This window comes from Panthera leo, chromosome D1 (assembly GCF_018350215.1).
Source record: "Panthera leo isolate Ple1 chromosome D1, P.leo_Ple1_pat1.1, whole genome shotgun sequence".
In the NCBI taxonomy this organism is placed as follows: Eukaryota; Metazoa; Chordata; class Mammalia; order Carnivora; family Felidae; genus Panthera; species Panthera leo.
In genome coordinates, this window is record NC_056688.1 from 64,948,696 (window position 1) to 65,092,874 (window position 144,179).

Consider the following 144,179-nt stretch of genomic DNA (forward strand, 5'->3'; position numbering starts at 1 on the left):
CCCTGCTAAGCTGGAATAGAACCTCAGCTTCCGGGTTAATTTGACCTGGGGCTCAGGTTGTGTGTACAAAATGGGAAGCAGCAAGTTGGTGGGTTAAATGCTGGCAGGTTTCTGAGCCTCTATTTCCTTATTTGAAAACCGGGTATATTTACATCTCACTTCCCAGAGGTTGGGTGAAGAGTAGCCAGAATACATGTAACCACTCACTGGCACCACTCACGCACATAGCAGGGGCCCGTACTTTCGTGGCAGTGTGGTTTCTGTGGCTGCTGACACCTCTGTTGACTCCAGAATCATATCGACTTGGGGAGTTTCTCTCTGTGACCCCGAGCCCAGCTTGGGGTCTGACAGACATGGAACAGGGCACATGCATGGTGGTTAGTGTTCGCTCTGCCTGATCGTGTCATCCTAGAGGTGGCTGAGGAGGGAGGACCCAGGAGGAAGCTGCCCTGGAGTCCTTGGAACCTGTGGGGGCCCAGGGGACACTCAGCAGTTCTCTCTCACATAGGGGATTCTGACGGTGGCAAGTGCCAGCTAGTCTGCTCAGGCGCTGGGCCGAGATCTGGTTTGGCACCTGGTGGGACAGCCTTTTCCCTGCAGGAGCCGTTACCAGAGGCAGGCAGCAGAAAGGTGATGGATTTGGGGAGTGCCCAGCACAGGTCAGGAGTAGGTGAGGATAGGGCCACCTACTAGGTGCAGGTCCAAGTCCGTGCAGTCCAGAGGGAGCTGGCCCTGGGCTCTGTCTCTGGACGCATCATCTGCCAGTGCCCTGGGCCTGACCCCAGACCTGGTGCCTCACTGTGCACAGGGGTTGGACCTTACTCCTCTCTGGGGGCAGGAGGACCATGCAAAGGATGCAGATGTTTGGAGAGTCAGGCCCTGAAGCGGCTTCAGCCTTCCCCCAGGGCCACCTTGCTCTAGGCACCAGGGCTGTGGGGCAAGAGGATTCCAGGTTTCTGAATCCCATTCCGTCACCTGCAAGTTGGAGACCTGAGGCGATCTAGCCTGTCTGACTCTTTGAGTCCCTTTCTGGAAAATGCCTGCATGTGTCAGATGTTGTGCTTGTGCTGGGCGTGCAGCAGGGGGCAGAGCTGGACCTGGTCCCATGGAGTTTATGGTCTAGGAACTAGACTTCTTGTTACACCAATAATACCAGCAGTGTTCGGGACTTTGGCTGTGGTCACAAAACTACTCTGAAGGCATGTAAATCTGCCTGCACAAGCTCGGTCCCTGCTGGGTAGACAGACATGCACCTTGCAAATGGCCTCCTGTCTCCACCTCCTGGGAAGACCCAGGATCTTGTGGGCTCCCTGGATCCCCTGACAGCATGTGCACACCTGTACACACCTGCGCACAGCTATCCCCGTGGAAAGGTGGGCCTCCTTGCTCTCACTGTGTTGCTGACGTCCATTCTGAACCTGGAACCCCAGCAATCTCTTCTCCCACTTCCTCATCTGCTCCCCATTCGCCCAGCATCTGGTTCCAGGAAGACACTGGTGTGTAAGTCTGACACTAACTAGGTCCTTCTTCTTCAGCTCCTGCTTCTGGCTCCTTCCTCCACCAAAAAGATCAGTAACACTCATTCTTTACTGAGCACTGGGGCTCTAGCACAGTGGGATCGTCAGCGAACTCTTTTCTCCCCAGATTCCTTCTTGCTCACCCGTGTCAAGGAGAGCACCTACAGGGATCACATGGCCCTGGGTTTGGACCCTGCTCTGCTCCTTACTAGCTGTGCCAGAACTTGGGCAAGTTGTATCACCTTCTGGAACCTGTTTCCTGATGTGTAAAATGGGAACCTTCTCTGTAGGGCTGCCATAAAGATTAAATGAGACCTTGCACATGCAGCTTTTTAGCATAGTGCCTAGCACATAGTAGGTGTCTAATACATGCTAGCTCCTGTTATCACTCTGTGCCTAAAATTTGGAGTGGGTGACTGGAACAGTTACGCTCACTTATTCACTCAGCAACTTTTTATCAATCTTCTACCTTGTTCCAGGCGCTATCCCAGGTACAGGGGATACAGTGGGGAGCGAAACAGGGAAGATGCCTGCCCTCAGGGAGCTCCGATTCTTCTTGTTTCCACAGTTACAAACTCAAACCTCTGCCGTCAGCCCTCCCCAGCTCTCAGTCTGCACCTTCCCCCACGACTCCCTGAATTTCCATCTTCTGACCCCCCCCCCCACACTAAGCTCCGTGTCCTATAGGTGCTGGAACCTAGTACATCCAAACAGGGACTCAAACCTGCTCCTCCCACCACATTCCTGGAGAGGGTCCCCATGCACTCCAGCCCCACCTCAGATATGCAGCTGTCCCCTAATCATCACCATTATCAGGGCATCACCTCTTACAGAGCGCTTACTATGTCAGCATAATTCTGAAGGCTTTCTTTTTTTTACATTAATTTTTAAAAATTTACATCCAAGTTAGTTACCATATAGTGTAATAATGATTTCAGGAATAGAGGTTAGTGATGCATCACCTACATATAACCCCCAGTGCTCATCCCAACAAGTGTCCTCCCTAATGCCCCTTACCCATTTAGCCCATCCCCCTACCCACAACCCCTCCAGCAGCCCTCAGTTCGTTCTCGGTATTTAAGAGTCTCGCGTGGTTTGTCCCCCTCCCTGTTTTTATCTTATTTTTGCTTCCCTTCCCTTATATTCATCTGTTTTGTATTTTAAATTCCACATATGAGTTCACTCATATGATATTTGTCTTTCTCTATAAAATCATTTAATCTCCTGACATGCCTAAGAAATAGTTCCCATTATTTGCAGATGAGAAAACTGAGGCCAGGATGGTTAAATAAATAGACCAAGACCCCATTAGTATAGGGCCAGGAAAAAAGCCCATGCAATCTGGCCTCAGAAATTGTCTCCAAAGGCTGTGATTTTCCTACCCCTGTGTAATCCTGCCTTGGTCCCGCGGGCTCACCTGGACCCCCCCCCCCCCCGCCCCCTTCTCTGCCACGGGCCAGGCCACTCTGGAGTGGTGAGCCCGCTCCCGGATCCCTGCTCCAAGGGCTGCTGTGAACTTCTCCCTCACAGAGCTAGACGATGTCATGTCCCCAGTGCTAGCAACCCCTGGGGTTTCCCATTGGTAAGAGATTCAAGGCCAAGCACTCAGCCTGGCCCCAAATAACCTCCCCTTTATCCTCCCCCTCAGTTCCTGCTCACGGGTTCCAGCCACACCACCCACCTCAACACCCTCCTGCCTCCTGTGTCTCCCCCTTTACCTTTATATTAAACTTCAGTCTGGGGGCATGTGGGTGTGGCTCAGTTGGTTGAGGGTCCGACTCCTAGTTTCAGCTCAGGTCATGATCTCACGGTTCATGAGTTTGAGCCCCGTGTCAGGCTTCTCACTGAGTGTGTGTGGACCTTGCTTGGGAGTTTCTCTCTCTCCCTCTCCCTCTCCCTCTCCCTCTCCCTCTCCCTCTCCCTCTCCCTCTCCCTCTCCCTCTCCCTCTCCCTCTCCATCTCCCTCCCTCTGCCCCCTTCCCTGCTTGTTCTCTTTCTCCCTACCATAAAAAAATAAAATAAAAAGAATACATTCTTAAAAACAAAAAAACAAACCAAACATAACTTCAATGCAGCCTCAAATGCCACCTCTGCTGCAAAGCCATGCCTGATACCCCCCACCCCGGCCAGACCCCACCTCCCTCTCCCCTGCGCCCCCACAGCTCTGGACCTTCACTGGCCCAGACCTCCGACTTCTGTCCACCTGGGATTATCCTCTGTTGTGTCTGCGTCCACCCGGGCCGTGTCCTCCACTGCCCTGTGGGCTTCACACACTGGCGCCGTGTCTCATTCATCTCTGGGTCCTGGTGACCGACAGGCTGGGTGCCGAGTGAGCCCCAACGCTGAATGAACAGAGCCGGCCTATGGCGTCACTCGGTGATTTGGGGCAGGAAAGGGCCAGACATCTTTCTGTTCTCCCATCGAGTCCTGCTGCAGAAACCAGAAATGGGAATGATTCCCACCTTGTCAGGTCCCAGAATGGCTGAGCTGGAAGGGCCAGTAGAGGTCATCTGCGTTAATCCTTTATCTTTGCAACGTTGGACTGAGGCCCAGAAAGGGGGCAAGCCCTGGAAGCTGGCAGCATTCAGAGCCCGGCCTCTGAGCCAGAGTCCTGGCTGTGTTGCTGAGCTGCTGTATTTTCTCTTTGCTCTTTCTCTACATCAGCCACCTGCCGTGGTAACAGCAGTTACCCGTCTCCTTAGAGCGGCAGTGTCCTCCCAGCTTTCCAGATAACTGCGTGCACACTTCACCCCTTTGTTGTCACCACTGGGCGTTCTCATTATCTTATTGAGTGTCCTTTTTCGGGTAACTGGCGTTTAAATTAAGTTCTTGGGGAGAATGGGGTGTGTTTCTGGGTTACTTATTTTCTTCCCTTGAAGTTTGCTGTGTGATCTGTGTCTATCACCACACAGTTTGAGTCGTGGTAGCTTTAGCATGTATTTTACTATCTAGTGGAACTGGTCCTCCTCTCGTTAACTGTCATTATCAGAATTTCTTTGTTTTCTTACCTACTTTTGTTTTGGCTTCCAGAATATCTTCACCTGGGTTTTCTAGAGGAATTAAGGGCAGTGACTACTTTATCCCAGGCTGCCCTAATCTGGAGTATTGACATAGGTCAGTTGAATTGAGCACACTTTAATAATTTTTTAAATGTTTATTTATTTTTGTGGGAGGGGGCAGAGAGAGAGGGAGAGGGAGGATGCAAAGTGGGCTCCACGCCGAAGCAGAGAGCCAGACGCGGGGCTTGAACTACAAACCATGAGATCATGACCTGAGCTGAAGTCAGATGCTTAACTGACTGCACCACCCAGATGCCCCTGAATTGAGCACTCTTTTTTTTTTTTTTAAGTTTAATGATTTAATTTGAGAGAGAGGGAGAGAGAGAGGAGAGAGAGAGAGAGAGAGAGTAGGGGAAGGGCAGAGAGAGAGGGAGAGACAGAATCCCAAGCAGGCTCCAAGCTGTCAGCACAGAGCCCAATGAGAGGCTCAAATTTACAAACCGTGAGCTGAGGTCGGACACTTAACTGACTGAGCCACCCCGGTGCCCGTGTATTGAGCACTCTTAGCTCATGTCTCTGAAAATGGAAGAGGCCCCTTGACTGGGTGAAACAGGCAAGCAAGGAAGTAGTGGCACCAGCTCCCTGACTACCCCCCTCCCCTCACCATCGTCCCCTGTTCTGCTGTCCTGGGACTGTGGCTTTTCCTGAGACTAGGACCCCTTGGGCAGCCTCTTGTGTAGTGGGGAAGTCTAGGGAGCGGGCCTGGCTCACGGGAGCTCTGCACATGCACCGCTGTCTCTGGCCACATCCCCACCTCCCCGGGCCCGGGCCTGACTTCCTGATGAGTCTGTCTGCACCCCTCGATCCTTTTGCTTTGGTACGAGGCTCTGCCTCTCACTGCCCACTCTCCCAAAGGGCTGTTACCTTTCCTCTTAAGAGCCTGTTACTGCTAAAAACACTCAGTTGAGGTACAGAGTGGACACCTAATTATATCACCGACCCAACTGCTTTGTGAGACAAAATTTAGAAACACCGTTGAGTGACATTAGCAAGTCAAGGTGGGGTGGGGGGGTCCCTTGGCTTTCTTATCATAGAGCCCACATTCACAAACCAGCTTGTTCAGCCACCTTTCTTTAGATCACCATCCAAGGGAACCTTAAGAAATCCCTGCACCTTATCAAGTTCCAGAATCCCCTTGGTATTTTGCTTGGAACTAAATGAAATGTAATTTAGGAAGAAGTACTGTCTTTAAAATCGTTTTCTAATCACATAGGAATATACTGAGAATCTCCATTATTTTGTCATTTTCTTCATATGAATCACAAATAAGTCTCATCAATATTGTTTTAAAACCCTTTACACACTTCTTGTCTTGTCTTGTCTTCATTATCTCATCTTCATTATCATTCTGTTAAACTTTATTATTTTGTAATGATAACAGAAATGTTATTGGCTTTTATTTTTTATGTATTTTTTTAAAGTTTATTTATTTTGAGAGAGACAGAGAGACAGTGCAAGAGGGGGAGGGGCAGAGAGAGATCTGAAGCGGGCTGTGTGCTGACAGCAGAGAGTCCGTTGAGGGGCTTGAACTCACAGACCATGAGATCATTACTGGAGCCAAAGTCAGATGCTTAACTGACTGAGCCACCCAGGTGCCCCTTTTTATCTTCTTATCTGGCAACTCTATTGAACTTTCTGATTCTAGAGATTTTCTCGATGATCCCCTTATGTTTTTTCAGTATCCCCATACAGCATATCACTTGTCATAACATAAATTATGACTCCTCCTTTCTAATATAGTAGACTAATGACTATTCATCAGTGTTGCCCTCAGGAACTTTTAAAAAATACATAACCACAACCTTGGGCTCAGCAACAGGGCCCAGGGCCCGGGAGCAGTGGGGTGAGAGGTAGATTCCAGACCAAGGAGATGGCACCTGCAGGCCTGGAAAGAGCATGAGCTTGGCTTGTCTGGAAGCAAGCCAGTATGGGGAACAGAAGCATGATCAGCCTGGTAACACTTTAAAATTTTTGGTCTGTGAGCAAGGAAGTCAGTAAGGATTTTAAGCAGCAGGTGCAATGGCAGATTTGCTCGGTGAAAAGATCACTCTTGCTGCCATGTGAGAACAGACTGCAGGGCGGCCAGAGGGAAAGGGGGTGCACAGCATTATGTAACAACAGCTAAGTCACACGTCTCCTCACTATGTGCCAGGCGCTGTTTGCGGTGGCTCATATATATTAACTATCAAGTTCCCAGGCACGCAGGTAGTTGGTGGTTCAGCCTGGTCTGGAACCAGCAGACCCGGCTCCAGGGTCCACTCTGAAGCACCACAGCTTGTCCCATCCACAGACAAAGTAGTTTGGATGATGGTGGTGGCATTGGTGGTGGTGAGAAGGGGACCAGCTAAAGAGATACTTAGTACTTAATATCAGCGGGACCTGGTGATGGATTGGATATCAGGATGGGGGAGATATCAAGTACCCATTCTACCACACGTTCGTGGCCATTTGGAGTTTCTCTCGGACATGGATGTTCACTTTTCCACTGGGTTGTTCACATGCACACTTCACCCCTACTTATTTTCATGGGGAGGGAGGGAAATCGGACTCACTTGCCAGGGTGCATTCTGCACCGTCCGTGTGTCTTCTGGGCATGTGACTGGATAAGGGATAGGTGTCTGCTCATCATACCTTTGGCTCGGGGGGTACGAGATCAAGGTGAGCCTGATCTGAGTGTTCTCTACTCTCCAAGGGCAATTGGAAATGTGTGTCCTTTTCATATAAATTGACTGTTGGGGCCCTAGATAATGGAACTCTAGTGATATTGAAGGCCCCGGACATTAATCTCACAAATTGATACATTGAGGCCAAGAAAACTGGGACGGGACTTGTCTGGTGTCATAGGAGGCCAGGGACTGAGCCCTGGAACTCAGGTTTCCCAACATCCAAGACATTAGTGGCATCTTCAGTGCTACTGAGGGAGCAGCAAGTGTCTGTCCTGGTGGGGGGCCAGAGGAGGATCCCGCAGTGTGTCACAGCCAAGAGGTGGGGGTGGGGCAAATCTGAGGACAGGTTGGTGGAGCCAGAGAAATGGGTACCAATAGCTCATGAAAACCAGACGGGCTGAGGTGTGGGTATGGGGAGCTGGGACACATTATAGAGACCTGGGGGATTTTGGAGCAGGTGGTCAGGAGGCTGGGGCAGAGCAGAGGGTGACTGGGTGTGTGATTGGGCACCTCCCAGGGTCCTGCCCACTGGGGAATGGAGACCTCTGAAGTTCATTTGGAGGGCAGGCCCAGCTTGTCTTCAGAGAGACACCTGAAGCCCTACAAATGTGAGAGCCAGGACAGGGCCGACTAACCTACGATGACCAGGTCAGAATCCAGGGTATACAATTGACCCTGAAACAGCATGAGTTTGACCTGTGTGGGTCTAGTCATACACAGATTTTTTTCGGATATAGTATAGTACTGTAAATGTCGTGTGTAATAATGCAAACGTATATGATTTTCTTGACATCTTTTTTCTCTAGTTTATTGTAAGAATACAGTATATAATACATATAACATACAAAACATGCATTGACTCCTTATCAGTAAGGCTCAACAGTAAGCTATTAGCAGTTAAGTTTTGGGGGGAATCAAAAGTTATATGTGAACCTTTGCCTGTGTGGAAGGTCAATGCCCCTAACCCCCCATTGTTCAAGAGTCAACTGTAAGGGTGCCTTGGTGGCTCAGTCAGTTAAGCATTCAACTTCGGCTTAGGTCGTGATCTCATAGTTTGTGCATTCAACCTTGTGTCGGGCTCTGTGTTGACAGGAGTCTGCTTGGGATTCTCTCTCTTTGCCCTTCCCTCCCTCACTCTCTCTCTTTCTCTCAAATACAATTTTAAAAAGTCAACTGTAAAAAAAAACAAAACAAAAAAACTCCAAAAACGATGACGTACAATGACCAGGTCAGAATCCAGGGCCTCGTGCTCCTGAGTGGAACCCCTGTCTCCAGGGCCCCGCTCCCTGCCAGCCTCAATGTGGCAGGATCAGGAAGGCGCAGGCTCTCTGGCAGCAGGGAGGGTGGTGCCTGCAGAGGAGACGTGCAGGAAGGGAGGCTGTGGTGGGGACTAGGAATCAGGGAGAGATGAAGAGAGAGATCCGAAGCAGCCTGGAGTTGGAGAAAGGCAGCAATGGATCCTGCCCCGCCCAATGCCACCAGCTCTCCAGACTTCCCCTCATCTCCTGGAAGGGGCTACACATGGCCTCCTCCCTGCGCCAGAGCTGGGCAGTGCCGGGGGGGGGTGGGGGTAGGTGGCCCGGGCAAAGCAGCCGCCTCTGGGACTTCCTGTTCTCATCCTCAGCAAAGCCTGGCACGGGCCCTGAGGCATAGTTCTTTGGCCTGGACTGAGTAAATCCTCGCTGTTCTGAGGGCCCGGTGGCCCCTCGGGGTTGCTGTGAGCATCAGTGAGAGAATACAGTAACACTTAGCACAGTGCCAGTCCCAGGTGAGGGCTCAGCAAGCAAGAGCTCTAATTACTAACTGTTGGCACCTCTTCATGGTGCTTTGGACTTTCGACCCAGCGGTCACAGGCTCACACTCCTCTCAGTTCAGCCTCACACACCCTGTGCAGTATAAGACATGCACTTAACAGATGAAGAAACTGAGGCAAGTCTGGGCCCGTGGTCCCTAGCTACCCAGTGAGTTAGCAGTACAGAGAGGACAAGAGTTTAGCTCTCCTAAGTCTAGCATATGTTCACTTTCTTCTATAAAATATAAGACTTTAATCCTTATTTCAGAGTAGAGCATAACCCTTTGTCTGCTACCAGTCCTCCTGTAAAGTCAAAATATCAGAGAAATTTAGTACCGGAAGGTAGCCTTCAAAATGGTTCTACCCACTGATTTTCATGAGGCACAGAGAGGCTACATACTCACTCAAGGTCACACAGCACAGAGCCAGCACTGGAACTTAAGGTGTTCTTTCCTCTATACTCGCTACTATTATAGGTCTTGGAACTTTTATCCCCATTTCAGAGATGGGAAAACTGAGCCATAGAGGTAAAACTATTGACTCCAGTCCCATAGCACTGCCTTTCAGGACACTGCTTCTTCAGTAACCTGGTGGCTCTAGTCTGATATTTGTGAACCATCTGCAGCAAAAGGGAAGGCCATGGAGTGAAATGTTGCTGTATTGGAAGTAACATGCTTTGCAAATTGTTTAAATTGCATTTCAGGGTCTGATTCCTCTTGCTAGAGAGATTGGTTTATGAATTCAGAGTAGGATTGTTTAAAATGCATTTCACATTTTAAATAACCATGGTTTTCTTAGGTGAGAAAGAATAACAGGTCAAAAACGCACACTCATAGGCTTTTCTGAAAGGTTACAATATAAAATGTTCTTTGCTGGAGGATATGAAGGCACTGGCTCTCTGTTTGACAAAGGAGAGGGCTCTGCTAGATAAATCCTGCATTATGAACAAATGAGAACTGTGTCCCTCTCTTCCTGATCAGCTTAATTCCTTGTTGCTTATCTGCAAATCCAATAATGCCAGTAAAACAAACCCCTTGGGCAGGCTGAGCTCAGGGGCCTGGACGCTCCTCCTCAGAAGCCTTTTTGTGTTTATAACTTCAGTTCCTGCTCCCTGGAGAGCAGGGCTCAGAAGCCCTGTCAGAAAGTGGGCAGGAGAACTTGTCTGGGACTGACAGTTTTCCCAAGATGGGTCTCCCCGCCCCCAGCCCCAGTCCGGGGCCCTCTGAGCAGGAAACTCTCTCGATTCTCAGAGCAGAGCCAGGGAACTGGGGACCGAGCAGGTATTAAGATCCAGCATCCTTCCCGCACATCCCCTGTGCCCCTGCAAGATAAACAACCTGGCCCAAAATTGCAGGCGTTTCTTGTGCCTGCATGCTTAGAGTGTGGTCACCTGGGTGTCATCTTGCTGCTATATCATACTCCACTAGGTGACTAAGGATATTTCAACTGCACAGCTTTTAAAATATTATTTATTTGTTTATGACATCCATGGTGCACTGACAGTATTTATTTACTGTTCATTTCCCCCAACGGGGGCAGGGGTATTTTCTGTGCTCTTTAGGGGTTACTAGGCGCTCATGGGAGCTGAAACCCAGACCTTATAGGAAACCCAGCACCTGGAAAGAGGAGCCACGTGTCAAAAGGTTGTGGTCCTAGGGTGGCCTAGCTGATGGCACTAGACTGTGTCTCTCTCACCCCGGGCAACTTTTTATGAGACCATTCATGTGTGTGCCAGCACGTGGAACTTCTTTATAGGACATTATTTCCTGCAATAGCGGATCCCATCCCATAAACCTGTTCCTCTGTCGTTAAAAACTCCCCATAAAGGGTGCTTAATGATCCCTCCTGTGAACACAGAATTCTTTACTTAACCGAGTCCCAACTGATAGACATTTTGTACCCCCAACTCCTGCCAATTTCTCCTATTAGAAATAAAGCTGTCATGACTATCTGTACATAAATGTAGCAGGATTCTTGCACAGAGTCGTGACACCAAGGCTTTTCTTTCCAGGGAGCAACTTTATTCGTGCCGACACCACTCAGTTGGGTTCGTCCCCGAAGAACTGAGCCCTGAATGCCACGTGGCATAGTTTTTTATACATTTTCTATTTTTTTGTCTCCCATATAACACACAAATATGCAGTCTGATTAAGTGGTCTCATGTTACAAGGTTGTGAGGAATGTTGTCACATACACGAATAGTCAGGTTGCCTTGAGGTTTTTTTTTTTTCTTCTTTCCTTAGGGAGGTGACCCTACCACACAAACTTTTGATTCCGTTGCATATTTCCCCTGGCTAGATTTCTAGAACAGGAATTAATGAGTCAAAGGGCTAAGGCTCTCATCATTTGGTTTTCTCTAGAGGATTGCAGTTAAGCCTGTGGCTCTAGAACTCTCTGGTGCCTGAGCTTGAATTTGAACTCTCCCACTTATTGTCTGTGTGACTTTGAGCAGGTTATGTAACCTCCTGTTTCTTCACCTGTAAAATGGGGATAATAATAGTACCTACCTCATAGTGTTGTTAGGATTCAATGAGAGGAACCATGTGTGTGAATAGGCATGACTCATGAGACGTCATCATAAAGCAAACTTTATTTTTGTCTCCCACGGTCTCTTTAATTTTATTCTATGGGGCTGCTCCCCCCTCCCGCCCCCCCGCAAACCTAGATGAAATTATTGAGGGTAAGTCCCATGACTTCTCTGGCCACTTTCAGGGAACCAAAAGTTGTCCTGTGAATAATTAATATGTCCTGTCTATTGCAATAAGCAAATCTTAAATTGCGGAGTTACCCATCATGATCTGCTGAAAGCCAGCTGCCTGCAGGAGAGGGTCCAGTTTGCAGCTCTGACTCTTTCTAGGGTCTAAAGTGAAGGGAAGGAGGGGAAGAAGAGAGGAGAGGGGCAGGAAAATTCTTCCTCCTCTCTCTCACGTGAGTGCCTTTTGAGGTTCTTGGAGACCATTCCATCGTTTGGGGTGTCTCCGTAAGCACAGCTCCCTCGATGTGAGTGATGCTTGCTCTCTATCCTCCATAGGACACTCTGGTTCCTTTCTCAGGCCCTGGGAAGCCCGGGCCTGTCCGCTCTGCCCACTGTCACCTCCTCCCACAAGGGGGGGGGGGGGTCCTCTTGACTGGGATCTAAGACAACCACATCTGGTCCTCTTGCTGGGACCCGCATGGGCCCCCTGAAATACTCACGTATCCTTTGCCCACAAACCTGACCCTGAGTCAGCAGAGCCCTCTTGGCCATCAGGGCAGCCACCCCCCACCCGCTCTCTGGATTTGTAGGCGTGAATCAGTTGCCTGTGCCCCATGGCCTTAGGACAATTATGGCCACATATGAAGCCATCCTGGGGGGGGGGGTCTCCAAGCCCCACTCCCTGGACTTGAGGCAAAGGCCATGTACCCTGCTGTGCTCCCACTGAGAGTCCGCTGGACCCCGAGGCTCCTTCTAAAATTCCTCCTAGACCTCCAGCAACATTTTTTGCAGACTGGCATATTTTTTTATGTATTAGAGGCGGGTGATGGGCACCTGGTCACAGACCCAGGTTTTCACTGCCTCTCTTCCAAGTCCCATTTGGGGCTATCCCACCTCACTTTGGTATGTGGTATCTGTTAACGCGGAGCCTCGACTGGAGAGTTGCATTTCATCATTACCTACTGCCCTTATTTGCTTTTTATGGAACATGTGGAGAAGGGCCAGGCACATAGCATGTACTCAACAAGTGATGGTCTCGTGTGACCCCAGCTCACAGGCTCCCCACTTACGTTCATTTCATCACTATTCCTTTTGACTTTATCCCTATTACCTTGTTTTATGCTTTACCATTTTATTTTTCCTGTGGACTGTGCTGGTTGTGGTGATGTTGGTCGTGATTTTAATTTGCTATTATCTTCTGCAGTTATTTGGAAAAATATACGTATTGTTTTTATTTTTTCAAAGTTTATTTATTTTGAGAGAGAGAGAGAGAGAGAGAGGGAGTACAGGTGGGTGGAGTAGGGGCAGAGAGAGAGGGAAAGAGAGAGAGAATCCCAAGCAAGCTCCACACTTTCAGCATGAGCTCAATGTGGGGCTTGAACTCACAGACTGTGAGATCATGACTGGAGCCGAAATCAAAGAGTCAGACGCTTAACTGACTGAGCCACCCAGGCACCCCTACACATTTTGCTTTTAATTCTTCTAGTGCTTACGCTGCATTTTTTCAAATATGTCAGTAAGCCTATCTGCCTCACTTTAATCGTGGAGAAATGGGGCAGTGGGCACTGTCCGGCTGTCCACATATGCTACCGTTTTGCCATGATGTCTACCCAATGGCTTTGAAAAGACACTGGGCTCTGGTCTAGCGTCCGCTCATTTCTGTCCTGGACTTTCCAAATAGCCCGCTAGCAGTTGCCAATACCTCTGGCCTTGTCTCCCTCTGTCCGCCATTTTGCTCCCAATTATGTCTTTCTAAAAGTACATCTGGGAAGGTTACTCTTGGCTTCAAACCCTCAGTGATGCCTCATTAGCTCTAGAATAAAATCCACACTCCTCAGTCTGGTGTCCAGGGTGCCAGGGGATCTGGCCCTACCTTAACTTTCTAGGCCCTTCTCCTGCCACGTGGAACAGCTACCCTCCATGCCACCACACGGGTTTGCATTTTGGTTTTCAAGTGCATCGGTCACATATTCTCATATCCTGATGCCTTCGCTCACGTCATCTTCTCTGTCTGGAATGCCCTTTGGTCAGAGACCAGCACAGCACTGGGCCAGTTGTAAAATCTCAGTAACTGGTAAGCTTCCCCCTTCCTTTCTTATTAGTCTCTCAGAATCCTTCAAGGCCCGATTCCAATGTCATCTTTTTCACTCTCAGGACAGATTTGTCCTAACCTGACTTCCCCTCCCTCTGGTACCACTGGCTGCCCCTCCTCTGTGCCCCCAGTACTTTGTACACCTGTACTGTAACCCCAGCACCTTGGTGCTTTCAGTCCCTCCTGCCAGATGGAATGCTCCCCAAGAGCAGCACTGGACCGGCCTGACACCTGCCCAAGCCCTGCGTGGACCTGCGAGCCCAGTCGGGTCCAGTCGATATATGATTGATTCGAATTGCCTTCCTCACCCTGCAAGGATGCAACACCAAGCTACTATGCAGGGCACCTTGGGACTTCGTGCCCAATCTAAATAGGTATTCACTTATTATTCATATCCGTTTGTTTCTAAAATTGATTAGAGGTGAGCCACACTCAATAAAACTGTTAAATTAGAAACAGAAAATTTAAGACTTCACATGGAAGTAGCAAAGTGCCAGAAGAAGGTGCTAACTTTCTTCCCTGGCTGAATGAGTGTCGCTGAGAGCAGCTTGCACTGGGGTCCTTCGGCTGGGGTGGCAGATATAAGGGTCTCCTTGGGGCTAAACTCTTTCACTCCCCTCACAAACCATGGCCCTGTCTGAGAATGCCTGAAAGGCAACAAGGAGAATTTAAATTCACAGAAAATATCTCACCCTTGCAGGATTTGGACAGTGGTGAGGAGGCCGTTGGGGGTTGCTACATGGCAGCATTTCGATAGAGATCACCTTGTTCCGCGGGCTAAATTTGAAAAGCTTAGGCCCTTTCTCAAGGGTCATTGTATAGCAGTTGTATTTTAACCATGGCCTAGTACAGTATTCCTCATATGGCTTTCTGGAGTGGCTTTTCGATGGAAGCCAAGGGCATACACATAAAATGTCAACCAGGGGAGCTATTTGAGCAGGAAAACCCATTGGCAGTTCTCAGTTGAGTGTGAACTCTCACATACCCCTTTTAACTCACAGAAGCACACACTTAGATCCTCCCCATGCACACACATCAACACACCATCCAACAAACATTCTTGTGCAGACCCATTGAGATGCAGGGACACCTTACCACACACACACACACACACTCTCTCTCTCTCCCGCACACTCATACGTACATGGCACAGTCCCACTGGCTCCCACACATCCCATGGGCACACACAGCCTCTATAGGACATGGGGAGCTGTCTTATTTCTGCACCTCACTCTGCCTCCAGATTTTACTCCCTTAGGACAGAATCTACAGTATCTATTTAATAGATTCAATTACTTCAGGCTCCTGAGATCTTCCAACTTGATTTTGATTGCTTTAAGGTGTCAGATAATTTGGGAATGGGGGAAAGCAGCCTCAAATTCTTGAAGGGAAAATCTTCTAGGCTCTAGTCATCACCAAAGTGGCAGCTGCTGATGGAAGTCTGGGGAACATGGTCTGGATGGTGGGACCAGCCTCTTGTTGCTGGGCAGGGCTCCGTCCTCCAGTCCTACAGGACAGAGGCCCTCAGGGTAGTGCTTTGTTTGGCCTCCAAGGCAAGGACCAGTCCCTTTCTGCTGACCTTCCTGGGAGCCTGATCAGCGGAACCGAGGCCTATGCCAAATGTCCCAGCAGGCAAGGAAACAGCCCTGCTTTCTGCCCCCTTGCACTCACTCTGAGGTGATTTCTTTTGTCTGCCCTCTGTCCCCTGTGACAGGGATAGCTCTTGGAGGTTGATAAATAATCAGAGGTCACAGCCTTCAGAGAGTGTCAATGCTGTACCAGACAGAGATGGATCTAACCTGTCGTGCGCTCCAGAAACCAGAAGAAAGAGGCTGGGTGTGCATCCATGTGCACTGCACGAACGGTGATAGGGAGGAAGGAGGCGAAAGGCAAGGGCTGTGGACCCAGACTGCTATGTGTGAATCCTAGCTTCACTGTTGAATAGCTCTATGGCTTTGGGCAAGATCTTTGCCTTCTGTGTGCCCCAGTTTCTTCTGCTATAAAATGGGTATGATAATAGCATCTCCCTCCTGGGGTGGTTGTGAGGATGAAATCAGTTACAGTGTAGAGATAGCACCTGGAGCTCAGCAAATGCTCCACACATTTGGTTATTGTTTTTGTAGTTAATGGGCAAGGCCGCCAGGAGGAAAGCCTGGGAGAGTCCTGGGATGGGAAATCCTGGCCGTGGACCTAGGGCAGCAGGATGGGGCCCTCCTTCAGCGGAGCTGGTTCTTCTCATACTCTCCACCTCCAACACCCTGCCCCTCTCCCCGGTGTGGTGGAGTCACCACACAGACCCTCTTCTGGCATGGTTACCGGGGTGTGTGCGCTGCTGAATCCAGGGCGCACATGAGGACACCCACATGTAGTGGGAAGAAAGTGCCCCTCAGCAGACCGCTGCCAGATCACCTGTCCTCGCTTCCCTGCTTCTGTCAGCCGGCTGTGGATTCACTAGCCTTCACCTCATCATGCCACGGCTTGCTTTAAAGTTGGTGTGAGTCACAGCCAAGACTTCCTCAGCACTCAGAGACTTTAAGATGACCTTTGTTAATAAGTTTTTGCCTCCTTTTAAGTGTATCCCCTAGAAAGAGCTTTGGAAGACAGAGACCCTGGTTCTATTTCAGCTCCATCGCTTTGTAGCTTTCTGTCCTTGGGCATCTTAGCACTATTGAGGCTTTATTCTCCAGAAATAGAAATAAAACACTTGCCTCTCAAGGCTGTTGTGTAGCTTAAATAATATAAATTCATAAGGGTTGGGAATGCAATAGACGGTTTATGTTCTCCTTGACTGCTATAGCTTAGAGGGGAAAGACTACTGCTGCTAGGAAGCAGCTCCTTCACAGAAAACCAGAGGTTCCCCGGGGACCTGTGAGGGGGTGGGGAGGGTGGGGAAGTGGAAGGGGCCAAGAAGGGAAGGCCAGCCTCTAGAGTTTGGACCAGCGGGTTCCCTGGGACCTCTTCTGTTCCAGACCTCAATCCTTTCCGGCACCGAAGGATCCCCTCCCCTCCCCCATCCCTCTTCCCACCCCCGATCTGAGCAGCGGTTCCCATCTCTTAGCGGAGATAGGTATGCTAGGCAGGCAGGTAGGAGTTAGAATTATCTCGGCTTCACAGAGGAAGAAACTGACGCTCGGAGGTCTAGGGACCCGCCCAGCGGCTTTGGTCTTAGCCTCGGGTGGGCGCGGGCGCGGTCACGTGTGTGGAGCTGGAGCCCCGCGGCTCCCGGGAAGGCGCGGGGGCGGGGGCGTTCGCAACGCCAGCGCCGGCCCGGGGGTGGGGTCTCCGCCGGGGGGCGGGGCGGGGCGAGGGGGGAGGGGGCGGGCCGCCACGCAGCACTCCGGCGGTCGGCGCGGGACCGAGCCCCTTTAGCAGCGCCGGGCCGTGGGGGCCGGCCTCTCCCGCCTCTACGCGCGCGCACGCCGGTCCGCCCGCCCGCCGCGGCCCCGCGCACTCCGCCGCTTCGCCCGTCGCGCCGCGCAGGCAGCCGCTCGCCGAGCCCGCGGCCGGGGCCCTGGCGTGCAGCGCGGGCCTCGGAGGGGCCCAGCGCCCCGGCCCGGGAGGATGCGGCCCGGGGCGGCCCGGCAGCTGAGCAGGGTCCCCGCGCCGGCCCCCGCGGGCCCCGGCTTCCAGAGCCGCAGCCGCCGCCCCGCCCCCGGGAGACATGACTTCCAAGCCGCATTCCGACTGGATTCCCTACAGGTACGCGGGAGCCCGTCCCACCTCCCCTTCGGCTCCGGGACGCGGGCCCGGCCCACTACCCTCCAGCGCTGAGGGCGAGGGCGCCCTCCACCCCGACCCGGGGCGCAGGGCTCCCATATCCATCCCATCCAACACTGCGGGCGCGGGCTGGAGGCGCTGGGCCTTCCTATCCCAACTTTGGGCCCCGGGCGGACTGAACCTGGCTGCCCTGCTTCATCTCCCGTCCGCCGGGGTTGCTGAAAGGGTCCAGAGCTCTGGGCCTTTGTGGGCCCTTGTTCGGTCCGGCAGCGCCATGTGGCCGCCTGGGGAAGGAGCGCACTGCTCTAAGCCCCCTCCTAGGCCCAGCGCACCGGGTCACATGCCAGTGTAGCCGTGGACAGACCCCCCCGTACAAGCTGCAGGCATGCACCTTCCGTGAGTGCATCCAGCCAAAGATGCTCGTGTTGGTCGGTTCACACACTCAAAGCATGAATTCCTGGAGACAGTTATTCTGAACCAAGATCACCGGCTGCTCATATACACATGCACCCTGTACGTCTCCCCACACACTGATTCTTGGGCTCACACGGGTGTACTACTATCTGTGCACATACACATCCTGTATGGGACGATACCTGACACCTGCTACCCACTCACAGATACTACTCCTATCTTTCAGAGACTCAGAAATCCACTTGCTAACAGGTCCATACCTGGACTCACACCAACTCACAATACATAGAACTGCCTTTACATGCATAAGAACACTCATGAAAACACAGCACAGCCACCCTGTGTTCCCAGACTCTGGTCTGTCCCAAGGACAGCTGGGCTTTGCTACTTGTGTGGAGGTCCGGGTGGGGAAGGAGTGTGGGGGGTTTCACACAGGTGCAGGCCTTTCCCCCATGCACTCCATTCTCTCCCTTACCACTGGAATAGATCTCATCGTCATGGCAGCGCCAGATCCTTGGCCACCTATTGGCTCCTGGTTGCCATGGGCTACGGGGCTGTCTCTAGGCCTCCCAGAGAGGCATGTGTGTAAAATAGGTGCTGGACTGCTAGGGTCCACTATGTTAGTGTCTGCTTAGGTGCACAGGCCTGTGGGTTGTAGGAACAGACCCTCAGGACCCGCCTTGTAGCAGCCAGCTCTTGGGGAGGGACGGACCTGAGTCCAGTCACTGATAGGAAATACTTCTGACCGAGCTCTTCTATAGTCTGTCCAGACAGCATCCAAAATGGAAACCAGCTGAAGCCGCCTGAGGCTTGTTAAAAGCAGATCCTTCTGCAAACGAGCACCTGTCAACTGGCCTGGGGATTCAGGGTTTCTCTTAAGAACTGTTGTCTCTAATCTCAGCTCCTTTGGGGGCTTTAGGGTTTCCCAAGTTAGAATTTGTGGGTGCTCCTCCCACCGACATACCCACGTGCACACATACACAAGTCACTCCTAGGATTTCCTGAAGACAATGCAGTCACACCTCAGAGTCTCCCATATATCAGGGAGATATTTCTATCAGGAAACTGGGGCTTTGCTGACTCAGAAGAGCTGCTACCCTACACTGGGCATCCAGGCTAGGGGCACAGGTAGTTTCTGGAACATCCTGGCTTTCTTGACACACCTGTACTGAGGGGGTGCAGCCACAAGGAGTATCCTTAACCTTTTCTAGCCACCCAGCAGAGGTGCCTGGGGTAGTGCCTGTGGGCTGAGTGGCCTCCAGTGCTGTGGGAGTACGAGTATGGAGGAGCAGGTGGCAGGTGGTGGCCACAGACTAACTTCGGAGGGAGGGAAGGGACAGCACTTACAGACACGACGGTGTGGTTAGGGTCTGGCCGACTGGGGGCCGGGCCAGATCGTGGTTCAAGGAAGCCTCTCCCAAGAGCCAAAGACCAAAGCAATGCATAGAGTAAGTGCATAGGTCTTAGAGAAAGTCTGTCTCAAATAGGGGAGACTTAATCCTGCCCCTAGGAAAGGGGGCCCTGGAGAAGTGGGGTTGTCTCTGGGAAGTGGCATTGTCCTCCAGCAATCCCCAGGGCACTGGCATCCTTCGAGGAGTGAGTTGGCACTTATTCCAGCCCAGGTCCAACCACTCCATTGCCCATCCCCTTCTTGGGCCCGCACACTGCACCTGGAGCACAGAATCTTATCACCCTGGCAGACTACCCCTGAGGAGCAGCTTGGCACCCTTGTGGCCCTGCCTGCTTGCTGTCCCATTGCTCTGTCACCCCTGCCTTTTTGCTCTGTGGCCAAGAGGGTGGGTCTCAAGCTGGGAGCAGGCTATAGTCAGAAGTTGCCCGAATCTCTCGTGCCTTGTTGGGGTCTTTCTGAGCGTGCACCAAGCCTGGGACGGCACTGGACTTTGGGTGTAGACTTCCAGAATGGGGAGGCCTGGGCTGAGAGGAGGAGATGCAAATTGCCTCCTTGGGTTAACTGGGCTGCTGATTGCAGTTAAAGCCACATGCCTGTGTGATCACAGAAAACTGGGGCAGAAGACTGGCAAGGCAGTTTACTTGCAGATGAGGGGGATGGGCACGTGTGCACGCGCTTTGGTATGAGGCTTCCCCCTGATGTCACAGCATGTCAGAACTGGAATGTGTTATTTGGTTTGGGGGAGAGAAGCCGGTCGATTTCTTATTAGCTCTCCTGGTGGGGGTTTTATTCCCTCTGTGATGGTTGCACCTGCGTTCCCTAGGCCTGGCTCATTTTCTTCTAAGCGACGCCAGTTGGTGATAATCTTCTTAAGGGTAATTGTGGCCCAGTTTACAATGATTACGGATTAATCTCACATTCTGACTCAGAAGGGAGCCATTTAGTTTATAAAGTTGAACAATTAGAAGAGCGTTTTGCCTTTTGATATGTTTCTGTTATTACTACTAATAATTTCCACTTCTGCCATTTTCTGTCCGTCTATGTTGTTCTTGAGTATTAAATGCCCTTCATTCCTGACTTCACAGCCTTCGATGAGCTGCAGGTGGAGTATTCAGAGTGGGGCGTGCTGGCCAGCCCCTGTCCTCAGTGCTCTGTCCGCATGGTCGTGCAGCCGTTGTCTGGTGTGTCCCCAGCCAGGCCCTGAACTCCTGGAGAGCAGGGACCTCATCTGGTTCTTGGCTGTGTGCCTGGCATGAGCCAGCATAGACAAGATGCCTGCTGCTTTGAATCAAAGAGGCATCCCCAGATAGCTTTTAGGACTTCCCGGCTTTCCTGGCTCCACACCCAGGTTGTCAGCACACCCGAGGGATGTAGTACTCCCCTCTCAGAAAAAGGAATACTTCTGGAAGAGTGTGGGCCTAGGTTAGAGAATGAGAAGCTCGGCTGGAAGGGCCCTTGCTGTCCAGTCCTCAGTGCGAATGCTCTGTGCAGTAGCCTGCCATCAGATGGCTATGACCAGTAGAAAGTTCTTCCTTGGGGTGAGCCTCAGCATGCCTCTGGGTGTTCCCTCCTCTTGGCTCTTTTTGGGGTCCTCTCACCACTTCCTCACTACGCTTTCTGGAGAGTGGAATGGCCGCTGACCAAGCAAGACCTGACTCTTTCAGTTCTGCCTGTGTGGGGAGCCTCGGGGCGCCCTGGATGCCGTGGACTGCTGCTTCGCCTGTGGCAGCAGGAGCGAGGAGCAGAATCTCTCTCCACTCCCCGCCCAAACCCCCCTGGGAAGTCTTCCTGATGTTGCTTAGGGCAGAAGGAGAAGGAAACACAGGGGTGTAAGAGTGGACTTGGGGAGCAGGCATCCTGTTGGTACACTCAGATTGGTCTCTTCCCTCCTCCAGCACAGGCCTAGAGGCACCTGCAGCCTGCGGGGTGTGGCCTGTCCCACAGCAGTGGAGGGAGGCTGTTACTTCCTGGCCCGGGGCCGTGGCTGACCTTGAGTCCTCACAAAGCCTCCCCTCTCGGGGAATGGCTTTGGCTCACTGACTAGTCACCTTGAGGCCTCTGTAAACAGAACCCTGAAGTCTCATCAGGCTGATGTCAAGCCCTGTCTCCCCCATTCTGCCTGTGTCGGGAAGACCTAGGTTCGGGGACCCACATGTGAGACATGACCTTCTCCTGTTAGGTTTCTGTTAGTTAGACTCTGTTAGCTCTCCAGTGTCTTCTGAAGTCCTACTGTCTTTTTAAAAAGAAAAAAAAAATTTTTTTAATGTTTATTTTTGAGAGAGAGAGAGACATAATCCGAAGCAGGTTCCAGGGCCTGAGCTGTCAGCACAGAGCCCCAGGATCTGTAAGATCATGACCTGGGCCACCCACGTGCCCCTGAAGCCCTACTGTCTTAATGAACAGTTTAGTATCGCTTCTACTTTGCGTCATTTGAAGTCTGCTGAGAGGCCTGCCTTGTCTTTAGGTCATCAGTAAACATGCCAACCAGGGCAAGCAGGATGCTAGAAACCTTCTCTGACTATGGCATGCCCTATTGTTGCAAAGATCTTTGAGTGTCTGTCTTACTGGAGAAGCATGCCACTCACGTGGCTTCGTCGTGCCCGTGGGTGACCATCACTGGTCCCTTCGAGTCCGTGTGGAAGCCTGGCTGTGCTGTCCTCCCGTTTTCCCTGATAGGTCTGGGGGCATGTGCCCTGACTTGCCAGTGGCCTGGGCTTGCTCCTGGTGGTCACTGGGTCTTCTAGCTGCTCACTTGGCCTGTCCCGTGATCTTAACCTGGGGCCTACATAAGACTCGTTGATCTGCAGGCTATAATTTCTTCCCCCATCTGAACATAAGGCTGCATTTGCATACTTCCAGCAACTCTCCAATTTCTTTTTTGTTCTTTAGAGAGCACCAGCTGTGGCTCATGGTCCTCATTTGCATGGCTGAGCATTAGAATCACCTACGTTTCTTGTTTTAAAAGAGAGAGTGCGGTGAGGGATTGACTCTGGGGTAATTTCCCCAGCAGTTCTGAATTACCAAGTCAGGCCCTCGTGCCCATAGCAGTTTTAACGCACCTGCTAAGTTTGGGAATCAACGGTTGGAACGGAGAGGGTCCATCCGGGGAGGCTGGGACTCTTCTTCCTTCTGGGGCTCCCTCTGTTCCCAGCTGTACTGTTTCCATGATGTTCCAAGCAGCCACTAAGCAACGAAAGCACAGATCTGAATGTGCCGGGGTGGGGGTAGGGGAGTCTGGCATTGGGTACAGGGGTTGTGGCCTGGCCCCCTGGGTGGTCTTTCCTCCTCTGGTAGGCCATTTCCCTGATTCCCTGGGTCCGACAGGGGCAGTTTCCACTGTGATTGAGTGGAAGGAATGAGGGAGTAAAAGGGAAGAGTGAATTGGCCATGGAGTATGGGCCTGTCCCTGGGTAGCCTGGCCCCCAGGCCTCTGGTCAGCTCTGGTGGGTCAGCTGAGCATGTAGGGTGGCGTCTGAGATGAGAGGCAGGGAACCGGCTTCCTAAATGTGTTGTTCCTGTCTGGCCCTTCCATCCCATGGGAGAAGAAGTGCCCCCACTCTCATTTGTTGTCAAGCACGGTTTTCTCTCCAGATATCTGTTGGGCATCTCGGAGGGAAGCAAGAGGGTATGGAGGGGCTCTCCTTGGAAGGTGAAGGGGCCACCTTGTTGGTCCTGGGCAGAGTGGATGGATTGATGGACACCGCAGCCTGGGTTTCTCTGACCCTCATGAGCCAGTGTGGCTCATGGTCCTCATTTGCATGGCTGATCATTAGCATCACTTACGTCTCTTGTTTTAAAAGCAAGGGTGAGGTGAGGGATTGACTCTGGGGTAATTTCCCCAGCAGTCCTGGATTGCCAAGTCAGGCCCCAGTGCCCATAGCAATTTTATGGTGCTTTCCTGGGTCTCCCTGGTCTCGTCCCCAGCAGGAGAAGCCTGTAATGAAGGAGCCACTAGGGTCAGCTGGAGGCCCCATCCATCAGTGTCCTGTCTCCTGTCCGAGGCTCCTGGCGGGGCTGCAGCTGGCAGCCTGGGCTTGGCAGTGGTTCCATAATTGGAGCCCGAATTGTTAAAAAGCCATTACTGTCTCCTCTGTGGTTATCATTTAATGCTGCCTAGAATAGTGCCCATCAGAGGCAGTGTCAGTGAGAAAGGAAGGTGCTGAAGCGGGAGCTGAGAGGCAGGGCTGTCTGGAGGGGTGGGGCCCGGGCCTGCTGAGGAGGTGAGAGGGGTTTCCTTGACTCCCTGGAGACAGCCATCCTTGTTGTCATTGTGCTCCTCAGCAGCTGGGGTTTGCGGGGATTCCGTTATCCACCAGGGACGGGTGTCATGTGCCCCGGATACATTGCGGCTAGGCAGTGCAAGCCTATCCCTGCTGGGGGACCGTGGTTTGCCTCGTGCCTTTGTGGCTTTCCTAGAAACAGTGCTGTGCCAGGAGCTTGTTCACTGTACCTGCTGCTGCCTGCTGTCGGAGCCACTCCATGTAGGTGCATTAATTGCCGGCCCTCCTGGGTGGGTCTTGCTCAGCCAGGCACGTTGTGACTCACCGGGCACAAGTTGCTTCTCCCAACTGCCGCCCCCAGCCTGCATGTACCCGCCCCCCGCCCCCACGGCTGCTCCAACAGGCATGGTGGATGGCTCTCTAGGCACCTCCAGGCCGAGTTTCTGGAATCTTTTCAGAAGCCTACCCCTAGTTCATCCATCTTTCTGTTCATCCGTCCGTCTCCGGTGGTGAAGTCCATTCTGCTTATAATCTTATCACTGTTGCTAAAGCTGCTAAAGCCTGCAGCTCTTCATCTTTCTCCTCCATCAGGGAAAGGAGATGGGGCCAGAGGAAGAGCAAGGCAGCTTCCTTACCTGGGTGTGACTATAGAATGACCATGGCAGTGGACAGTAGCCTGGGGTAGGAATGTACCCTCCTGCACGGATAAGGACATTAGAGGCACTGGGCAGCAAGGCCACCATGGCTGGAGCCACCTTTTGTCCATCCGGCTGCCAGTGTGACCCAGCAGTTCTGGAGGTGGCTTTGCTAATGTCAGCTTAACTCTCAGATGGATGTCCCCTTTTCTTTAAAAAAAAAAATTTTTTTTTAATGTTTATTCTTGAGACAGAGACAGAGCATGAACAGGAGAGGGGCAGAGAGAGAGGGAGACACAGAATCTGAAACAGGCTCCAGGCTCTGAGCTGTCAGCACAGAGCCCGACGCAGGGCTCGAACCCACAAACTGTGAGATCATGACCTGAGCCAAAGTCGGACTCTCAACTGACTGAGCCACCCAGGTGCCCCTGAATGTCCCCTTTTCTAAATGACCCTAGATTTTAGTGTCAGCACCATGGGAGGCATCTTCATTGCCCTGCTCAGCAAGCCCAGTGCCAGGATGACCCAGATGAGTGCCCCCTGCCCTGCCCTGTGAAAGTACGAGCGACTTGCATCATCCCAGCAAGCCATGAGACCGCCTCTCCTGCTGCCTGCTGGAGCTGGCAGTCTGGCAGAGGTGACACGGGTGCCTGTAACCAGGCCACTGGCACGTGACTGAGATTACAGGCCGCCCCGTGTGCACCCAGGCACAGAGCTTGGCAAGCAGAGCATGGGTGAATTTCAGGCCCGGTCGCTTCTGTCAGCCAGGTGCCACATGGAGTCCAGACTGCAGTCTCCATCTGTATCTGGCAAGTTATAATTGAATATGCATTGCTCGTGCAGCAGCCCAGGGTAGACAGTGGTGTTTGTGGACTGACCTGTTGAAGTCTGTGGGAGCAGACGCTTTGCCTTGGTGTTATTCAGTCAGACCACTGACTTAGGTGGAGAGACCAGTGGCAGAGATGTAGCCTCTCAGACCTGGCAGGGTCCCCAGGCATCTTGCTCACTCTAGTACTGTCATCCTTTCTTCAAGACCCTTGCTGCCACTCTCCCATCATGCCTGATTTCTCTGATGGGGCACTCACTGGCCCAGACAGCTTGCGTTTTTAGGAGCTGCTTCCCTGTCCTCGGCCCTGGCAATGCCTTCAGGGAGTCCCACATGCAGCTCTAGAGTATTTTAGGTGGACTGAGCCCTTGACTTCGAGCATGTCTGTTTAGTAGTGTTTTCTCTTGTGCTCTGGCAGCCAAGGATTTTGGTGAATAAGGCTGTGCATGGCCCCAGATCACAGTTGGGGCTCCTCTTGAGTGTATAGCAGTCCATGGGTATCAGGAAAGGCCTTCAAGTAGGTAGGACAGCTGCCAGTTAAAAACATGCAGTCGTTATAGGTTGTGGCCAGGGAGGTGTGTGCGTAAAGCCAGAGGTGGGCAGTGAGCTGTGTAATCCATGGACTTCCTGCCCCCCCCCCCCCCCCCCCCCCCCCCCCCCCCGGGCCGGCTGCCCCAGCACATGGATGCACAGGTAGTTTGAGCTGAAGGGTCCTTTCAAGTCAATGACTCGTCCAGCTAGAAAGAGTTGCTGTTGTCAGGAGGAGGTGGAAATGGCTTTACCTTGTCTGTGGGGCGACTTGACCTCATCTTTCCCCCTTACATGCACACTGTACTCACCTGCACACAAGCACACCCACTTCTTACGCAGGTGTTTACATGCATTGATATCCAGGTATGTGCTTATCCACGTAGATGTACTCCTATATTTGCACACATCCCAGTGTGTTCACATGCATGAGATACTATCACTTAGAGCTTCACACACAGACCTGATGCACTCAGGCAAGCCTGTGCAGGTGCCCACACAGGTCTGGTTCAGGGGTAGGCTCCAGCATAACTGGGCCAGGGCAGCCTGGGGATTCCCAGGGCTCAGATCCTCAGGCTCCAATCTTACCCCTTAACCTTGGCTTTTATAGAATTTGGGCTTGGGTCTCATGTATGTGTCTTGGACGAGAAGGAAGGCTAAGTGGTTGGAGCTTGCTGATTATGCTTACCTTCCTGGGAGCCAGGTCTGGTGTATGTGAGGTGATGCTACCTGTTCTAAGACCTTAGGGACTCAAGGATTTGATGCCCTGGTGCCCCCTGTGCCATATTGGCGCCATATTGGCTGGTTGCTGGGCTATGCGCTGACATGCTGTGTCTGTTTGCAGACATGCCCACCCAGCCCTGCCCTAAGGGACTGGTTGGTGTTTTAGCTTCACTCTCCCAAATGAGGGGACCCTCAACCCTCTTTAAGTGGGGAAGGGGAGTGGGCAGTGTTAGCACCTCCATTCTGCCACCCGGAAAGCCAGGAGTTTGAACAGAAGGGGAAGGTGTCTGCCCCAGAGGATCCAGCCTCCTCCAGAAAGGATGGAAAGAGAGGGGAAGAGCTGGTGAGATCCGAGAGGCACCTGGAACGGGCGGGCGCCTGACTCTGAAGCCCAGCCTTGGGCCCGGCTTCTGCCTGGTGCCTTGGGACAGGTTTCCTGGATCTCCGGCATGTTCCTGCTCATGGCCGCAAAGGGAAAGTCTCCTCCTGTACTTACTGGGGCCAGGCTGACTAGGAATTCCTTAAATCAGCAGGGATCCCAGCAGGAGAAAGCTCTAAAGTGGCTAAAATATGGCTCACACCTTTTTGTCTGGAGCCAATTTCCAGAGGGTGGCTCCACCCTTCCTCCCTCTCCTATGTACCCAGGAGTCATGACAGGAGGGGTTTAAAGAACGCAGATGTGCTGGGGGTGGGCTCTGGGCTCCATCCTGGCACGTGGTAGGCAGGCCCTGAGTGCCGCTCTCTCCCTCTGCAGTGTCTTAGATGATGAGGGCAGCAACCTGAGGCAGCAGAAGCTTGACCGGCAGGTGAGTGGGGCTGGGGCCAGGTGGAGGCATGGTCAACATTTGCCGTCTTGGCCTGAGTCTCCAAGGGTGGGGAGGGAGGACTGTCTCCCTTCCTGGGGTGGCTCTGTCTGGGGAGGAGGAGGCTCTCACAGAAGACAGGCAAGCCCTCTCTGCCAGCTCAGCATTAGCATTGCCCCAGAACCCAGGGCTTCTGTGGGATAGGCAGCTGGACCACTGCAGGTGGAACCCTGGACATCTGTGCTGGGGTCCTGCCAGGGCAACTCCCCGGGCTCACTTTTGCCTCCTTTTCCTGGACCCTGAGTCTCAAGGTACCTTGGTCCGGAGTGCGCTGTGGATCCCATCGCAACCTCTAGAACTGAGCTGAGTGAGCAGGGCCTTCTCTTTGATCCCAGTTGGGAGCCTGCCCTCTGGGCGGAAGTGATAGGCTGCCCTCTCAGGGCCTGCCAACATCCCTGCCTGTCCGGTGCCTCTGTAGCGGGCCCTGCTGGAGCAGAAGCAGAAGAAGAAGCGTCAGGAACCCCTGATGGTGCAGGCCAACGCGGATGGGCGGCCCCGGAGCCGGCGGGCCCGGCAGTCGGAGGAGCAGGCCCCCCTGGTGGAGTCCTACCTCAGCAGCAGTGGCAGCACCAGCTACCAAGGTATCTGCCCTTGGGTCAGCCTGCGCAGGCCCCTGTGCTGTGGCTTCATACCCTGGCTTTGCTTTGGGGAGCCCCTCAGGGACTTTCTGCCTGCCTGCGCAGGCGAGGGGCTCACCCCATCAGGGTGTGCTCAGGCTGGTTGCGGCTCCCAGCTCAGGTGGAGGGAGGCGGGCCGAGGGAGGCTGGGGCCTGGAGCCTGGGGCCCCTGCATGTGCTCAGGCATCTTGAGGCTTTGGGAGTCTCGTAAGTCACTGCCATGCAGCTGTTTCAGCAGCTGTTTTCTTGAGTACAGATTGTGTGCCCGGGGCAGGGCCAGGCCCGCAGAAGGACGGCAGCCCTTCCGGAGGGAGTGTGCCTCCCATGTGACAAGACACAGCTTCTGGTCGCACCACCATAGGTCACCTGCTCACTTGTGACTGTGAGCAAGTCATTTCCCCTCTCTGGGTCTGTTTTCTCCCATTGCAAAGTGAGGATAATTCTGTTTCTCGGGGCTTTGAAACATTAAAGCGGCCATGGTGTGTTCCACAGTAGTCCAGTCTGCTGAGTGCTGTTCTCTGCTGAGACTCGAGACCAGGCTGCGTGCCTCCTGCTGCCCGGGAGGGCCAGTGTTTGCCCAGCTCTGAGCAGCGGGCAGGGCCCCAGGAGGCGGCCGTACAGGTGACTGGCTGGCCTGGGCTGGGGATGTCCTAGAGTACCTGCCACCCCCACCTGCGGCCCTAGCTGTCTCCCGCCCTGCCCTCTGCTGGCTCTTGGTGTTAAGTACAATGGGATCGTTTCCAGAGGATGATTGGGGAGTTTGACGTAAATCAGAAGTGTTTATCCCAGCAAGTGGTTTTTGATTTATTGGCCATGCTCGTTCTTGTTAAGTATTTGTTTCTTAAATATATTTTGAGGGCTTGGTTTATGTTAAGCTCTGGATTAGAGGCTGAGGGTCCTGGGTAAGCACAAAACAGGTGTGGTCTCTGTTCACGCATGAACCTTAAGGTCTCGGAGGGCAGAGAGAGTTAAACAGATAGTCACAGGTGTATTTTGCAGAAAGAAACCAGGCTCTGGGAGTGAATGGCAGAGAGCCTACTCCCAGACTGGGGTCAGGGAAAGCATCCCTGAGGAGGGCACAGGTTGAGTGGGAGTTCAGTTGGGGTTAGGGGACACTCAATAGTGAGGGCAGTTCAGGCAGCTGGAGCAAGGCTTCTGTGGCAAGAGGGAGGACCGGGTGCACAAGGCACTGAAAGAGCCTGGTGTGGCTGGGACTTGGGTCTCCTGAGAAGTGAGGAGTGTGAGATTAAGGCCAAGGCCAAGTGGAGGGGAGCTGGAGGGGCCAGACTCACAAGAGAATGTTGGTCATTTTCATGTTCTGAGCATTGAGAAGTCATTCAGGGACTTTGAGCAGGTTGGGGTCCTGATGTGTGGAGACCGTGGAGGCCATCCAGCTGTGATCCTTGTGAGGCCTCTCTGTCAGTGTGTGCAACTCTTCATGTCCCAGACTTATTCTCCTGCCTTGGGGGTGCTCCAGCATCCAGGCTCCTGTGGACTTGTCCTGTGAGGGCCAGCGCAGGCTCCCCGCCGTGCTTGTCCTGCTAGTTCTGGGCTCTTCTAGGAGATGCAGCCTTTTCTGTCTTCACCATTTTCAGTGACCCACATTCTCCCGGATCTTCTCCCTCCCCCTGCCCAGGCTCAGAATGTTTGCTGGCCCAGAGACTGACTGCAGTGCTTCTTGATGGATCATGGTGTGGGCCAGCTTGCTGTGACTTTATCACACTGGAGTGGGGGTGCCACCTCCTTCCGGCCCAGCCTGCCCTGGGCCCCTGTGCCTTGTCAAGATGGGTGGTTCAGAGGCCCCGGTGGGGCTCAGGTGGTGGTGCAGCCCTGGGAAATGTTGTGCTGAGAAGTGAGTTCCACTTGGACCTCTGCTCTCACCTAGATCTCACCCATTGCTCTCTCTCTGGCTCTCTCCTGAGCAGTTCAAGAGGCCGACCCAGTTACCAGTGCACAGCTGGGAGCTGCCCGCCCAACAGCACCAGCCTCAGCCAAGAGAACCAAGGCAGCCGCAGCAGCAGGAGGCCAGGGCGGGGCCTCTAGGAAGGAGAAGAAGGGGAAGCACAAAGGTTGGCTTGCCTCCACTACAGCCCTCCTCAGGAGGCCTGGCTCCCACTGAAGGGTTGGGGGGAGGCTTCTCCTCCAGACTTGGAGGTAAGGGACAGGGCGGGAGGCCTCCACAAAGGCCCAGAATGGCACTCAGGCCCCCACCCAGCTGGCTCACAGGCTTCGTCTAGCTCATGGGGTTCCTGCGCTGGCCTGTGGGTGTGGGCAAGCGCTGCCTGCTGCCAGAAGTGACGTGCATCTCGGCTGGGTCAGGCCTGGGAAGTCCCTCCCTCACCTGGCCCCAGTGCCTGCCTGGCCAGCTGCCTGTGTCCTGCCCCAGGACGCTCCCTGCAGCAGGTGTCACAGCCTCCCGGGCCACCTGCCCATCCTTGTGCAGCGCTCATGGTTGCCCTGTGGGCTTCCTCCACTCTCTGCTCAAGTCCTGACTCCACCCTCCGGGCCCACAAACCAGTCTGTTCTCTGTGCTCCTCTCTCTCCAGAAAAGATCCCCAGAGATCGAGGACAGTTTTATACTGGCTCCTGCCACGAGTCCTGTCTCTGCTGGCTAGACACTCTGTGTCCTCAACCCTTGGGCAGGGGCCAGTGATTGCCAGGCCTGTGGGCCATGGTTGGACAGTGGTGTGTCCGGGTTCCTAGGCTTCTGGAGCTGACAGCATTTGGCGCACAGCCCAACCAGGCAGGGCAGCTGCCACCTGTGTGGGCCAGGTCTTCTGTTACTTGGGCACCTGGGGCTGGGTGATGTGGGACGGGAGATCTTCCATGTAGGAAAGCGAGTGTATGCCAAACCCCACCTTTTTCAGGAGGCCCCATATGTTTCAAATGATGTCTATGAGTTACTGTGTGTGTGTGTGTGTGTGTGTGTGTGTGTGTGTGTGTGTGTGTGAGAGAGAGAGAGAGAGAGAGAGAGAGAGAGCGCGCGCGCGCATGAGTGAGCGAGCAGCACGGGTGTGTGTGTGTTGGAGAGAGAGAGAGAGAGAGAGAGAGAGATCAGCACTGGTAACCAGGAGCTGGTCACGTCTGTGAACGAGTGGTGGCCTTGGGTCTGGTCGCAATCGATCTTTGTTCTCCATCTTGTCCTTTTCACTGTGCAGTTGGTTTTGTAGATGGCTGCTTTTCCATAGGGATGTGAAGCATTTCAAACCAACCCTCGGCAGCTAACTTGGGGGAACAGCAGAAGAAACGAAGTCCATGTCCCTTCGTAGCTTACCGATCATTAAGAGGCTGGCAGCAATCATTAGTTTTTTTTTAAAGATCAGTTTTGCAAATAAAGTTTTGCAGAGAGTCTCCCCACTCATCCCTCACCCACTTTAAGGATGTCTGAGAATCCAGACTCTCCCTCCCCCCGAATCCCCACGGAACTCAGGAGTGTCCGTGGCCTGCAGGCACCAGCGGGCCAGCAGCACTGGCAGAAGACAAGTGTGAGGCCCGAGGCCCGGTGCAGATCCTGACTGTGGGCCAGTCAGACCACGCCCAGGACGCAGGGGAGACGGCAGCTGGTGGGGGCGCACAGCCCAGCGGGCAGGACCTCCGTGCCACGATGCAGAGGAAGGGTGAGCCCTGTGGGGTTTCAGTGACACCCCCGAAGCTCAGTCCCAGGTTCATAGATGTACCTTTCTGGAGGAGCATGGTCCTCCTGTGTCTGTTGCGGTCCCTCCTAGGCCCTGGTAGGGGGGCGCAGTTGGATACCAATGAGAAACTTGGGTGTAGGGGCCCCTAATAAGGCCAAGTTAAGGGAAATAGATGTGAACTGGAGTGAGCAACCTGTCCACAGCCCAGCCCTCTCTCCCTACTTCCATCTCCTGTCCCCAGGGAGGTCCGGGTTTGGAGACAGATTTCCTTTCCCTTTGGTTCCTTTGAAAAAGCTCCTTTTGCACATTGTTTCCCCTGTACCTGCTCAGCTCGGGGAGCAGAGCCAGAATGCCAAGAGGCAGGGCACATCCTCCCGGGAAACCTGCTGCCCAGAGTTGCACCTCCGTGAGCCCTGCCTGAGGGAGTCCCTGGCACACGGTGGTAGAGGGAAGCCTGGCAGTGCCACATGCTCCAACAAGTCAGATCAGGGCCGGCTTCCTGGAGAAAGGGCCACTGAGGCAGCGTGAGGCTGGGGACAGCATTCCAGGTGGGGAGCAATGCGTAGACAGAAGGCCGCAGACAGGCTGGGAGGGGAGTCGGCAGCCCCTGCACATCAGGCTGGGTGAGGAACTGGGCCTCCCCCAAGCAGATGCCATTGCCTGTGCCAGCTGAGACCTCTGGTGGTCATGAAGGCCTCCTGCACAGGGTCAGCTCTGCTCAGGTCTCACTACCCAGGAGTTGGGCACTGTGACTGGGGGTTTGGGGGAAACTCATGGGGGGACTGAGCTAAAGCTGGGGCGGGGTCACACACTGTGAGCATCCCCAGCTCACGCATGCACTTGAGAGAATGTGTCCTTGCGTATATTTGGGTGTGTGTGTGTACCCACGTGTGTACGTATGGCTGTATGTGTACGGGTGGCTCAGTGCTTCTGCACAGGTGTTTGTCCAGGGGTGTATATGTGACCCCTTGGCCCTGCCTGCTCCCCTGCCTGGCCCAGGTGTCTCTAGCAGCATGAGCTTTGAAGAGGAAGAGGAGGATGAGGACGAGAATAGCTCCAGTTCTTCCCAGCTAAACAGCAACACCCGCCCCAGCTCTGCTACCAGCAGGAAGTCTGTCAGGGTGAGGCACTCTCCTGCCCAGCAGGGGTGTGGACGGCAGTCTTCGGAGGGTGATCATCCGAGCTACAGGGGAACGGGTGTGAAGAAATGATAGTTGGCCCTCCTGGGACTAGGCCTAGGTGCCCACCAGGAGCTTCTCTGGGCCGGGGCTCTTCTGTCCTCCTATCCTGCCTCCTCCCCAGTCAGGCCAGGAGCAGGGGGCGGAGGGGGCGGGGCTCGAGTTGGACAGGATGGCCCTGAGAACCTTCCCACATCCTCCGTCTCCACCCTCAGGACAGCTGAGGTGGGAGAAGGGCTGAGGTGCTAGCTGCTGACCCCAGGGCCAGCATGGCCAGGCCCATGTCCCAAGGACCTTGCCCCAATTCCCACCACCACCACCTCAGAGGGCAGCTTTGGATCCCAGACTGCCAACTGCAGCTGCTCTGGATCTCTGGGGCATCAGGCTCCTACTCTCTCTCTGGTAGGAGGCAGCCTCGGCCCCCAGCCCAACAGCCCCAGAACCCTCGGCGGATGTTGAGGTCCAGGATCTTGAGGAGTTTGCACTGAGGCCGGCCCCCCAAGGTATCACCATCAAGTGCCGCATCACGCGGGACAAGAAGGGGATGGACCGGGGGATGTACCCCACCTACTTCCTGCACCTGGACCGAGAGGATGGGAAGAAGGTGAGGTTGGCCTGCACCTGCAGTTCTGCTGGGGGATGGCCTGAGGTCCCGGGGCTGGGATGTGACCGGAAGCCTCAGATCCAACACTGACCTTTCAGTTCCCCCAAAGGGACAGAAGCCTCAATACCTGGTCGGTGCGTACCTTTGTGTCTGCTGGTGCACATGTGTGCGTGCACACACATATGTTCAGGAGCTGACGCAAGGGAGAGTCGTGTGTGTGAGGGGCACCCGTAATTGTGACCAGAGGCTGGGCCTGGAACGTGACTTTGCTCCATTCCCCAAGGTGTTCCTCTTGGCGGGAAGGAAGAGAAAGAAGAGTAAAACTTCCAATTACCTCATCTCTGTGGACCCAACAGACTTGTCTCGAGGAGGGGACAGCTACATCGGGAAACTGCGGTACTAGCGCTCCCCTGGGAAGCAGGCAGGGGTAGGAGGGAGGGGCAGGGCCAGACCCTGGACAGGCCATGTCTTGTCCCTGAAGGAGCTCTAGGTTAGGGGTCAGATCCGCTCATGGAATTCCGTCTGTCCATCAGATTCAACCACAGGCCCAGGTCTGTGCCAGTCTAGAGCCAGACTTGGGGATGGACCTTGCGCACCCTACCCTAAGCTGCTCCCAGGCGAGTGGGGCACAGGCCTGCCAAGAGTGGTGGATCAAAACCTCAGGAAGTCATTGAAGATGTAGGCCACCATGGAAGAGCTGCTGTGGCCCCATGGTCTGTGCTAGAGCCCTTGAGGGAAGAGAATGCAACCTTGGGATCGGAGAAGGGCTCTGAGCTAGGTCTTGGGGAATGTTTGCTGAGGAGCAGAGTGCCAGATCGGGGAAACAGAAGTCAAGCTTAGAGATGAGGAGGTAATGCTGGAGATGGGGCTGGACCAACACCATGGGCTGGATGGGACAGAGGAGTTCATCTGTGATATCCACTCTCTACAGGATGTTGAGTCCCCTTTACAGTCTTGCCACATGCCGTTGTGCTTGCTCACCTCCCATGAGAGGAGCACTCCTGTTCCTTGAGGGAAACTTGTGGATCCCAGATTTACCTCCTGGAATTTCTTTCACTGAACTAAGATGCCCTTTGATTCTCTTCAGAGCAAATCCAGGCCTTGTGCCCATGATCAAACTTGGGGATTCAGTGAGCAGGGTCCCCCCCACCCAGGTCTGTTCCTGGCTCAATCCAGTATGTCCTGCAGGCTCCTCATGGGACAGACTGAGCTTTTCCCTGCCATAGGGCAGAAGGTGCATGATCCTTTATCGATTGCCTGTCCTTCAGGTCTAACCTCATGGGCACTAAGTTCACCGTTTATGACAATGGAGTCAACCCTCAGAAGGCATCATCCTCTACTTTGGAAAGTGGAGCCTTGCGTCAGGAGTTGGCAGCCGTGTGCTATGTGAGTCCTGCATTCCTGGCCTCTAGTCTCCAAGTTAGACATGACACTGAGGACTTGCCCAACCTGTGGGCTTTCCCATCTTGCTTTGTGAGTAGACAAAACTGTACAGAGTTGGGCTGCTCTCTGTTGGAGTGGCCCCTGCCTGTCTTCAGAGCTCAGACCACAGATGGCCATCTGGCCGGGGAGCCTTGGGAACCAGGTGAGCTCTATATAGCCCAGCCTGGGAGCCTCCGGGAAAGGAGACAGGAGGTCTGGGTCATCCCTTATGTCTTCCCTTTGGTATGTAGGCCCTCATGGACTACAAGGCTCTTGGCATAATCATCTCACTGAATGTACAACCTAAGAGCTCAGTCTTCTATTTTTTATCATATAGATGAAACTGAAGCTCAGAGGTTGGGTCACTTGTCAGTGTCCTATAGATTCTAAATGACCAAACTGGAATACAAATACAGGGGATTTGTCTCCATTTTAAAATGGGGGATTGGTATCCCCTTCACCTGGGCATGGATACTTCTAAGGCGGCCAGTCTGGGAGCTCCGTAGCTGTTTTGTATGGTCCTGTGCTGCCACCTGCTGGTCACCTTTGGGGAGGCAGCCCAAAACTCCAAATGCTTTCTGAGCCCCAGCTGTGTTGCAGGTACTGTTTGAGGCACTGAAGATACAATAGTGAAGAAGAGAGATGTAAATTTATACCTTAAACCTCTGGTAGGGGAGACAAGCTATAAAATATATAAACAAAATAAATAATGTTCCTGATGAATGTGAAGAGGAAACAGCAAAGCAGGGAAGAGGGATATGAAATATTAGGTGTGTGTAAGCTTTTAGGAAGGATGGTAGGGAGGGTCTCCCTGAGGTAGCACTTGGGTAAAGCCCGGAAGGAAGTTGGAGCCAGCCATGTAGGTGTAGGGGAGAACACAGCCAGTGCTAATGTCCTGAGTGACTGGCATGTATGGGGAGTAGCAAGGAGGGCAGAGTGAGTGCAGAGGAGAGCAAATGGTGTGGAGAGGAAAGTGATGGGGCCATACCATGTGAGGCCTTGCGGTCAGGGTAAGGCCTTCAGCTTTTAATGTGAATGAACAGTGGAGGCAAAGCATGGGACTTGACTGCTTGCTGCTGTGTGAAAAGATGGGGGGCAGGGAAGGTTGGAAACAAGGAATCCAGATAAAGGTTATTACTGTCATCTTGGTGAGATGTGATGCTGGTAGCAAGTGGTTGAGTTCTGGATATAATTTGAAGGTCGAGTTGACAGCATTTGCTGATGGATTAGAAGTGGGTTGTGAGTGAGAGAGAGGAGTCAAGAATGAACAAATGGAAGAATTGAGAGACTGTAGGTGTTGCTGGTTTAGGCAGAGTGGAGATTGGGGAGCTTGGTTCTGCATGTGTCAAGTTTAGAGACGCCTGTTAGACATTCAAGTGGAGAGGCTGGAAACGAGCTCATCATCTTTATTCCCTCTCCCCACGCCCCTGCCATCTCTCTGTGAGGTAAGTAGAGTCCTCTCCAGTGTTGAGTTCTCGCTCTGTGTTTGTTTCCCAGGAGACAAACGTCTTAGGTTTCAAGGGGCCACGGAAGATGAGTGTGATTGTCCCAGGCATGAACATGGTTCATGAGAGAGTCTCCATCCGGCCCCGAAACGTGAGTCTCTGCCCACCCCTTCCCCATCATCCCAGCCTCTGCATGCACTTCTGTGGACAGAACTGTAGCTGGCTTGTGTCTGTGGAGGAGACACAGTGTAAGAAGCCCTGGAGGTCAAGGTGGAGGTCTAGGGAAATCTAAGAACCCCACCCCCAGGGCACATCCCTCTTCAGGGTGGTTGTGGTGCGGTGGCACAGGGCTGGGCCTGGCTCAGGAGAGGCTGCCTTCCCAGGAGCACGAGACGCTGCTAGCACGCTGGCAGAATAAGAACACGGAGAGTATCATTGAGCTGCAAAACAAGACGCCTGTCTGGAATGACGACACACAGTCCTACGTACTCAACTTCCACGGGCGCGTCACACAGGCCTCTGTGAAGAACTTCCAGATCATCCATGGCAATGACCGTGAGTGTTTCTGCCCTTACTCATTATCGTCCACGTGGTAGCCATGGCCTGTAGCTCAGGATTCACTCACCCAGCCCAGCCTTTACAGGCCAGAGCTTAAGGACGTGGGTCATACGGCTTAGGTCAGATGTCAAGAGCTCTCTAACCAGAATGACGGGGAGGCCCTTGGAAGAACCTTCTTTGGAGCCCTAACCCTAGTCAGCAGTCTCAGGTGTGGAAACACCCTCTGAATGGACTTTTTCTCTTCTGTCTTCTGGTTTTTTATATGTCTGTCTTTTTGTGTCATCTGCTCCCTCTTTCCCACCACTTCTCCCCCATTGGTCTGTGTTTTACCTCCTTTGGGATTTCCCTTGGCATCTCGGCTTCCTTCTCTTCCCGCTTCCTCATCTCTACTATCCCTGCTCTGTCCTCGCTCTCTGTGCACACTTGTGCCTGCCTCCAGCGGACTACATTGTGATGCAGTTTGGCCGTGTAGCAGAGGATGTGTTCACCATGGATTACAACTACCCACTGTGTGCGCTGCAGGCCTTCGCCATCGCCCTGTCCAGCTTCGACAGCAAGCTGGCCTGCGAGTAGAGGGCCTGCTTGTGCCCGTTGGGGTTGCCCAGCCTGGAATGGAGCTGCCTGCAGAGACAGCCCTGCCTACCCTCTGTACATAGGCCTCCTGCCAGATGAACCTTCTGTTCTCGGTGGCTCCCTGGCCCAGCCAGCTCAGACCCGCCTCCACTGCTGAGACAGAGGACTAGATGGGGGAGATGTGTGTGAATGGACCAGAATGAATTCTTCCTGCGCCCCAAGGGCCACACACACACACACCCCCAACTCTTGGGTTAGTATCCTGCTGCAATCATGTTTGCCAAGCTGGGTGGCCTCTTCAGCCTGAAGGTAGGAAGACGTGTAGAGGGAGAGGAAGCACAATGCAGGGCTCCTGTGGCCCAGCCATCCCCTTAGCCTAGGAGTCAGGGGACAACGGGTCCCCTATAGTGAAGGGCACAGTGTTTGTATGTGTGTGTTGGGTACATCAACTTTACACAGAAGGGCAAGGATCGGCTACCAAGTCCTTTGCTAACTACAGAAAGGCTTCTGGCTTCAGAAGGCCTCAGCCAGGCTGGGAGGAGTTATAGGGGTTTGGGAAAGGTGAGTGGCAGGACCTTGTCAGGACTGTAGGGGCCTGGCTGTGGGAGGTTTTCTCCATGTGCACAGAGACAGGCAGTAGGAGGCTGGGCCTCCAGGCCAGATGTCTTAGAGGATGGGGCCTGTAGGACACAGGTCCACGTGCAAGAGGTACACGGAAAGGCTCCCTGGACCAGGGCGATCTCGAGAGTTCTGTCAACTGCCGGAGGAGCTTTCTACTGAGCAGTTCCCACACAATCCCCAGTAAATGTGGACGGGGACCAGATTGTCAGCCTGAGTGCACACAGGTAGGCGGGCCTGGGACTCTAGTGGGCAGAGCACTACTCCTGAACCCTGGCATGCTCCGGGAAGAAATTCCAGCTCAGTGCTCTTAGCCGTGCTTCAGCTCCTCCTATGGTCAGTCTAGGTGTGGTTCTTCCTGGGGGGGAGTGGGGCAGGGTGAAGAAAGCAGGGAGTATACAAGAGCTCAGAGATGGCAGGGCCTTTAGAGATGAACTAGTAGTACTTTAGGTGAATCATAACAGGAATGGGACTTGCACTGGGTCACCTGGCTGGTTAGTGGCAAAGTTCAGCTCCCTTGATTTGTTCCTACCATCCCCCAAGAAACTGGTTCTCTGGCCTTCCTGGGACCCAGTCTGCATACTCTCACCCTTTTGTCTGGTTACAGAGACTGAAAGCTGGCTTTGTGGGTATCACTCTGATTGAGACTGGCTTGTGTTTGGCTCAGGGGGCAGGCCTTAGCAAGGCTGCTGCCCCTTTCTCTATTCGGGTGTGATGGGTGGGGCGTGAGTGTTCCAGGGCTGGGCCTGATCTCCCCCCTCCATCTAGTAGATGGGATGGCACCATCTACTCTGAAGACTTGGAAATGCTAAGCCAAGCCCTTACCTGTTTTGTCATTTACTCCCCCCCCCCCCCCCCCCCCCCAGCCCAGGCTACTTGCCCAGATGGAGGTCAGAAGTTAATGGGAAGCAAGCAGGAATAGCTTCTCCCTTCAGAGTAGGTCTGCTTGGAAAGGTGGTGTAGAAAATTTTTTTTTTTTAATAAGTCCTAACTACTCTAGTGAGGTTCTGTAGTGAGGGGGAGTTGTTCTGACCTAAGTGTAAGGTACTGAGTTCCTATTTCCTTCTAATCTAGGATTTCCTACATTGAGTGCTCATAGCAAGGGACACCTATTCTAGTGTGAATATGTGCGAGGCCCTTCCACTGGTCTAGTTTCTGGACCACTCTTGAGGGCACGAGACTTTTGTTTACCAGGGCTGATCCACTTCTTGATGAGGTACTGTGGGGCCCTCCTCCTTTCCATAGTTCTAGTTTGGCTCTTCTCCTCACTTTGGGAAGAGACCTGCTGACAGTTGGGATGATGAAAACTAGGTCTCCCAAGTCTGGGTCAAGCGGTGTCTCTGATTTTAAAGTAGAATGAGTTGTTTTAGATCCTAGGGAGGGGGGAATCCAGGTGGCCATGTGGAAAAGGTAGAAGCCCAGTGGCAAATGTGCAGGAGAGCAGGGTGGTTGGATAGTCGGGTGGGGTTGGGAACTTGGTGTGGCCTGGGGAAAAAAGCTGTGGTGAGCAGTGGGTGATGGGTGCTTGAGCTCCAGCCTCACAAGGTCTTTTCTTAAGGCCCCATTCCTGGTGATGCTGGGTTTCCCTGTCCACTCACCTCTCCATGGGCCCAAAGACTCAAAAAGCTGCCAGGGCCCCTGGAAACCATCTGGGCTCAGCATCTCCCACGGGAACAGCTCTTGCCCTTCATACCCTCTACGTACCTGGTCCTTGATGGGCAGGGGACTGGATGATGAAATGAGCAAGCCCTGAGGGTGGTGGGCAGCTGGGACCTTCGGCAGCTCCTCTGTACTGCTCCTGGGGCCAAACCCCAAAACTCTACTCCCTCTTCCCCCAAACAGCTCTTCTACAGAGCAGTGATGTTCACTTCCCCCCTCTTCTCCAAATCTAGCTTTTCTTTCCTTCTGGCTCCAAGGTGCTCTGTGTCTGTCTGTGTGTGTCTGTGTCTCTGTGTGTAACTGGGGAAAAGGGCAATCTGCAAATCACCAACTGAGGTTTCTTACTTCGATCATATTTCTAAGGATGAGTAGGAAAGGAATAAGGATGTTATCACCTGTGGATTTTTTTTTCATTTCATGCTCTTTGATCAGAAAGTAGACCTGGGAAAGTAGCAGCTCCTTCTCCCAGGGGTTCTGACTGGGAGGATACCATCCAAGAAATTTTAGTTTCAGTTTCATTTTGCATTACCTGAAGAAATTGGTGTGTTACATGCATGCTTTTGGATGAATCTGAACATACTCTAGTGAATGTGCCTTAAAAATCACGACACTAGTTTAGGAGGAGCAGGTAAGGTCCAGACTCATGCTGAGGACAGGCACTGGAAGCCAGCAAGTGTAATAATCACGAGCTAGAAGAGGACCTTCGGAGCCTGCATCCTTCAGTGACAAAAAAGGGCAGCAAAATTTAGAAGCAGAAGCTTGTCTTGGGTCTGGAAATACTTAGAGATAAATGCTCTGCCAGTTTACATTTAGAGGCAGTTCTAAATTTAATAAGCAGCAGTGAGGACTTCAAACCTAGTAAGTACATGCTTTCCTCACAGTGGGGTCTGCAGTGAGCCATGACCATGGCTCTGTTATGCAAGCACAAATGACATTTCTTATCTGGAGTCCCTGCTTTTCCCTTACTGGCCTTCCCTTTCTAGAATTCTTTGCTAAGCTATACCTGTGACCTCAGGATACCAGGTGGCCCTCAGAGCACACTTTTCCAGATAGCTTAAGGAGTCTGCGATCTTGTGCCCAGCAATGAACTATAGCAGCCCCCAGGAACAGGCCAAGGGATGGGCTCTTGTTTTGAGTTTACTGGTTACCTGTACCTCCAGTTTGCAATTCTGTCATCTCAGGATTAGGGGGAGGGAGAGGCAATACCCCAGAAGTACTGGGGATAGGTTTAATTTTCTGACCAAGTTGAGAGGCAAGTTGGCTTATAGAGAGCACTATTGCACTTAGTAGCTAGGTGATTCTGAGCAAAGCACGTTTTTCTAGGTGGTTTTCTCGTCTACAGCTGAGGAGGTTGGACTGTCCAAGCCTTCAGTAAGAGGGTGAATTAAAGTTGATCCCTGCTTTCATCACTACCTTTTCTGGCTCATCACTGTGCCTTTTTTCTTTCCTAAGAAACATGTCACACCCCTTTCTTCTCTTCTGTTTTCCTGTCCCTCTCCTTTTCCCCCCATCAAGGTCCAGGCAGAGCTACAGATAAGGCCAAGATCCAGAGTTTCTGAGAGAGTAATTCTGAGGGGCTTAGAAAGGGAAGCCCAACTCTGGCCTCATGAAGGCCAGAGTTACAAAGAGGACTTGGTCCGGATGGGTGGCACTTCTCTTGCTGGGAATATACATTTAGCCAGTTTTCATAATGCCTAGAATGTGTATGTCTGTTTGCACAAGATTGTCTTTTCCTATTCTGGAGTGGTCAGACATTTTTGTTCAAAATTATCTGGAGTTTTAGACAAACTTGCAAAACTGTGCTTTTATTAAGTGACTTTTTGAATAAACTCTTTGGTATTCTTGAGCAAATGTATTTATTTACTGGTATGTGCAATGACAAAGTTGGTATTTTCCCATGTTGACATTATATATGTTGTAGAACTTAGTGTTTGTCTAAGTACAGACCATATATCAACAAATTAAACTTGAACTGTTTCAACATGACTGTGCATTTTTTTCTTTGTAGAAAAGGAGAAAAAAACCTTTCTTACCTAAAGTTTTTTCCTACACCATTCATTTCCTTCTGTCCTAAGAGCCTCGGGGGTGGGTGGGAAGGCATCATGGCTTGGTTGGAAACACTATCATGTGGGTTGAGGCTGTCCTGTCTCTGGCTGTGCTCTTCAAATTTAAGGATGGTGAGAACCACACACACATACACACAGTCTGGGAAAGGCTGGAAGAATAGTTAAGGATAGAAGTTAACCACAGTCCTCTGCAAGAATGGGCTGTTTGGTTCCTGAGTGTCACCCTGAGGGCCTGGCCCTTAGGAACAAAAATAGGGTTGCTTTATTTTTTACCCTAGATTTGGAGTTTTTATGTGGCTAAGATAATTTTGGCCTGTATCTCCTTGGCTCTGCCTCTGTGGAAAACAACAGTACAGGTTCTTACTAAAAAGGGAAGAGGTTTTTGTTTAGTGGTTAGGTTAAAAACAAGTCTTTTAAATACATCCAGGATGGGCCTGGTTTACACCTATTGTGTTGGCATAATTATAATTAAAGTCCCCTTTCCCCAAAGCGTCTTAGTTTGTACCATGAGTCATTGATCACCCAAGCCCTAGAAGGTACAGAGAGTGTGGTTCTTCTAGGCCATCTCTTCTAAAGGTCAACTATGCCTCCATTCTTCAACACACCTTCCTTCCTGGGTGTAGTTTCTGGAGTGTGTATACTGCCAGTCTTAGAGCTAGCAAGGTGCTTTCTTTCGCTCTTATTGGACAGGAAAGAGCATCTCCTGGCTGGATCACCCACCTGATTTAACCAAGCATGGTCCCAGGTGACACAGTGGCTTCCTAGGCCAACTGTCTGTCCTCCATGCTCTGCCACAGTGCTCAAAGGTCACTGAAAACTAGTACCTGGGGGCTCATCCAAGTTCACAGCCCAGACCAGTTCTGAAAAATGAAGACAATGGTGAGAGCGAGAGCAGGCATGACAATGAAAACCAGTGCTAGGATTTGGTCATCCTGAGTTGTATGTACACATAATTGTCATCCCTGAAGGATAAAATAATTCTGGAAAATCCAAAAGACTAAACAACTGGTGAATAATCAAAATTTCTAAAATATAAATATGTTAATATTTATTATTGCTGTTTAAGCCAACCAAGAGCTAGGGCAGCAAGAACCATCATGAGCTCTTAGTACTTCTGGGAGGAACTATTCCCATAAGCCAATTTCCCCCAAATATTAACATTCAAAATTCAACAGTTGGTTAGGCAACACCTTACATACCATCCTCAAAAATACCTGAACATCCATACACTTTAACACCAGGTTTGTCTAACACTGCCCTTTCTGCCGAGAATGTTCTCTTCCTTGGCCACCTGAAGTTCTCAGCACGCCTCAAGATCCAACTCGCCCGTCAAGTGTCTTGGAAGTACTTTGGCCAAAATGATCTTTATGTTTCCATAGATTTGGGTCCATGTCTCAATTACAGCATAAAGCCTTGTACAAGAAAAGTAAATTATCTACCACTTATTGAGTGGTTATGTATGAGATAGGAGGGCTAATGCTGTTTTATATGCACTGAGGAGTTCACGTTTAATCCTCCTAACTACCCTATGAGACCTGGACTTGTACTCCCCTGCACTAGATAGGAGAAAACCAAGACTCAGAAGGGTTAAGGACCCAACAAGACTCTATGGACAGAATAGGCATGGATGGAATCATGACCGACATTTCTCTGCTTGCAGAATTCACCATCTTGAGCCCTTTTATAGTTAATAGTTTACTGAAAATAATAAATTAGACAAGGCTCCCACACCAAATTTTGTTTCTCAAAGTTAGGAATTGAGCCCCTGCTCCCACTGCCTACCCCTGGGCAGTGTCTAAATGAACACATGAATGAACAAGCTAGAAACAAACACATCTTAATAATGGAAACATATATACTAAGGCAAAAAAGAAATCAGAACCAGGGACCCAGGACTCCTCATAAATCAACCCCTCACAGTGAATAAAAGGAAATAATGGAAAACAATTTATCAAAACAGTTCAGAGCACCTACATTATTTTTTACCTTAAGCATTACATCTAGATCATTTATAGTACATTTTAAACTACATTCTTTTAAAGTGAATCAAATATTCTACACAGAGATAGATGCAATATACTTCCTACAGACTGTTTTCAATGACTTCTCTAACAAAAATGTTAATTTCATCAACGAGAAATGCCTAGTGGTAGCTGACATATTAATATGATCCCATACCTTTTGACAGTCTATAGGCTTAGATGTGTGATTTTAACTATTTTCCTGGCATCTCAGACAACTAGGAACAATGGAACTCCAAAAGCTCTATCTATCCTCACATAATTTAATTTTCACGTCTTCTGCATTTTGTGATTGGGAATGTTCTTGGGAATGTGTCTTCTTTAAACTCAGGTCTTACATGTAAACTGAATTCACTCATCTTTACTAGCCAGGATACCTGGGTGCCATTTTATCTCCAGAAGACACATGGCAGATGGCACCTTAGAGATGAGGTCTTTAGTTTGGTCAAAATCCTTTCAGTTATAACCTACCTCCTACTTTCCCAACCCTTCTCAAAAGACCCAGATACCTGAATAGAGAACAAATAGTCTCTTCCCCTGGCCTATATAGCTATAGGGGCTATATGCCCCTGCTATATTGGTTCTCTGCAAAAGACACACGCTGCAACTTCCCTTTTGGGCTGGCACTTTGTCTACAAGCTCAGTCGTCCTCATTTCTGTTTCAATTCATGTGGTTGCAGAGGGCACAACATTTAGAAATACCTTCCAGGCCAGGACTGCTATAAGTACATGGATTCTTTCCCTATCCCTGGCTCTCTGGCCACTTGAGCATCTCATGGAGGACCAGCATTCTCACACGGCTTTCTTGTAGCCTTAACAGCCTCAAACCTTGGATCTGGAGGGCAAGGCCTAAAAAGTCTCTATTTAAACCTTCTTCTGGCCACTGAGGGCCAGAGGTATAAAGGTGCTTCTGGGTTGGCAGTTCTGTAAACACAACAGGGATAAAGGAAGCTAGAGATCCAGGCAATACTGGAGCAAAACAGTCCCCCAACAGGTCTCCGGGCTCATTCACAAATCACTGGGGTCTTCTGCTACTCTGAAGAAAAGCAGGTATCTGAGGCAGCAACAGTGCTCCTAAAAGGGCCCTTGCTGTGGCAAACGGGCTTCAGCTCACACAGCAGAGTCCTACCCTGCTCTGGCCCCATCATACTCAGAAAAAATGTTCTCTTCTTGAACCCAGGAGACCACTAACCTGCTCAAGGCCCACAGAATAAGACATCTTGGACTCTGAAATCTTCACTTTTGCAACCATAAGTCCTCATCACGTGTAAACTGATGTTCGTTCACAGGTAAACCATCTGCTACTCCTAGCACGAGGAGTTAGATCCCTGTCCCTGAGTGTACACTAGATCAAACATAATTACTCAGTGGATCGACTCTCTGGTGGAAGAAAGGCATAAAGAGTGAAGCTGTATTATGTTCATACTAATTGCTACCGTGTTTTACAAGGTGACAGGTGTCTGAGCACCAGGAAGGATACATGATATCCATGGTAGTGGCCTGATTAGCTAGGATATTTAAACACAGAATGAAGTATAGGGCACAGGGCCAAGGATGAAATCGGAGAAGGGAGAGAAAGGTCACCTTGGGACTAGACTAATGGATACTTCCCCAAACCAGCTGTTTTCAACTCCAAACCCTGGGGGTTCCGCTTCCTCAATGTACCATCTGTATGTGCTTTATCAGTGCTCATGTCCAACCCTTTATCCCTGAAGTCTTGGGGCCAGACTTCTTTGGTGGCTTCCTCTTGTTCAGTGTAATTGTCTGCACTGAATCCAGCATTCTCTGCCAAGACGGCAGGATCCTCCTCTTCATGAAAACAGCAGGAACATGTTTCTGGCTTTGGGTCACATGAGGTAACAGAATTATCTTCCTGGACTCTGGGGTCAGTGGGCACTCCCCACCCCAAATGGTCTGATTCTTCACCTTCTAGCAATTCCATTCTTTCAGCTATTTCTTCAGCAGACGGTTCCTTGGGGTCAGGGTAATCCACTAAGATGGTTTCTTGCCTACGCTTGATGCAATCTGAAAGGTCATAAATTGGGTAAGTTTCTTCAGGGTAACCTAGAGAAAAAAGCAGCAAAAAGTCTTACTTTGTGTTGAAGAGACATTCTTTGTATTAGGCTCAAAGAGGCTTCTTAGGCAGCAGCTATCCTGTCCCAACAAATCCATTCAAGAAATCTCTAAGAGGACTCTAACAGTTCTAAAGTTTCACTTGAGTAAATTCTTAGCAATCTGGCAGACTACCCGTGTTCTTTGAAATACAAACCAATTCAGAAGAAAAACTCTTCTTAAGTGCAGGGTGCTTAGGGTGGAGCGGAAGTCTCACACCACCAACTTCTGCTGTAGTGATGAAGATTAAACAAACATGAGCCTTCGGTTAAAAACAAACAAACAAAAAGTACCAAACACCAGAGAGCATAGCTCAAGGCTAATGTTTATAATTTCTATTTGGAACCATTTCCAAATCTTCCTGGGTGGGGAGAGGAGAAGAAAAGGAACACTAAGCTCTTCGAAAAAATAAACCACGAAGGCTTCCACTAATCAAAAGAACTGAAATGGCTTGCAAGTGTCAGAGAGAGAGAGAGAGAGAGAGCACACTCCAGCAAGACATGCCCAAGATCCCGAAGGACAGGAACTGGGTTTTCACAAGACACAATCCCCGTTGTTGGCTTCTTGGTCTTCACAAAATAGAACAAAAGAGACAACAAACCGGTAAGCAAAATAAGTAGTACTGGTACTGAATTCCAGCTATGATAATGAGAAAAGACAAAATGTTGCCAAATTAAAGAACGAAATGAAATAAATCTGTGTCAGGCAAGCTGCGCCAGAGCGGCAGATGGGCCTCACTGGAGCTCATATGCCAGAGCTGGCAACAGCAGCCGTGCACACTACACGATGTGAAAAGCCGGAGAATTCAAAATCCATTTGCACATTATGATAATTGGCAAATTTCAACCCTAATACAAACCACTTTTTGCCTGCAAATTCTGAAAAGGGTCTTTTTTTTTTTTATGCAGTGTAGAGTGTGGAGAGACATATTTTAACAACATGAACTGTTTTTTTTTTCTAATCATAAATCATACAGACTCACTGTAAAAATTTTGAAAAACACAGACAAGTTTTAAAAAGAAAACACAAGTCAGCTAGAATCCCACCATTGATGATAATTTGTTGTGTTGCTTCTGGCCTTTTTATCATATACTCATTTTTTCATTCAATATTAGATCATGAGCACTTCTCCATGTCATTAGGCATTTTAAAGTCTGCAAAATATCCCATCATACAGCTACATAACTCACCTGCCTTACCATGCCTTTTCTGTAAAACCTGTAGATTCTTTCCCATGCTCCCTTATTGTAAGTAACACAGCAGCTAAGATCTCTGAATATTAATCTATGTCCACTTCCACATTTCTTTAAGATACACTTCTAGAGGGTGTCTGGGTGGCTAAGTTAAGCGTCTGACTCTTGATTCAGGCTCAGGTCATGATCCCACAGTTTGTGAAATCAAACCCCGAGTTGGGCTCTGTTTGGGAATCTCTCTCTCCTTTTCCTCTCTCTCCCTCTCTCTATGCCCCTCTCCTACATGTGGGTGCATTCTCTTTCTTTCTCTCTCTCTCATAAAGAAACTTAAAAAAAGATACACTTCTAGAAATATGAGAACTAAAGTTTAGGATTAGACATTTTAAAAGCGTTTTTTACACCCTGCCAAATTACTTTCCAGAAGAATGTATATACACTTTTATTTTTACCAGTGATGTAAAAAAACAAAACAAACAAAACACACACACACAAAAATACAACTGTCCATCTTATACCCTCATCATCACTGATAGTAGTAGGTTAAGAATCTTGCCAATGCAATCTTAGTTCCCAAGCTTAACTTACTGTGTGTGGGTGGAATGCTAGGTAAAAGAGTTTAGCTACCCAAGGCCCTCACTGCCTCCTTGGTCAAGGGCAGGGGGTCCTGGGGAGGCTTACTTGCTAGTTAGCTCCTAGTCACTGAATAGCTTAAGAGATGTCCATTTTCTGGCATGTTCCTGCCTTCTCCTTACACCAAGAACAAAGCCTACCTTTGGAGTTCCATGGCTATCTGGCTTTAGTTTAAGAGGGGGAGGCCTGCTGAAAATCAAATAGGCTCACAAATGGGCTTCTAAGGTAGCCCATTATCTGCCAACATTACTGGCTATTCAAGAACTTTGTTAAAAATATGAGCAAAACTCACTGATCCTAAAAGGAAGTCAGCAGGGGAGCCAAACTAAGCAAACTATGTAAACAGCCCTAAAAGAACAAAAACAAAAACAAAAACAAAATAGTCAATGTAGGAAACAGGAGTTAATATCAACTTATAATGGATATTCCCAGTAATATTAAAAATAATACTGCATTGATAAAACCCAACCAGGGTTCAGTATAAAAAGGGGAGCAAACAGGCAATAAGAACTATTAGAGCTTGGAAAACTGTACAGCAACATGCAGAAGAATGAACCTGGACCAATTTCTTACACCATACATAAAAACTCAAAATGGATGAAAGACCTAAATGTAAGACAGGAAGCCATCAAAATCCTCGAGGAGAAAGCAGGCAAAAACCTCTTTGATCTTGGCTGCAGCAACTTCTTACTCAACACATTTCCAGAGGCAAGGGAAGTAAAAGCAAAAATGAACTACTGGGACCTCATCAAAATAAGCTTCTGCACAGCAAAGGAAACAATCAGCAAAACTAAAAGGCAACTGACGGAATGGGAGAAGATATCTGCAAATGACATATCAGATAAAGGGTTAGTATCCAAAATCTATAAAGAACTTCTCAAACTCAACACCCAAAAAACAAATAATCCAGTGAAGAAATGGGCAAAAGACATGAATAGACACTTCTGCAAAGAAGACATCCAGATGGCCAACCAACACATGAAAAAATGCTCAACATCACTCATCCTCAGGGAAATACAAATCAAAACCACAATGAGATACCACCTCACACCTGTCAGAATGGCTAACATTAACAACTCAGGCATCAACAGAGGTTGGCGAGGATGCAGAGAAAGAGGATCTCTTTTGCACTGCTGGTGGGAATGCAAGCTGGTGCAGCCACTCTGGAAAACAATATGGAGGTTCCTCAAAAAACTAAAAACAGAACTACCCTACGACCCAGCAATTGCACTACTAGGCATTTATCCAAGGGATACAGGTGTGCTGTTTTGAAGGGACACATGTACCCCCATGTTTATAGCAGCACTATCAACAATAGCCAAGTATGGAAAGAGCCCAAATGTCCATCGATGGATGAATGGATAAAGATGTATATATATACAATGGAGTATCAAAAAGAATCAGCAACCAAAAAGAATGAAATCTTGCCATTTGCAACTACATGGATGGAACTGGAGGGTATTACACTAAGTGAAATTAGAGAAAGGCAAAAATCACATGACTTCATTCATATGAGGACTTTCAGAGACAAAACAGATGAATGTAAGGGAAGGGAAACAAAAATAATATAAAAACAGGGAGGGGGACAAAACAGAAGAGACTCATAAATATGGAGAACAAACTGAGGGTTACGGGAGGGGCTGGGAGAGGGGGGATGGGCTAAATGGGTAAGGGGCATTAAGGAATCTACTCCTGAAATCATTGTTTCACTATATGCTAATTTGGATTTAAATTTAAAAAAAATTAAAAAAAGAACTATTAGAAATAGAAAATATTGGGGCACCTGGTGGCTCAGTCGGTTAAGTGTCCGACTTCGGCTCGGGTCACGATCTCACGGTCCGTGGGTTCGAGCCCCGCGTTGGGCTCTGGGCTGATGGCTCAGAGCCTGGAGCCTGCTTCCAATTCTGTGTCTCCCTCTCTCTGCCCCTCCCCTGTTCATGCTCTGTCTCTGTCTCAAAAATAAATAAACATTACAAAAAAAATTAAAAAAAAAAAGAAATAGAAAATATTTCAACTTGAGAAAGGGAGAAAATAGATTGAAATGGACACAGTACGTGAGATCAAGCCCTGCACTGGGCTCTGCATGGACAGCATGGGGCCTTCTTGGGATTCCCTTTCTCCCTCTATGACCCTCCTCCACTTGCTGTCTCAAAGTAAACATTAAAAAAAAAAAAACATTTTTTTGAATAAATAAACAAACAAAATGGACATGGCTAAAAGGCAGATTAGTATATTAGAAGTCAAAGTCCAGAAATTCTTCTAAGACAAAGGTAAAAATGAAAAGGAGATAAAAACTGTGAGAAAATACACACTGCACTGAAAGCTGGCCCGGGACTACCCAATCTCCAAATCACTGGAATTCCAGAATGAGGGCAGAGTAGGTTGAATGGAAGCAAGAACCAGAAAAAAAAAAAGTTACAAAAGAAAAGATCACTTAGCTGAAGACAGACTCAAGTCTTCAGATGGAAAAGACTCACTAAATGCTAGACAGAAATACTATGAAAAATCCACATTTTCATACACACTCAGATATGCTAATGAACCTGCCCAAATTCAAATGTGTAAGGATTAAAAGATTATGAATTTTCAGACAGAAAACAAACTAGCTAACTAAAAGCAGGTTCCCTACAGAGAAGAAGAATCAGACTGTGGTAAGATTTCTCATTTTCAACATCAAAGAAAAATAAGGCAACTTTATTTGCAAGTCCTCTTGAAGCAAATCATCTTCAGATGTGTAAGGAAAAATAGCACAAAATTACCTGTATCAAAGTGAAAAATGGCACATGCAGATATCCAGGTAATCGTCAAGTACACTTGGGGGTGACAGGGTAGGGGTGGAAACACTTAGGAACTCTGATACAAAGAAAAAAAATAAAAAAATTTGAGAAAGAACATACTGCATATGAGAAAGCAGTGAACAATGAATCGGTAGAAATTATCAATGTAAAATAATTGATACTGTGGTTAGAAATTTAATGCCATTGTTCAGAAATACTTAAAACAGTCTACTATATTTAAAAGTTAATATCACTTGGACCTAAATTCTGTATATTTCAACACCTGAGAGGTAGACAGAAAATGAACAGGATATCGGGACAAGGTTATATAAAGAGATTTGCAATCTGGAGGATAAAATGAATTCCAGTTTTTATTTCCTTGATTACTAGTGAGACTGAAATACTTTTTAATGTTTTGTTAGCAAGGTGCATTTTTTTCTTTTGTGTACTGCCTACGTAGGAGGATTTCAGTGTTTTATAAATTATAGAATTCTTTATATACTAAAAGGTATCAACTTCTTTTCAGTCATACATGTCACAAATGTTTTTCCTGTTTAGTGTTGGCTTTAAGTTTTGTGGTATTCTCTAATCTACAGAAAGTAAAAGTTCTATGTATTCAGAGTACACTATCCTTTCCCTTAAATTTTTTCACTGCTTTTATTATTTTTTTAACATGAAATTTATTGTCAAATTGGTTCCCATACAACACCCAGTGCTCATTCCAACCGGTGCCCTCCTCAATACCCATCAACCACCCTCCCCTCCCTCCCACCCCCCATGAACCCTCAGTTTATTCTGTTTTTAAGAGTCTCTTATGGTTTGGCTCCCTCCCTCCCTTTTTTTTTTTTCCTTCCCCTCCCCCATTGGTCTTCTGGTAAGTTTCTCAGGATCCACATAAGAGTGAAAATATATGGAATCTATCTTTCTCTGTATGGCTTATTTCACTTAGCATCACACTCTCCAGTTCCATCCATGTTGCTACAAAAGGCCATATTTCATTCTTTCTCATTGCCAAGTAGTATTTCATTGTGCATATAAACCACAATTTCTTTACCCACTCATCATTTGATAGACATTTAGGCTCTTTCCATACTTTGGCTATTGTTGAAAGTGCTGCTATAAACATTGGGGTACAAGTGCCCCTATGCATCAGCACTCCTGTATCCCTTGGGTAAATTCCTAGCAGTGCTATTGCTGGGCCATAGGGTAGATCTATTTTTAATTTTTTGAGGAACCTGCACACTGTTTTCCAGAGCGGCTGCACCAGTTTGCATTCCCACCAACAGTGCAAGAGGGTTCCCATTTCTCCACATCCTCGCCAGCATCTATAGTCTTCTGATTTGTTCATTTTAGCCACTCTGACTGGCGTGAGGTGGTATCTGAGTGTGGTTTTGATTTGTATTTCCCTGATGAGGAGTGATGTTGAGCAGCTTTTCATGTGCCTGTTGGCCATCCGGATGTCTTCTTTAGAGAAGTGTCTATTCGTGTTTTCTGCCCATTTCTTCACTGGATTATTTGTTTTTCGGGTGTGGAGTTTGGTGAGTTCTTTATAGATTTTGGATACTAGCCCTTTGTCCAATAGGTCATTTGCAAATATCTTTTCCCATTCTGTTGGTTGCCTTTTAGTTTTGTTGACTGTTTCCTTTGCAGTGCAGAAACTTTTTATCTTCATGAGGTCTGAATAGTTCATTTTTGCTTTTAATTCCCTTGCCTTTGGAGATGTGTCAAGTAAGAAATTGCAGTGGCTGAGGTCAGAGAGGTTTTTTCCTGCTTTTTCCTCTAGGGTTTTGATGGTTTCTGGTCTCACATTCAGGTCCTTTAACCATTTTGAGTTTATTTTTGCAAATGGTGTGAGAAAGTAGTCTAGTTTCATTCTTCTGCATGTTGCTGTCCAGTTCTCCCAGCACCATTTGTTGAAGAGACTTTTTCCATTGGATATTCTTTCCTGCTTTGTCAAAGATTAGTTAGCCATACTTTTGTGGGTCCAGTTCTGGGTTCTCTATTCTATTCCATTGGTCTATGTGTCTGTTTTTGTGCCAATACCATGCTGTCTTGATGATGACAGCTTTGTAGTACAGGCTAAAGTCTGGGACTGTGATGCCTCCTGCTTTGGTCTTCTTCAATATTACTTTGGCTATTCGGCGTCTTCTATGGTTCCATACAAATTTTAAGATTGCCTGTTCTAGCTTCGAGAAGAATGCTGGTGCAATTTTGATTGGGATTGCATTGAATGTGTAGATTGCTTTGGGTAGTATTGACATTTTAACAATATTTATTCTTCCAATCCATGAGCAGGGAATGTTTTTCCATTTCTTTGTATCTTCTTCAATTTCCTTCATAAGCTTTCTATAGTTTTCAGCATACTGATCTTGTACATCTTTGGTTAGGTTTATCCCTAGGTATTTTATGATTCTTGGTGCAATTGTGAATGGGATTAGTTTGTCTTTCTGTTGTTTCATTATTAGTGTATAAGAATGCAACTGATTTCTGTACATTGATTTTGTATCCTGCAACTTTGCTGAATTCATGTATCAGTTCTCGTAGATTTTTGGTGGAGTCTATCGGGTTTTCCATGTAGATCATGTCATCTGCAAAAAGTGAAAGCTTGACTTCATCTTTGCCAATTTTGACACCTTTGATTTCCTTTTGTTGTCTGATTGCTGATGCTAGAACTTCCAACACTATGTTAAACAACAGCGGTGAGAGTGGGCATCCCAGTCGTGTTCCTGATCTCAGGGGGAAAGCTCTCAGTTTTTCCTCATTGAGGATGATATTAGCTGTGGGCTTTTCATAAATGGCTTTTATGATGTTTAAATATGTTCCTTCTATCCTTTCTTGAGGGTTTTTATTAAGAAAGGATGCTGAATTTTGTCAAATGCTTTTTCTGCATTGATTGACAGGATCATATGGTTCTTTTCTTTTATTAATGTGATGTATCACATTGATTGATTTGCGAATGTTGAACCAGCCCTGCAGCCCAGGAATGAATCCCACTTCATCATGGTGAATAATTCTTTTTATATGCTGTTGATTCAATTTGCTAGTATCTTATTGAGAATTTCTGCATCCATATTCATCAGGGATATTGGCCTGTAGTTCTCTTTTTTTACTCTGTCTGGTTTGGGAATCAAAGTAATGCTGGCTTCATAGAATGAGTCTGGAAGTTTTCCTTCCCTTTCTATTTTTTGGAACAGCTTGAGAAAGATAGGTATTATCTCTGCTTTAAACGTCTGGTAGAACTCCCCAGGGAAGCCATCTGGTCCTGGACTCTTATTTGTTGGGAGATTTTTGATGACTGATTCAATTTCTTGGCTGGTTATGGGTCTGTTCAAGTTTTCTATTTCTTCCTGTTTGAGTTTTCAAAGTGTGTAGGTGCTTAGGAATTTGTTCATTTCTTCCAGGTTGTCCAGTTTGTTGGCATATAATTTTTCATAGTATTCCCTGATAATTGCTTGTATTTCTGAGGGATTGGTTGTAATGATTGTTTTCATTCATGATTTTATTTGGGTCATCTCCCTTTTCTTTTTGAGAAGCCTGGCTAGAGGTTTATCAATTTTATTTTTTCAAAAAACCAACTTTTGGTTTCATTGATCTGCTCTACAGTTTTTTTTAGATTCTATATTGTTTATTTCTGCTCTGATCTTTATTATTTCTCTTCTTCTGCTAGGTTTGGGGTCTCTTTGCTATTCTGCTTCTATTTCCTTTAGGTGTGCTGTTAGATTTTGTATTTGGGATTTTTCTTGTTTCTTGAGATAGGCCTGGATTGCAATGTATTTTCCCCCAGGACTGCCTTTGCTGCATCCCAAAGCGTTTGGATTGTTGTATTTTCATTTTCGTTTGTTTCCATATATTTTTTAATTTCTTCTCTAATTGCCTGGTTGACCCACTCATTCTTTAGTAGGGTGTTCTTTAACCTCCATGCTTCTGGAGGTTTCCCAGACTTTTTCCTGTGGTTGATTTGAAGCTTCATAGCATTGTGGTCTGAAAGTATGCATGGTATGATCTCAATTCTTGTATACTTATGAAGGGCTGTTTTGTGACCCAGTATGTGATCTATCTTGGAGAATGTTCCATGTGCACTCGAGAAGAAAGTGTATTCTGTTGCTTTGGGATGCAGAGTTCTAAATATATCTGTCAAGTCCATCTGATCCAATGTATCATTCAGGGCCCTTGTTTCTTTATTGATCCTGTGTCTAGATGATCTATCCATTGCTGTAAGTGGGGTATTAAAGTCCCCTGCAATTACCACATTTTTATCAATAAGGTTGCTTACGTTTGTGATTGTTTTATATATTGGGGGCTCCCATATTCGGCACATAGACATTTATAATTGTTAGCTCTTCCTGATGGATAGACTCTGTAATTATTATATAATGCCCTTCTTCGTCTCTTGTTGCAGCCTTTAATTTAAAATCTAGTTTGTCTGATATAAGTATGGCAACTCCAGCTTTCTTTCGACTTCCAGTAGCATGACAGTTCTCCATCCTCTCACTGCTTTTAAAAAATGTAATTGTAGATTCACATGTAGTTATAAGAAATATAGAAACCCCTGTACCTTTTACCCAGCTTCTCCCAATGATGGTATCTTGCAAAACTATCCTACAATAGGACAATCAGTATATTAATATCGATGAAATTAATATACAGAGCATTTCTATCACCACAAGGATTCCTTATATTTCCCTTTCCCTTTTATTGCCACACCTAGTCCCTCCTGCCCCATTTCCTCCTCAACCTCAGCCAACTACTACCAATCTGTTCTCCATTTCTATAATTTTGCCATTTCAAGAATGTCCTATAATCACACAGTATGGAACCTTTTGGAATTAGCCTTTTTCACTCAGTATAATTATCTGGAAATTCATCCAGGTTGTTGCATATATCAATAATTTACTTTTATTGCTGAGTAGTATACCAAAGTATCAATGTACCATAGTTTGTAACCATTCACCTGCTGAAGGATGTCTGGGTTGTTTGCAGTTTGGGGCTACTACTAATAAAGCTGCTGTGCATATTAATGTACAAGTTTTATGTGAACATAAGTCTTCACTTCTGAGGTTAATGCCCAGGAGTGCAACTTTCAGGTTGCACAGTGGATCTAGTTTCTCCACATCCTTGTCAGCATTTGGTGTTGTTACTGTTTTTTTACTTTAGTCATTCTGCTAGATGTGTGGTGGTATTTATTGTGATTTTAATTTGTATTTTCTTAGTGGCTAATGATGTTTAACATCTTTTCATGTGCTCATCTGCCATCTGTGTATCTCCTCTCTGGTGCAAGTCAGTTCATATCTTTTGCCCATTTCCTAACTGGATTGTTTATTTTTCCCTGTTTTGAGAGTTCTTTATATACTCTAGATATAAGTTCTTCGTTGGACATGTGATCTGCAAATATTTTCTTTCACTGTGTAGCATGACTTTTCATCATCTTAACGGGGTCTTTTGCAGAGCAAAAGTTCTGGATTTTGATGACATCCACTTATCAATTTTTCCTTTTATGAATTGTGTTTATGATGTCAAGCCTAAAAACTCTAGAAAATCCTTGGGATTTTCTAGGATGCCTAGGATTAGGCAAATTTTTTCAAAAAAGGTTTATAGTTTTACCATTTACATTTATGTTGATGACCCGTTTTTATTATATTTTTTTTTTTAATTTTTTTTTTTCAACGTTTTTTATTTATTTTTGGGACAGAGAGAGACAGAGCATGAACGGGGGAGGGGCAGAGAGAGAGGGAGACACAGAATCGGAAACAGGCTCCAGGCTCCGAGCCATCAGCCCAGAGCCTGACGCGGGGCTCGAACTCACGGACCGCGAGATCGTGACCTGGCTGAAGTCGGACGCTTAACCGACTGCGCCACCCAGGCGCCCCTGATGACCCGTTTTTAATTAATTTTTGTGTAACATGTAGACCTTGGTTTGAGGATTATTTTTTGCTACGGATATCCAGTTGCTAGAGCACCATTTGTTAACTCCACTGAAATGGTTTTGTAACTTTGTCAAAAATCAGCTGTACATATTTATGTGGTTCTGGGTTCTCAGTTCTTTGATCTAGGTGTCTGGTCCTATACCAGTATCACACAGTTTTGATTACTATACCTATATAATAAGTGTTGGAATCAGGTAAACTAATTCCTCCAATTTTTCCAAAATTGTTTAGCTATTCTATTTTCTCTGCTCCTCCGTAAACATTTTAGAAGAATCTTGTCCAGGGGAGCCTGGGTGGCTCAGTTGGTTAACCTCCAGCTCTTGATTTCGGCTCAGATCATGATCTCACAGTTCATGAGTTCTGTGCTGACAATGCAGAGCCTGCTTGGGATTCTCTCTCTCCCCATCTCTCTGGCCTCTCACTCATGCGCGCTCTCTCAAAATAAACTTTCAAAAATATATAAATAAATAAAATTGATATCAACATGTTCTTTGCTATTATGTAGAAATACAAAGATTTTTGTATTTTTATCTTGTGATCTAACACATGCTGAATGCACCCCGGCAGTTTTAAAAATGGATTCCTTGGGGTTTTCTACAAAGGCAATCACGTAATCTTCAAAGAGGAGCAGTTTTGTTTCTTCCTTTTTAATCTGTATGCCTTTTATTTCCCTCACCTGCCTTACTACACTACCTATTTTTTTGGATTATGCTGAATAAGAGTAGTCACCCTTGCCTGTTCCCAATCTCAGGGGGAAAGCATTTATCTTTGATCATTAAACATAATGCTAGCTGTAGGTTTTTGTAGATTCTCTTTATCCAGTTGATGAAATTCCCCTCTATTCCTAGTTTTCTGAAAGTTTTTATTATGAATGGGTCTTGTAATACTTTTATGCTGAAGAAATCCTTTCCTGCTAAAAAGCCAGTACATATTCACAACCATTTTTTCTATTTTTTAAAGGTTCTTCTCTATCCCTAACTTAGTATATCCAGAATCACTTCACTGTTAAATGTGTAGGCTCTTCAGCTCTAGCAATGATGGAGACAAGGGGACCCTTTTCTTTAAACACCTAGAAAACCAGATGAAAAATATGACGCACTGATTTCCAAGCATTGCTAAGTAGTGTAGCATGATCCCCGAGAAAAGGGAAACCGAGCCCAGTGGTCTTACTGAGCTGGGAAGATAGACTACAATTTAGGGAGACCAGGGCAGCTAGAATTTACAGGGAAGAATACTAGAAAGAAAGAAGCTTTGCAGAGAAAGATCCCCAGGGATCTTCAGAGACAACTCTTCATGCTTTTAATGGAGTTCTGATCTGTGCATCTATGTGAAGGAACTACCCAAGGCCAGGAAAAAACTACTGAAAGGCCTCAAGATTCTTAGAGCTCATACATAGCTGGGAATAGTTCATGTTCCTACTAGCCAAAGACATTGTGAAGCATCAGACAGAATCTTGAGGTTATTGCCTTACTAGTGGGGCTAAATTAGCCAGAGTAAAGGTTGCTCTGGACCCATTCTCACAAATCTTAAAAACAAGCCTGAAGGAATCTGGTAACTTAACTGTGTTAAAAGTATTTTAATGGATTTCTGGTAACTTAACTGTGTGTTAAAAGTAAGTCCAACAGCTATGTAAAGTACTAAAACAAAATACAGAATCCAACGGTGTAAAATTGGCAATATCTATCATCCAGTCAAAATTTAGCAGGCATGCAAAAAGGGCAATGAAATAAGGGGCCATAGCAGGGAGAAAAATTATTCACTAGAAACAGACCCAGAAGATAAGATCAGCAGCCAAGACTGTTAAAAAGCTATTACAAATATGCCTCATATTTTTAAGAAGGTAGAAGACTATATGAATATATAAGAATGGAAAATGAAATCTATAAAAAAGATCCAAATGGAACTTCTAGAAAGAATATCTGAATTAAAAATACACTAAATGAGATGGAGAGCAGATCATATACTACTGAAAAGATTAACAAACTTAAAGGCACAGTAAGAATAATTATTCAGGGGCGCCTGGGTGGCGCAGTCGGTTAAGCGTCCGACTTCAGCCAGGTCACGATCTCGCGGTCCGTGAGTTCGAGCCCCGCGTCAGGCTCTGGGCTGATGGCTCGGAGCCTGGAGCCTGTTTCCGATTCTGTGTCTCCCTCTCTCTCTGACCCTCCCCCGTTCATGCTCTGTCTCTCTCTGTCCCAAAAATAAATAAAAAATGTTGAAAAAAAAAAAAAATTAAAAAAAAAAAAAAAAAAAAAGAATAATTATTCAAAATTAAGCACAACATGAAAAAAAAAAAAGAACGGACCATACATTGATATTGACCTGTAAGGACAATATCAAAGGTCTAACAAATGTACAACTAAAGACCAGAAGTAGGAGGGAAGGAGGGGAGGAGGGGAGGAGGGGAGGAGGGGAGGAGGGGAGGAGGAGGGGAGGAGGGGAGGGGAGGAGGGGAGGAGGGGAGGAGGGGAGGAGGGGAGGAGGGGAGGAGGGGAGGAGGGGAGGAGGGGAGGAGGGGAGGAGGGGAGGAGGGGAGGAGGGGAGGAGGGGAGGAGGGGAGGAGGGGAGGGGGAGAGAGAGAGAGAGAGAGGTCATTAATAATAGCCAAAGTGGTTGGGGCAGGGGAATCAATCAAGGATCTAGGTTTTCACCTTAAGAAACTAGAAAAAAAAAATAGTGAATTAAACCAAAAGAAAGGAAATAGTAAAGAACAGAAATCAATGAAACAGGAAACATAAAAGTAGTAAAACAACAACAAATGAAACCAAAACATAGTTTTTTGAAAAGATAAACCTGTCACCAGTCTGACCAGAAAAAATTTAAATTAGAGAAAGAACAAATTACCAGTATCAGGACAGAACAGAGAACATCGCTACAGATCTTACATACATTAAATGAATAATAAGGTAATATAAACAACTTTATACTAATAATAGATATGACAATTTGGAAGAAATACGTAAATTCCTTGAAAGAAATAAACTATCAAAGCTCAGTCAAGAAGAAATAACCTGAACAGCACTGTATCTATTAAAGAAATTAAATTCATAGTTATGTAAATCTTACCAAGATAACTCTAGGCCACAATGGTGTCATCAGAAAATTCCATACTTAAGAAAAAAATAGCAATTATGCAAAGTCTTCTAGAAAATAAAAGAAGGAACACATTGCAATGCATTTTATGAGGCCAGCATTACCATGAAATCAAAACCAAAAAGATTACAAGAATGAAAAACTATAGACCAATTTTCCTAAACACAGAAATAAAGAGTCCTTAGCAAGTTGAATCTAGCCATATAGAACATCATGACAAAGTAGAGTTTATCCCAGGAATGTAAAGTTGTTTAAACATTCAAAAAATCAATGTAATTCACTGGATTAACAGATGAAAAGAAAAATAATATGATCTCAGTTGACAAAAAGTGTTCACAAAAATTCTGTTATCTATTCATGATTAAAAACTCTTGGCAGAGTAACACTAGAAGGACACTTCCTCAGTCTGAAAAAGAGCATCCGTGAGAAACCAACAAACAGCTCACATCACACTAATGGAGAATGTGTGAGTGCTTCCCCCTAATATCAGGAAAGCAAGGATGTTTGCTCTCACCACTTCTATTCAGTATTGTGCTAGAGTTTCTAACCAATGCAATAAGGCAAGAAAAATAAGAGACGTACAGATTGGAAACTCAGAAGTAAAGCTGTCTTTATTCACAATTTGATTCTCTATGTAGAAAATTCTACAAAATCTAACCCTAAGAAATCTAAAGAGAAAAAAAAAACCACTAGAACTAAGTGTGTTTAAAAAGGTTATAGGAAACAAGGTCAGAATACAAAAATAAATTGTATTTCTAGGTAGTAGCAGTAAGCCATTAGAAATTTTACACTATCACCGAAAATAGGAACTACTTAAGCACAAGTTTACAAAACACGTGCAAGACCTATACACTGAAAACTATAAATGCTGCTGTGAAATTAAAGATCAAATAAATGGTATAATATAAAATGTTCATGGATTTGAAGATTCAGTATTGCCAGGATGTTAATTCTTCCAAATTGACCTAAAGATTCAATGTGATGCCAATCAAAATCCCATTGGGCTTTTTCATAGAAATTGACATACTGATCCTAAATTTATGTGAAAATGAAGGGCTAGAATAACCAAATAATTCTGTAATAAAAGGAAAAAAACAAAGTTGAATTTACACTACTGGATTTCAAGACTTAATATAAAGACACAGTGATAAAGACATTGTGATACTGGTTTAAGTATAGACATGATTTCACACATGTGACATTTAAGAAAACAAATGACCAAATAAAAAAGAGAAACAAAAAAAAAAACAGACTCTTAAATTAGGGAGAACAAACTGGTGGTTGCCAGAAAGATGGGTGGGCAATGGATGAAATAGGTGAAGGGAATTAAGAGTACACTTATCATGGTGAGCACTGAATAACATACAGAATTGTTCAATCATTATATTTTACACCTGAAACTAATCACACTGTGTATTAATTATACTTGAATAAAAGAATTCTTAAAAAGCGAATCCAGAATAGACCCACACATACGCAGTCAACTGAATATCAACATGCCAAAGTAATTAAATGTAACAAAATAAGTAGGAATAATTGGACATAAACTTGAAAAAAATTAACCTCAGTCCTAATGCCTCACACAAGATAGAAGAACTAGCTCGAAATGGATCATAGGCCTAAACAGAAGCTAAAACTACTTTTCTAGAAGAAAAACATAGAAGGCAAACCTTCAGTTAGGCAAAGATCATAAAAGAAAAATGATAAGCTGAACATCAAAATAAAACTTCTACTCTTTGAAAGATGCCACTAAGAAAATAAACAGCAAAACCACAGTTTAGGAGAAAATATCTGTAAAATACATAACTGATAATAAACATATCCAGAATATGTAAAGAACTCTTGCAACTCAATAAAAACAATCAACCCAATGAAAAAACTGGCCAACAATGTGAACAGACACTTCACTAATGATATAGAGATGGCAAATAAACACATTAAAAAATGCTCATCATCATCATCATCATCATCACTGGGGAGATGCAAATTAAAATCACAAGTGGGATACCACCATTCATTCACTAGAATGGCTAAAATTAAAAAGACTGACAATACCAAGTGTTACCAAGGATGCGGAGTAACTACAATACTCATACGTTGCTGGCCGAAGGCAAAATGGCGAAGCTATTTTGGAAAGCAGGTTGACAGTTTCTAAAAATGTTCAATACACACTTAACTTTTTAAATAAAAACCCAGAAACCTAATTCCTGGGTATATACTTAAAAGGAATAAAAACATACGTCCACAGACTTGTATGTAAAAGTTGATAGCAGCTTGATTCATAGCAGCTCAAAGCTGGAAACAACCCATATGTTCCTACACTAGTGCCTGGAGAAACAAACCACAGTATATCCGTGTAACAGAATACTACTCAGCAATTTAAAAAAGTGCTGATACACTCAATATGTGAATCTCTAAAGCATTATGCTAAATCAAAGAAGCCAGAAACAAAAGCACATGTGCAATATGATCTATTTATATAGAAAAGGTAAAACTGTAGGAACAGAAAGTGGTTAAGTTGTTGCCAGGGCAGAGTAAGGGATTAGTTGCCAAGGGGGAGGGAATTTACTGAGAAGATGTTAACGTTATCACGATTGTGGTATAATCATACCACCTGACACATTTGTCAAAACTCATCCAACCACACACTTAAAACTGGTGAATTTTATTGTATTTACATTACATGTTTTTTTTAGGTTTTTATTTATTATTTATTTTCAGAGAGACAGAGTACAAGCTGGGTAGGGGCAGGGAGAGAGAGAAGGAGAGAGAGAATCCTAAGCAGGCTTCACACTGTTCACACAGAGCCCGACGCTGGGGCTCAAACCCACTTAACTATGAGATCATGACCTGAGCCGAAATCAAGAGTTGGACACTCAACTGACTGAGCCACCCAGGCACCCCTACGTTATATTTTTTAAAAATTTGTAAGAGCTCTTTTCTGGGCTGACAGCTAACCAAGAAATGATAAGACATTGTTTACCTTCCCAGTCTTCCATGTAAGGGGCTTCCTCAGCTTCTTTCTCTGGAGTGGGTCTGTCAGTGAATTTTCCTTCTTTCATGACCCTGGTGATTTCTCGGAGCTGATGCAGCAAACGTTTTTCTTGGTCAGAAGTCACAGTCTGTGCTCTGCTTAGAAATATCAGACAACCCAGCCATTTAATGGTAAATACTGCTGGGCAATGAATATAGACAATACTATGATCTGTCTGGATCCTAGAATAGGAAGTCCAACAGCAACAGATAAGTATTCTAGGAATTGATTATGGAATTGCATAGCTGATGACTAGGTATGTTAGTTCAGTGTTCTGATTTTACAAATGCAGACACTAAGGCCTAGAAAAGATCAAGTGTTTGCTCAAGGTCTCACAATGAATTATGGTCAATACTGGGACCAGACCCAGATGTTTCAGCTTTCAGTTTCAGTTCAATCTCTAAGAAATTTCACCATTACTCTTATTACCCATTTACTACAAGCCACTTTTCTTTGAAGCAAGGTCATTAAAAGAAAATATGCTGGCCCATTAGCCTTAACCAGGGAAAAATATGCTACTAGGCCAACCCTGGAATCACCAGGCTGCATATATTTGTGCAGAAATGAAGATATGCCCTAACATTTCAGAGTTAGGTCATTCTGAATCAATCACCTAGACCAGAGAAACTGAAGCCCACAGAGGGGGAATTCCACATTTATTCTTATGTCTAGTTAATGTCAGCACTTTAACTATGACTGAAGTCCCCTGACTTCTGATAGCATTCTATACAATTTTTTTAAAAGTTTATTTAGAGAGAGAGAGAGAGCATGCATGCGCACGAGAGAGAAAGGCAGAGAGGAAGAGAGAGAATCCCAAGCAGGCTCCATGCTGTCAGCAGAGAGCTTGATGCAGGGCTCAAACTCATCAACTGTGAGATCATGAGCTGAGCTGAAACCAAGAGTTGGACATCAACCAGCTGAGCAAACCAGGCACCCCTCTATGCAATTCTTAAAGCATAGTGCTCGAGTTCCAGTTTAGAAAACCTGGATTTGAGTCCCAATTTAACTGGACAGTTCTAGGTACATGTCTGTAAAAATAAGATGAGGCTCAAGGATAAAGGCAGGACTATTTTCTTTGAGACAGAAGCACTGCATCACACTCATAGGCAGACAAGGTTCTACTTGGAAGATGGAGAACTGGTTTGGGACGGGTTTTAAGCAGGATTTAACGGAAGCTACTTATTCTCTTCTTAAAAATCCAGAACATTCAGAGGCCATATAACACTCCTGAAGGAAAAATGACATTCAATACTGGCCTCATGGAGGTGCCATCAATTTTTCTAATCAGCTAGTCTGAAGCCTGTGTTTTTATCCTTAGTGTAACAAACTTAAACCTTAATGACTAACAGCAAAAAAGTGTTTCTCCCTCCAGTGTTAAGATGGATCCTGAGAAACTTAACAGAAACCCATGGGGGAGGGGAAGGGGGAAAAAAAAAAAAAAGAGGTTAGAGTGGAAGAGAGCCAAAGCATAAGAGACTCTTAAAAACAGAACTGAGGGTTGATGGGGGGTGGGAGGGAGGGGAGGGTGGGTGATGGGTATTGAGGAGGGCACCTTTTGGGATGAGCACTGGGTGTTGTATGGAAACCAATTTGACAATAAACTTCATATATTGAAAAAATATATAAATAAATAAATAAATAAATAAATAAATAAATAAATAAAAAGATGGTAACTGATGGTGCAACATTTTCACAGACCTCAGTGGGAGGAAAACAAAACCACCATGAGCTCTACTTTTTCCACACTAAATGGCCTCAAAGCCATGAACTGAAGAAGCCTGCCTGTTACATATTCAGCTAAAATCTTACATTTATTGGGCCTCTTACAGCTCTATTCCTCCTATCAGTACAGGAGTCCTGACTTGTCACAACTGCTCATCAGCTCTACATAACTCCTAATTCTTACTATTAAAACAAGATGCCCCCCTCTGTGGGGGGCATCTGGGGAAGCTAGGGCACCCCTAGCTAAGAGAGCTTATGTGCTAGTATTAAAAATATATAAAGAACTTATAAAACTCAACACCCCAAAAACAAATAACGCAGTTAAAAAATGGGCAGAAGACATGAAAAAACATTTTTCCAAAGACGACGTACAGATGGCCAACAGACACATGAAAAGATGCTCAACATCACTCATTGTAAGAAAAATACAAATCAAAACTACAATGAAATACCACCTCACACCTGTCAGAATGGCTAAAATTAGCTACACAGGAAACAAAAGATGTTGGTGAGGATGCACAGAAAGGAGAAGCCTCTTGTACTGTTGGTGGGAATGCAAACTGGTGCAGCCTCTCTGGAGGACAGTATGGAGAGTCCTCAAAAGGTTAAAAATAGAACTACCCTATGATCCAGCAACTGTACTACTAGGTATTTACCCAAAGGATACAAAAATACTGATACATGCACCCTGATGTTTATAGCAGCGCTATCAACAATAACCAAATTATGGAAAGAGCTCAAATGTCCATCAACTGATGAATAAAGAAGATGTGGTATATGTATATAACGGAATATTATTCAGCCATAAAAAAGAATAAAATCTTGCCATTTACAACAACATGGATGCAGTCAGAGAGTATTATGCTAAGCAAAGTAAGTCAGAGAGACAAATACCATACGATTTCACTCACATGTGGAATTTAAGACACAGAGGAACATGGTGAGGCAAGGAGAGGCAAACCATAAAATAGATTCTTAAGTATAGAGAACTGAGAGTTGCTGGAGAGGAGATGGATGGGAGGATGGGTTGAATGGGTGATGTGTACTAAGGAGGGCACTTGTAATGAGCACTGGGTTTTCTATGTTAAGTGATGAATCACTAAGTCTTAGACCTGAAACTAATACTACACTGTATGTTAACTAACTGGAATTTAAATAAAAACTTGGAAGAAAAAAAAAGCCTATGTGTTTATCACAAAGCTCTTACTCTTGGGCTGCACATGTTACTTCTCTGGACTGTCCCCAGGGCATTTGGTTTTTACTTAATGAAACAATCTGGACTATGTTTCCTAACTCCTAGAAAACCAGAACCCCAATTTTAAAAGGAATTGCTAGGCTAGAAGCAGAAACAGGCAAGTGAAGCATTCTCAGAATCTAAGTTAAAGCATCCTCTTTTACCTCTGAACAAATATATTCCTATTGTCCATATCATGTATTAGGCAATTAATCATGGCCCACCTTACATCTTCTGAATTTATGTAATGAATGTTTTCATAGATTCCTCATTGTCTCACTTTGGTTTGATAGTCATGGAAGGCACTGATAAGTTCAGGATGGTGTAGGCAGAGTGCCATGAACATTGCAAGTGCTCAATAAATATGTGTTAGTTTAATTGGTCCCCATTTCCTCACCATGCATTTTCTCCCATATTCTAGAAATCTGGCTTCCACTCCATCATTTTACCACAACTTGTGAAAATCATCAATGATACTTTACTCAAGTCCAAGAATCTTTTCTTCACATCTCATTCTTCTCGACTTCTGTGTACTGTGAACTATCCTTTCCTTGAAATGTTCTCTTCCCTTGGCCATTGAGACATTCGTAATTCCTCCCACTTCTTTTAACCATCCCTTGGATCTCTGATCCTGGCTCACTTTCCCCCATCCACCTCCTAAACACATGGTTTTCCTGAGGGATCGATCCTTGGGCTCTCACTTCATTCTTATAGTCATGCCTTCAGGAAGCTAACCCAGTATCACAAATTAAACCACCACCTCTACATAGATGATGCCCAAACTCTACCTCTAATCTTGACTTTTCACATGAAAACCAGTATCATCTAGGCATTTCCACTTAGAGGTCTTGCCGTTAATGAAGTTAACCTTAAATTCACTCTTCCAGGTCCTAGTTGGTCCAGGATAAGAAAAAGCTGCATGAGCAGCCAGGTTTGGAGAAGTTGGGGATGGCAGATTCTAAGATGCTAGAAAAATGGAAGTTCAAGTTGGAACTTTTAAGTTTTATAAAATCAGAGGAGCCATCAAGTTCTGAATCCAAAAGTAAAGCATGGAGAGAATTAAACAGTTTCTTATAACACCATTCAGGACTAGCACAGAATTCAGACCAGCAAAAGACTGCAGGCTACTGCCACACAGTATGATGCGCCTTACGAATCTGATCTCATCTTTCCCCATGGCCCTTACTCTTACCTCCAACCAAATGACTTCCAAACTTGTGTCCTTGTTCCTGACTTCAATACCCAAGTTTCCTATTGTTGTTGTAGATCATACATAACATGTTCTGATGGCACCTCAACCAAATTCAAAGCTGAACTCATGATCTCAATCCCAAAGTCTCATCTTCTTTCTCCTCTTCTGTGTTTTTATCTTGGTTGATATCATAACCTTCCTTATAGTTTGGGCTATAAGTCTTCCCAACTCATCTTTAGTTCTTTCTTCTCCTTCACTGCTCTTACCTAGTTTTCCTTTGGGGGAACAAATTTATTTTCTGCTCATAACGCAAAGGTTACAGTGAGGCTATGCATCCTCTCACCTCTCCCCTTCAAGGGTGGCCACATGGCCCATAGCCAATCATCACACTCCATCCCTTGGTTGCAGTGACTGATTCAGTGATATATACAGGATCCAAGTTAGGGTAACTGTACTTTCTCCTAAGACTCGGTCTTGAATGCAGCAAAGCCAGATCTGAAAACTTTTCACATTAATTCATTCTAGCATCAGTCCTTGAAGAGACTGTCCATTTGTTCCTTCCTCTAAATCCCCAGAGCTGCTCTGGTTCCCACTCTAAAACCTGGATCTTCAGCTATTCTTTTGATATTGTGACCTACCCCATACTTTTCCAATAAATTCTGTCACCTTCTCCAAGTTTTTGCTACCCAGAGTTGGCTGTTTGCTATCAAGGAAACCCTGAAAACAGCATGTGATTTTGTTTTAAAGTTTTTATTCACTCATTTATTTATGTAACCTCTATACCCAACATGGGGCTCGAACTCACAACCCTGAGATCAAGAGTCACATGCTCTTCTGACTGAGCCAGTCAGGTGCCCCCAGCCTAGGACTTTTTCCCCCCCTCCATCAAGTCCCCTTAATTTGGCCCCTCATTTCCACTCTCACTGGCCTGTTTATTACCTTTTGCTAGAACTTTTTCAGTAACCTTCTAACATGTAGTCACTCTACATATCACTAGAAGAATTACTTTTCTAAAGCACAGAAGATCATGACATTTCTCTTCAAAAGCCTTCAGAGGCATTCCACTATAAAGACAGAATTCCAAATTTCTCAGCCTACCATTCAGGGCCTTCCAGTCTGGAGTTTACTTTTCTAATTTCCTCTCCCCTTACTTACCTCCCTACCCATTTACCACAGCCCTGATGTTCTCCACTCTAGTTACCTAGGACTACATGCTATTCCAAAACCATGTCTTGACTCTTTCACCTTGTTTGCGGCTTATGCCACCCTCTCAGTCTGAAACATTGCCACCCCCTGAACTCTGCCTGTAGAAATCCTTTCATCCTATAAAGGCTTATACAAATTATTTCTTTTCCATAGAGCTTCTGTGGTAGACAGAATGATGTTCCCTTCTCCACTCCCCAAATAAGTCCACATACTAACCCTGGAACCTAAAAGGATACTACTTTATATATCAGGAGACTTATGGTTGCAGATAGAATTCCTGTTGCAAATCAGCTGGCCTTAAAATAGAGAGATTATCCTGGGTTTCCTGAGAAGGCACAATGTAATTATAAGGGGTCCTTAAAGATGGAGGACAGAGGCAGAAGAGGTCAGAGTAATATGATGTAAGAAGGTCTCAACCCACTATTGCTGGCCTTGAAGATGAAAGAAAAGGTCCACTGAGCCAAGGAATGTGGTCTCTAAACGCTGAAAAAGACAAGGAAATGGATTTTCCCCCAGAGCCTCCAGAAGGAAATGCAGTCCTGCCACCTTGATTTTAGCCCAGTTTAAGACTTCTAACATAGAGAACTGTGAAATAATAATTGTGTGTGGTTTTAAGGCATTGTTTGTGGTCATTTGTCACAGTGGCCATAGAAAACTAATATACATCCCTGGAGTATAGTTGCCTGAGATATAGTTCCTTATAGAGAAAATAATACCTGCCATTGACAACCACACAGGGCTGCACAGAACAAATCAAGCTAGGTGCCAAAGAAGATATTCTTATTATTGCTGAAATGGCCTGCTTTATTTAAAGTACTTTCTTTATATCTACCTCATTCATTCTTTCAACATATACTGACATTGTCAGTGCACCAGCACTAGGAATAAAAATTTGAACAATAAAAATTTCCTGTCTTCAAGAAGGTTATAGGGCATTAGGGAAGACAGAAAAGTTAGTGGAAGATCAGAAAGTAATAGGATGCTTAATATATTCAGCAAACCTAGGTGGCATGGGAGCACACCAGAGGGATGTCTGAGTTTGAGGTTCAGGGATGCTGAGAGAAAATGATGTCTAAGTTGAGACCTACAAGAGAGAGTTAAAAATGAGGATATATGGGATAGGGGTCAGGGAGACATTCAATAAAGGAGAAAAGTATATGCAAAGTCCTAGAAGCAAAAGCAGATGAGTATTTTAGAGGAAAAGCAAGTAGCGTTGTGGCTGGAACACAGAGGGAGTGATGGAGAAAGCAACAAAGGTAGGTAGAGTCATGTCACCCACACCATGTAAGCCAGGTTAAAGATTCTGTACTTTAACAAGAGCAATAGGAACCCGTTAAAGGGTTAAGAGAAAAAAAGATAACCCATTTGTTTGGAAGAGAAAGCGAATCAAAGAGAGGCAAAATTAGAGAAGAGGAAACCACATGAGATACCACACAGGACAGTCCTGATCTATGTCAAAAGTCAAGGCTCAGGGCAAGATCCCTGATGAGCAAAGATGCAAAAACTTCAACAAAATATTAGCAAACCAAATCCAACCATACTTTAAAAGTATCATTCACTATGATCAAGTGGGATTTATTCCAGGGATGCAGGATGGTTCAATATCCACAAATCAATCAACATATACATCACATTAACAAAACATAGGATTAAAACCACATGATCATCTCAATAGATGCAGAAAAAACATTTGACAAAATTCAACATCTATTCACGGTAAACTCTCAGCAAAGTGGGCTTGGAGGGAACATACCTCAACATAATAAAGGCTATATAGGATGAACCTACACCTAACATCATACTCAATGGTGAAAAAGTGGAAGCTTTTCCTCTAAGATCAGGAACAAGACAAGGGTGTTCACTCTTGCCCCTTATTTTCAACATAGTACTGGAAGTCCTAGCCTCAACAATCAGACAAAAATAAATAGAAGGCATCCAAACTGGTAAGGAAAAAGTAAAACTGTCATTATTTGCAAATGACATACTATATACAGAAAACCCTGAAGACGCCACCAAAAAACTATTACACCTAATAAATGAATTCAGTAAAGCTGCAGGACACAAAATATATAGAAATCTGTTTTATAGAAGCCTGCATTTCTATATACTAATAATGAAGTAGCAGAAAGAAAAATAAAATGTACGACTGCACCAAAAAGAATAAGAGAAATAAATTTTAAAAAATATATTTATTTATTTGTTTATTTTGAGAGAGAGACAGAGACAGAGAGAGAATGAGAGCAGGGGAGGGGGCAGAGAGAGAGGCAGAAAGAATCCCACGAATCCCAACACAGGGCTCGAACCCACGAACTGTGAGATTGTGACCTGAGCCGAAACCAAGAGCCAGATGCTTAACCAACTGAGCTACCCAGGAATAAATTTATTCCACCAAGGAATACATTTAAGGAAGGAAGTGTGTGTGAACAAGATTAACACCATCTTGTACAAATCCACTATGATGACCACTCTGTGACCTGAAGCCTTCTTCAGTACAGCACTACCCTCACACACATATTCTTTTTGTTTGGACACACCCTTAAGTAGACCCTTGGGGTATAAAATCCTTGAATCTTCTCTGGAGATAGGACTGTGATTCTGAAACATTTCTTCCCAGTTCTCCCAGAAATACTGCCCAATCTCCAGGGCTATAAAAGCATGTCTTATGGGAAGTGGGTTGTGGAGATCTACTCAATTTGCAGCCACCCACAACACACTTCTGCTCATAGGTCCTTTTAATAAACCATTTATTGGCATCTGGATTCCTCAGCCTTCCTGTTCGATCTTATGTCACCTCAGGCCTTTGGGGATCATTTTGCATGTATCTCCCTTTCATAAATAAGGTGAAAGACCTATACTCTACAGCCTATAAGACACCAATGAAAGAAACTGAAGACAATACAAACAAATGGAAAGATATACCACAGTCACCAACTGGAAGAATATTGTTAAAATGTCCATACTACCCAAAGCAACCTACAGATTCAATGCAATCTCTATCAAAACACCAACGGCGGGGCGCCTGGGTGGCTCAGTCACCCAGCGTCTGACTTCAGCTCAGGTCATGATCTCATGGTTTGGTCCTTGAGTTCAAGCCTGGAGCCTGCGTCCGGCTCTGTGCTGGCAGCCCAGAGCCTGGAGCCTGCTTCAGATTCTGTGTCTCCCTCTCTCTCTGCCCATCCCCCACTCATGCCCTGTCTCTCAAAAATACATAAATGTTAAAAAAAAAATTTTTTTTAAAGAAAACGCCAATGGCATTTTCACAGAACTAGAATATAAAAATCTGAATAGAACCACAAAACACCCCAAACAGCCAAAGCAATCTTGAAAAGGAAGAACAAAGCTCAAGGTAGCACAATCCCAGATTTCAAGATAAACTACAAAGTTGTAGTTATCCACTATGGTACAGTATGTACTGGCACAAAAATAGACATATAGATAAATGGAAGAGGATAGAAATCCCAGAAAAAACCCCCACACCTATGTGGTCAATTACTCTATGATGACAAATGAGGCAAGAATATACAACGGAGAAAATATAGTCTTCAATCAATGGTGTTGGGAAAACTGGACAGCTACATGCAAAAGAATAAAGCTGGACCACTTTCTTACATCATACACAAAAAATAAACTCAAAATGGATTAAAGACCTAAATGTGAGACCTGAAACCATAAACTCCTAAAACATAGGCAGTAATCACTTTGACATCAGCCTTGGTGACTTTCTTCTAGATAGATCTCCTCAGGCAAGGAAAACAACAGCAAAAATAAACTATCAGGACTACCCTAAAATAAAAAGCTTTTGCACAGCAAAGGAAATCAACGAAATGAAAAAGCAACCTACTGAATGGGAGAAGATATTTACAAATGATATTTCCGATGAGTTAATATCTAAAATATATAAAGAACTTTTACAACTCAACACCAAACCACCTCCCCACCACCAACAAATAATCCATTTAAAATAGGCAGAGGACCTGAACAGATATCTTCCCAAGGAAGATATACAGATGGCCAACAGACATATGAAAAGATGCTCAACATCACTAATCATCAGGGAAATACAAATCAAAACCACAATAAGGTATCACCTTACACCTGTCAGAATGGCTAGAATCAAAAAGGTAAATAACAAGCGTCGGGGCACCTGGGTGGCTCAGTTGGTTGAGCGTCCGACTTGGGCTCAGGTCATGATCTCACAGCTCGGGAGTTCGAGCCTTGCGTTGGGCTCTGTGCTGACAGCTCAGAGCCTGGAGCCTGCTTTGGATTCTGTGTCTCCCTCTCTCTCTGCCCCTAACCCACTTGCATTCTGTCTCTGTCTCTCTCAAAAATAAATAAACATTAAAAAAAATTTTTTTTAAAAAAGAAGTAACAAGTGTTGGCAAGGATGTAGAGAAAAAGAAACCCTACTGCACTGTTGGTGGGAATGTACACCGATGCAGCCACTGTGGAAGACGGTACAGAGGTTCCTCAAAAAATTAAAAATAGATACACTATATGATCCAGTAATTCCACTACTTGGCACTTACCCAAAGAAAACAGCACCACTAATTCAGAAAGTATGTACCCCTATGTTTACTGCAGCATTATTTACGACAGCCAAGACATGGAAGCAACCCAAGTGTCCATCAATGGGATGAATAAAGAAGATGTGGTGTGTATATATGTACACACACACACACACACACACACAGAGGAATGTTACTACCAAGCCATAAAAAAGAATGAGATCTTGCCACTCACAATATGGATGGACCTAGAAGGTTATTATGCTAAGTGAAATCAGTCAGACAAAGACAAATACCATGATATCCCTTACATGTGGAATCTTAAAAAAAAAAAAAACAAAAAAACCCTAACACAGAAACAGACTCAAATACACAGAACTGATGGTTGCTGGTGGGGGGAGTAGGTGAAATAGGTAAAGGTATTAAGAGGTATAAACTTTGTTATAAAATAAATAAGTCATGTAGATGAAAAGTACACCACAGAGAATTTAGTCAATATTGTAATGATTTATGGTGACAGGTGGTAACTATACTTATTATGGTGGGCATTGTGTTTATACTGAAACTAACGGAACACTGTATGCCAACCTCAAAAAAGAAAAAAAAAGGTAAAGGCATTCATTCATTTTCATTCATTCACTCATTCTTCCCTTTCAGCTAATACTTTTTTAGGGCCTACTGTTGGCCTGTGCTAGGCTCTGGGAATAATACAGATAATCCCTGCCCTAGCAGAGCTTAGAATATTTTGCACAGAGACAGAATTATTAACTAGGAATAAATAATAAGACATGGTGATTGGCAAGACACAGAAGTGAAGGAAAAGGGAAATCAGGAACAATATCTGATTTCTGCTTTGGGCAATTAAATAGATGGTGGAGCCATTTGCTCCTATTAAAGGTGAAGTAGGGTCAGCTGGGGATAGATGAGGATTTTCATTTTGCACATTCATTCATTCATTCAAGAAACATTTATCAATTGAAGATGGGCAGTTAATCGAGGAGATGTGTTCAGTAGGACCCTAAATACAGAGGTCAGGAAGTGAAGGGTCTTAGCAAAGAATGCCATGATTTACTCTTCTACCATGATAATACATGTATACAAATGCTTATATCAGAAGTATTATTTTTCAACAGTAAGAATTTCCTCAGTATCTATTATGTGAACACAGTGAACAAAACAGACTAAGTCTGTCCTCAATAAGTTCATATCCCAGCAATGCATGCCATAAATCCACAGTCCCACATGCATCCTCAACATGCCTGCTACAGCTGTTTTCTGCCCAAGGCTGCACCCTCACTTCTCCTTCAGGCCATGCCATGCTTCCAGGAGGTGAATGATTACAACTGGATATACTGCTTCAAGAAGGAAATTTTGCTGATCATAGGGACAGAAATAAGGACACTTCAATTCTGACTCCTGGATTCTTTCCTTAAGCTGTGTCCTTGGGATGGATACTGTGCTAAGTATGATACGTAATCTCTTTTCTCTTTTCTCTCTGTCTCAAGCAGATTAAAAAAGGGCATACTTTAAGTAAAACCAGATTATTAGACAGCTATGAAATCATCTTCAATAGAACCTGGCTACTTGGCCCTGCAGCACTGCTCCTAAACTTGCCCCTCACAATAATGTGCACACACTGAACACAGACTCTTGAAAGCTGAGACTCTGGTAAGCAGATGGAATGAAAATGGAAATGCTTAGTGAGAAATCATATGTAAATGACAAATAAGTTAACAATTATATAAAATGAAAGCAAGTAGTCCAGAAATCAAAAGCAAAATTTTGAATTGATTCTTTAAATAAATGGGAAATAGCCTGAGTCCTCTTATGTGAAAACCTACCTCTCACCATTAGGTCCCACTCTGTTGATTAATTTTTCCATGGCTTCCTCAGTCTCCTTCAGTTTTTCTTGCAGTTGAACAAGCTCAAAGTTGGCTGAAAAACAAGCATCACTCTTAAGAACCAATCATACACAATCTCCAAAGCTCTTTTCTGAAACTGGCTGGCTGGGACGCCCCACCCTACTGGGATTCCACCTGGTTGTGAAATTCAGAATAGAGGCTCCAAGTCCTTCCAGCTGGTCCCATCAGGACACAAAGGGTCTCACAAAGAGGTGAGACCTCAAGAATTCGTGTTTAGGGAGTAATGAACAAATCACTCTCTTACACACAGAAACACAGCAGACCCAGCTAAAGAAAATACCTGGGAGTGAAAAAATACCCCTACATGGTCACCTAAGAAGAAATGAAGAAGATACACATAGTCCTTCTAATCCAAGTGATGCTGGGGGTTAAAGTACCAAACCTGAAAGGTACTTCAGAAAAGGAGTTAAGACCCCGAAAAGAGCAATATTTCACCTGCACCCAAAGTTTGAAAACCTATCTAGAAGATAATGGTTTAAATATTATGCTTCTTCAATAGGGGAAGTCTTGAGCTAGGGCTGAAACCTCCCTGCCCAAGGTTTCCAAACGACTCCTTTGGGGTGAAATGGTGTAACCGTGGCTCCCAATATTCTCAGTATAAGTTCAACAGAGATCACATCTATCTACCAAAATTAACATTAAGACCCTAAAAGTAAATCAGAAAAAAATAAGTCAATGAGTACACGAAATGAACTTTAAGGCATCAGGAAAATAAAATGCTGTTTATTATGCAGACAATCCAGTTTTTCTGTTTCATACCTGAGTACCCTTCTGCTGAGATATATTTAGGAGGTCACTGTAAAATATAGTATCTCAAAGGCCTTTTAATACTTCTAAAACAAATTCTTATACATGCAGTTAACATCTGAAAAGTGTCTAGAGAACTGTGCCATGTAAATGTTCATTTTTATTTTCTGCATGATTCAAAATTGAAAAATAAAAAGTAGATATAACTGCTACATTATAAAACAGCTGCTCTTAGGAATTCACTTTATTTACTTTTGTTTTAACTGAATCATGTGACTGGATACAGAATTTGCTGCTCTTTTCAAAATTATTTTTCTGATGCATTTACCATTACTGTTGGTTAGATGTTATCACAAAAGCTTTCTTAAAGGATTCCTTGAATATTTAAGATTTCTAAAAAGGATGCAGACTGTGACTGGGGTATCTACTTCCACAGAGAATCTAGAGTAAATCTAAAAAGAAGTTACATCGGAGGGCAGAGGCTTCAGTGGCTCAGCCTTTCATTTTGCTTCTTTCTTTTAAAAACTCCTGATGAGACTTCATTATCCACAGGATAAAGCAATTTGGCCTCCAAACCTGCAACAATATGGCATAACCTACCTACTCTTCAGGCCTTCTTTCCTACAGCCGTCTTACATCAGGTTGGGTCTTCCTCAAGTCATCTCATCTATCAAACAGGACCCAGCTCGAGATCATTCCCTGCAAGGCTTTTGCCAAATCCATTCCAGATAGTAAACTTTTCACAAGTTATTTTTCCTAACCTCCATCCCAGACTCTGAATTATTAGAAGGGAGAGCCATGCCATAGACACTTCATTTCCCCAGAGAGCACAGAATATTCTACTTGGTCAGTAAATATATGATGACCGTGTCTCATGAGTCAGAAGGGTTAAACTCTGTCCCTAGATCTCACAACTGATTTTGGCAATGGCTTGATCTCTCTTCCTTAGTTTTCCTCTCTGTGAAATAAAGATATCTGCTACCAATATTCTAAAGTCTGGAAATGAGAAGTAACCCATTCCAAATGTGCATTATTAATTTGCTAATATAAAAAAGTAAACTGACAGTTTTGTACTTTTCATAACTCTTTCTCTTAAAAGCCCAACGTCAATATGGAAACTTGAGAATTTTCAGAGCTTAGGTAAAAATGGCATCAGATTAATTTGGGGCAATTTCTGAGAAATGCTTTTAAGAAATATCCACAGACTGTTCCTCTGGCTAAATTATGGTGGTCTGACTCAATAAAACTTGTCCACCTACTGAAAAGGAGCACTTACTAATTTTCCTGTGGGTGTTTCCAGCTGTGGCAGTAGAGCATTTCCGATCCTCTGCAGGAGTTTTCCCCTTTGAAAGCTGAGAATTGAAGGAGGTACAGCACATCAACAGCAGCTGAGAAACTCAAAGTCATGGAACTCCTCATATTAAATGAAAAAAGAAAAGGTTGGGAGACAAAAACTAAGTCGGAAATCAAACGGCAATATTAGAGAAACATCTCAAAAAAAAAAAAAAAAAAACAACAGTAGAGAGAAAGAGCCAATAGAAGGTTCCCAAGTGAAAAACCATCAATGCACAAAGAAAGAAAGAAAGAAAGAAAGAAAGAAAGAAAGAAAGAAAGAAAATAAATAAATAAATAAATAAATCTCTTTCCAGGTCATCTGCCTTGCCCACACTCATCTAAAAAGGGGACGTGTAGCCCTCGGGGATGTTCTTACAGAGGCAACTCGGGCCCCCTGCAGAGTTCCTGGGCAAGAAGGAACTCACCTTTTACTCTGGTTAGAGGGGCACAGTGAATATTTAAGATTTCCCAAAAGGATGCAGAATGTGACTTCTGCTCCACTTCACGGTCTCTAGGCCCATAACCTGCTGAGGCCTGCCTGGAGGTGGAACTTAATTGGGAATCTGTTTTTAAAGGACCCAAACCATGTCTCCCTAGAGCTAGGAAACAGCAGGCTTAGTTTCAGGATGCGGCAGTTTTTGTTTCAGAATTACTGCAGAGGATGTTAAAAACAGCACCTCATACTCCTAGAAGGGGAAAGAAGGACAAAGTGGTGTTGGTATGGTCATTATTTGGCCTCACAGTGGCTGCTTGGAAATCATTGTGCTAATCCTAATGACAAAGGTCTTCTTAGAATATCTTTATGCCTTTTCAGCTTGCAAAGATACCCAATAAAAAAAATTAGGGTGGGAGAGGGCTTTGAACTTTGTTGCTCACTATATTAGCAACTAGAAGACCCAAGTTCAAGTCCTGATTCTGCATTTCTAGTTGTGAATTCTAGGGTATACTGTTTAAGCTCTGAGAGAAGATTTTCTCTTCTATAAAACTGGAATAACAGTTATCCTAAGTACCTCATAAACAGGAAGCAAGGCTTAAAGATGATTTTAATAAAGGTTATGAACTGTAAAGAGTTCTAATACCAACAATGATTTTTATTATGATATTGGATTTTATTGATATAATATGATCGAGATGATTCCACTTACCTTAAATAGAATATATAGTATATATAAAAAAATCCCAAAACCATAGATTGGAATAATCTGTCCCATCAGGCCTCTTCCACTACCTCCTCCTCCAGTGCCTCCACCTGATCCTTTGGCCTTTGCAAATGCTTCTGCGAGGTGAGACCTCTGGAAACGAGCCCCAAGGGTCTGGCCATCTGAGGGTGGCTGGTGATGATGCATCATAGGTGGAAATCGACCCAACTTTCCTGAGAAAATAATCAGTATTTATGTCTTCTACTATTTTAAATATTGCTATTATGAAAATACTTCATGCACTAAGGCATAACAGAAGCCAACTCAAGTTTAAGAAAAAACAGAAACTTGATTATAAGGATACAGAGGTATCACACAGAAAATAAACATAATGTGGCAATCTCTAGCCACTCACCCAAACCCATTTTCCCTTCCTTTCTAGGCCCATAGCTTGGTAACATTTTTCAGCTTCCCATACAGTTAAAGGAAGCCATGTGACAGACGTCCAACCAGAGGAATGTGAGTGATATGTGCTGGTTCAAGGCCTGGCCTATAAAACTTTCCATGTATTAAACTCCACATTCATTTCCCTTCTGCAGGCTTCATGCTGATACCTAGGGAGACCTCTGAAGTCATGTGATGAAAATGACAAAGCTTCCTTCCATCAATCTAGGTTCATGAATACCTGTGTGACACAGAGCCCTCCAGGGCTACCACCCCACCAACTTAGAACCATCTGGACTTGTTTACGTGAGTAAGAAATCAACTTCAATCGTGTTATGGCCATTATACACTTTGGAGTCTGTCACAGCAGTTAGCCACCACCAACTACTACAGAAAGGGAAATGTGATCTGGTCTCAGAAGAGAGAAGAACCCAAACTGGAAAGCTGGAAAGCCATTAGGATCTGGGACAGCTACTCTCACATTCCACTTCAATCTCCCTTTTTATGGGGCCATGAGGCTTTTTTTTTTTTCCCCTGTGTTTCTCTGTGCAGATCTTCTTCATTCTCCCTTCTGTGAAGACCATTTCTTTAGCTTCTTTGTGAACACAGAGGAAGATAGTCACCCCCAAGCCCCTCAATTTGCAGATCCTTCAAGAGGCCAGCACAGACTCATCACAGTCCCAAATTCCCTGGAGGAAGATTTTGAACACTCAGCTTGGGTAGGTATGCATCCCTTTCCAATCAGCTATAACTGAGCAGACAGGATTCATGTGGCACAAAAACAGGGTCACAGGGTTCCATGAGTGGAAGCACAGAGCTTGGAGAAAGGAGTGTGCATCAATGTTCTTGCATTTTTTTCCTCCATCAGGGGCAAACATTAACATCAACTGCCAAGCTCCTGAGAGCCATAGATGAGAAAGGTAAGTCCTTTCTTCAAAAGGCCATATAAACAAGCTTGTGTGGAAAAACCAACAGGAGCTAACACTACAGAGCAGAAAACACTAGAGAACAGAAAGACTTCATAAATCAGACTGTAAAAATACAAACTATACAATACTGTTGGACTTGATTTTAACAAAATTACAGATTTCTGTTTGATAAAGACCACCACAGAGTTAAAGTAGATGACAGACAAGGAAAAGCTTATGCAACATCTACAATTGACAAGAGATTAAATATTTAAAATAGACATGGAATTTCTACAATTTGTTATTAAAAAAATCCTAAGAAACCCAATAGAAAGCGCCTACAGAAAGAGAAGCTTAAAGGATTAGCAAGTAAATAAAGAGATGATCAAATTGAAAGAAAACCCAACGAGTAAAATACAAATTAAAACAATGAGATTGCACTGTTCACACCAATCAGAAGGGCAAAAATTAGAATGGTGGATAACAGCAAAGGTTGGCAAAGGTGGGGAAGAACTCTCATGCTCTGTGTGTAACAAGGTAAACAGATCTAACCGTTTTGCTAAGAGATCTTAGTGACATGAAGTACTTAGTGATATCAAGTATGTCTATGTCCTATGTGATCCAGTGATCCCACTCTGGTGGGTAAATTCCAGAGGAATTCTGGATGGTCTATATGCAAATTACAGACTTTATAGAGCTGTGTGAGAATTTGCTGGGATGATAATGTAGCAGGGAGCTTAAAGTCACTTTGATTTTGATAATTAGAAGAATGGAAAATCAAAGTGAAGTGGATACAAATATGGAATCCTACGTAGCTTTTAGAAATCACACTTCAGACATACCTACAGCAACATGAACATCTTAAAAAGCACACAACTGAGTAAAAAGTAAGCAAATACCATTATGTAAGCGGACGGCATCATAATTATACTACATATGCCCTACATATATACTACATATATTAGCAAATATGTAAGTGTAAGGACATAAAACACAGAATGGACACATATGAATGAGGAAGGGAATGGCTATATGGACTGAAGATAAAGAGTTAACAAGAAAAGAATAAGAAAGGAAACTTGCACTCCTGATGTCAAAAAGCTGCTATCAACTGATGACTATCTTTAAGTCAACTGTGCTCCTGAGGTTAGAAAGAAGGTGGGTGGCCAGGTAGAGAGGTAAGACAGCTAGCCACTAGGTTTGGAAGCTGCCATCTGCCTTGTATCCTCTCTCAGCCTACTCCACTCCAATGGTCCTGCTTTCCCTCCCAATACTGACTTTGGAGGACATAAAAATTACGCCAGAAATGCTTTTTAAGAGTAGGTCGGCAACAGAAGCAGAGCTTCAGACAGTAGAACGAGGCCAGGTTAACACTCCTTATTCTGAGTGCTGGTGACTATGTAGCTATTAAACTGTCAAGGATCTTAATATATTAAGTGGTGAGTAATGGCTCTAAGGCTATAATACACCTTCAAAAAATGCCTAGCCAGTATTCAAGAAGCTAACCATTCTCTTGAGAGAAGCTGATTTATCAGATGGCTAGTGTTCAATATACTAGATTTAGTAATTGTGGTAATACCTTGTTGAACTTCATTTTACTGTACTGAGAACACACACTTCAAAACTTCATATAAAGCAAAAAACATTAAAATCAGGTAATAGCACAAAAGGCATTATTTTGCATTTCTAAAATTGAAAAATGATGACAATGCTGTACACTGTACATCTCTCCCCAAAACCTTTATAGTCTGTCAGCCAGGAAGATACTGCTACTGGACAGCTATTATGTTCAGTAGGTAGGAGAGAGCCCGTACATATAATAAACAACAGTCACACATTGAACAATGCTTTTAAAAAGTAGTATATTCAAAACAAACACCACCACAAAAGGACAGGGTATCATGGACCTTATTACTAGACAAACTAAATGTCTAAGCATTAAAAGAATGCAAAAGAAAAAATAAAAAGGAGTCAAAGGGGATCAATCGTTGAAGAGAATGAGACACAGAATAGCAGAGAAGCAGAACAGGAGGAAAGAAGAACACCTCCAACAATAAAGAGAGGAGAACAAAAAAGAACAAAGAATAAATAAGGCTAACTACCAAATTAGTTTGGCTCCATCTGGGGAAGTAACAAGAGACGAGAGGGAAGTGGAGGGGGAGGGTTTAAATGCTAACTTGTGGTAAATTTGTGCTAAATTTGGTAACTGTGGGTCTAAGATCAAGGAAATGACTTAATGAGAAGTGTGTCTGAGAGGGATTAAATCTAGCATCTGAGTATAGGGCCTAATGCAGGGAGAAACTAGGGTGTGAGAAATCAGCAAGAAGGCAGTAATTAAGCTCTGAGATGCAAGGGCCTAAGGTGCTGGCTACAGCTATAAAGAGGAAGGAATAGGTCCAAGGGCTCTTAGCATGAAGTGATCAGCAGCATTTAATATTGAAAAGAACACAGAGCTAATGAGGGAAGAGGTCAGAAAACTCCAAGATTAGGAGTTTAATATATGAAGAGAAGAATGAAAACCATGCGTGGGTTTATGGCAAGGGGAAGACTGGGTACACGTTTTTCACACACTAAGTTCCAGGTGTTGGTGGCACATTCAGAAGAAATTGTTATTGGACCACAGTTAGGCTTGAGAAGAAACTCTATAAACTACCTAAATGAAAAAGCTAATTACAAGATTAAGTGAGTGAATTATTCCCATACTAAAAGTGTTGGTGGGATAGGTGTACTTAGGTGCAACAAGAGTAAGAAAAGACAATGGAGCTGTCAAAGAAGACTAGAAGCAAACCAGTTTCCTTAAAAAAAAAAAAAAAAAAAAAAAACAAAGAAGAACTGAAAGCAACTAAGAAGTCTAGAAGAAACTGATAAAAGACTAATGGCAACCCCCATTTTTAGACACAGTGTATCCTCGGGAGAAAGGATGGCAACCGTATGAAATCTTGACTGTCCACCTATTTAGACAATAACAGAAACCAGTATACTACAAAGCATCATACAATCTGCAGAGTCAGAAGGAGTCTTAAAAATCATCTTCAGTCTTTTCAACAAATGGTATGGAGACAACTAGATATCCACCTGCAAAAGAGTAAAGTTGGACCCCTACTTCACACTATTTTTAAAAATTAACTCAAAATTGATTAAAGACCTAAATGTGAGAAAACTATACAACTCTTAGAAGAAAACATAGACCTAAATCTTTGTGACCTTGGATTAGGTTTCTTAGACAGGACACCAAAACCACAAGCAAACAAAGAAAAAATAGGCAAACTGGACTTCATCAATTTAAAACTTTTGTGCTACAAAGGATACCATCAAAAAAAGTAAAGACAAAACACTGAATGGGAACAAATATTTGTAAAACACAGATCTGATAAGCTTCTAGTATCCGAAATATATAAATAACTCTTACCACTCAATAAGAAATAATCCAATCAAAAATGGTCAAAGGCTCTTAATAGACATTTCTCCAAAGAAGATATAGAAATGGCCAATAAGCACACGAAAAGATGTTCACCACCACTAGTCATCAAGGAAATGCAAATTAAACCCACAATTAGATTCACTACATTACACCCATTAAGATGCTATAATCAAAAAACAGATAATAGAGGCACCTGGGTGACTCAGTTGGTTAAGCGTCCAACTTTGGCTCAGGTCATGATCTCGCCATTCACAAGTCTGAGCCCCACACTGGGCTCTGTGCTGACAGCTCAGAGCCTGAAGCCTGCTTTGGATTCTGTGTGTGTGTCTCTCTCTCTGCCCCTCCCCTGCTCACACTCTGTCTCTCTCTCAAAAATAAACATTAAAAAAACCCAGATAATAAAGTGTTGGCAAGGATGTGAGGAAAACTGAACTCTCATACTCTGCTGATGCGACTGTACAATAGTGTAGTCACTTTGAAAAACAGCCTGACAGTTCTTCAGAAGGGTAAATAAAGTTTCCATATGACCCAGCAATCCTACTCTTAGATATCTACCCAAGAAGAGTATGTTCACACAATAACTTGTACAAAAATGTTCATAGCAGCCTTTTTCATACTTAGCAAAAAGTCCATCAACTTACAAATGGGTAAGTAAAATGTGGCATATCCATTAAATGGAATATTATTTGGCCATAAAAAGAATGAAGTACTGACACATGTTATAATACAGATGAACTTTGCAAACATTAAGTAAAACAAAAGAAAGCCAGTCATGTAAGACCATATATTACATGATTCCAATAATATGAAATGTCCAGAATAGGCAAATCTATGAAGACAAAAGTAGATTAGTGGTTGCCTAGGGCTGAAGGGTGAGGGGGGAAAGAGAGTGACTGCTAATGGGTATGAAGTTTTTTGTGTGTATGTGGGAGGGTGATATAAATGTTCTAAAATTGATTGCGGTGATAGTTTTATAACTCTGACTATATTAAAAACCACTGACTGTACACTTTAAACAGATAAATTGCCTGGTATGTGAATTATATCCCAATAAAGCTTTTTAAAAAGTCATCTGCTCTAACCACCTGTGTTCAATACCCTCCCCTTCCTTAAGTGGAGGCCCTGACTTTGCTGAATACCATTAAGCAGGAAACTCAGTATTGCCCCCAGGAAGTTCATGCCACCTCTGGACAGCTCTGTTAGAATGGTCTTCTTTATACTGAGTTAATGAGTAATGGGAATAAGAAGGAAATAAACCATAGGGTTTCAAAAAGCAACACTGAATGTGATATGGCAAAAAAGTAGGGAAACATGACTGATAGGGTTTGCAGACTGGAAAGTAGAGGAATACTTTTTTCAAAGGTAAGGAAGAGAAGGAATTGGGGAGCAATGGATATCTAGATAGGCTAGATAGTAAAAATAGGTTTTATATCTTGGAGAAATGCAAATACATATTTTGTATTTGGTGTAATACTTCACATATTACTAAACACTTAATGTACCACACACAGAGATTAAAATGATAAATAAAACAGCTCCTATCTCTAAAGAATTTACAGACAAGCAATATAGTTACAGCAAACAAGGCAACTATGCCTTAACTATCAAATCCAATAACTTTTCCCTGTCAGGTCTCACTCTAAGACTCTTCTGGTAAGGGGGCACCTGGGTGGCTCAGTGGGTTAAGCATCCAACTTCGGTTCAGATCTTGATCTCACCAGTTTGAGCCCCTCATGGGGCTCTCTGCTGTCAGCATGGAGCCCGCTTCAAATCCTGTCCCCCTTTCTGCCCCTCCCCTGCTTGCTTTCTGTCTCTCAAAGATAAACATGAAAAAAAAATACAAGAAAGTGATTATCACATACTACTCATTTAATAAGTGTGTGCTTAATCTGAATAAATTCTTATCAAACTTTCCTGCCTTAATTTCTGCCACATCACTCTCCTGAGCTCTTCTTTTCCTACTGACTAGTCTTTCAACCTATTCTTTCTCAGTCTCTTGCATAGGTTCTTCTTTAATCCTCCCTGGAGATTTTTGTTTCAACGTGTTCGTTCTTTATCCTTTTCCTTTGGCAAATTCATTCATTCTCACAGATCCATTATAATTTCCAAAATGTATAGCTCTAGTTCTGACCTTTCCTTCTCAAGTTCCTCTTATCTCTAAATCCCATTAGTATATATGTCCTTTTGTATGACTATCACGTCAAACCTAAAAATGAGACTCATTTTCACCTTCCAAAACCTGGTGTCTCCTCGTGTGTGTGTGTGTGGGTGTTTTAAAGAGAGTCATTCTCCCAGACCTTTTAGGCTTGAGACCTATAACCTCTGCTACCTGTGACCAAAGGTACTCTTGAGATGGCATGCTGGGGTCAGAATGCTCAATTTGGAAGAGATTTGTTTCTTTGTTTTTCCCATAAAATTAACTGTCCTCAACAGGGAACAACCTCATGTGTTAGATCTTGGTACCACATTTCTTGGAACTGAACCCGGGAAGTTTAAAAATTCAATGGCTATAAAACATTTGCAAATGTCTAGTTGAAATAATTTAAAAAAAATTTTTTTTAACGTTTGTGTATCTTTGAGACACAGAGAGAGACAGAGCATGAGCAGGGGAGGGTCAGAGAGAGAGGGAGACACAGAATCTGAAACAAGCTCCGGGCTCCGAGCTGTCAGCACAGCTCGTGCTGTGCTCGTGCACGAGCTCGTTCGAGGCTCGAACCCACGGACCGCGAGATCATGACCTGGGCTGAAGTCGGACGCTCAACCGACTGAGCCACCCAGGCGTCCCTGAAATAATTTTTTTAAAAAGAAATTTTTAAAGGGAAATATCCAAGTGTACACAAAAGTATAAACAATAATGTCTGAGCAATTGTATACCTGCCTACCACATAAATATAAGTGGAACACCTACGTACTGTGTCCCACCCGGAGATAGCCACAGCTCTGAATTCAGTGATTAGAATGTATGCTTTATACTTTACTACATGATTACATATCCATAAACTACACACAATATTGTTTTGAGTTTTAAAATTTTATGTTATGAATGGCAAGTACTGACAATTATATAGTAATATGAATATACTTAATGACACTGAACTGTACACCTACTGGTTAAAATGGGAAATTTTATGTTAATGTATATTTTACCACAATTTTTAAAAAACCTTTATACAATGGCATCATACTGTACTCATTCTTCTGCAACTTCCCTTGTTTGTCTTTTTTTCTGGGTGGGGATCAGTATTTTGGCCTAGAAATGTACCATGTTGATGTATGTAGCTCTAGTTCATTCACTCCATCTGCTATATAGCATCTCCTTGTAGGTCCATTATCACAATTTATTTACCTCCTCCCCAGCTGATGGATATTTAGGTTATTTTCTATTTTTCACTACGACAAGCATTCTACTTTATAGCTACATTACAAGGAGGATTTGTAGTTTTTAAATTTTTTTGCTTAAAAAAACAGCTGAAGAGATCAGGACATTAAAATTGCACTTTTAAATTTTTATTTTTTTTTTTTAATTTTCTTATGTTTGTTTATTTTTGAGAGAAAGAGAGACAGAGGCGTGAGCAGGGGAGGGGCAGAGAGAGGGAGACGCAGAATCCGAAGCAGGGTCCAGACTCTGAGCTGTCAGCACACAGCCCGATGCGGGGCTCGAACTCACAGACTGTGAGATCATGACCTGAGCTGAAGTTGGACACAACCAACTGAGCCAGTCAGGAGCCCCTAAAATTGCACTTTTTAAAACAGAAAACAGCTGTGTTCACTACCTCTCTATGCACTTAAGTAGTCTCTGAAATGGAATCTGCCTAAATTCAATTGTTTATTGAAAGCTTTCCCCATATTTAGGTTTATTTAATTATTAAAATTTCACTTAGCATATCATTTAAACTAGACTACAAACTTAATGGATTTTACAGGGTGAAGCTCTACTTTCCCTTGTTATTAACCATCCTTATTGCTAAAAAAAACTCTAGCACTGTTAACAAAAGAGCTTTCTGAAAGCAGAATTAAACCATCTGCAACATTTCATTCTTACGACAAATAAATCAATACAGAACTGGATGTGTTTATGTTTGATTACCGCAGTTTAAGAAAGATCTTAATAGGCCAATTCCTTAAGATACATAAGCTTCTCACTAAATACTGAGGAAATTCTAGAGGCCAAATTTAACTCAGCATTAAAGTGGAGGCTGGGACCACAGCTGACTATTCCCGATCAGTCTCCAAGGGCCCCTCATCTTGTTACATTCTTCCTCTACTTAACTCTGCTCTGACAGCTGCTTTGATGTTTTCTGCTAGTTTAATGAGATTTTTTATCTTCATCTTCTACCAACTTCCTCACCCCCAAATCATTGTACATACTACTAAAAGAGATACTTGTGTGTCTAAGCTGCTTATTAGCACAAGGCCTAGTCCATATACCCTACACATGTTAATTATTATAGTTTTGACATGAGTCATCTTCCCAAAGCACATTTTTTTTAATTTTTTTTAACATTTATTTATTTTTGAGACAGAGACAGAGCATGAATGGGGAAGGGGCAGAGAGAGAGGGAGACACAGAATCAGAAGCAGGTTCCAGGCTCTGAGCCATCAGCCCAGAGCCTGACGCGGGGCTCGAACTCACAGACCACGAGATCGTGACCTGAGCTGAAGTCGGACGCTCAACCGACTGAGCCACCCACGCGCCCCCCCAAAGCACATTTCTAACTGGTCTTGCCATTTCTCTCATGGGTCCCACCGAGGACAAGAGACTGTTACACAGGAGGCAGCCAAGTGAGTAAGCTCAATACTATCTTTTCACTCAGGGTTATTAGTTAAGATATTGGCTGTGCCTCCAACTATTTAAATGGAGGTTAAATGAACCTTTCTTGAGCTCATTTTCATCATCTGTAAAATGGATATAATTGGGGCTGCTACAAGGACTGTTCAGGGTTCTTACAAGGATTACAGATTAAATATCAGATACAAAGCATGTGGCATGCACAGTGGGTAGTTAAATTCTGGTTTTGGCTTCCCTACAAAACTGAATTTCTAAACAACTGAATTCCATAATCTAGTCCAAAAGTACCTCTTTACATTTCTTTCCCATTACATACTCCTGATTCAGCCTAACTAGACGTCTCACCATGCTTGGAGCCTGCCTTGTGATTTCTTACCACTAAGCCTTTGCTTTTTGCTGACTAGTGGTTTTGTTTTTCTAATTCCATGTGTTTAAATCCAGCTTATCCTTCAAGACCCAAGCCAAATACTGCCCTCACCACCAATGCTTTTTCTCTAGTTACTCCCATGCACTTAGAACATACTGCTTGAACCTCTCTAATTGTACTTATCACAACTGGCTGTATTCAAGAGTTATATTTAGGTCTTACAGCTGCTACTTGAATGGATTGAGAATCTTCCACTAAGAACCATTTCTACCCAATTTTATTCAGTGCTGACTGAAACCTATAAATCATATCAGAGAATAAGAAAATATGCCTCCGACATCCAGAAGCTGGAGTGCTACTATCAGCTAGGCCTTGGTGTTGGTATGAGCTGGCTTGGCACTCACAGTTAGGTCTTGGTGTTCTCAGGTTAAACGTCAGCAATTTGAGAATATCAACATTAGACAAGGCCATTCTGTGACCATCGTGGATCAAGACAAAAGAGTAAGACCACTTTGTAATCTGCCTGAACACAGACAACATCCATCCAAGCTAAAAAATATCAATAGCCCCCATTCCTGGATAATGAAGGACTGCTGCTTCTTCACCAATTACAGCTTTAGCCTTTCTCTGGTCTGCTCTCCCTTTAGATAAACTCTATTAAGCTATCCAGACACTGAATTTTCCCTACTTTCTGATGGCATCCAATGCAGAGCAAAGCCCCATATCCTTAAACCTTCTTCAAAATCACCTAACACACACCCCCATCTTATAATAAAGCTTTTCTTTTTAAAAAAAAAAAAAATTTTTTTTTAGTGTTTATTTATTTTTGAGAGAGAGTGAGCTCATGCGAGCAAGTGAGCATGGGTGGGGAGGGGCAGAGAGAGAGAAGGATACACAGAATCTAAAGCAGGATCCAGGTTCTGAGCTGTCAGCACAGAACCCAATGTGGAGCTCGAACCCACAAACCGTGAGATCATGACCTGAGCTGAAGTCGGATGCTTATCCGACTGAGCCATCCAGGCACCCCATATAATAAAGCTTTTCTACCACTCTTCCTGTGATGCCGCATGCTCCCCCATGGTATGCATTCTCCCGCACTTCAACAATAAATCCAACTTATTTAACTGCAGATATTATTCATTCGTGCTCTGTAGCTGAAGGACAAACTATGAACTTCTTGAAGAAAAGTCTAGTGTTTTCTTTATGCTCAGGTCCCCTAAAGGATAAGCTCTGGGTCTTGCATGCTGTACACTTAGTGGAATTGATCTGGATGACTTCTACTGTGCCTGCCAGTAACTTTACTGGAATTTCCAGACCGAGCACTATTACTCTCAGGGTTGAAAATAATTTTGTACTTCATTATCCTGACTGTTTTTTAGTTCTGAGACTAGAAAACGGAAATCAGGGTAACTAGTAAAGGTGCTCCACACCTACCACTGTTCTCCATACCCACTCCCCTAGAAGTTTCTGAACTTGAAAAAGTGCCCAATTTGCAGGCATTCACAGGCTCTCAAATTGTCTCCTCTCTTCTTGGGCGCTCCTTCAGAGAAGATTCTCAATGTTTCATTAGAAGAAAAGAAAAGGTAAGGGACCAAAATAATATGTTTGTCCTTAAACTTATATACCAAAAGATAAAGAGCTAATTTGAGAATTATGTATGTATATTATATATGTATATATACACATATGTACACACAAATATACATATATGTGATATATATATATACACACATAATAAAATATATGTGTATATATTTTCAATCTCAGCTCAAGACTCAGTGGGCAGCACTCAAGGAAAATATGGTGACAGAAGAGTCAAAGTTATTTCATAGGAACAGGGCTACTGGAAAGGGACTGGTAAGGAACCCTATTTATAAGTACTCAAAGTGAGTCATGACTGGAAAACATGGGCAGGCAGGGTCAGGAGGAGAGATGTCAGGACATTATCATGGGAACACCACAGGACCCAGCTATGGAAGTGGTGAGGACTCTCTTGAAACCGACTCTAGCGTAGAAGCAGCACACTGTCATCTTGGAGGACTTCAACTACTCTGGCACCTGTCTGAAGTCTCAGAAAGCTAACACTGGAATAGCTGACAAGTTCCTGACCTGGCATGCTGACATTTTCATGTTACACAGGTGCATAAGGTGAGAGTAGGGGAGCTGTACTTTGGCCAAAGAAGATACTGGATAGTGAAATGAAAAGAGAACTGTAGGAGAAAGGGACTGTGCCAACTCAGTATTCATGGCAGCAAAGTAGGGGTTCTGCAGCATGGGCTCTAGGAAGGCAGAATTAAGTTCTGAAAATAGAAACAGAATTCCATGGCTTGAGACAGACCCTTTCTAAGAGTAAAGTTCTTAAAATGCATTGCTGCTTGGGCATTTCAAGAATTCTCAAGCAGATAGGAAAGGCAGAGGCGGGGTGGGGGCGGGGGGGGGGAAGCAGATGTCCATGTAGCTCTTCTAAAACAACAGAGAAAAGATGAACAGAAAGACACAGAAGTGACTAAGTGGCAAGATATAAAGAGCCCCATGAGGCAGCCAAGGTCCAAAATAAATTAAGATTTGCCAAAAGGCTAGCTAAAGCAAAAGGGGTACTTTTAGACCAAAAAAAGGCAATTTACCTGATAAAATTTAATGCTGAGAAAGCAGATCTTCTGAAGTTCTATTTTGCTTCCACATTCTCTATGAAAGGGAACGAATTTTGGGTTACATGAAAGAAAATTAACAATCCTAAGGACAAAAATAAAGTCCCAGATGGGTGAGGAGGATAGGTCTATCCACCAGATAATTTCTACCAAGACTGGAAAACTTGCAAAAAAGTTCCTAAACTAAAATTTTAAGAAATTACGTTGATAAAAATGGCATTTTTAAAGATGGAGTAGATGTGTACTGTCCCAGTTTGCAAAAGGTGCATGGTGGATTTTTCAACTGTAGAGAAGTGAGCACGTTGTAACTGTTGGGCTAGATTTAGATTCTAAAAAGGATGCTTCTGGAGATTGTGAGGAAGATGGCAGAGGAGGAGGATCCTGAACTTACTTCATCCCATGGACACACTGAGATAACAGCTACACTGTGCAACTAACTCTGAAAATGACCCAAAGACTGACAGAATAGCACTTTCACATTTAATTGTAGAGAAGAGGGAGGCCACATCAAAAAGGGCCAGAGGAGCAGAGAGGAGACTGGGAAGCAAACCCAGATAAGACTAACCACAAATGAAAAGGACACAACCCATGGTGAAGCTAGAGGACCAAATCCCACATCAGGCACCCCAAGCACTGGGGACCTGCATTGGGAAGACGAGTCCCCAAAATATCTGGTGTTGAAAAATATCAGCATATCAGCAGGGCTTAAGAGAGCTTTTGAAATCAGCAGGGTTTAACTCCAGGTACTTTAAAAATCAGTGGGCTTAACTCCAGGAGAGCTGAGGGGAGGTAGGAAATGGGGTCCTCACCCTCAAAGGGACAGAATAACCTGGCTTTAGACACAGCATAGAAACCATAGAAACAACAGTTTGAAAAGCGCCTGAGGTGTATGTGAAGGAGATTTACTAACCTCAGAACATATACTGGAGGCGCAGGGATCTTCAGGAGACTTCAACATAAGTGCTAACATGTGCCATTTCTCTTCTCCTCTCCAAGCCTAGATAACAAGATGCTTGGAAAAACTAACACTAACACTCTCCACCTATTTTTCTAGTTCCATGTGCATGGCCCCACCTTCTTCTGCACAGCCTCAGCAGGCAATCCTCCAAAGCAGCTCCTGCCCCACCATACCCTGGCAAACAACCCCTGCAAGGACCAGCACCACTGCAAAGTGAATCCTGTGCTGGGGAGAAGGAAAGATAAACCCCCACACCAGTGCCCCCGCAGTTCCAGCAGCCAAGCCTTTTAACTAGGCAAAAATGGAGAAACCCCTGCCTTCTAGGGTGTCTGCAACTGCAACAGAGAGACACCAGGGGCAGACAGTGAGGCTGACTGCTCACCCTACCCACCCATGTTCCAAAGCATAAAGTGAACAGTACAAATTGGACAAAGTAGATGAACAGCAGTCATTTTTAAAAAAAAGCTTAGGGGTGCCTGGGTGACTCAGTTAAGCATCCAACTCTTGGTTTTGGCTCAGGTCATGATCTCATGGTTTGTGAGTTTGAGCCCCACACTGACAGTGCAGAGCCTGCTTGGGATTCTCTCTCTCCCTTTCCCTCTGCTGCCCCCTTGTTCACACTCTCTCTCTAAATAAACAAACAATAACAATAATAACAATAATGATAATAAAAGTTTAGGATTCTAATAAACCACAAGGTCAGCAAGTAAAATGCCAAAAATCTAAAGCAATCCTTAGGATGCATTAAGAGAAGTAGTAGGGAGCTTTTTAAAGGAGGGTGGGGGAGGCAACAGGTTGCTCTTCCATGAGCTAATGGGCTTCCATTTGCTATTACTTGCCTTCTAAGAGGGCACTGAGATGTTGAGATACCTAGAACTAGGTGACATGAGGAATGGATGATGGAGCCAGAGATGTCAACATAGGAAAAAAGACTGATGAAGGGGACATGATGCTAGCCTTCAAATTCCTGAACTATCTTTCCCTTTTAATCTACTTTTCCTCCATTCCTATTTTGGTAAAGGGCATCACCATCTGTCTAATCACCGAAGCCAATAAACTGAGACCAATCCAAGATGCCTCCTTCTCCCTCACCTTCCACTTCTACCTAAAAATGGCTCTTAAAAGAAACAACTGAAATTTCTGACAATGTTAAATAAATTACAATTATAAAGTAAAAAATAAAAGTAAAAACCAAAGAAATATAAAAAATACTAAAAATAAAAATAGCTTTTAAAATTGTTCTCCTCCCAGGGTGCCTGGGTGGCTCAGTCAGTTAAGCAGCTGACTCTTGATCTCAGTTCAAGTCTTGATCTCATGGTCCTGGGTTCAGGTCCCGCACTGGGCGTAAAGCCTACTTAAAAAAAAATTGTTCTCCTCCCTACCCAATGGTAACAGCCTCCCTGCTCTATTTCCTCTTTCCTCCAGTACCTCTATATCCCTTTGGGAATCACACTCAACTTCAGAGGGGTTAATCAGTATGTTCTTTCTTCCCAAAGCACTGCAAGTAACTTACTTCAGGCCATTAAGATGGGTGGATAGGTTAGCTGGAACTAATGGGACAGAACGAGGGTGGGGGGGGGGGATAAGAATGAGGTGGGAGTGAAGGAAGAGTTTAAAAGAAAAGACATCCTCTTTCTCTGGACAATGGAATTTGAGAGGTGATGTCTGGAACTGTTGCAACCATTGTTGCTACCCTATGAGAGCAGTCAGGACAGAGTTGACTTGAGAAGGAACTTGGAAGTGAAACGGGACACAGAAAATCAGGGCTGGAGACTTGATGAGAATGTCAATCTCTGGATCAAACAACACTGAAGGCCAGTTCTAACACAGAATCTCTTCATGTATACAACACAGTAAATCCCCTTTTTGTCTTCAGACAGTTCAAGCTGAATTTTCTGTCTTTTATCATGAATATTCTATCTGATGAACTCACCAACACTGACTTAATGATGCTCACACTGTCTCAACTGGACTTCCGCAACTATCTTCTCCCTAAAGAAATCCTCACAATGCAGCTCCTTTCCTGCTGCCAGGATGTGCTTTCCAAAACCAGACTGGATGTTTCTCTTCTACTTACAAACTTACAATGGCCTCTTCTACTTTTAGAATAAAATCCTAACTCCTTGAATATGGCAGAAAAAAATCTTCTCAGTGTGGCCCCTGCTAACATCTCTACTCTCATCTCTCATCAAAATGAAAAACTTTTCTTCTTAAAAAGACACCAGCAAGAAATCAAAGACAACCCAATGGGAGAAAATATCTTCAAATTATATATCTGATAACTGATTTTTATCTAAAGAACTCTTAACACTCCACAATAAAAAGTAACCCAATTTAAAAATGGGTATAAGATCTGAATAAGACATTTCTCCAAAGATGATATACAAAAAGCTAATAAACACACAAAAGGATGCTCAATGTCCTTAATCATTAGGGAAATGCAAATAAAACCACAGTGAGATATCACTTCACACCCATTAGGATGGCCATAATCAAAAAGACAGCAGGGCACCTGGGTGGCTCCATTGGTTAGGTGTCCGACTTCAGCTCAGGTCATGATCCCAGTTTGTGGGTTCAAGTCCTGCACTGGGCTCTCTGCTGTCAGCACAGAGTCTGCTTCAGATCCTCCACCTCCCTCTCTGCCTGTCCGCTGCTCACGCTCTAAAATAAAATAAACATTTAAAAAAAGGCAGACAGTAACAAGTGTTGGCAAGATATGGAGAAACTAGAATGCTTATACACTGCTGGAAAGAATGTTAGATGGTGCAAGTCTCTTTGGAAAATAGTTTAGCAGTTCCTCAAAAGGTTGAAAATAGAGTAATTATATGACCCAAATATTTCAGAGGAGAAGTTTAGATGGTGGAGAAGAAGTAGGGATACCAGGATGTCCCTTGTCCCTCAAACACAGCCATAAAGGGTCAGAACACTTGGAACATCCAGGAAATCAATCTGTGGAGTGACAGAAAAATCTCCCCAGGTGGAGTGAACAGTTTAGCAGGACAGAGGTGCATGTATGCAAACTGGGGGAGATTAAATAGTGTAGGCATGGAGGGGAGGGAATCGCTTCTGTGGAGAGACAAAAGGGAAAAAGAAAAGACAGGCTGTGGATTGCAGTTGTGTTAGAAGAGGAAAACCTCTCCAGACCACGGACTCAGGAACAAGAAACACAGTGAGTGCCAGTTTCTACTTTGCCAACAGCCTTAGGTGCTGAAGATCAGTTTTCAAAAGTGCGTGACTTTCTCTGGACTGGAGCCATCGATATGTGTGCGCACCTGGGGGACAGGGGCCAGCCCTGGGGCACTGTAGCAATCTCAAGGGCACACTGGGAGAGAACAGTCCCCTCCCTCCCTTGAGTATTGTGGGAAGAGGGTTTATTGCCCGTCCACCCCACCCCCCACCCCCCACACACAAGGCGCCAAAGGCCCTTTATCGGCAGGGCAGAGTGGTATTACACCAGAACAGAATCCATTCAGTGCAGAGCCCCTTAAGACATCCGGTTTTGAATCCCAGCTGAATGTCTAGGAGGCACAGGAGACTGAGGAGCAGGGCAAGGTGACTGCCTGTACTACTCTGTGTGGGCTGCCTGAACAGCATGGTTTGGGACCCTGGTTGGGGGAGGTGAAATTGAGTTGTTGCCATTTTCACCAACAAGGTGGGGCTTCAGGGAACAGGACAGCGGCCCCTAGTGGAGCCGGGACCCGCTTACACCAAATCCCACCCCTCTGTGCCAGCAACTGCTTACCTACTGGAGTGAGACTGAGCCAACCAGACGGCCTCACCTCCGGACCAGCACAGCCACCAGTCCAAGGCACTAACAGATACCTATCCTGCGGTCTTGTGTGTTAGTCTGTTGCTCTTCCCCCTCCCCATTTCTTTCCTTCTCTTTTCTTGTCCTTTCTACCCTCTTTTTTTTTTTTTCCTTTGCAAATCAGGCTCACAGTTTCTGATTTGACTTTTGGTCAATTTTTACTATATTTTTTTTTCTTTCTTTCTTTCTCTATTTTGTTTGCTTAATCAGGCATTACTCTATTCTTTTTACACCTTTTCTATATCTTCTTTATTTTCCTTTCTCTCTCTCTGGATTAAGCCTTATAGATTGTTTGATTCTCTGTTTGTTTGTTTTTGTTTTTTTTTTGCCCCTTTCATTTTTCTCTTTGTATGGGATCAGGTTCCCTGCCCTTTCCTTTTTTCTAGGGTTACTTCAATGAACAAATCAAAGCACACCTGGTGGAAGGTCCAAATAATCCACCACTACAAGGAAGAGCATTATAGAGGACTGACCAGTGGGATAGAGGACCCAACTATACAGAGAGCGTGCCATACGCTCCAAAAACACTTCCTGAAGGGCCAGGCCTTGGACAATGTGTGATCCCTTTTTAATATAATAATACTCACAGGTGCAGAACACATAACAAGCTATTAAAATACAGAGAAGACAGAATCCTATCCAAAAATGACAAAATGGAAGAATTCCCCTGAAAAGAAATTCCAGGAAGAAATGACAGCCAGAAAATTGCTCAAAACAAATATAAGCAATAAATCTGAACAAGAATTTAGAATAATAGTCTTAAGACTAATAGCTGGGCTTGAAAAAAAAGCATAGAAGACACCAGAGAATCTACTGCTGCAGACATCAAGGAAGAAAGTCATGATGAATCAAGAAATGTTGTAAATGAGTTACAAAATAAACTTGATGCAGTGACAGCAAGGATGGAAGAAGCAAAAGGAGAGAATAGATGAAAAGATAAAATTAAGGAAAATAATGAAGCTGAAAAAAAGAGGGAAAGGAAAGGATTAGACCACAAGGGGAGAATTTTAAAGACCTAAGTGATTCAATGAAACAAAATAGTACCCATTATCCTAAGAGTTCCAGAAGAAGAAGAGAGAAAGGGGCAGAAAGTTTATTTGAACAAATTATATCTGAGAACTTCCCTAACGCAGAGAAGGAAACAGACATCCAAGTCCAAGAGGCAAAATACAAAGATAAAGAGAGAATTCTGAAAGCAGCTTGGGATAAATGGACCTTAACCTACAAGGGTAGACACATAAGGGAAGTAGCAGACTTGTCCATTGAAACTTGGCAGGCTAGAAGGGAATGGCAGGAAATATTCAATGTGCTGAATAGGAAAAATATACAGCCAAAAATCCTTATCCAGCAAGGCTGTCATTCAGAATAGAAGGAGAGATAAAGGCTTTCCCAGACAAACAAAAACTAAAGGAGTTCATGACCACTAAACCAGTCTTGCAGGAGATCCTAAGGGGGGACTCTGTGAGCGGAAAGCAGCAAAGACTACAAAGGACCAGGAACATCAAAACAAGCACGAAACCTACAGATAACACAATGACACTAAATTCGTATCTTTCAATAATCGCTCTGAACATAAATGGACTAAATGCCCCAATCAAAAGACAAAGAGCTTAAGAATGGATACTCAATTTAGACCTGAGGACGCCTGCAGATTCAAAGTGAGGGGATGGAGAACCATCTATAATGTTACTGGACATCAAAAGAAAACAAGAGTAGCCATACTATATTTTTTCTAAGGTTTATGTTTTTGAGAGAGTGAGAGAGACAAAGCGTGAGTGGGGGAGGGGCAAAGAGAGGAGGAGACACAGAATCCAAAGCAGGCTCCAGGCTCTGGGCTATCAGCACAGAGCCCAACACAGGGCTCAAACTCATGAACTGTGAGATCATGACCCAAGTTGAAGTCAAATGCTTAACTGACTGAGCCACCCAGGTGCCCCAAACTAGATTTTAAAACAAAGACTGTAACAAGAGATGAAGAAGGGCATTATACCATAATTAGGGGGTCTATCCATCAAGAGGAGCCAACAATCGTAAATGTTTATGCCCCCAACATGAAACACCCAAATATAAATCAACTAATCACAAACATAAATACATATATAATACAGTGATTGCCACTTACAGCAATAGACCAATCATGTAGACAGAAAAATCAATAAGGAAATAACAGCTCTGAATGACACATTGGACCAGATAGACATAACAGATATATTCAGAACTTTTCAACCCAAAGCAGAATACACATTCTTCTCAAATGCACATTGAACATTCTCCAAAAGAGATCGCATACTAGGTCACAAAATAGCCCTCAACAAATATAAAAGGATTGAAATCATACCATGCATATTTTTTTTCATACCATGCATATTTTAATCATAACACTATGAATGAAACTTGAAATCAACCACAAGAAAAAGTTTGGAAATCCCCCAAATACATGGAGGTTAAAGAACATCCTACTAAAGAATGAATGGGTTAAGCAGGAAATTAAAGAAGAAATTAAAAAATATATGGAAGCAAATGAAATGAAAATATGACAGTCCAAATCCTTTGGGATGCAGCAAAGGCAGTCCAGAGACGAAACTATATTGCAATTCAGGCCTTTCTCAAGAAGCAAGAAAGGTCCCAAATACACCACCTAACCTCACACCTAAAGGAACTACAAAGGCAGCAGCAAAGAAAGCCCAAAGCCAGCAGAAGAGAATGAAGATTAGAGTAGAAATAAACAATATAGAATCCAAAAAAAAAAAAAAAAAAAAAAGGTAGCAAAGATCAATGAATCTAAGAGCCGGTTTTTTGAAAGAATAAACAAAACTGATAAACTCCTAGCCAGACTTCTCAAAAAGAAAAGAGAGATGACCCAAATATATAAAACCACAAAAGAAAGAGGAGAGATCACAACCAACACCACAGAAATACAAATAATTATTACAGAATACTATGAAAAATTATATACCAACAAACTGGACAATCTGGAAGAAGTGGATAAATTCCTAGACACTCACACACTACCAAAACTCAAATAGGAAGAAATAGAAAATTTGAATAGACCCATAACCAGCAAAGAAATTGAATCAGTTATCAAAAATCTCCAACAAATAAGAGTCCTGGGCCAGATGGCTTCCAAGGGGAATTCTACCAGACATTTAAAGCAGAGTTAATGCCTATCCTTCTCAAGCTGCTCCAAAAAACAGAAATGGAAGGAAAGCTTCCAGACTCCTATGAAGCCAGCATTACCTCAATTCCCAAACCAGACAGAGACCCGACTAAAAAGGAGAATTACAGGCCAATATCCCTAATGAACATGGATGCAAAAATCTCAACAAAATACTAGCAAATCGAATTCAACAGTGTATCAAACAATTATTCACCATGATCAAGTGGATTCATTCCTGGGCTGCAGGGCTGGTTCAATATTCACAAATCAATCAATGTGGTACATCACATTAATAGAAGAAAGGATAAGAACCATACGATCCTGTCAATAGATGCAGAAAAAGCATTTGACAAAATACAGCATCCTTTATTAATAAAAACCCTCAAGAAAGTCAGGATGGAAGGAACATATCTTAACATCATAAAAGCCATATATGAAAAGCCCACAGCTAATATCATCCCCATGAGGAAAAAAGTGAGAGCTTTCCCCCTGAGATCAGGAATAGGACAGCACCACTGTTGTTTAACACAGTGCTGTAAGTCCTAGCCTCAGCAATCAGATAATAAAATGAAATAAAAGGCATCCAAATTGGCAAAGAAGTCGTCAAAGTTTCACTCTTTGCAGATGACATGATACTCTACATGGAAAACCTGAAAGACTCCACCAAAAAACTGCTAGAGCTGATACATGAATTCAGCAAAGTCGCAGGATATAAAAATCAATGTACAGAAATTGGTTGCATTTCTATACAGCAACTACACCAATAATGAAGCAACTGAAAGAGATATCAAAGAATCAATCCCATTTATAATTGCACCAAGAACCATAAAATACCTAGGAAGAAACCTAACCAAAGAGGTAAAAAAAATCTGTATGCTGAAAGCTATAGAAAGCTTATGAAAGAAACTGAAGAAGGGGTGCCTGAGTGGCTTAGTCAGTTAAGTGTCCGATTTCAGCTCAGGTCCTGATCTCATGGTCCATGGGTTCGAACCCTGCATCAGGCTCTGTGTGGACAGCTCTGAGCCTGGATCCTGTTTTGGACTCTGTGTCCCCATCTCTCTCTGCCCCTTGCCCCCGCATCTCAAAAATAAACATTAAGGGGCGCCTGGGTGGCGCAGTCGGTTAAGCGTCCGGCTTCAGCCAGGTCACGATCTCGCGGTCCGTGAGTTCGAGCCCCGCGTCAGGCTCTGGGCTGATGGCTCGGAGCCTGGAGCCTGTTTCCGATTCTGTGTCTCCCTCTCTCTCTGCCCCTCCCCCGTTCATGCTCTGTCTCTCTCTGTCCCAAAAATAAATAAAAAACGTTGAAAAAAAAAAATTTAAAAAAAATAAAAAAAAAAAATAAACATTAAAAAAGTTTTTAATAAATTGAAGATGACACAAAGTAATGGAAAAACGTTCCATGATCATGGACTGGAAGAACAAATATTGTTAAAATGTTGATACTACCCAAAGCAATCTACACATTCAATGCAATCCCAATCAAAATAGCACCAGCGTTCTTCACAGAGCTAGAGCAAACAATCCTAAAATTTGTATGGAACCACAAAAGACCCCGAATAGCCAAAGTAATGCTGAAAAAGAAAACCAAAGCTGGAGGCATCACAATTCTGGACTTTCGCCTGTATTACAAAGCTGGAAGCATCAAGACAGTATGGTAATGGCACAAAAACAGGCACAGAGACCAATGGAATAGAGAACCCAGAAATAGAGAACCCAGAAACATATGGCCAACTAATCTTCAACAAAGCAGTAAAAAAGGCATTCTCTTTAGCAAATGGTGCTGGGAGAACTGGAGAGCAACATGCAGAAGAATGAAACTGGACCACTTTCTTACACTATACACAAAAATAAATTCAAAATGGATAAAAGACCTAAATGTGAGACAGGAAACTATCAAAATCCTACATGAGAAAACAGGCAGCAACCTCTTTGACTCTGGGTACAGCAACTTCTTACTTGACATATCTCTGAAGGCAAGAGAAATAAAAGCAAAAATGAACCACTGGGACCTCATCAAGATAAAAAGCTTCAACACAGCAAAGGAATCAACAAAACTAAAAGCCAACTGAAGGAATGGGAGAAGATATTTGCAAATGACATAGGACATTGGATAAAGCATTAGTATCCCAAATCTATAGAGAACTTACCAAACTCAACACCTGAAAAACAAATAATCCAGTGAAGAAATGGGCAAAAGACATGAATAGACACGTTTCCAAAGAAGACACCCAGATGGCCAACAGACCCATGAAAAGATGCTCAACATCACTCATCATCTGAGAAATACAAATCAAAACCACACTGAGATACGACCTCACACCTGTCAGAATGGCTAAAATTAACAACTCAAGAAACAGCAGATGCTGTGATGGTGTGGAGGAAAGGGAATCCTCTTGCACTGTTGGTGGGAATGCAAACTGGTGCAGCCACTCTGGAAAACAGTGTGGAGGTTCCTCAAAAAATTAAAAATGGAATTACCCTATGACCCAACAACAGCACTACTAGGAATCTATCTAAAGGATACAGGAGTGCTGATTCGAAGGGACACGTGCACCCCAATATTTGTAGAAGCGCTATCAACATAGCAAAATTATGGAAACAGCCCAAATGTTCATTGACTGATAAATGGAGAAAAAAAAGATGTGGTATATACATACAATGGAATACTACTCAGCAATTAAAAAGAATGAATCTTGCCATTTGCAGCAACATGGATAGAACTGGAGGGCATTATGCTAAGTGAAATAAGTCAGTTAGAGAATGACAGATCACATGATTTCATTCACAGGTGAAATCTGAGAAACTTAACAGATGACCAGAGGGTAAGGGAAGGAAAAACAAGATTAAAAACAGAGTGAGGCAATCCATAAGAGAGACTCTTAAACACAGAGAACAAACTGAGGGTTGATGGGGTTGGGGAAAATGGGTGATAGGCACTGAGGAAGGCACTTGTTCGAATCAGCACTGGGTGTTGTATGTAAGTGATGAATCACGGGAATCTACTCCTGAAGCCAAGACTACAAGACTACCCTGTACGTTAGCTAACTTGACCAAAGGGGGAAAAAAAATCCACTTTTAGTTCTAGCCACACTAAAATGTTCATATTTCCCAAATATATACACCCAAGAAAAATGAAAACATGTCTACATCAAAGTTTATATTCAAATGTTAAAAGCAGCATTACGTATATAATAAAAAAAATACATAAATAACCTAAATGTCCATCAATGGATGAATGGATAAACAAAATGTAGCATATCCACAAAATGGACTACTATTCGGTCATAAAGTCATGAAGTACTGTTACATGCTACAACAGGGATGAACCTTGAAAACATTATGCTAAGCAAAAGAAGCCAATCACAAAAGATCACATATTGTATGATTCCATTTATATGAAATTTCCAGAACAGGAAAATTTATACATACAGAAAGTTGCCTAGGGCTGAAGGCAGAGTGGGGTGTGTTGGAGGGTGATGGATAGAGTATGATGGAGATGGGGGGGAATGACAAAGTAAATGTTCTAACACTGATTGTGGTAATGGCTGTACAACTCGGAATAGAACAAAAATCACTGAACTGTACACTTGAAGTGGACGAACTGTATGTGAACTTTATCTTAAGAAAGCCGTTAGGAAAAAAGAACATCTCCTGCTCCCAATAAAACTGATCATTCTAATCATGAGTTCCCACTGGTTCCTGCAAGGTGTTTGAGTATATGCAACTGATACTGTTCTTCACTTATTTATTGTCCATTTACCTCTACTAAACTGTGCATTCCTCAGGCAGATAATTGGCTCATTTTTCTTAGAATCCACAGTTATCTGTACACTGTGTACACACTAAGTGAAAGAGCACATCATAAATATTTACTAAAAGATGGTCTAAACAGCGGTCATGTGGAAAAGGGACTGTACTTGTTTCACATACTCCAATGGGCAGAAATGAAAGTTACAATGGCGGGTTTTAAGAATTTTCAAAAATCAGGGTTGTCTTTCTCTAAAACAAAGGTTTCTTGGTTCTGTGAATTCTCCGAATTGACATGCAAATTGTGAATGTATGTGTAAATAGTATGTGAATTTTTCTAGGGAGAAACTCTAACTTTCATCAGATTCTCAAAGGGGTATGTAACCCCAAAATGGGTAGGAATTGCTATTTTTTTTTCTTTTTAAAAAATTTTAGGGGTGCCTAGTTGGCTCAGTCAGTTGAGCATCCGACTTAGGCTCAGGTCATGATCTCATGGTTTGTGGGTTCAAACCCTGCGTCAGGCTCTATGTTTACAGCTCAGATTCGAGATGCTTTGGATTCTGCTTCAGATTCTGTGTCCCCTTCTCTTTCTCAAAAATAAACATTAACAAGATTTTAATTAAAAAAATTTAATCCCAGTAAACATAGTGTTATATTAGTTTCAGGTGTGCAATTTAATGATTCAACAATTCCATGTATTACTCAATGCTCATCAAAAGTGTAGTCTTGGGGTGTCTGGGTGGTTCAGTTGGTGGAGTGTCTGACTCTTGGTTTTGGTTCAGGGGATGATCTCACAGTTCATGGGATCAAGCCCTGCGTCAGCCTCCACGCTGGCAACACAGAGCCTGCTTGGGATTCTAACTCACTCCCTCTCTCTCTCTCTCTCTCTCTCTGCCTCTCCCCCACTTGTGTGCACATGCACCCACACTCTCTAAATAAATAAATAAGCATTTAAAAAAAAAGTGTAGTCTTTAATGCCCTTCATCTATTTCACCCATCCCCCAACCTACCTCCCCTCTGGTAACCATCTGTTTGTTCTCTATAGTAAGAGTCTGTTTTGTGGTTTGTCTTTTTTTCCTTTTTATTTAATTTTTATTTTGGCTTTTTATATTTTAGTTAGTTAATACACAGTGCAATATTGGATTGAGAAGTAGAATTCAGTGATTCATTACTTAGATACAACATCCAGTGCTTATCATGACAAAGAATTACTCACCATAATCAAGTGGGATTTATTCCTGGGCTGCAGGGCTGGTTCAATATTAGCAAATCAATCAACATGATACACATTAATAAAAGGATAAGAACCATATGATCTTGTCAATAGATGCAGAAAAAGCATTTGAAAAAAACATACCATGAATTCTTTTTTTTTTTTTTTTTTTTAATATTTATTTTTGAGAGAGTGAGAAAGAGCATGAGCAAGGGAGGGGCAGAGAGAGAGGAGACACAGAATCTGAAGCAGGCTCCAGGCTCTGCACTGTCAGCACAGAGCCCAATTCTGGGCTTGAACTCATGAACCATGAGACCATGACCTGAGCCGAACTCAGACGCTTAACCAACTGAGCCACCCAAGTGCCCCATGAATTCTTTAATGTTTAATTTTGAGAGCAAGTGCACATGCAGAGAGGAGGGGCAGAGAGACTGGGGGACAGAGGATCCTAAGCCAGCTCCACACTGACAGCAGAAAGCTTGAGCATCCATTCTTGATAAAAACCCTCAACAAAGTAGGGATAGATACAACATACCTCAATATCATAAAGACCATATACCAAAGACCCACAGCTAATATCCTTAAAGGGGAAAAACTGAGAGCCACTCTCCTACTATCAGGAACAAGACAAGGATACCCATTCTCACCATTACCATTTAATATAGTACTGAATGTCTTAGCCTCAGCAAACAGACAACAAAAAGAAATAAAGGACATACAAATTGGCAAGGAAGAAGTCAAACTTTCACTCTGCAGACAATGTGATACTCTATGTAGAAAACACAAGACTCCACCAAAAAATTGCTAGAATACATGAATTCAGCAAAGTCATAGGATATAACATCAACTGTACAGAAATCTGTTGCATTTCTATACACCAGTAATGAAGCAGCAGAAAAAGAAATCAAGGAATCAATCCCATTTACAACTGTGCCAAAAACAAGAAGATAGTTAGGAATAAACCTAACTAAAGACGGAGGAAAAAAAAAAAAAATCTGTACTCTGGAAGCTATAGAAAACTTGCGAAAGATACTGAAGAGGACACAAAGAAATGGAAAAACATTCCATACTCATGGATTGGAAGAACACTGTTAAAATGTCTATACTACCCAAAGCAATCTACACATTTAATGCAATCCCTATCAAAATACCTGTACCACCAGCATTCTTCACAGAGCTAGATCAAACAATCCTAAAATTTGTATGGAAGCACAGAAGACCCTGAATAGCCACAGCAATTCTAAAAAAAAAAAAAAAAAACTAGAAGTATCATGATTCCAGATTTCAAGCTATATTATAAAGCTGTAGTCATCAAGACAGTATGGTTCTGGCAGAAAAACAGACATATAGATCAATGGAACAGAATGAAAACCCAGAAATGGACCCACAACCATATGGTCAACTCATCTTCAACAAAGCAGTCTCTTCAGCAAACAGTGTTGGGAAAACTGGACAGCGACATGCAGAAGACACACTGGACCACTTTCTTACACTATACACAAAAATAAACTCAAAATGGACGAAAGACCTAAACTTAAGACAGGAAACCATCAAAATCCTAGAGGAGAACAAAACCAGCAACCTGTGATCTCGGTCAGAGCAAATTCTTACTAGACACATCACTGAAGGCAAGGAAAACAAAAGCAAACATGAACGACTGGGACTTCATCAAGATTAAAGATTCTGGGGGTACCTGGGTGGCTCAGCCAGTTGAGCATCTGACTTTGGCTCAGGTCATGATCTCACGGTTCATGAGTTCAGGTCCTACATGGGGCTCACTGCTGCCAGCGCAGAGCCCTCTTCAGATCCTCTGTTCCCCTCTCTCTCTGCCCCTCCCCCGCTCATGCTCTCTCAAAAATAAACATTTAAAAATCCACAAAGATGAAAAGCTTCTGCACAGCAAAGGAAACAATCAACAAAACTAAAAGGCAGCCTACAGAATGGGAGAAAATATTTGCAAACAGCACATCTGGTAAAAGATTAGTATCCAAAATCCATAACTTCTCAAACTCAACACCCAAAAAACAAACAAAATGGACCCAGTTAAGAAATGGCAACACACATGAATAGACACTCTTCCAAAGAGGACATCCAGCTGGCTAACAGACACATAAAAAGATGCTCAACAACACCCATCATCAGGGAAATACAAATCAAAATCATAGTGACATATCACTTCACACCTGTCAGAATGGCTAAGATTAACACAAAAAACAACAAGTATTGGTGAGGATGTGGAGAAAGGGGAACCCTCTTGCACTGCTACTGGGAATGCAAACTGGTGCAGCCACTCTGGAGGACAGTATGGAGGTTCTTCAAGAAACTAAAAATAGAACTACCCTATGACCCGGCAATTTTACTACTAGGTATTTACCCCAAGGATACAAAAATACAGATTCAGAGGGGTACATGCACTCCAATGTTAATAGCAGCATTATCAACAATAGGAATGCCTATTTTTATTTTTTTAATGTCTATTTATGTTGAGAGAGAGCAGGTGTGCTCACACAAGCATGCAGAGAAGGGGCAAAGAGAGGAGAGAGAGAATCCCACACAAGCTCAATGCTGTCAGCACAAATCCCAACACAGGGCTCGAACCCACAAACTAGGAGACCATGACCTGAGCCAAAAATCAAGCGTCAGACACTTAAGGGACTGAGCCAATCAGGCACCCTGAAATCACTATTTTAAAAATGTTACATACCGGTATGAGGATTTTAATTAATTTTTTTTTTTTGAAGTCTAGTTGACATACAATGTTACTATGCCATACACCTGAAACTAATGTAATTCTACAACTCTATACATTATTATGCTCACAAGTGCAGCTATCATCTATACTGTACAGCCCTGTGACACCATTGGCTATAACACCTGTGCTGTACTTTCATCCTGTGACTTATTAATTTCAAAACTGGAGGCCTGTACCTCCCACTCCTCTTTGTCTGTTTTGCCCATTCCCTCCCCCACCCCTCCCATTTGGGGATCATCAGTTTGTTCTCTAGGTTTACAGGTCTGTTTCTGTTTGCTCATTTAATGTTTTAGATTCCATTTCACATATAATTGAAATTATATGGTATTTGTCTTCCTGGCTTATTTCACTTAGCATAATACCCTCTAGGTCCATAAAAGGGCAGAGGTTTTAGTTAGCAAAATTTCAGTTACTGACATAGATCATTCAAGGTAAGTTTTTGCCTAGATTATACTCTTTTAGTAACTAATGCAAAAAGAGAATTCACAATATTAGTAGCTTCATGAACTTAACTTATTCACGTTATTTGACTGCCATTTTAGCTAAATGCTAAATGAAGTAGTTAGTGGTAGACAAGACAAAGTCCCCGCCTTCATGAAGCTTACATACTCGAAAGTAGAAACAGAAAAAAAGTGAGTAAACAAGAACATTTCATACCATATAGTAATTCCTTCAAAAAGGAAAATAAAACAACATGAAGGACTAGGAAGTGATTCGGGTGGAGTTGTCTTAGCTAGGGAGAGTCTCTCTGAGGAGATTACATTTGAGCTGAAACTTGAGTAAGGAGAAGGAAGGTGAGGTAAGAACATTCCAGGGAATAAGGAGAACAGAAAGTGTTCTCATCTCTAAGATGACAACATTGAATATCAGCTCTTGAGTTCTCAAGGGAAAGAGCCACATTTAATCTCTCCACAACATGTATAAGAGGATCTCCCACTCACATTCAATGGAACTTATTCAAGATAATTCAGCATAATGGAATTCAATTCAGTGAAATATCATTTTAGAAGAATCTTTACTGCTCAAGATCATCATGAATTAATCTTCAAGGCAGACAAGACAGGACCATTAGACAAAGTGAGTAAAACCTTTAGGATTTTGTAACAAGGTAGAAAGAAGAAAAAATAATGTGATAATTTTTTGGAAGTCTCTTCCAGGTAGATAGTCTTACAAGCATAAAGTTTATCAAGCAAATTCTATCAAGAGAATTCTGGGTTCAACCTGTCCTCCACCCCTAGAAGTTAGTGCTTTGCATCTATAGTATTTCTAATTTATGATGTGCAACAGAGTGGAACGATATAGTCAGTGTGCACAAATAACAGGGAAGTGGATCTCAGTTCAAAAGGAGCTGTCCAATCACCAAGGGCTGAATATTAGTGCAAGTGTCTGGAGACTATAAAACCATCCTCAAGGGTATTACAGAGATTATTTAGGGGAGGAAGTTCCTAGTAGAACTTCAAGACCTCCAGAGAACTGTTCTAGTCCCTTCTCTCAACCTGGACATCCATCCCTTTACACGCATTATGGAAAAGCCCCTGAAAGCAACCAACACGGTGGGTTTGTAAACACCACAAAGATCATACCAATAACAAAGGATTACCAAACAATTTAAGTAAGGGGAAAGTAGTAATTTGCTCATCTCAGTAACTGAAATTTGAGTTAAAAATTTCAAATTATACTTGAAAAGCCACAAAAACAGGCTCAAGCGGGGCGGTGAAAGTACACAACGACTTAAGGCTAACCACACCGATATCAATTGACTTTATGTAAAAGCACGACAGAAAGCACACGGAAACCCCCGAGAGGGGAATCCAAGTGGAAGCCCTCCTGACTCAAAGCACCTGAGCAGATGGCGACAGCTGGGTTAAGCCAGTGAGGGCAAGGGGGAAAGCTTCGAACGGGTGTGCGACGGGCCACCGAGAGGGTGCCCAGGCGCGCGCGAACGCCAGCACTCCCGGCCCTTCCTGCGTCAGGAGGTCGAAGGGACCAGACAGCTGGAGGAGTCGTCCGCTGACGCCAAGGGACCCGCAGGGGCTTGGCACCTCCCAAACGCCGCCAGGTCCGCCCTCTCTAGCCCTTTCGAGGAGACCTGGAGCACCCCTCAGTGCAGCAGTGCTCTTCGCAGACTGAGGGGAAGCTAGCCCGTTTGCTCACCTTCCGGCGCCGGCGGCGGCTCCTGCCGCTTTCCGCGGGACAGGAAGGCCTTGGGCAGCAGCAGCGACACAGCCAGGACGAGCCCCGAGGCCAGGGCCACCCTCTGCACGGTGGAGTACGCCATGGCCGCCGCCCTCGCCACAGGTGCCGACACCAGCCGGAACCGGAACCGCAGCGCCGGCGGCCTCCTCCGACCGAACCGGGGCTGCGCGGACGGCGACGCGCGAGGGACAAGTGCGCCAGGCGCCCGCACCGCGGTCGCGGCCTCCGTACTCGCACCCGCGGCCTCCCGTCTTTGCCAACTGGAAACTCCTCCCTCTCCACGTCCCACGCCCAGGGGCGCGTCCTCCGGACCCGGGGCATTGGCGGTCCCGGCCTTCTACGCATCCCGCTCACTGCGTGGCTGCGTCCGTGCGTCTGTCCGTCGGTTCGTCCCCTTACCGCAGGCAGCTCCCGTTGCTCACAGCTGTTCTCTGTCTGCAGCCAAAGGAGCGAATGCTGAAACGCACGCCTAATGATCCCCCTCCACAGCGTAAAACCTTTCAAGAACGCCTCTTTATCCTTGGTACAGCCATCCGACTTGTTTCTATGCCCTGAAAGCTCTGAATGATTTGGTCTTAACAGTGCTGCATCCAAACTAGATCATTTGCTCTTTCCGCAGCATATTCCTTGCTTTCCGGGGGCCTTAGCTTGTCCTGTTCCCTCTGCCTGGAAAATTCCTAACGCCATCTCCACCGGGTAAATACTTCTCTGTAGAACAACTGAAAACAAAACAAAACAAAACAAAAAAAAAAAAAAAAACAACCACTCTCTTCGTGAAACTTTTCCAGTCAGCTTCTCCTTCCTCTGCATTCCCACAGTCCTCCATTACTGTCTTTATTATTTAATGTTTATTAGCTAAATGAATATGCATTTTATGAACATTCAGTTCTTCTGATGTATCAAATCCAGAAATGGCACTCCAGAGTATAAGATGGGTTTCCTTATGGGACAGATAGGTATCTATGCAGAATATTTTCTGCATTTTCTGGAGTAATCAGCTCAACTGGAAGGAGAGGGTCAAGACAAGCTCCTTAAAGTACGTGAAATTCGAGTGTGTTTTTAAAAAATAAGTCACTAGACAAGTGGGAGGATTTAGAGTATTCAGGCAAAGGATGCAAAGAAGGCAAAGGCATGAAAGCCTGTGTGTGTTCCAAGAATTGCTAGTGATTCATTTTGGCTGAGCCACAGGGTTGCTGACGATATAAAGTGATAAGACTACAAATATAAGCAGGAGCTAGATTGTGAGAAGCTTGGATATAACTTCCAGTTCAACATGGCAGATGGAACACGTCCATTTATCTTTGCTTCCCCCAGACACCTCACAAAAATGAAAATAAGGAGATAAAGTGTATCAACTACAAGACTAAGGAGAATGGGAGAGAATATGACAAGGGACAATAAAGGTCAACATTTTGTTAAAACACAACACTATCCAATAGAAATTGGATAGTCACGTATGTAAAATTTTCTAGTAGCCACATTAAAAAAGTGAAAACTGGGTGAAGTGCATTTAGTCCATTTTGTTTAACCCAATATACCCAAAATATTTCAACAGGTGTAGCACTAGTCAGTCACATTTCAATGGCCTAATAGCCATGTGTGACTAGTGGCCACCATATAATGGCATAAAAAGTGAAATACATACAGAGGGAAAGCCCCTAAAAAGGAAACTAATTTGTCCCTCAGAACCTAGGAAGTCTTAAGAATTGGAGGCACTGAGTATTCCTTTAAAGGCAGAGATGTAGCGTGGGGCTGCATAAAGAAGGTTTGGTTGAAAGTCTGGTTAAGAAGCAGGTGATATCCTTTAAATCTTGTTCCTCAGTCTTGTTCCAGGTGGTTGCCCCTACCAGCATGCTCTGGCATCATCAATCTCGATATCATCAACATCACTAAAAGCTATTGAGTACTTACTATGTTCCAGGTATTTTACATATCATAACAATTGTATGGACTAAGCAATATTATAAAGCAATATTATATACCCATTTTACAGATGATAAAACCAAGAAACACAAAACTTAAAAGTAACTCCCCCCAAATTACACAGAAGTCAAAACCCATTATTTGAACCCAGGCATGCTTACTCCAGGACTTGCCCTCTTAACCACCAGTTTTACTCTCTGGAACCAGGGAAGCTCTGGACTCATGGATAACAGGTGCAGTTTATGAAGGTGGTGACTGATGGGATAGGACTTCTAAGAGGTGCAGGGAAAAGTGCAATGACCCCCAAAATTATGGTTTGGATGACTGGATAGACATTGATTCCATATAACAGAATCATGAGAATGGATTAATTAGGTTTGTGAAAAAGAGTTCCAATTTTGACTAGTTGAGTTTGAATTCCATGAAATACCCATGTACAGCTATCCAGTTGGATATGTGAGTCTGAAACTAAGAAGAGATGTTTGGGCCGGAAACAAATATAGAAGCGATCAGTCCATCAATAGTAAGTGAAGGCTGGGAGAAGATAACATTAGCAAGAGTGCTCATGTAAAGTGATGAGAGGCCACAGTAGGAAACTCGGATTACACCATGATATTGAAGTTCCCAAGTAGGAGAACAGAAATAGGGTGGAAAAGATAGTGACCTGGATGTTAAAATCTTGAATAAGAAGTTACTGAAACTTAGAATAAGAAAGTTAGAAGGTGACAGAAACAAAACGTATAATGAGTGGCCAGATGACATGCTCTTCTAAGGAGTGGTAGGATTTGTTGGTTTTGAGAGTGGTTGTAACAACGGCAGCAGGCTCTGCGAGGAATACTTTTAAGTCCTTTGCGTGCAGAAACACACTGATGATAATACGAAACTGAATAAATGCCTGCCCTTAATCATAACTGTACTTTTTATTTAATCATTGTATTTTTTATTTTCCTACATTTGAACAAACTTCTTTTCCTCCCGCCTGTGGTCCCACTGCCACAGAACTTGTAAATTGCTCCCTAGAAGCTTTCTCCTGTGTTGCCGGAGTTCTTATCCTTATGCTAGTTACCTTTCCAGCATTCCTGATTTACTTTTGTTACACTACTCTTGACATCCAATTTCAGCCCAGAGACGACTGCTCACGGATCGTGAGACCAAGGGCAGAGAACCTACCTTTCTCTGGTGTGCAGTGGGAGGCAGAGAGGGGACTCTTCCAGCCTTAAACCCCAAGGAAAGACCTCTGTTCGTCTCCTTCTCCTTAGAAGCTTCTACTCCGCCTTTTAATGACCAGCAGGTCTCCCTGAAATGAGGCGCTTGAGAGCCCACAGCTGGAGCCACTGATCTGCAGCTGCTGTCAGTGATTTCTTTCTCTCCACCCCTTTCACAGCTGACCTTGCCCTAATATAGAAGGCCCAAACAGATCTGAACCTCTTCCAGGAAGCTCTCCTGGACACTACAACTCATGCTGACTCTTCTTTCATTGGACTGCTGTGGACACTATTTATCATGGGTTTGTTGGGTATTTTCACCTGGGCAGGAACCACAGGAGGATAGGGTTATGTCTTCTCTCCTTGACATGGCCAAGCACAGAACTGGTTCACAGTAGGTAGTTATTGAAGTATGATGTTGCTGGTTTCCCACACACACTGATTTTGCCACTGCTCTGAGCAACTATACATCTTCCTAGGAATCAACAGTTTTCTTGAAGAGTCACCCCAAAAGATATTTAAACTTCCACTTACAAAATAAATAAGCCCTGGGCATGTAATGTACAGCATGGTGACTATGGTTAATAATAATGTGTTGTATATTTGAAAGTTGATAAGAGAAATCTTAAAAGTTCTCATAAGAAAAGGGGCACATGGGTGGCTCAGTCAGTTGAGTGTCCAACTTTGGGTCAGGTCATGATCTCGCGGTTCATGGGTTCAAGCCCCGCATCAGGCTCTGTGCTGACAGCTTGGAGCCTGAGGCCTGCTTCAGATTCTGCATCCGCTTCTCTCTCCGCCCCTCTCCTGCTCACGCTCTCTTTCTCTCTCAAAAATAAATTAAAAAATTTTTAAAAAGTACCTGTAAGAAAAAAAATTGTAACTGTGTGGTGATTGATGTTAACTATGCTTAGTTTGGTCAGCATTTCACAATATATGCAAATACTGAATCATGTTGTATACAAGAAACTATCATGTTCTTTTTTAAAAACTATTATGTTCCATGTCAATTTTAATATTCAATATACTTATATTTCAATTAAAAAGACATGGTCAAAAGAAGAATCAAACCAAAGAGTCTCATTTCAAAAAGTCACTGATTTTGTCCACAATAGGTTTCTCTATCCCATCCACCAAATTTGCCCCTTAGTGACCATGATGGTTCATTTTATGTGTCAACTTGGCTGGGCCACAGTGTCCAGATATGTGGTCATACTTTATTCTGGATGTTTCTGTGAGTGTGTTTTGGGTGAGAGTAACTAAAATCTGTGGAGTTTGACAGGACACCTGGGTGGCTCAGTGGGTTAAGCTCAGGTCATAATCCCATAGGTTTGAGCCCCATGTCAGGCCCCGCATTGAGAGCACAGAGCCTGCTTGGGATTCTGTCTCCCTCCCTTTCTGTCTCTCTGCCCCTTCTCCCCCTCTCAAAATAAATAAATGAACTTTAAAAATCTGTGAAATTTGATAAAGCAGATTGTCCTCCATAATGTGGGTGGGCCTCACCCAATCAGTTGAAGGCCTGAACAGAACAAAAAACTGATCTCCCCTGAGTAAGAGAGAATCCTGGCGGCACTCGTGTGGTTCAGTCAGTTGAGTCTCCAACTTCGGCTCAGGTCATGATCTCACAGCTCATGGGTTTGAGTCCCACATTGGGCCCTATGCTGACAGCTCAGAGCCTGGAGACTGCTTCAGCTTCTGTGTCTCCCTCTCTCTCTGCCTGTCTCCCACTCATGCTCTGTCTCTTTCTCTGTCAGAAAATAAATAAACATTAAAAAGAGAGAGAGAGAATTCTGCAGCAGGAGCTCTTCAGACTTGAACTGCAGCATCAACTCTTCCTGGATCTCCAGTCTGTCAGCCCACCCTGAAGATTTTGGACTTGCCTGGCTTCTATAATTACATCAGCCAACTCCTTAAAATCTCTGTCTCTCTCTCTCTTTTCCCCCTCCCTTCCCCTCCCCTCCCCACCCTCAGTCACACACACACACTTCCAATTGGCTCTTCCTCTGGAGAACTCTGATGAATACAGTGACTTTGGCCACTTCCAAAAATGAATTCCCCCTGCAATTGAGGCTTTTCCATCTCAGAGGAGATTCCAGGGATGCACCTTGGTCTCTGAAAACAGTTCTTAAAAAAGCCCAAAGAACCACAGCAGGCCATTGTGAAGAGTCACGGACCCTTAATATAGGTAGGAAATTGGGGTGGTTCACAGGAAAATGAGACCCAAGTATCCAGAACACTAAGAAGAAGGGAGCGAGGGGTGTAACTCCAAAGTCCAGAATGAAGAGGTTAAATAAGAAAGGCAGGAAGATGGGGCAGGATGCCTACAGAGGGTATACTGGACCCAGACATTGAAAGAAGGGTAGAATTTCCATCAAGGATAAAGGAAATGTGCTACATCGCCTGTCAATTGTGGATGTCCAGAATCTTTTGAATACCCTTTCTTTGATGTTACCTGCATCAAGAACCTCCCTTTCTCAATGTGGAGTCCAGCAAATGGTATTGCCCCTCGCCACTGGGGCACAGGTATATAACTGGTTCCCTAATCAGACACACCCATGCGGGACTTTGGTTTGGAAGTTATCTATGAGAGGAAACAGCAATGCCGGGCTGCCTTTTCTGATGGTCCCAGGTGGCAGCAGAGGTGGGATATTCCTGCAGTTGGTGGTGACCGCAAGCAGGTCTGGGGTCGGTGGCAACAGAAGTCCCGTGAGAGGCCAGCTCTGCGGCACAGTTCTAGGAGTTGTTTCAAGCTCCAGGGCCCCAGTTTCCTCACCTGTGAAATGGAGGTTGTGCTGTCTCCCTCCCTGAGCTAGCAAATGTGACGGAGCCTGGAAGGCAATTGGGTGTGAGATGAAACAACAGCCGGAGCTGTGGCTCAAAGCAGGTCAAAAGGAAGAAAACTAGAATCAGAAAAGGGGAGGCAGTTTCAGACGAAAACCCACTGGGAGGACCCTAAAGCTTTACCTGACCAGGACTGGGTGGGTAGAGGCGAGGGGCATGAGGCCCCAGGCTTCCGGCTGGTGGTTGGTCAAAGTATGAGAGTCCTGACCACTCTCCTACCACCTCTCTTCACTGGCCCCTGCCCCCGATGGATGCAGCGCAGAGAGAAGTCACAGTTGGATACCTTGGGCCTTTCTGCCTCGAATGAGAAGAAATAGTCTTTGGCTCCAATTAATTAAGCAAACTGATAGAAATTCCCTGCCTAAGTCACACTTTGCATATCCATAATCTCTGCGCTACATTTTCTGTATACTTTACCCCTGGGTAAAAATTGGTGAGCATTTAAATGCTTCCTCACATAATCTTGCTAAAGCACACCCTTGCCTATAAATATTCATGCCACTGCCAAAACATTTGCAAGCTTTCCCCAAAGGTGAAATGTGTGTAATGTACTTTGTCTTCTGGGTATAAATATTATCCAATACATTTTGGTTAATATGAATACACTAATTATTCCTGTAACCCTTTTAAAAAGGGTCATCTTCATGATGTGAATTTTTAAAAAATGTAATTACAGTAATTGGATACTTAATCTAATTAAAATTTGCTTTATCTTTAATGGGAATTTTTCTAAAGAGGGAGAATGACAATGGCCTTTTTGATAACGACTTTCTTCCTGCAGGGGGATCGGGTTGGTGAAAACTGGAGAGCCGGGCAGTTTGGGGTCCGTCAGTGCCCTGGTTGCTGGGCAAAGGCAATCCAGGCTTCGCCTTAGGACTCAGTACTTATAAAATGAATATCGGTTTTAGTTACTGAAGAGAGTGGAGGAAAGGACTAGGGGAACATTTTCTATTCCAACAGATAAAGCTGCCCCCTTACTAGGAAGCAGCCTTCCATTCCTCTGGACCTGTGATTGGCCCATGGTGGGAACTTGAACCTCGGCCTGCTAGATCAGGATCCTTCACAGAGCTTGCTGGAGCTGGAGCTGGAGCTGGAGCTGGAGGAGAAGCAGCTCCACGATGCTTCGGGGGACACAGTGCTACAAGGAGTTGTAGTGAATGTTACAGGTGCTCACGCAGATCCCAGTGGTTCACCTTTGAGGTCACCTGCAGATAGCTCCTGTATGTAGGTTGGAGTCCTGCATCTGTCTGCATAAGGCCATTCTCTAAGCTGTGGAACAAGCTAGACCCGCTGGAAGCTATCACCCCAGAGCAACTCTCAGACAACGAGGGAGGGGAGCTGGTAGATAACTACCTTAGGGTGGACAACCTGAGGGGTTCTCTGCACATTCTTTCCCGGGCATCCCAGTGGGATTAAGCTCTAACTGCTGCCACCATAACCTGCTTGTTAACATACCCATTCTGGGGCTTCATCTCCTTCCTTATCTCGCTTTGCCACTCCCTTCTTGAGATGATCTTCCAAATAAAGTAGCGCAAAGTCTTACCTTGGAGGCTGCTTTGGGGGAGACTAAACTAAAACAGATGCAAGGTTGGGGTCTCCAGGCAGATGATCTCTCCACCATATGGAATTGGCCTGTCTGGAGGACAGAGTGAAACCAGCAGAAATAAGCAGAAATGAGGTAGATGGAGAACAAGCCTGGTGTGGAATCCAGGCTCCAGCCCCAGACCCTTCTTGCTCCCTGCTCCTCCTTTGATTCTGTGGGTTTCCTGGAAACCTCCCCGCCATAGGAGTCAATACATTCCTCCCATTCTTTTCCATATGTGCTAAGCTTGCCTGATTGGGTTGGATTTTTGTTTCTTGCAACTGAAAGTATTGTAACTTTTGCCCAATGAGTGAGTTTTGCCTAACAAGTTACAAAATAACTTTTGTAAGTAAGTGAGTTTGCATGCAAAGCACTTAGACTAAAACTTGCCTCTGATTGATTGTTACCACCATCATCACTATTATTGTTAAATGCATATTGTTATTATTCAATGTCTGACCTGCTTCCAGAAGGGCATATGGTTCCAGATCCTAGAGCCTAGAAAAGAGTCACAAAAGAAGTCAGTTTAATTCTATCTAATTTTCTCCCTTTTGTCTTTTTTTATAACTTGAAATAAATATTATTCTATTTTGCTTAAGGGTCACATTCACTTTGCTCTAATTTTGTTACCAAATCTGAGTGGCATAGACAAACTGCTGAGCATGAATGCCCCAGTCAGGTTCAAGTCATGGTGGGCTCTGACTGGCCACAGGACCACATTAGGATTGTCATGGGTCATTGGTGCTTTTGGCTTGATGGGTCCCATCTTCCATAAAACATATTTAAAGTTACATTTTATGACTGCACTGGTACAAAAACAAATATGTTACTATTATATATCAAGGCATTTTCTGCTAAAAATTCATTTTTCCTTCTGGTTTTAAGAGAAATGGAAACATTTTAGTAACATGCCTCCTGCTTTGTGTTTCCTATAACATGTACTTTTTTTTTAATTTTAAATTTATTTATTTAAATTCAACACATAATCGTTTTTCATTGCATCAAGTACCATAGAAATAGAATATTGCCATTTTTAGAAAAGTTTGCAGGCAGATGTTTCCAGAAGACTTGATGTTGGCAACGGGAAAATGCTCCTGTGAATCTTTTGGCAAGGTCCATTGAGTCATCTATATACAGAGTCGCGGTTGAGACAATGAGGACAAGGGGCTTCTAAGAATAAATTAAAGTGACGTTTTCCTTCAATGAGAGGCTGTTATGTTGTAAACTTTGGGATCTCTGGTGGCTCAGAGACAGGAATTCAACAGCAAGGAACTGGGGAAGAGAGGGCAGGGTTTGAGGGCCTGTGGTTGGTAGAAGAGAGAGTCAGCCAGGAAATAGCTCCCTATGTATGATGAGAGATGCTCGGTAGATTATGGTTTCAGTAAAGTGATATCCAGGGTTTCCTCCTGCACTGCATTCCTCTTATGGTTTCTTCGAGCCTTTAGAAAAGTCTGTGGTACACAATGGACTGTGCCATTGGTGCTGGGGAATATGGGAGAGGATTGGTCCCTGCTTGGAGCGAGGCACTCTCATCTCCTAAGACCAGGGCTGAGGGAGCAGTATCGAATCAGTAGACAATGCTAATCCCAGCAGCCAAGGTGACAAGAAACAATGTGCATGGAGGGCTGTGGGGTGACCTGGTGAAAGAAAAGAGGCAGGCTACTGCATGTTTGGTAAGAATGCACTTGAAACAAAGGCTGTTTCTCCCAAATGCACTGGAAGACAGTGATCCTGGAAGGGAAAGGTGGTAGAGAGAAGGATTGGGCCCTACTATTATGTGGCTAAGGGACCCAAAGCAGCCATTTGTAAATACAGTGTCCTTGCCTCTCTGAACACATCTCCTATGATGTCTGTGCTTCGAGCTGCAGCCATGTTAGCCTCCTTGCTCACACGCACAGGCCTGGGCAACACCACCCTGAGTCTTTGAACTCTTGCCCCAAATATCTGCATGGCTCAAACTCTCTCCTCCTTTAAGTCTTTGCTCAAACATTGCCTTTCTCAGTGAGACTTTCTGTGGTCAACTTATGTAAGGTAAACACTCCTTTATCCACCTGCACTACTTTATTTTCCTCCATGGCACTTGTCTTAGCCAGTTCAGGCTGGTATAACCGAGCACCACAGACAGGGTGACTTATCAACATAGCTTTATTTCTCATAGTTCTGGAGGCTATCATCTGAGATCAGGGCACTGGTAGATTTGGTGTCTGATGAAAGCCTGCTTCCCGGTTCATGGATAGCCATCTTCTTCTGGTGTCCATGGCAGAATAGGCAAAGGAGCTCTCTGGGGTCTCCTTCATAAGGACACTAATCCAACTCATGAGGCTCACCATCATCATGATGTAATCATCTCCCAAAGGCTCTACCTCCAAATACCATTACATTGGGGATTAGGTTTCAACGTATGAATTTCAGAGGGGCACAAACATATACTCTACAGGAACACTTATCACATTCTATAGGTTATTACTTTGGTTTCTCTCCTGTTTCTCCCCACTAGAGTGTAAGCTGCACGAGGGCAGGGAATGTGGTCCGTTTTGCTTACTTCTGCTTCCCAAGTGCCTAGAACAGTGCCTGGCACATGGTAGGCATCAATACATATTCTTTGAATGGTTTGATGAAGATGACAACATATAGATTTTATAGATAAAGTGCTTTGAAAAATCCCCTCAACTGGCTGGAAATAAGTTACATGCATATTATATAGCAGCTGAAAACTACAATTGGGCAAATGAAGTGGGAACAGTTTTACATTGAATGATTGATCATCCACATTCTCATGTTTGGCTTAGATGGTGTTTATCATGCTGAGTGGTTTTTAAATGCTGTTCTGTAGAAACTCAGGTGCTGCAGGGCTTTCTTCAATGTTTGTTCTTATTTTTGTCCAAATATATTCTAACTATATTTAGAATAACACGTACTCAAATGTGGTATATATTTAATTTGAATATATTGACAACTCCTGATGTGTTAACTACTACTGTCATGTTAACACGTTTTTTAAAAGGTAGAGCCTAAGCACAAAGATTCTTCTTTCATTTCTACAAATATATTTGAATTTCTTATAAATATTTCCATAAAACATAATAAGTTTGGAGTTCTCCATTTTTGACACTTTATTTAATAAGGAATGCAAGCAGTTAGGTAATTTTGGTGATTCTCTATTGGAAACAAACACACCAATTTTCTACTATTCTCTTGCAAGCTTCTGAGGTTAATTAAAGATAATCTTGAGGATGCAAGGCGTAAAATATGTTTCCATTTGCATTACCTCAGAATGTTCTCAATACTGTGTGACCAAAACAAAAGGTAGAAATCGACTGGGCTTCAAAACTGATAAGTAGCAGAAACTCTACTCAGTAGCCTTGCTTTCAAGATTTTGTTTTGAAATAGTAATTATTTTTTAATTTGTGGTACTTTGGGCACAGTCTTCTCTATTTTTTGTTTTGTTTTGTTTGTTTTTCTTAGGCAACTAATGAACTATGTTAACAAATAAACTAGTGTCACCACAAGGGCACAGTCTTATGTCTTCATAAAGCCTTGGCAACCTGTAGGTCCAAGCATTATACTCTTTCCCCCTCTGTCTGGGTTGATACAGCTGTTTGTTCACAACAAGGTTTTGAATGTGGAAAGCTAAATGTTCACTGGGGATTTTTTTTATGGTTTTAAATTTACAAATGTAAAATTCACATTTTCTATGAGTTTTTACACATACTTGTATCCTTTTAACCACCACTTCACACAGGATACAGAACAATTCCAACACCCCCGAGAATTCCCATGTGCTGCACCTTTGTCTTCAGATCCTCTCCCTGTACCCACCCAGACAACCATGGATCTATTTTCTGTTTCTATATTTTATTTTTATTTTTTAATTTTTTTTGGGGGGAGGGCAGAGGGAGAGAAAGAATCTCAAGCATGGAGCCTGATGTGGGGCTCAATTCCATGACCCTGGGACCATGACATGAGCCGAAATCAAGAGTCAGATGCCCAACTGACTGAGCCACCCAGACACCCCTGTTTCTATATTTTTGCCTGTTCCAGAATCATGGAATCATACAGTATGTAATCTTTTGAGATTGGGTTCTTTCACCTAGAAAAATGCATTTGAGATTCATTGAAGTTATTGTGTGTATTAATACTTCATTGCTTCTTATTGCTGAGTGGCATTCTATTGTACAGATATAACACAGTTTATCTATTCACCTATTGAAGGACATTTGGATTGTTTTGAAGTCTTGGTGATTACAAAATTTTGCTATGAAATTTTTTTTGTTTATTTATTTTGAGAGAAAGAGTGTGTGTGAGCAGGGGAGGGGGAGAGAGGGAGAGAGTATCCCAAGCAGGCTCTGCACTGTCAGCATAAAGCCTGAGGTGGGGGTTGAACCCACAGACCATGAGATCATGACCTGAGACTAAACCAAGAGTCAGTTGCTTAACTCACTGAGCCACCCAGGCACCCTGCTGTGAACTTTTTTGTACATTTTTTTAATGTGAGCATAGGTTTTCATTTATCTAGGGTAAATACCAAGAAATGGAATGCAAAGGATATAGTGATGGTAAATAGTGTTTCACTTTCCTTTTTTCAAAAAATTTTTTTCATGTTTTTTTTGAGAGAGAGACAGAGTGTGAGTGGGGGGGAGGGGCAGAGAGAGAGAGAGAGACACAGAATCCAAGGCAGGCTCCAGGCTCTGTGCTGTCAGCACAGAGCCCGATGGGGGGCTCGAACTCAAGAACCATGAGATCATGACTTGAAGCAGAAGTTGGATGCTTAACCGACTGAGCCACCCAGGCACCCCAAATGTTTCACTTTTTAAAGAAACTGCCTCACTATGTTTTCCGGAGAGCTGTAATATTTTGCATTTCTACCAGGAGTGTATGAGAGTTCCAGTTGCTCCCTGTCCTTATCAGCACTTGATATTGTCAGTTTTCATTTTTTAACTTTAGCCATTCTGATGTGTACATACTGGTATGTCATTGTGGTTTTAATTTACATTTATCTGACTAATGATGTTGAGCATCTTTTCATGTGCTTATTCATTAATATACCTTCTTTTGTGAAATATCAGTTTAAACCATTGCCATTTAAACAACTAAGTTGCTTATTTATTGTTGAGTTTTGAGTTTCTTTATATTTTCTGCATACAAGTCATGTCTGGCATATGATTTGCAAATATTTTCTCCCAACCTGTGGCTGATATTTTTTATTCTTCTAGCAGTATCCTTCACAAAGCAAAAGTTTCAGTTTTGATGAAGTCTAATTTATCAATATTTTCTTTTATGGATTGTGCTTTCAGTGTCATACCTAGGAACTCTTTGCCTAACGCAAGGTCAAGAAAACTTTCTCCTATGTTTTTCTTCTATGAGTTTTATAGTTTTACATTTAGGACCTTTATCCATTTTGAGTTAATTTTTGTATATGATTGTTTTAAATTTTTGATATTTCAGAACCATAGGTTGTTTTAATTGTTTGAATTCCTTTCTAACTATAATGATTTTGTTTTTATAAAACTAATATATGCTTACCATAAGATACAATACAGGATACAAAGAAGAAAGTTAATATTCACTCCTAAATTCTACCACCTGGAAAGAAACATCTATAATTCTTGAACACTATTTTAGAAATCTCTGAGCATATATACAGATAGATGTGGGGGGGGGGTGTGGAGAAAATGTGTGAAAGATAGGTTAAGTATTTTAATTTTCTTTGGGGACATTTTCATGTTAAGAAACACTAATTATACATAGTAGATTTCTTTAGTCTTCCTTACCTATCAACTTCTTCATAATCATGTTTTCATTTTTATTTTTATTCCATTTTATCTAGTGTGATTTCCTAAAATTCTGATCACGAGGACTCTGGCTGTATTTTCATTCATTTTTTTTTTCCTGTTATTTGTTGCTTCTAATGGGAGGTTGCTCTGTATATCTCACTGTTTCTTGCTTGCGTGCTTGCTTGCTGAAAGAGAGAGAGAGAGAGAGAGAGAGAGAGAGAGAGCACGAACTGGAGAGGAGCAGAGGGAGAGAGAATCTTAAGCAGCCTCTGTGCTCAACATGGAATCCCACTCTAAGCTCAATCTCATGACCTTGAGATCGACCTGAATTGAAATTAAAAGTCTTAAGCCACTTAGGGGCGCCTGGGTGGCTTGGTCGGTTGAGTGTCCGACTTCGGCTCAGGTCATGATCTCACGGTCTGTGAGTTCGAGTCCCGCGTCGGGCTCTGTGCTGACAGCTCAGAGCCTGGAGCCTGTTTCAGATTCTGTGTCTCCCTCTCTCTGTGACCCTCCCCCGTTCATGCTCTGTCTCTGTCTCAAAAATAAATAAAAACGTTTAAAAAAAAAAAAGTCTTAAGCCACTGAGCCACCCAGGCACCCCTGTTTCTCTTGTTTCTTTTTGTTTCTATTTATTCTCTTGACTTTTGCCACCTTATTTATTATTTGCTATCCTATAAGCTCTTCACTACACCTTTGTGTCTCTTCTCTGTACTTTTCTTTAGAAAGAGAGATCATGTGATCTATAATGAAGGCTACCGAAAATTATTTGCATCCTTCCTTTGTTTGCTTAATTCCTCTTGAAATGTATGTCCTTCATCTGCTTTTTTTGTTTCTGTTCTTTTTTTTTTTTATGTTCCTCACCCCCTGCCCTTTGCTAAGCCCCTGTGTGACTTCCAGCTGGTTCTATCTCATCTTACAACTGAGTGGGTTGTTGAAGAATAGTCTGGAGAGAGGAGAGAGCTAAGACAGTTAACAGCTTCCACTCAAGTGAGTAGTGGCAGACTCTCAGCAATATTATTTCCCCTGCCCTAGGTGCCTGTTTTTCATCTGTTTTCAGCTTTCTAGAGGTCCAGAAGGCTCACAGTAGGGATCCTAACGTCACAGGTTCTCTTTAGTGTGATCTCATGACCCCCATTTAAGCTCTGCCTCTATACCACTTCACCTCTGGCTAGGAGTTTAGAAGTAGAGTCATAATTGTGTGTTGCATCATTTCCCCACCCAACTCATCTAACCTTCTTGCATGTCAAACTGGGTATCTCAGTCATTTCAGCTCCTGTGACCTGTCCATGTCCTGAGATCTGGTTGCTCCTATACCATAGCTTTACTTGGTAATTAATACCTAAAAATATGCTGCTAAGTCTTATTTGCTAATATTTTATTGAAGATTTTGGTTTTGTTATTCAAAATGAGATTAATCTGTAGTAGTTGTTTTGCCTTGTCCAGTTTTACTATCCGTATTTTACCAGCTTTGTAACAAATAACTTGGAGATCTCCTTTCCTTTTCATGCCCTGGACAGTTCAACTCCACAATTATTTGTTCCTCAGAGATTTGAATGAATTCACTTGTGAAGCTCTGTGTGTGTTTGTGTATGTATATATACAAGAAAATCATAAAAATTTTTTTCGATATCTTCCATGATTATTAACAGTCTTTAGTCAGTTTTGGTAATAATATTTTCCTAGAAATAATTTCATATAGTTTTTAAAATACATGAAACACAGGGTTGTGAAATTATAAAATTATCATTTTAATTTTCTACATATTTGCGGTTATTTCCTCGTTTTGTCTACTTGTGCTTCTTTGCTTTTTTTTAAAAAAAAATCTGATTAACTAGTAATTCATCTGTGTTAGTCTTTTCATCAGTTGGGCAGTTAATAAATTGTTCTTAATGAATGGATTTCTATTTTATTATTAATTTCTTCTTACTACTGTTCTTAGGATGATTTTGTTATTTTTTTCTTTGGCTGGATGCTTAAGTCACGGATTTTAATGGTTTCTTGTTTAATGTTTAATGTTCCTGAGACAGCGCTCCCTGGATACATGTGTGATCTCCCCTTATATATCACAGGGTCTCTTGGAATTTGGCATCAGGTCTGCAACTAGTCCTAGCCAATGCATTGTGAGCAGAAAGTGGTTTATATTTTGTTTGGATTGAAACAGTTATGAGCCGGTATGTCTTCTTCCTCCTTCTTCCTCCTTTTCCTTCTGCTTTACCACAATCTTGTAGGTTATGTGTTCCAGATGGTCCAGCTACAAGGCAGAAGATTCTCTATCAGCCTGCACCCCTGAGTGACTGATTGAAACAGGCATGTAGCATGAATAAGAACTAACCTTTACTGTGCTAAGTCCCTGCAACTTGGGGGTTTGCCTGTTGTGCTAGCTATTAGTTACTAACCTTGTCCAACAACGCATTTAAGTCTATGACTCTTCCTCTGAGTATAGCTTTAGACATATCCAAAGGTTTTGATATACAATTAAAACAATGATTTTTCACCCCACTGCATGGAGATATATGTACCACTTCCCATTTGTTCAGTCTGGCAGCTGCAGGATACATCTGCTCAGTCCAGTTCTTCCAGTCCCAGTCTGGCCAGAACTCCAGGCCCTCCCACTCACTCAGGGCAGTCTGTAAATGCAAACTGTGATTGCCCGCCAGTCCCCCTGGGTGCCTACTGCATTTGCTCCTGACCTGCTTCTGCTCCAATGCCATGCCCTAGCAGGTTACCAGCTCTTGTTTCCATCTCTCCTTCACAAATCTGCTTCTCCTCCTTTGGTCTTGGCATTTGCAATCATCTCTCTGGTGGCTTATGGCTTTCCTCCGGAGTAGCTTGGATTCGGCTTACTCCCTTCAGATGGCTTCAGACAGCTGGTGCCCCAGCTCAGCCCTGCTTGGCCAGCTCAGGAAGTGAGTGTGGAGAATATGCCATCCTTAGGTTTCCCTGCAGACTCCTATCTTCTCTCATCCCTCTGCCTTCTTATGCTCCCTCTGTTGAGAGTCAGAAGTACATGCTGCACGCCATTGGTGCCTGGAGAGGTCCAGGTGGTCTCAGCCCTCACCTTGCCATAATGAGGGCTTCCCACACCCCACCGGGAGGCCCGAGGGGGAAGGAGATGGAGTGCCGCCACCGCCACCGTTTTCACAGCTTTGCAACAATCTGTATTCTTGGGCCTTTTCCTTAAGAGGGAGTGTGGGAATACATATGATTTATAATGTAAACAATATACACTGACAGGATGTGAATGAATAAAAGATGAATAAATAAAAGTGCAGGAATAAATAAGCCTCCTACCTTGGCCTTGCTCTGAGCAGCAAAGGAAATGGTGGGAACATCACAGTGGGACAGGGCAGCCAGGGGCTGCTGCCTCAGCATTCTTCCTCACCAGAAGGCTGGCCAGCCTCCCTGCCCATCCCCTCCCCCAGAGTCCTCCTGCGTTCAGGCAGATCTTCCATTAAGGGGGGGGCAGTTTGGTGCACGGAGAAAGCACAGGACAGATACTAACTAGCACTGCAATGCGTAGCAGGTTGGCATCCTTTTCTCCTGCTACCCCCCAGGCCTGGTGTCCCCATCTATGAATGCAAGGATTAGACTATATGTCCTCTGAGTCCCTTAGGAATGTGCTTTAATAGTCCCTCTTATCAGGAGGGGCAGCGTGGTGCACCATATTTCTGGGCCTCAGTTTTCTCATCCATGACGTGGGGATTCTGATGGGAGGTCTCAGAGGGTCTTCTCTCTCTGGTGGTCTGCTAGGTGGCTCTGACTCCCCTGCCTTCCTCCCAGAGATCACAAGAGGGGCAGTCTCTGTTCCCGGTGCAGTTTCAGTGCAGCTAGCTCTGGAACAGGCCTGGTTTTCTGGGCTGACGGCCCTCAGGCAGACTGGAAGCAGCATGGAGGTTACATCCATGTAAGTCATCCTATGACAAGTCAGGTCCCACGGCCGCCTCTTTCCTGCCTGGCCTGGAGGGGACAGGTAGCATCTCCTGCCTGAGAGGTCATATGCCCCAAGGTCCCTGCTCTGCGCCTGGGGACAAAATCTGTCCTCAAGGAGCAACTCTATCAGATGGGGAGTTGGGGAAGAGGAACCCAAACCACAGAGGGATCAGTACATTTATGGGGTGTGAGAGAGGGCTTTGGAGGCCACAGAAAGCAGGCAGGGAGTCAGGGAGGGAGTCTGGGGACCATCTGGCTGGGACTAGCAGGAGAGAGGGGCTTTCCTAGGACAGGATTCTGGCTTGGCCTCAAATATGGGCAGCCTCCAGGTCATTCTTCCATCCTCCCAGCAGATGGCAGTGTATGTATGGGAACCAAAGTGACAGCTTCTGGAATACCCCATGGATGATTTTGCAGGGCTAGAGAGCACTGTCTTGTCGACACACTCAACTTCATTGACCTCTGTTTTCCCACTGTCCTTGTTAGTAAACTCCTTATCCTAATCTTCTCTGCATGCAAGGAGCTGAGTGCTACTGGGGACAGTTACCCAAACATAAAGACCAGAACCATATACACAATGGGCTCCTTTCCGCCAAGCCCTCAGCACTGCCCATCCATCCCTCTGTCGGTCCCCAGTATCTGTCTCCTGCTTTCCAGCGGAATTATTGCAGAATTGACTCTCTCTCCTCAAACCTTCCTCCACTGCACTCATGTCAGAATAAGGAATAAGGAACTTCACAGGGAAACTCCTTTGATGAGCTTCTCTATCAATTACAAATTGCAACCTCTCTCTGTCAATTAGCTCTAGCTGGTTCTCAAACTCCAGCTTTTCCTTCCTCTCCTAATGAGCCACTTTGAAGATATGGCCACCCTGATTGTCTGTTCAGGTTTAGCATAGAGGGAACGCAGCCACATGGCTGACATGGGGGTCTGGGTACAATGCGGGAGCTCCTATCCAAGGCAAGACAGAGGCAAGCTAAATAAGACCCCATTTTTTGGAAAAATTAAAGTTCATGCACTAGAAACACTCAGAACAAACTGGAATCCTAAAAGGACAGTGGCAGGATCAAGAGTTTGGGTTATGAAGCAAGAGCACAGAGTCCTAGGAGATTGTATCACAAGGAAAAGCAGATGAGAAAGGAGAAAGGAAGAGTGGGTCTGGGTTGTTTCTCTGAGTAGCCTTGGAACATCCAGACCATCTTTCGTGGCCTTTGGGTGTCATACACTAAAGGGGCGGGTGTATAGATTGTCTTAAATGTCAGGGAGGTGTAGGGTGAGATCAGGAAATGAGGCTGTTCCTGAGAAAGGTGGTGTGTGTGGCCTTCTGCCCTCCTTCCTGGCCTATTCCTCTCAAGGATACATGCACTGAGCTGTCCATGGTACCAAAGTCTATCTTCCCTCTCTGGATTGTGACAGCCAGACTAAGGGCGGGAGAAGAGTCTGGGGATTGTAACAGGATGTCTTCCATGTCCAGGATATCCTGCAGGACAGTCTTACACACAGTAGGACCTCAGTTAATATTTGTTGAATGAATGATAAATGAATCAGGACACCCATACAGGTGTAGGCATGTCTGGAAGATGATTTGTCCATTTGTTGCTCCCTTCTATCCAGCTGAGGCTGTTTGCACACTGACTTCATGAAGACTCATGTTCTGTGTGTGAGTCCCAAAGGCCAGATGAGTTCTAACCTGTTTATACCACAGAAAATCAATCTCGGCAAAGCACGGTTCTCTTTCCCACCACCTCATCCCAGGAGGTAGTGTGTTCTTGTGGGAGAAGTCCTGGACTCAAAATTAAACACTGGTGTTGTGGTCCCTTCATCATCACTGACTTGTTGAATGAGCTTGGAAAGGTCACCTACTCTTGGGGGCCTCAGTTTCCCCTGGGAATAATTATCTCTGCCCTTATAGGATCATTGCAAAATTAAATGAGCAAATGAATTGAAAGAGCTTTACAGATCATAAAACATGGTGAATGGGCTTAGGACTGTGATGGTAATGATTTTGGGTGTGGCATCCAAGATAAGGTCTTGGCCAGGCAAGGTATGAAATCTCTTTGAGGATAAAACATGTGGGTGATTCTTCTCTGTCGTCCCCCAGGGCTCAATAAGGGCACTATGGAAATGCCTAGTAAGTCATTAAATGAGACTGAATTTCTTTCTTTAGAAGATCCTTAGTAGTGACCCAGATATGGAGGTTTTGGGCCCAAGGAAGGTAAGGCTTTCCAGCACCTGCCATTCCCCAGGGATTAGCTGTTCTTTCTTTTGCACCCATCTACCATCCCTCTGGGCCTCAAGTAAAAAGCCTAGAATCTGAATCTCCAACTTCACCAAGTGCCTCCTGTCACCATGGACTTCTATAACCATTACTATGTGCAGTGTGGCTGCTACCCAAAGGGAGGGCAATGTGCGGCATCAGCATCTATTAATCAATCACTTTCAGAAATACTACTCAATGCAAAATTGAAAGCAACAATTATGCTAACTATATCCATTTCTTGTTATTGGAAGGTATTCAATAGGGGAGCTATAATTATTGTGCATCTATGTGTCATTTTACAGTTTTCAATTTCTTACTTATGTTTGGCCAAAAATTGGTAAATACATAAATTAAGTACAACCCATTGATTCATACCCTGCATGGAACCACAGGGTGCCCTGTGGATCTGCTGTACCAGTGCTCACATGCCTTTCCTTTCCTCCACAGCTGGCCATTAATTATGCCCAACCTCAGTCTCCTGGGCACTGTCACAGGGCCATGTTAAGACAAGCTGAGGTTTAGGTGTCTGTAAGAGAGAAGATTTGACTCGAGCCCAGAGAATAGGCCTGGGTCAGAAAGAAAGGACTCTAAGTGCTCAGGAAGTGATGGATATAGCACAAGGACTCTCTGATGTTAGTGGACATTTTACAGCCTGTTTGCAGTAGTCTGGAGGGCGATCCAGGTCTAGGGAGGCTCTGCTTCTCAGCCTAATTATGGTGGCTCAAGGCATGAAGGTTCTGCTTATCCTCTTCTTTCCTCTACTTCTCCAAATGACCCCCCTGTCCTAGGTCTCTGCCTTGACAGCACTGTAGCTCCTCGTCTATCTCCCCCTGTCCACACCACCTTTCTAGCCATATCTGAACACATACTTGACTCTGGAAAAGAACCTGATGTGAGGGGTCAGACTGGGAGAAGAGAATGTGAGAATCCTTGGCCAAGTGCTCCATGGCTAAGTAGTATCCAGCCCATCCTATATACCATTCTGATACTGGGGCCTCAGGCACCCTGTAATCCATCCTTTTTTTCATCCATCCATTTAATAAACATTAATTGAGCACACAATATGTACCAGTTTCAGTTTAAATGTGTCCATTGATTGAAACATGTGAAATACTTTTGGGAACACTTTGGTAAGAAGTAAAATGTCAAAGCTAGATGCATATGGAGTCAGAGCTCATGGCACCTGGCCTCACTTACTTGCTCTGTTAATTTGGGTAAATTATTTAGTTTCTTTGTGCTTCATTTTCCTAATGTGTAGTATGGAAAGAATAATAACAATGGTAAGGTCATGGTAAGGATTAAGTGAGGTATTAGGTTGAGTTGTATGAAGTTGCCACCAGTTGGCTATTTTTGAAATACAAAAACACTAATTTCATGTAGTTTAGCCTCAACAAGTGCTTAACACAGGGTCTGGTTCAGAACAACTGCTCAGTGAGTGGTAATGTTGCTTCTTATTCTCCAGATGGCACAAGCCTAACAGAGAGTGAGTTCTTTCACCTCAACTATTAGTTTCACGCTAGCATTTGAAGATGAAGCTCTTTCTAGCAACCACCAGGAAGGTTTTGACTCAAGATTTACATACTCAATGGGTTAGTTTTACCCAAGACTGGGGGACAATCATGTTAGAGCAGGCAGTGACCACCAACAGTTCATGACTAGCCAAGGAGTGACCTAATTGTGTCTGGGAGGTGACATTTCTTTAGGTTTTATTCAAAGTGGCACACATCAGTTAAATATAAGGTTAACTATTAATGCTAATTAATACTCTCTCCATTATTTTAACAGAGAGTTATGTTTCTAGGAAGTCATAATGGAATGGGAATTGTCTATAGTTAATCACAGATAATGTGCCCATTAATCACAAATCTATTTTTTTAAGTGCCAGGAAGAGGCAGAGCAGGAGCATGTTGTCTGTGAGCTTTGGAGAGTTCAGTCTTCAGTCCTAGGAGGCAAGAAGGGGAGTGGAAGGAGGGATGTGAGTCTGCTTTCCAGAAAGCTTAACTCCAGGAGGAACATAGAGCCTGGAAGTCAGGGCCCTGGACAAACCCTCCTTTCTCTGCATCTTTTTCTCTTGAAAGACTTATTCAGGCAGCACTGTCACTGGAAACATCAAAGGCTCTACCCTGCCAGAAACCAGCCCACCTAACCTTGTGTCCAGAGCTCCTCCCACAGCAGCACTGGTCTCTGCTCTAATGTTCAGAGGTGAAGAGATAGCCAGGATCCATAAGCTTTTCCATGAGCACCTTGTGGGCAAAGCAGGCTTCTCAGAGCTTTGCAGATTTTCTCAATGCCACTAGGGCTTTTCCTTTCATTCCCTCCAGCCAGGGCCCAGTTCCTGCTTCTCAAGGAAGTGAGGCAAGGCCGCTAGCTTTGTGGTCTCCTGGGGACTCCTGGCTTGGCAGAGCAAAAACATACCTGATACCTCTACAGCTGCAAGACTCTTCCTAGTTTTCCCTAATCTCTCTTTCCTAGCATGTTTCCAGTCCTTAGAAAGAGCATGAATGGGACCCTGAATTCCCTTTGGCTCTTAACAAAGAGGCTGTCTTTTTATTTACAGACTCAACAAGATGAGAGGCAAAGAGAAAGCAAAAATACACTGTGGTTTGCCAGTCATTGCCTTAGAGCAGGAAAGCCCCACCCCACATGTTGCACTTGAGGCAGCAGAGGCTCAGAGACGGGGAGGGGCTTGCCCAAGGTCACACAGTAAGTCTCTTTTCCTTGCTCTAATAAGCTTTTCTTTCCACGATTTTGTATTAAGTGCCAAACTGTAGGCCACCCCCAGAGAAGAAGAACAAGAGAACCAATCTCAAAGTCTGCATCTCAGCCATAGAACCCTCTGTGTTATGAGGCCTTAGGGAAATGCAACCCCCCAAGTTTGAAGTGAGGAGGCCCCCTCTTGAAAAATCAGTTAAAATGCCCTCCTTTATGCACATGCCAACTTTGACTTCAAAAAGACTTTATTCCCAAGGATAAACAACCCCATGTTTGTGTAATATAATTAAGTGAAGGCATCTTTAAATGTCATACTAGCTTGTGCCCATTTCAAATTGTTATGCATCAACAGAACTTAACGAGATAGCCAAGCCTTCTCCTTGCTGTGAGGCTGAGATAAGCCACAGCACTGTGGGCCCTTTAATAGATTGCCAAAATAAAGCATTTTCTATGCAAATTATTCATGCAGTGGGACAGCTAATCGCCTGCCAAGAGCCCGCCCACTGCCTCTCTGCAATTAGTCGTGAAGTTGAAGGAGCTCCAAACTCCGCAGGCGCACTCAGGGCCTCCTGCTCCTATGGCTGGTTTTCAGGTGAGCAGAAACTTTCTTTCCTTTGGTGGTGGGGCCTGGACTCCCCCACAATGGAGACAGGTGCGAGGAGTGAGTGGTGGTCAGGAGGCAGAGAAGTGAAGAGAGATAGAGGGCTGTTCCTGGAGTCCCAGCCTAACACCTGACTCAATGTATATACTGTGTACTTGGACACACCCTGAGACTCAGTTCCCTCATCTATAAAGTCACGGTGGACACTGGTCTGATGTCTGGTGTTTCAAGGACAAGGGGCTGAGGGAATTGGGAACACGCTCTGCTTTTCCTCTGCTCAAGAAAGAGCCCACTGTGGGCTTGCAGGAAACCAGAGACTCAAGATCAAAATAGGGACTTTGGGTCAGGAAAACCTCCAGTGTCCCAGCCCACCCCGGCTCCCACCACCACCTGGCGTCTGTCATCATAGACATAGGAAGTCTCTGTGGCAGCCAAAGGAGAGTCCCAGATAATTTAACCAATGACTAGAGCTCCCTCTCATTCTTACACAAACCAACCAGCGCTTTTGGTGTCTCTCTCTCCCAAGTCTGTCTCTGAGTCTCTCACAGTCTCTCTCTCCCACCACCAGCTGGCTATGGGAGCCTCTCCGAGGGGGACCAGCATCCAGTGGCCTCCTGAAACATAACCTAGACAGATTCGATCTGCCAGAGGAGGATGGGGGTATCTTGCTCTTGCCACCATCTTGTGCAGGGCAGTACCCCCAACCTGGGATCACATGCTCACTCTCCAAAGTGGGTGGAGCCAAGACTGTAGCCTACTTTGGGCCTTCAATCCCAAGATCTGACAAGCTGAGCCAAACCCGAGTTTTTCAAAGGAACAGACTTGCTCAGTGAGGGCCCAGGAGCCCTATGAGGGCAAAAGTCATGTATGTGCACATTCGTGGGAGAAGGAAGGGACTGTTTTTGACATTCTGGGAAGCTTTAGAAGTTACTTGCTAACTTGGTAAATGAGGGTTTGGGCTAATCCATGGGTTCTCAAGTCAATGTTTTGCTTACTAAATGGAAGGTTATTTTTCTCATGAGGTTTGTTAACATATCAGAATGGCAGTCACTTAACCTAGCAGCAGAGTGTTGGATGATGGATAACTGCCTCTGATATTATGCAACAGCCTTTTGATGCACCAAGAGTCCCCAGGGAGGGCACCAATGAAAAGATGGTTTAGTTGGGACTCTGAGCATGAGGTATGCCCGGTCCCATGCTGAGTGCTAGTGACAGCGCACACAGAGCGTGCAGCCGCTGAGCTTCCCCAGAGGCCTGGGGCAGCTGTTAACCTTCCCACATGGAGGTCAAGGCCCTAAGGGCACCTGTTTCTCAAGACAGGAATGACCCCAGAGGAGCAGCACGTTGAGCCCTTGCTGTGGAATCGCATTAAAAACAAAGGAAGTGCTTAGATTAACGAATCTCTGCCTCCTTGGCTTCTTTCTTTTCTCTCTCATCAGCCACTGAACCTACCTGTGGCCTCAGTGTGGCTCAAGAGATGTCACTCTGGTCTCACTCAGTATCACAGCTGGTCCCTGCCTCAGGCCCCAGCTAGGGTTGATCACTTCATCCTAACTTGTTCAAGGCCCCATTGGGTTACCTGCCCAGGGATGCCACCTTCCTACTTAGAGCTGCCCTCTGCTCAGACTAGCTTTGCCCCATTGTGGCTGGGGCCCTGTCACTTGCTGATGCTCAGTCCACCTTGCACCTGGCCTTGGCTCTCTGGGAAACAGAGCCCTGAACTCCTATCACCAAGCTCTGTGATCTACAAATTCCTCCCCAACTTTGTGGGGTCAGGGGCTTTAAGGCTGAGCTGGGCTATGCCTGGTGTTTGCCCCTACCCATGGCCTCCTGGTTCCTATTGCTTGACTGACTCCCACATAGCACCTGAGAGAAGAGTGCTATACACTCTCCCCACTTCCTCATCCTAGGTTGCCTCCAAGTCCACATCTGACTAAAGCCCTCTACCTCAGTGACTCAGGCTTGTTCTTTGATGTGTGGAGAGAGCCATAGCTGCTCCCTGAGTGCTTGTGACCCTGGACATGGGGGTATGGGTTGGGGGAAGGCAGGGAGAGGTGAGCTATGGAACACTGAGCCCTACCTGATGGGGCAGACCTGGGAAGGTACATGATAGAGGATGGGCCATTGGGGTGAAGAGAGAAGGTAGGGCAGGATGGGAATGCAGGACACTGAGGAACACTTGCCCACTCAGAAGTAGCCAAGGCCTGAATCTGGGGTGTGAGCCTTGGGGAGAGAATAGATAAATCCCTTCTCCATAATCTTCTTCCCTTTCTCCACTTCCTTCTCTTCCCTTCTCTGCCCATGGCACCTGCTGCTAAAGAGATGTACTGAGTTTCAGCTTTCCTATGGGTCTCACATATCTGGGGGCTAGCCTGGGGGCCCTTCCTCCCACATGGACTGTCATTGGCTCCCAATGGGTTTTCTGGAGCTCAAATCCTGTTTAGCCAGAGCTTGACTATCCTGGTGGGCGTGTGCTGCCTTGTTCTATACTGGACAGGACTCCCAACGGGCCGCGATCATGGCGGCCTGTTTCACTGTTTGTTGGCCAGCCCTAGTGTTCCCAGGGTGACTTGTACACCTCAGTGCTTTCAGCGGATAAGGGAAAAGTGACTCTATACGGCAGGACCCAGGAATGTGTATATTGAGTTCTCCCCCAACCCAGGTGACTCTAAGACACAGCTAGGAATGGGAACTCTTATTTTGTCAACTGCTTCTTGAACTTCAGTATGCATCTGAGTCATCTAAGGAGTTCGATGAAACATAGACTACTGGGCCCCATCCCCAGAAAGCCACATTCGGGAGATCTGAGGGAGGCCCAAGAATTTCGGCCATCTCCCAGCCGATAGATGCTGCAAGACCATGTACTACACTTAGAGCAGCGAGGGTCTGGCCCAACCTCTCAGCAAAGCAGGGCAGGGGATGCTGGTCCTCCACTCAAACACTCAAGGCTATGAGGGTTTGGGTTCCCACTTGAGGAGGGCAACAAACTCAAGTCAAACCCAATGGGTCATGTTGCCATGTGTCGGGCCTCCAGCCTGGCCCAGGTGGCCAGGGTATCAGGAGTGTTAGCCACTGTCATTGGCTGGTCCCTCATTGACAGGTTGTCATTGACGGCAGAAACTTGGCCAATGGCAATCAATCAGGGGGCCCGCGCTGCCTTAAATACCAGCAGAGCAAACAGCCTCAGACAAAGCTGCGCCATATATCAATTACCAAGAGGCTGTGTGTTCCTCTGGGTGGAGGGAGCCCGAGCAAGCGGCCAGGGCTGCTGCCCCAGCTGATAAGGGCCTGCATTGTTCGGGGACAGCTGGCGGCCCGATAAGGGCCTGCTCGCCTGAGATAATGGCAGTGGGCAGGCGCCTCGCGGCAGTTTAGAATTTCTTGGGTCTCCAAGAAAGGTTCTATTAAGCCCACTGACCCCAATTGAATATTAATTAGCTAATTAACGGATTTATTGTTCCACGCCATTTCTGGAGAGGCCATTTTTTTCGAGTGCCATTATTTTTGTAAATGATTTTTCGCATTGTGCATAATTGAATCTTTGCAGCTGCCAGCATCTTCTGCATGATTTGGCAAAAAAAAGGAAGCAGAAGCACTTAGGGTTTTTCACCCCCCCTCTCTCTGAACAAATGTTTTCAGCCCCTCCTGCTAATGCTTGAGCGAGGGGGAGGGAGGGGGGCCTGGCTCTGTTTCACAGGTTTGTTTTTTAAGCTGAACTGCAAAGTCCACACTCCCTTTCCCTTCCTTTTGTAGGCAGCTGAGGGCCTAGCGCTCCTGGCGGTCCCGCACCAGGCCTTTGTCTGGCTGTCTTCAAACTGGCCAGACTTAGCTTTTCTGAGTCCCAACTCCTTAAAGCGTTAGAGTAGGGGGTAGGTAGAGGGAACAAGGCCCGAGCTTGTCACACCCAGAGCTCACAGGGGAGAAAGACCAGCTCTGACCAGGAGGGCAGTGCCCCCTGTGGGCTGTGCCTCTGTTTCTGCCCTCAGCTACCCCAGCCCAGCCTTTTCTAGCTAGAGCCTACCTTGGGTCTGCTTGCTCTGGGGGAACAGAACCCCACCCTTGCACATCTCAGCTGCTCTTTAATGAGTCCTCGCTCCAAATTCCACGCCAGGGCTGCCTGACTCCCTGGAGCTGGCATCGGCCCATAATAAATTGACCCGGCCAGTCCCACAGGCAAATATCTGATTGAATCAAACCCATTCCTCAGCAGAGGGTCTGGAATGGGGGGGGGGGGTGTGCGTGCACTGGGGTGGGGCTGGTGTGGGCGGCTCAGCAATATTGTCAAGCAGCATTTGGGAGCCCCCTTGGACCTCTCAGCCCCTTCAGCATTGTTAATGAAGCCAAGGGCAGACAGAGGCTCCAGGAATATTAGTCAGGGCCCCCGGGTGGGCGGGTCTAAGGAAGGCTTGTGCCCAGGACCTGCCCCTGGCCACCAGGGGCTGCAGAGCTTTATTGGGATTTTTTATTAAGCCACCTCTTCCTGCCCTCATCCCTGTCCCTATCCTGCTGCTTGTGCTCAGAAAGAGGAATTCTGAAGGCCTTTCTGAGCAGAGAGATCAATCAGGAAGGAGTTTTTGCATCCTCCGCTGCAGACACTGGCTGGGACCACATCACCTGCCCATTTCCTTTGCTCTGGACTGGAATAAGAGCCCAGGGGACAGACAGACAGATTGTCATGGGCATCCCTGCCAGGTGCAAAAGTGGAAGGGACCCCAAAAGTCTGGCTAAGAGCTGGGAGTGGCGCTTAGAGTTGGGGAGGGGGGTCATTCAGCTTCCGTTTGAACACTGCTAGGGGTGGGAAGCTGACAGCCACTGAGGCAGCTTTCATACCGAGAAGGGTGGTCTTTATTACAGAGTCTGCCTGCTCCTTTCTCTCTGACCCCCACCCCGAGTCTCCCACTCCCCAGAAGAGCCACTCAGCTCACAACAATAATAACCATAATAGTATCTAATGTTAACTGAACTACTATGTGCCACACACAGTACAAGGCACCTGTCACGCATCAACTCAATTTAGTGCTCTTACGATCCCGTGAGGTAGATGGGTTTCTGGGGCACAGACATAGGACGTAACCTGAGCAAAGGTCACTGGTGAGGGCAGTAGCACGAGACACCAACCCCACTTTGCCAGACCTGAGCCCTCGCTTCTGACCACTTTGCTCCACGGTCAGGAAAACCATGCCCCTGAGGCTGCTCTCCCGTAGGGTAAACCAGCTCAGTTGCAGCACAGGCTCCTTGTCCTACATGGTCTGTCTTCTCCCTCCCACCCTGAACCTCCTTCCTGAAGTCCAAAGGCCAGAAGTGGTCTGGCCAGGAGAGAGCAGAGTGAGTCTGTCAGGTGCCGCATGTTAGACACCATACTCTGGTCGGCAATAAGGTTCTTGGCAAGAACCCCCTCCACAACCCCTCCCGTCCACTAAGGTTCACACTCATTGTTCTGAAAGGGAGCCAAAAAGATCGCCTTCTCCAGTTCTCTGAATTTTAGAAAAATTTGGTGTGATCCTCGCCAAGTGGGTTTCCTACAGCCCCAGAATCTGCTGAGGGACCCCCTCCTCTGAGCCCTGTGAGCTGAGAATTGCATGCAGCCTTCCTCAGGGTGAGATGGAGGCCTCCAGCCTGGGGGGTGGGGGGGCAGTGGGGCTGCGCCATCCAGCTCTCCCCTTCTAGACCATTTGAGTCCTGTTCTATTAATGTGACCCTGGCAGGACCCTCGGCCCTGGCAGCATACCTTCCTGGGGGGGCCTGGGGGCTGCAAGCCACATTGGGCTGTTTTGGGAAATTTCTTCTAGTTTCTTCTTTTGCAACTAAGAGTAGGGAAGAGACCTGTCCAAGGTCACCCAGCCACACTATGGAGGCAGGACCATGTCCTGTTCTCCTCTGCCCTTCGGGAAGGGCCACTGAGTATTTGGTAATGGATCCAGGAGCCCAAGGTCATGCTTGGCTCAGAAGATTAAGGTGACCTCCTCTCGGGAGCCTGATTCTGAAGGTAGCACCCACTGGCCCACTGGTCATCTCAGTCAGGTTGCCTGGGATCCTGCCCTCATTGTCATGACCACATTCTAGGAGTCAGTATTGCTTAAACCCTAGTCCCCTGCCCCCTGTATGTCTCTAATATGATGTTATCAAGCTCTCATCAGGAATCCTTTCATCAGATGGGACAACTCAGGCTCCAGGGAGCAAATCTCTTTCCCCCTAGAGCTTCAGGGTCCTGGCAGGGGTTTCTTTTTTTTTTTTTTTTTTAACGTTTATTTATTTTTGAGACAGAGAGAGACAGAGCATGAACAGGGGAGGGCCAGAGAGAGGGAGACACAGAATCTGAAACAGGCTCCAGGCTCTGAGCTGTCAGCACGGAGCCTGATGCGGGGCTCAAACTCATGGACCGCCAGATCATGACCTGAGCCGAAGTCGGCCGCTTAACCGACTGAGCCACTCAGGCGCCCCCCTGGCAGGGGTTTCAAATCCTTGACTTATCGCTCAGGCTCAGTGGCCTTGGGCAAATCACATCCCTCTGAACATTGGTTTCTTAACTGTTCAGTGGTGGTAATAGTTAAAGCTAGTCCTCATTTCCTGAAGTTTCTGGAAGACAGGCAAGAAGAGACTCTGTGCTTTTTCATCTGGAACACCCAGTGCTATGCTGGGACTTGGGAATGCCACAGGACAAGTACAGGCTTCTGCAAACAACACTTTTGCTATGTAGAAAGGAGTTTAAAACATATATTTTGAAAAGCATATATTATGGACTGGCGGAATAGAGGTCGCCTTTCAGGGACAGTGACTGGAAGGGGCACTAGGGCTTCTTAGGGTGCTGCTGATGAACCCCTTACTCTGGGTTCTGGTGACACAGGTGTGCTTCTTTTGAAAAATCATGGGACCGAGCACTTAAGATGGGAGCACTTCTGTTTACATTTCATGAAAAAAGCGTACCTTAAAAAGACTGAATTATGAAGATGTGTGTGAACTTTCAAGACAAAACACGAGACTTAAACACAATCTTGTGCATATGGCAGACCACACCCCTCCAAGGGGACTCCCAGTGGCTTGACTAATGATGATGGTTTTAGGTTCTAGGCAGATGGGCTGGGGGATATTCTGGGGTCTGGGGGAGCCTCCCAGATGACATAGAGAGGCTTTCACTTCTTTAGGCAGAACCACTTGTGAGCACCCACGTTTCAAAGGACTCACGTCCTGGGGTGCCTGGGTGGCTCAGTCGGTTGAACGTCCGACTTCGGCTCAGGTCATGATCTCACAGTTTGTGAGTTCAAGCCCGGTGTCAGGCTCTGTGCTGACAGCTCAGAGCCTGGAGACTGCTTCGGATTCTGTGTCTCCCTCTCTCTCTGCCCCTAACCCACTCACTCTGTGTCTCCCTCTCTCTCTGCCCCTAACCCACTCACATTCTGTCTCCGTCTCTCTCAAAAATAAATAAACATCAAAGGGCTCACGTCCTTTCTAAGAAAGGAGAGTGGGGGCTGTGCAGCCTCAGGCTTGGGCCAGCAAAGGCCCTGTGGCAACCTCTCCACTGAGCCCAACCATCTTACACAGGGTGACTCAGATTTTACTGGAGAAAAAATATCTTAGCTACATAGAGCCTGGGAAGGAGGGTGGGAGGGAGAGAGAGAGACAGAGGGAGAGAGAGTCAAAAGGAGACAGAGACTGAAAGGTAGGAAAAGAGAGAGGGAGAGACAAAGAGGACACAGGGCAAGAGTCACAGGGGAGAGACAGAGAGCACTGGCAGGGAAATGTCTTTTCAGTGGGCAAGGCTGAATATCAAAGCAACCAGCATGGGGCATCAGAATCCCTTTCATGTTTCCAAGGCAGGGGATAGGAAGGAGAACAGCTTTGAAGGTTTCCTGGTCCCAGCCAGGCCATGCCTTGGAGCTAGGGCAGGCTGACTGCACAAGCTTCCTTCTTCAGAAGCTTTCAAGAGCCCATTCTAGCTGATGCCTCAGCCTGAGGGAACAAGAGAACAACAGCTTCCAGCTTTTGCCTGCCTGCCTGCCAGTTGACCCATTGGGACACTGGCCTCGGGCTTCGGCTGGGCTTGAGGCCCAGCACATTGGATCTCCCAGTTGCTACCTGCATGTACATGGCCCTTCCCCTCAAGCAACAGGGTCAGGGAGGGGGTGAAATGCAGGGTTGGATGGGACTGAATATATTGCTGCCTAAGGAGAGAACAGCCACCCCTCACCTGCTGTTCAAGGCCCTCCTTTCTGGCCCTCAGGTGAGGCGAGTGCATAGTCTGTTGATATTCTCTTGAAAGGAAAATTGGGAAATTGGCCCTTGGACCCTCAGGCCTGGGGAGCTGTAGGGCCAGTGCCCCATCTGAGGACAAAGAAGGTCCTGCCTCTACTCTGAGTGCTACTCTGCCTTGTCTTCTCCTGGTCTAATACATACTTAACTCCAGTGGACGGGGTTATAAGCTGTTCTGCTCTTGAGGGGTTTAACGAAGCACCTGAAATCATACGGGAAGCTGGAAGACAGTGGCATGAGATTTTAGGCAACCAAAAAGTTCCCTTGTACTACACCAAGGGGGTATAAAACCCCGCCTTTGGAACCCTTTGGAGAGTGTGTTAGTATAGATGCTTTGAGCTGCAAGTAACAGAAACTCCCGACTCAAAGGGGCTTGAAGAATAAGAGTATAGGAAGTACAGTAGGCCCCAAGTACGAACTACCAGCAGCTGAATGAAGCTGTCAAGGACATGGGAGTTTCCCATTCCTCCATCCCACCTTCCTTGGTGTCATTCTGCCTTCTTGGTTTTCCTTGTGGTCCTAAGATGCTTCCAGTGGCGGGGAGCCTGGGTGGCTCAGTCAGTGAAGCATCCGACTTTGGCTCAGGTCATGATCTCGCAGTTCATGAGTTCGAGCCCTGCGTGGGGCTCTGTACTGACGGCTCAGAGCCTGGAGCCTGCTTCCGATTCTGTGTCTCCCTCTCTCTCCGCCCCTTCCCTGCTCACGTTCTGTTTCTGTCTTTGTCTCTCTCTCTCTCAAAAATAAAAAAACATCAAAAAATTTAATAATAAAAAAAGATGCTACCAGTGGCAAACAGGGCTACCTGTTTCTTTATTCACACACCAAAAGAAAGACAGAAAACCTCTCCTCCAATCATAAATATAAGTCCTTAGTTTGACCAGGATAACTTGGATACCTACTTACCCTGGACGAATAATAAGAAAAAAGAGGTGCAGAGAGCATTCGATTTAGACTGATCATCTACAGAATGGAGGTTGGACCTTAACCAAATGTCCACCACAGAGGGTGTCTCAGGGAGATGCTCCCTTGTCTATATGAGAGAGAAGATGTCCACGCTTTGACCCTTTCTAGTACAATCTCTCAACCAGACCTGTGTTGCTTCCTCCTGGGTAAACCTGAGAGAAATTCACCACCACAACAAGCTGGTTCTCACCAGAGGGATGCATATGCCTCCTAGTAACCTGATTTTTATTTCTCTCCAAACATTATGACCTGGAATTATTGGGTTAAGGAAGTGCTTGACCCATTTCTGCCCCTGCTTTCACAGACCCTTCGCTCACAGAATATGCCCTTATCTGAGTCATTTGGGATATTGGCACCATTCTCAGTTCATTTCTCTATGAGGCCCAGATGTCTTCCCTGCTAACGTGGGATGGAGGAGGTGGCCACAGCCCATCTCAACTCGTAAGAAATTCTTTGCCCAATGTGTACACTTTTGCTTTGGCCATTTTATTCTCTGTACTGGAAGATGCCCTAGGAGCAGATCAAGGGTGAAAGTCCTTGGAGGGTCTATGGGAGGCTGGGTTTTCTGAAAAGGGGAAAAACAGACCTTGGAGGCTGTGGCAGGGTGGAGCATTTTACCTCCGCACCCCCAGGATGCTTCTAGTATATGTTTTTGAATGGATATAAAAATAAAAAAAGCCCGGCGGGGGGTCATGAGGAGGGAGCCATGCAAAACTCATTTCTCACCTGGGCAAGTGAAACTGCAGGTGTCCCCACCCTTGGTGTCTGCTCCCTCTGATTCTCCCTTTATATCACCCCAGAGTGATCTTTCAAAGAGTGCAGATCTGATCATGCCTTGTTCCACTTACAAAGCTCTGACATTTCCCTGTTCCTCGAGGATAAAGGCCCATCTCCCCAGCCCAGCGGGAGACACCCCCCCCCAACCCTCCCACCCCATGCGGCCTTGCTGCTCTCCTCCAGGGCCTCCGCATCCCTGTGCAGGCACACTGAACCTCGGGCCACCCTTCACCCAGGCCCCACTCTCTCCCACTTCTGGGCCTGTACCCACTGTCTGCTATGCTCATCCTCCCTTGTTTGATGGCTCAAGTGTCCTTTCCCCAGAACCTTCCCTGTCTCCCAGGCCAAGTTCGTTACCTCCCCTTTCTAAAGCTGTCGTGACACCGACCACACCGAGTTTTGACTTTTTCACAGGCTGGCTCCTGACTCTCCTCCTCTCTGTGAGAGTTTTTTAGGGCAGGGACTTTGCTTCATTTCTTTTATAACTCCCTTGCCTTACCCTACATTAGACACTCAACATACATTGGAGAGATGGAAAGGTGGGCAGGAGGAACAGGAGTTACATAAGGAGGGAAGGTGGGAGGGAGAGATGAATTAAACCAACGTTACTTTTTTCTGCCTAGGTCACTAGACGGCTATCAGGGATGCTTTGCGGTGTCTGGACTTTTGATAAATTCTTTCATAACTTCATCCGTGCCTGTGATGGAAAACTGTGCTTGACGCAGTGCTAGTCAGCTGTTTGGAGAACAGCCCCCAAAGATCACTAAATAATGGTAATCTGATAGGAGGTGCCTAGTGGTCAGCCCCAGGGCTCTGCTCTGGGCCATGTTATGCTCAGTGTTTAGCCAAGAAAACGGTCCTCTCTGCTTTTAATTGGCGTTATTACTCCTTGGCAGAGGTGGCATTGAAAAAATGTCACCCCACGTACTACACTCTGCCACCTGCAGAACCTTTCTGGTCTATCAGGCCTCGGAGCTCTCCCCAGTAAAGGGCACCCCTGACCTCGATCATGTGCCTGATTCCCCAGAGACCATCCAGCGTCTCCAAGAACTGCACCCCTTTACTTGCTCCCTCCACCCCTACTTCTAGCAGCATCCCTGGTCACCTGTTCCACCTGGAGCTCCCCGGGTGGGGAGGAGCTCCCACCTCTAGGCACTTGCTTTGTCTCAACCTGAAGTGTCCTTTCTCTTGTGTCTCCACCAGATGAATCTGAGGCCCAGCTCAAATAATTCTGCTTTCCTGGGCCCCAACCTGACCCACCAAGAGCCTTCTTCCTTGGTACTCTTGCTTCACTGCAGGCTGTCACCCTCCTTACTAAGGTGGAGCTTTGAGGAGTAGTGGCCAGTGAGGTTTTCTACGTGCCTGCAGGAGCGGACACATTGAAAGTGGCCATGGCTTGGAAAACAGGGGCTCGTGTCCCATGTCCTGCTCAAGAACCTATAACAGCTCTTTGTGTTGCAAGTCCGGGCTTAAACTCTTCTGTTCAGCTTCCTGTTTCCTATCCCCCACCTCAACCCCAAACCCACTCCACTTCCAGCGTCCCCTCTTGCCTTTCAACCAGTCGAGATTCCAGACTTCCCCCTATACCTGTAAGGCCTCCCTCATATCTCCGGCTATTCTTTCCGCAGGAAGCAACTCAATATCAGGTTCCTCTCAGGTGTTTTGTGCCACGTGGGCCGCCCCTTCTTCAGAGTGCTGACAACATCATACTCACCCATTCATTCTTGCCACGTACTGCTTACATGGATGTGTATTCCTGAGATACCACAGAGCAGCTACCCTGTCCCCAGATGCAGAAGAGCTGACTTGAATTCTCTCCTCTGCACCACCTAGCTACATTACAATGTGCTTTATTTCCTCATCTGTAAAGGGGGGGGGGGGCATTAACCTATGCACTCCCAGGCAGACTGTGAGATACAATATAGCAAAACAGGTGACGTGTTTTTCATAAGCAGAAAATTTTTCTGTTATGCGGAGCTGTCATTGGCCCTGTTAGGGGCAAGTTCCCAGATGGTACAGACCTATGACCTCAGGAATTTAGACTGCCCACAGGGAGCAAGGAGCCCTTGATATCCTCCCTCTTAAACCTCTTCAGGCCCAAGGGCATTATTTTGCTGCACGAAGGGGCTACTGAGGAGCAGTGGGGAGTAGGTGGAAATGTGAGCATTCCTGTAGGGAATAAAGGCAACCAGAAGTGTAATCGGGATCCGATCCTCACCCAGATGGGTCAGAAGCCCGGAGCCTAAATCTATCGTAGGACTCAAATCTGTGCCTCTTTCTCTGCATGGACTTTTTATCAATGTCTGTTTCCCTACCAAAAATAAGAAAGCAGGGCTTAAAGGGGTATAGGACTGGTAGAGTGCAGGAAGAAGGGGGACAGCAGTATGGTGCCTCATGCTTCAAGTGGTGAGGGCCATCAGAGACAAGGCCAGTGGCAGAAGGTAGAGCCTGAGTCCTGCTTGACCTGAGGAGGGCCTAGGACTTACACCGCAGAGGACTTGGGGTCCCTGAGAGGGTGGATCATGCCACTTTCCCCCCTTATATCCCACTTTAACAGGTTCTGGTTCTGGGCTGAGCATTGGTGTGCATCCACTGCTGGAGGGGTGGGAAGAGAGCCTGTAGTGACAGCCACCACCACATGTCGCTGGGGAGGGGACTCAGAATGTGTGTGTGTGTGTGGGGGGGGGTGACCTCTAAGATTACATAGCAAAGCCCCCAGTGAACAGAGCCCCATGAAGTTTGGAGCTCAAGTTAGAGGCCCTAAGTTAAATAAAAAATGTTAGGGAATCCCCCTATGTGATTTAGATAAATATAACATCTAAATTGCAGAATAAAATTATATTCTTGAAAGAAGCTTTTATATATATGCTGAAATTAAGACCACTCCTTTGTAGAGAAATCCCCCCCCACCCATTTGGTTTGGGCCAGAGGGGAAGAAGACAAGGGTCACGATGCTCACTGTTGGCATCACTTCCTGGAGTCAGAGGGGCCTGAGCAGGGGCCTCCCGTCATAGAATCGAGCTGCTTTTGGAGTTGATGAACTCCTGTGTTCCAGGCATAGCCTACATCATAATACTCGGGGGTCATTTCCACCACCCCTTTCATTTTGTGCACCCGATCATGAGCCCAAGGGTTCAGGCTCAAAAACTCCAGAACCACGGAGAGTTCTAGAGAGTTCTCTGACCCTGCCCTGGTCTCCGTAGGGCATGTTCAAGCCTTAGATTTGGGCGGGGACCTTTTTCAGCACTGAGGCCCCAGAGGGGCTGGTGGCCACCACTGAGAGACGGTTTTTCTCCCTACTCGCTAACGATTTCTCGCCATCCAGCTCTCCAGACTGAGCCTGTCCTGCCTGGTCTCCATCAGGCTCAGCTTTCCTGAACTCACTGGGATGTGAGCCTGGACAGAGAAGAGCCTCAGATGCTTCTACCTCCTCCCTTCCCAGCAACCCAAAAAGGCTTCTGTGAGGAGCCACTGTCTGAGGAGGACAAGGAGCAGGGTCCCTCTTCAGATGGGAAGTGCACAGTAATTAGCTTGAACAGGGAGGGAAGAGTAGCCCATTTCATTGCAGGGAAAGAGGATTTTTAAATCATTTAAAGGACGGTGTCGGCTCTAAAATGGCTTGTGGTGGAGCCTCAGAGGG

The 144,179-nt window shown here is 45.1% G+C and overlaps 2 protein-coding genes across 6 annotated transcripts; one reads left to right on the forward strand and one right to left on the reverse strand.

The window, feature by feature from the left end:
* Window positions 1-17,455: 17,455 nt before the first annotated feature.
* Window positions 17,456-38,643, forward strand: TUB (TUB bipartite transcription factor). 2 transcript variants are annotated; one of them, XM_042906349.1, is made up of 12 exons: window positions 17,456-17,520; window positions 27,050-27,101; window positions 27,577-27,739; window positions 29,701-29,844; window positions 31,225-31,392; window positions 32,410-32,531; window positions 32,995-33,192; window positions 33,476-33,588; window positions 34,461-34,578; window positions 36,112-36,210; window positions 36,443-36,614; window positions 37,057-38,643. In XM_042906349.1, exons 1-12 carry the CDS (start codon window positions 17,483-17,485, stop codon window positions 37,188-37,190), a joined length of 1,521 nt encoding a protein of 506 aa, XP_042762283.1. In that variant the 5' UTR covers window positions 17,456-17,482; the 3' UTR covers window positions 37,191-38,643. The 2 variants fall into 2 exon arrangements, with proteins under 2 accessions (XP_042762283.1, XP_042762284.1); XM_042906350.1 differs by lacking the exon at window positions 31,225-31,392.
* A 2,629-nt stretch (window positions 38,644-41,272) lies between these two features.
* On the reverse strand, window positions 41,273-107,831 carry RIC3 (RIC3 acetylcholine receptor chaperone). Of its 4 annotated transcripts, XM_042906174.1 has the most exons (7): window positions 107,686-107,831; window positions 77,326-77,552; window positions 76,122-76,197; window positions 74,018-74,111; window positions 62,267-62,415; window positions 50,249-50,342; window positions 45,562-45,618 (listed from the first exon to the last, which is right to left on the reverse strand). In XM_042906174.1, exons 1-6 carry the CDS (start codon window positions 107,807-107,809, stop codon window positions 50,254-50,256), a joined length of 759 nt encoding a protein of 252 aa, XP_042762108.1. In that variant the 5' UTR covers window positions 107,810-107,831; the 3' UTR covers window positions 45,562-45,618; window positions 50,249-50,253. The 4 variants fall into 4 exon arrangements, with proteins under 4 accessions (XP_042762106.1, XP_042762107.1, XP_042762105.1 ...); XM_042906172.1 differs by lacking the exon at window positions 50,249-50,342 and having other exon boundaries at window positions 41,273-45,618; window positions 62,267-62,412; XM_042906173.1 differs by lacking the exon at window positions 50,249-50,342 and having other exon boundaries at window positions 41,273-45,579.
* Between the last annotated feature and the right edge of the window lie 36,348 nt (window positions 107,832-144,179).

Coding starts and splice junctions, on each gene's coding strand:
- RIC3 (XM_042906171.1), bottom strand. CDS start 107,809: ATGGCGTACTCCACCGTGCAGAGGGTGGCCCTGGCCTCGGGGCTCGTC. Junction 74,112..76,121: donor AAACACCCACAGGAAAATTA/GTAAGTGCTCCT, acceptor CTTGTTTTTCAG/CCAACTTTGAGCTTGTTCAA. Junction 62,416..74,017: donor GTGGGACCTAATGGTGAGAG/GTAGGTTTTCAC, acceptor GATATTTCTAAG/CAGAGCACAGACTGTGACTT.
- TUB (XM_042906349.1), top strand. CDS start 17,483: ATGACTTCCAAGCCGCATTCCGACTGGATTCCCTACAG. Junction 27,740..29,700: donor TGGCAGCACCAGCTACCAAG/GTATCTGCCCTT, acceptor TCTCCTGAGCAG/TTCAAGAGGCCGACCCAGTT. Junction 31,393..32,409: donor TGCCACGATGCAGAGGAAGG/GTGAGCCCTGTG, acceptor TGCCTGGCCCAG/GTGTCTCTAGCAGCATGAGC.